Source organism: Orbicella faveolata, unplaced genomic scaffold, assembly GCF_042242905.1.
Source record: "Orbicella faveolata isolate gen_17 unplaced genomic scaffold, um_ofav_v1 contig_13, whole genome shotgun sequence".
NCBI lineage: Eukaryota > Metazoa > Cnidaria > Anthozoa > Scleractinia > Merulinidae > Orbicella > Orbicella faveolata.
The window spans coordinates 13,487,501-13,595,000 of record NW_028301540.1 but is presented as its reverse complement, the minus strand read 5'-3'; the positions used below and the strand labels follow the sequence as shown (position 1 = coordinate 13,595,000).

Below are 107,500 nucleotides of genomic sequence, written 5' to 3'. Positions count from 1 at the left end.
TAAGAGAAGAAAGGGCTAAAATTGGCTCAGTAGCGTTGATTAAACTTGCTTTTCTGGTTTCAAGAAGTATAAATCTACCAACCCACGCGCGGCTTTTTGAAGAAGAATGCTATATCTACATTTAAAGGCTAAAACAAACAAAATTGAACAAGTGTAAGGACTGTTCTTTTGCACTTGAAAATACAGCAAAATTGGCCTTTTTTTGTATGGAGGCTGTTTTCAAAACGACATTTCTAAAAAGTTCTACTGATTTTCGCCAACCCACGAACGGCAAATGAAAAATTTATCTTTTTTCTACCAAAATATGTTTGAAGATTAAAAATCGGTCAACGGAAACCACTGTTCTTTCCGGTTTGAAAACTGCTAGTTGTAGTTGTGTTTGAAAATGGCGCGTCTCGAGCAAGTGGGCTATTGTTTCAAGCCTACGACCGAATAACAATGGTAACCAAGACTAAAACAAAACCCATTCAAAAAAGCCACTCGTGTGTAAAATGGTTCACAATTGCCGCGAATTTTAAAACTGAGGTTACTGTTCCTAACCACTTGACCATAAAGAGTGGTTTGCCATTTCGGAACTTCTTGGCAACTATGCGTTCAGCTTGATAAACACCAAGAACGTCAGGTTTTTTGTCGCACATAATGCCGGCTCGTGAGATCGCGAAAGAGTCTAGGTGGACGGCAACGTTTCTCCATGTTGAAAAAAATTCGAATGGTTGAAAACTGAATGAAGCTGGAAATTTATACTGTCCTATTCGCGGCAAAGACTTGCCGACGGATCGAAATGCACCAATGGCTATCAAGTATTTGACAAAAGATTTTTTTCCAGCCAACCGTTAACGACAATCGTGAATACATTAACTTATACAATCTTTGCAAGGAAAAACCAAAACACTTCGCGATCTCTCTTATCAAGACTGGCGTATGCTTGTAATTCAGTTTAAACGCGCAGAGACGGGACATCGTTTCAACCATGATACTGATCGCTGCGATTTGATCAGTGGTCAGACCACTTTTTTTGCCCGCGCGTTTTAAGCATTCATGCATTTTGCAACCATTATTTAAATTCACTCACCGGCTGTTCTGGATACGCGAAAGTTAAAAAGCATCCTAAGACGGAACAAATAGTTTGTTTATAGCTCGTTTTCGCTTCCGCGCGCAAACTGCACAGAGTGAAAGAATTGTTTTATTTACGACACAATTGTCTTGCTCGCGCAGACACAATGAAGATAAATGAAGTGAGCTTTGATTCCAGTGTTACAAATTCCACACAACGAAACCTCCTTAAAGCAAGTGCAAATCCATTACGCGAAAATGAGTTAATGCGTGGATGTTTCACTTTTGCGAAACGAACAAAAAACACACGCGTGCGGTGAGTTGTTTCGATATTTAAATAACAAAAGCACGTTGAGTTCATTGAAACAAAGAAAGAAACAATAGGCGGAGAGTTCATTGTTTAGTTTACCGCCTCATCATGAGGTAATGAGTATTGTCGCGCATTCACAGCAACCAATGAAAACAGCTCGTTCGGAGCATCGATGAATATTAATAAGCGTCATGACATACCTATACACTTTTTCGAACTGTAAGTAAATGTCCCGAGAACAATAGGCATTCTACGCCATGATTTTTAGAGGTACTGTAGTAGATCTGCATGGTTTCCGCTGCACGTCGCTTCTCAGAGTTTGACACCTTTGTAATTTGCCATGCCTTGCTTATACTTTGTTTAGGTTCGTTTCTATTGCAAGATATGTTTTAAGTGTTGGCTCTCCAGGGATAAAGATTGAAATATTCCGTGAACATATTGCTTACTTGCATTCTATATTGTGACGCTGTAGGTGACGCCGGGCCCGGCTATTTGATTAGAACTGTTTGCAAGCACAGTGCGTTGCACGAATATCATATTTATCTTCGTCCAGCTTTTCTTCAGAGACTATCGTAGCTTTACTTTGAGAAAGCTATACGTTTTCCTAGAGACGTTCTTATGTTTTTTGCATCAATTTGATCGAGTGCATTCAAAGGAGAAACAACAATTACTACGGGATGAAATTACGCTGCTCGACGTCCACAGTTGAAATATGACTGACTTTCCATAAATTCAGTGGGTAAGACGACAACACTGAAAATCACGACCACTAAATTGCCTCGAGACAGACTTGCTTAACCTCTAGGTAAACGTTGGAACAGATATTATTCGAAATTTCAGGCTGAAAGCTAAGTATTGATAAACGCCGCGGGTAATGTGGCGGTCGCAGCGCGCGACAAAGCTCAACGCGACAAACTGCTGATTACAGAGGACCCCTCCCTGATGTTCTCAATTGTCAAAGTGGCACGTGACCAGACCCAACCAGGGTCTCTCTTCGCTCGTTCCAGGGGACGGTAAGATGAGAGACCCTGGGAACGAGGTTGGACACAACGTCGTAGAGTTGAAACAATATTTCGGCTGGCCTCAGTTTTAGATGTTACTAAATTATAAAAATGAAAATGCAATATTATACAATGGTCCCGATGCTTGTCTTGTATTCAATAGCTGTTTCGTTCATTAAAAGTTGTTCGTTTCGCTCATATAAGCTCATTAAGGTCGAGGAATAAGACACATTCTCATCAAAGCTTACCACATTAGCTTTTCAGGTCACTTTCCAGCAAACAAATGCACATCTCCTGGTTATTTTGAACGGCAGGTCTTTTTTGCAGGGTGCAGGGTGCAGGTTGCAGGTTGAAATGTAATTATAACTGGAAAACCAGTGGCACTTAAAGGAGACGTACAGGTGGTAGACTTACCGTGACTGTTACACGATGCTGTTTACGATCGCTCAGAAAGGTGGCTTCCACCTAAGTGCCAAACCCGCCGAAGCGATAGGAGGAGAGTATATTCCTATGATTTTAAGCATGCAATGAATTATTGTTTTTGAAGAAACATCTGAAATATCATCTGAAATATCTGCTGAATTTGGTTTCTTCCCTGTGAGTACCAAAATGAAAGCACACTGAGCTTGTGCTACTATATTCCGACGGTTTAAAGTGAACCTAACCCCCAATTTTTTTTTCGCTAAAACAAATCTAGACTTTATTTGAAGCATTTGGGCGAAGAAATTTTTGAATTTGGTTGAATCCTCGATTTTCTATGCCCTTTCAAAGTTGCGATTAAGTGTTTCACGACCGCGTTTTAGGGAGTCTGGGGCGGCGGTACCTGATGACGTCTACCCAGGAACCAAACACAATAGCGCCTCAGTCAACTCTCTGTATTTGCTCGAGAAAATAGAACGCAAAACTAATCGTTCCGATGTATTTTGGGACTAAAACGTCCAAGTTTTGTCTCAGAATCATTTCTTTTTCGTCACTGGAGTCAGAGTTAAGTTCGATTCGGAAGGCTCCGAAATAAACTTCGATCGAGCACGTTCGACGACTGTGAACTCACTGCTTAGAGCTTCGAGAGCAATTTACAATATTTCAAGCGACGACGGGGAAGACGTTTTTGCGGACGAGCTGCTTGTATATTAGGAATGGAAAGCTAGATACGAAGTCGAGGAGCAGACAAACGAAAAGCAGGAAAGAAAACTCAAGGACTGCTTTGGATGGTAATTTCGTCAACTAAACATAAGATTCCCACGCGTGTTTACAGCCCGTTTACATTTGTCCTTACCGAGAATGTATTTTGTCAAGGTTCTGTTAAATCCAGTTTGTGTTTTACTTTCAGTTGAATGCTTCATGTTTATAAGAGCGACGTACGTGTTGCAGTTTTCGAGACTTGATGACCTCCAAAACATTGGCTTCGATCGATTGAAAATCGTATTGTTTGGACCTGTATTTTTGAAGCTGCGGGAAGCAAGGCGGAAGGAAACATTTCATACAATTACCGATTTCACATTGTCACACGTTTTAGTCGTAACTCCAAATAACCAATGTAAATTGTTCTCAAAGTTTGCAGTGAAATTCGTCGGATAAGCGAAAAGGATGTGTTCCCTAAGCGGTCCGCAGATGTTACGCGGTCATATTTTCGACGCTATTGCACAGAATCTTTGTCGCACTGCTGATTTCCAAACCTTCGAAAAACTCTGTGAGTCTAACAATTTTGTTATCATGTAATTCTAGAGGATTAATCTTCGACTTTCACCTAAATCGAAAGAGAAATAAGTGTTGGTTAGCAGCGTACAGTTGCGATCTATTTACATATCAGTATAAACGCTTCTTGATCATGACCGGATCACACAACTTTGCCGGTTATGTTATAAATATTGCGGGATTGGAAGATATAGGTTGTAGGTAGTATTTCTACAAATTTCTGGTTAGCTTTAAGCAGAAAATTTATAAAAATAGCGTTCGAAAGTCTGCGGAACAAATTCCAGTGAGAGTTCTTCAATGGTTCTCACAGATTCAGTTCGCTTGTTTCGGTTCGACAAAATCAACCATCGTTTATGTCTTTATTGCACCATTAGCCGATCATCGTCAGTAAATTGTAGAGTATATCTTTCTTTAAATCTGGAATATTGCTGCAAAAGCCGATAGCACCTCTGGAAGGCGTTTTCTGCGCACTTTTCGAATGTGTATTGCACCATCCTGAAGGAAATGAGAGGAAATGAGATATCCAACCTTCCTGGGTAGACGTCACAAGAGCCGCTGGACCCATTTTCGTCAAACTCGGTCGTGAAACAAAATGGCGGTGTTTTGGAGCTATTTTCGAGATTTCGTCGTGGCACAGAAAATCGAGGATTTAACGGAATTCAAAAATTTCTTCGCAGAACTATTTCAAATAATAAGTAGATTCGTTCTAGCGAAAAAAAAAATTTGGGGTTAGGTGCACTTTAAGTCTTATATTATTTCATTTCTTTATTTATTTGCTTCATTTGTGATGGCAATCTTCTGTTGTTAAGGGAAGTATAGCTTACACTTCTTGTTGACGCTACGCCTAGAGATTTCGAACTCACACGCTGTTGAAGAGACTCGAGGAGTCGGGTTGAGTATTGAAAGATCGAGCGAGGTTCGACCAGAAAAATAAATCAAAATACATGCGTAGAAGAGCCGAGCGATAAGAAAAATACAGGAAAGAATATAAAAGCTTACAAATGTTTCCTGACTGTAGCGATGACGGTGAAGCTAGGTAGAGTATAGATTCCGCAACAATATTAACTTGAAACTATAGAAAACGTTCAAAAGATTGGCGCGCTAGGAAACCGTAGCATTTAAGTACGGTCCTAATTTGCATACATAAATGGCAAGCTAAAATAAAAATTCGCACGTGGAACCCTACAGGAAGACCCGAGCCAATTCTGGAATCGATGGAAACATCTGTGGAGCGGCCATTCAGATGGCTTTGAAGAGATTTCACTTGTCTCAGCGTGTCGATCGATAAGTACTTATAGCGGATCGATCGTGTTTTCACTATGTGAAAGAGGCGAACTACTTTATGTAAGAACCCCTGACGAGTATATAGGTTATTAATTATTTTTAGTGCCAGCGGTTTTCCAGTTATAATTAAATTTCAACCTGCACCCTGCACCCTGCACCCTGCAAAAAAGACCTGCCGCATTTTGAACGCCTGGACGACTCAAATGCTCTTGAAATTCAATCTTCAAGTTGGCCATAGTACTAATTCGAACATTCAAAGTCAACTCCACTTCAATTGAGCGAAACACCTAATATTAATGGTCGTGTAAAAGCTACAAAATCATCAATATTCGGGCTGGCACGATGCACGCATTGAGTAGTAGGCTCGCACTGACTGCACGGTGACTATTCCAATATGGCGTCGGGCTCGGTTACTATTCCAATGTGGCGTCGGGCGCGGTTACTATTCCAAAATGGCGTCAGACTCGGGCGCTCTCGTTCGGGCCGACTAATTACGAGGAGTGTCTACACCTTAGTGAGTGAGTGAGTGAGTGAGTGACACATTTGCATAAAAAAAAACAAAAAACAAAAAACAAAAAAAACAACAAAAAAAACAACAAAAAAAGCGGATCAAAAGTCGTCCTTTTATCCCTCTATCGATGATATATTGTACCAAAAATATCTAAAGGAGAGACCATGCCATTGCGATAATGTCGCTTTATCTGGAACTACAAAAACAAACAAACAAAAAGTGCGTATATCGCATTTTAAAAGTACATCCGATCAGCAGTTTTGCTCCTCGCATTTCCGGTCTACATACGTTGGGTCGTAAACAACGATTTCTTCGCTTTTCAACCATGCACCACGGAATGTACGGCTCAGTTTAGTCAAAGACTTAATTCAGAATCGTCGCAGACATGCATTTGCTTAGCTGTGATTTTGATGCATCTATTCAACTTCCTGGATGGATTGTATTGATGAATTATTTCGATAGTCGACACACGACTGTGTTTGGCCTGTTCGACTGTTCTTTATTCGGGTTAATGCATCATCATCATCTGTGGTCTAAAAGTACATGTTAGGTGAGGTTAGCCAGTTAGATTTGACCTTTCCGCTAGAGTCTGTGCAAGATTTGGTCAAGAAAATCGAGCGAGCGAACTGAGGAGAGTACTACACGACAAAAGCATCCTGAAGAAATTTCACGAAATTCGTTGGCCAAAACCTAACCAATCAAATGTAGATAACAGATAAGATGATAGAAAATACTTCTGAAGCTGATATTGTCTATCTAAAGCCTGATTGAGCCAAATACTAGAGTCCTCAACATTTCCAAATTCGCAATTTTTTGCAACTTGCCTCGGATGTCTTCAACACCCACGGCCAGAATATAATTTTCGCCAAATAGATTTTATAATATTTAAAAACTTCAATATCTATGTAAGCTCTGCTGCTCATTTGGTTTTTTGAGAAAGAGTACTTTCGGAGAAATTACGAATATGGTTGTACTTGTTTTTCCTGCTTGTCAAAATGACTGACAGGCAATATAGTAGGACGAACATTGTCTTCTTGGTTATAAAACCCAAAATACTTTAACGGCAAATTTTATAAACTGGGAGAGTGGCTCTACCATCTGTATGAATTTCATTTGAATTGGTCCACATGCACCCGAGAACCAGACTCGTTTATTTTTACTTCTTGAGAGTGAATTTTTTGGTCAAAACATAGACCTCATGCCGACGGGATCAAGTGCGGTTACCATGGCAACGACACACCTGCCGATCCAAATATGGCTAATTTTGTTCACCCCCCAGGTAACCTATCTCCACACAAAAAATGAAGGGGGGTTAAAAATTATCAGTTCCAACTTTGCCTCACTTTCGGGAGAATTGCTCTTAAAATGATTGGCTCATATAACTGTGATTGGCTCAGTGTCAAAGTGACTAGAAAGAATTGGGCCTTAACCCAGAAATATCTTTTTGTTTTTTTCTTTTCGTCTTGATTATCTGGAACACCTCTCACTGTTGTTGTTTATTGATTATACACTGTATGTCTTCGGAAGATTTGATTCAGTAATTTCGTACAAAAATTAATAAGCTTAAATGAAATTATTGCAGTATAATCATTTGTTTTATCTTTCCATACTTAGTATATTTCCTGATGATAACACAGAGTGTCATCTTTTTTATCAACTCTTTTACAATGAAATACAAGAAAAAATAAAATAAAACTTAATAGAAATAAAAAGCCATCTGTGAGAGAGTATACATTAGATTGTCATTCCTCTTTAAGCACTGTCCACATGTAGAAATTACCCCTGCTAACATGGGGGCTAGACAGGTGCAGGACCATACTAATAACAGGCTTTTTATGTATAAGGGAGCCTCAGCTTTTAGGCATAATACAGTAATTGTCGGATCCTCAGCTTCTTCAAGGACCCTAGCCAGCCTCTGCTATTTTCGATGCCATCAAAATGATCGATATTGCATGGTGAGATGAAGTCTTGTCGCTTTACTGTAAGTTGTGTTCCTTAAAGTATGTCCCTTTATCTTTAGTAGCTTGAAAGTGATTTTCTTTGCTTTGACATACTCCATATTAAACATAAAAGCCAACCTCTTGTATGTAAACAAAAACAAAGGTGTGGCTGACTAGAGCCCTTTAGGGGGGGGGGGGGGTTAGATGGCTCCAAAGCACACCTATTAAGGTTACCTCTGCTGCACCTTGCCCCCCCTGTTCCGAAACCAGTATCCATTTATACATCTGGGTGAGGAGAGGCACTATGAGAGTACAAACACAATGCAATGATCCCCAATAGGGGTCCATTGCACCAACCATTGGGTCATCATGCCTCCTCCTCCAGAGGGTTAGAGTGGAGTTCACCTTAACATGACAGTTATAAGTCTAATAACCTTCTACAGGGGCAATTTGAGTGTGTTGAAACCTTTTTAACATTGCTTAACCGATAGCAACTTAAGGCGACTTAAGGCGACTTAAGACGACTTTAGGCGACTTTAGGCGACTTAAGGTCCCAGAGTAGGCCTAATCCACCCACGGCTTTCTGCCCAAAATTCTAGTCTGGGGCAGACTCAGACTTAAAGATTCAATAAGACATAAAGCATATGGAGGTCTCGCAGAAATAATCGGTGCCGTGTTTAAGTATTGAGATATCAAACCTAGGCTATTAATAAAGGATAACCTGCACGTTTTGCATCAACTCATCATTAAAACTACGGTCGCATTCGTGTATGTAAGCGAACAATTGCGTCTGTGTTTCCGTGTTTTAGTCTGTTATTTCGTAGTTTTTGACGTTCACCTGGGAAAAATTTAAATTATACGAAAACAATTGCTCGCCTCGGGCTCAGTGAACTTTGGTGAATAGTTACCTTGACTTCTTGTCGGTCGGTAAATATTCACCAATGTTCACTGAGCCTGAAGCGAATGATTGTTGGTTATAAATTACCCTCCTACCCTTAGGTTGTTAAATTGGTATGGAGTTTTTCGTCCTCACACTAACAAGGCTGCCTTGTTTATTTTCGTGATTGTGCTGAGCTGAATGGATTTGGAACACCTACTGGTTTAAAACAAACTTTATATCATAAATGAACGATCCTGACAGACTTTGCATGTTACCTTTGTAAATAATGCAGATACCGTCAACGTATCTATTTAATCACCTGTGTTACATAGCTGCAAGGGAAAACGAAACATAAAATCCATACTCGACCTGTCAGGGTTTATAAATACGTCTTCAGTTAATATTTTTGTACTCACGTTGCTGTAACGCTAAGCAGAAGAACAGCATTTTACAGCTCATAAAGAAAAATTACCTAGGTGATCAAGATATTCACATGTGAAATAAACTAACTTATTTCCAGCTTAATTTACAAATGATTTTCGTCCGAATTCACATCTTGAATATTCGGCCTAATTTATTACTTTGTGACACGTATTTGCATGTCGATCAGGGTGAGAAAGCTGTTCCTTTTCCCCCACCCTATTAAAACTGTTTATTCAATGATTATTGATTATTCGCTTTCGCAATAAGCAGAGCTCTCCTTTGTTGTCTATAATTGTAGTTCGTTCACAACTTTGCAGACATTTTGCGTGGTGTTTGCTTACTGTTGATCGTAAGTCAGAAGGTAGAAGAACGTTTGAAGCATAACGACAAGGACATCATGGCAAAAGCAATCGCCATTACATTTATTGTTGTAATCGTAACCGAGGCAATCGTCATCATCATAGGAAACACGTTCACCATTTTTGTCTTCTGGACTCAGAGATTCCATCTCAAGCGAATTTGTTTTCTACTGATCAATCTCGCGGTGGCTGATCTACTTGTGGGAATAGCAGAACCCATTGTCCTCGGAGCCGATACATTTGACAAAATGGTATCGCTTGGAAAAAAGGAAGGCAAAATAATCATTCTTTCAACTGCTTTTCAAGTCCTTGGTTCAAGTACATCGGTGTTCTTTCTTGCCATAATCTCACTGGAACGAGTTTTCGCCGTGTTGTGTCCTCTTCGTCACCGGGTAACAAGTATTCGCCCTTACATTTGTAGCATCTTTATGAGCTGGGCAGCTGGATTCTGTCTGGCTGGGATCTTCTTATTAGATACATACCACAGAGAAGTCGGTAGGTTGTATGCTGCTGTGGTTATTCATTCGTGCCTTTTGGTATCTGGGTTGGTTATCTGTGGAAGTTACCTCACCATCCGTAGTCGACTGCGCTCTGCACCACGTGATCTTCAGGTGCACAACCGAAATTTAACTGAGCGGAATTTACGACTTTCTAGGACATTGTTTATAGTAGTTGCTGTGTCACTTGCGTTTTGGCTGCCAGGTTTTGTAGCGTACGTCTTAAGAGAGTTCTGCTGGGAATGTATCTCTCCGCCAATAGCGTCGACGGTAAATGTCCTGCGCTTGGCAAATTCCATGGTGAATCCATTCGTTTACAGTTTTAGAATGCCAATATTTAAAGATGCCTTTAAGAAGCGCAGGAGAAATATTAGAAGAACCACTGAGTTAAGAGCTGTTAGAGTAAATACATCGAGTAAAGATCATGAAACGGGCCTGTAGTTTTCAAACAACTGTAGTTTGGTACGATACAAGAGAAAGCTGGGTAACGGATAATAGTGCAATTTTGTACGGAGATTTTATCGATAAATAGAGTTGCAATTAATTGAACATTTGAAAGTTAAAACATAGTACAGCCACTCATTTTCTTAGCCTGGCCTCAGGTTGGATTTTGCTTGACCGTAAAAGAAGTTTCAAAAATCAAGTTCTTATTATTTGTTTTTTCATGTAAACAATCGACAATTGTGAGAACGAAATAGTAAACAATGGTGATGCTCTATTGATATTTGTATAAGATTACTAAGATCATTGCGGAGACGTGAGATTATAACGTTAAACCATGCTAGCTTAATTCATTCTGAGGTTTAAATATATGCAGATAATCTTCATGCTAGTTATGGTATCAGTATACCCCAAATGACCATCATTCTTTGCGCCGCTTTACGGTCGGCCGTTTGACTCAAACCCGAGTAAAGTATACATTTTCAGAAAGCTTTAAAAATAGTAGTTTACCAAGTCATGTTCGTTTAAACCAAACATTATAACGTTTTCAGGATATAACGCCCGATTTCCTAAAGTACAGAGGTTCACTAATCAAGTTCGTTTCTGGTCGCATTCGAGTGGGAGGAAGCAATCAACATCGCTATGTCTTAACACCCTTCTCTATAAATACACTGTTGGAAAATATTACTTGTTTAGTTTATTTTTGACAAGCAGTTTAACTTTGCGAGTTGAATTAACTTGCATTCCCTTCACTAAATCACCATTTAAAGGAACTAAAACTTAATAATTCGCCGACATGGCTTTTTCCACGATTTCTGGCAACGTTCTCACCAAATTTCAGCGAAAAATGTTGAAAACTCACCGAAAGCGCACTCAAAATGTGCGCTTCACTCGCTTAAATTTTCGTTTCAACAAACGAACACAAATAGACTTTAGGTCTTTCTTCCGGTGTAATGAGATAAGTACACGAACAGCATGAAAAGGATGACGCGTTGATCCACAAAGTGAAGGCCCATTTTACTTCGTACCAATTACAAAGGGTCTCAAATGTAAATATCCTTTGCAACATCTAAATTTCGTCCGCTCGCGCTTCAAATAGTTTTCGATTCTAGTTGGTCTTTCGATTTTCAAAATGCCCTAGCCTAATATAGATTCACAATCTATCTAGTCACAGGTCGAGAAATATAGCCGACAACGAAAAAGCGCATTCGTAACCAACGAAAAGGAAACCCACTAGATACCGATTGCAATCAATGCTACCGTTACTGCTTCAAAATTTGAAACCACCAAAGAAGTGATGCTTAGCTAGAGATTGTAAAACATCAGTCTCCTCGTCGAGTGTAAACAACTTCCCCTACTCAAAGTAGGAACCTTTGTCGCTAGCAGCTACCGCATCAGCCCAATCCTTATCATATGATTTTAAAATTAAAAGCAATATCCAAACACCGTCATGGTTATAATGTCGTTTATTTCACCTTAATGACTCATAATGAATTTGGGAACTTCAAGTGAGAAGAAAGGACATTTTAACTCTTTGAACAGTTTTAATCAGTATGAAACTTGCATGCTGCCACAAAAATGTTTCCAATAGTTAAGGATTCGAGATTTTTTCTCAACTCCAGCTCATCAAATCTCATTTGCTGGCAAGTTAAAAAAAGTGACGTTATTTACCCCTTAAAAGACCCATTTCTTAATTGCTTAAAGTGTGTCTAAGTAAAGATATATTAGGAGCAACATTGACGCATCATTTCCACAAAACAAAATTTAGTTAAAGCTTGTTGAATATTTTGTCCTGTTCAAGGAATTGTATTACCTGATACCTACTCGAACGCCACCAGTTTCTTTTCTTAAAATGTTAACATTTGCTTTCAGTGTTGTTTCCTAACTCAAGATGATTCTGAATTCATGATTTAGTTTGTTCAATATTCTTTTTTCGGCTCGAGATGACGCTGAAAGAATGTGGAAGGAAGCACTTGCAGGTATATTCGGAACTTTACATATTTTGATAAACGATCAAATTGTTCGTTATGACATTTGCAAGTTAGGTAGCTATCCCAGCTAGTTAATGTTGTCAATTGTGTTATAAGTAAAGGGGAGTGATTAAAGATTCTTAATCTGAAAATCAGCTTTATTAGAGGGGCATGGTTTTACATCCCTTCTGTACGAGCTGAGTAAAAGTTACAAGCGTTATTTTCACGGTGCCACTTCTAGAACAAGGACGCTATAAAGAAAATAGATCGCTCAAATCGTCAGTTGAGGATCAAGGATGCCCGCCTCTAAAGAGAAGACACCATAACATCGTTACATTCTGGAATAAATCTACAGCTAAGTTTGAAACCATGTGAGGGCAAGTAAAAGTTATTTCACGTGTAGAAGCCACAAATGTAATAATTGACATCAAATGTAATAAGGCTTAACCACAAATGTAATAACCGGCCAGAAAAGGAATAAGAGCTTGACCACAAATGTAATAAGGGTTTGACCACAGATGTAATAATTAACCACAAATGTAATAACGACCACAAATGTAATAACGACCACAAATGTAATAACCGGCCACAAATGAAGTAAGAGCTTGACCACAAATTTAATAAAGGTTTGACCACAATTGTAACCAATGAGGCAATATGTACATCATCATATAGTAAACAATTCCCAATTACCACTAATGACTTAATTAACTACACAGTATGCCTTCCCGCGACTAACACAACTTATATATGAACTCCTAATAAAATTATGTCTTCCAATGAATGTCTGTAACGGCAAACCAGCCACATGACTGGGGACGAAGCTTGAGCCTTGCCAGATGCCATTTCGGGGGCTGACAATTTCCTTCAGGCGAATAACAGCACCGCTTTGTTTGCCTTTCATTTCAGTCATGCTGCGCACGCCGATGGTTGTCGGCTTGGCTGGAAGCTCGGGGATTTAAACGCTGGGAAACGTACTCGTTCAACCGTAGCTTTAAAGAATCTGTTCACCGCTTTTAAATTGTTCCTCTTGAAAGGAAATGAAAATAGCAGCACCTTTATTATAATTTCCAGAACGTCATCGTTTAAAAACTGTTGCGCATTTGTCTCTTGTTCCTGACTGGTCAAGTTGTCGTCTACGTGTTCATTATCATGATCAAGCAATACGTCATCTTAAATGACATCATTTACACCTTCGCGGTCAGTTACGTTATCATTTATGGTATTATTTCCGTTTTCATTACACTGAAGCCGTGGTACCAAACTGACAGAATGTTCACCATGATTCTCAGCAAAGTGGCCGAGATGGACAGTGCCCATGGCGTGGCTGGATATAGAATGAAAGGTATGGCTCGCGCCAAGCTTAAGGGTTGAAATTACATGGATATTAATATTAAACAAATTCGCAGCAGCATAGAGTGTTAGCTGATCACCAAAAGTATTACTCCGTGCCATGTACTGCAAGTAATTCTCCTGTAAATTAAACTTTGGAACTAATTCCAATAGGAGAAAACCATCGACGTCCAGAGGGTTTTCTGCCAAGTACAGAACAATTTCCTCTGGCAGCGTTTCTTGTGACCTAAAAATACCAAGTACACTCAAGTGATTGGCTAACCCGGCGAACTGACAGTTGCCATCTCCTAGTGGATTAAACACAATGTCATCACCCTGATCTTCTATAATTTCTTCGTAGTCATCCTGTTTCATGGGGATCAGATATCTATTGCGATGATATTCTTTCTTCCCCTTGGTTAGCTTTGCAACCATTTGCTTCATTTTTTCTTCTTTAAGCGTTAGCCTAGTTATATCATCAACCATTAACCATTTCTTTTCCATTTTGCCAGTTAGTGAAGAGACGAATGATACCTTGTAAGAGTGTCTTTTAAGGTTTCTTCTCTCATTGGTCCTCATTAAAGCTTCTATGACGTGACACCTTTTTTGCCCACCTTTACTTCCTCATTTCTTTGGAAGCCGCATGTAAACTTTTTCGCCTATACGATATTTTGAAGTGGGTTGCATTTTAACTGTGCGTTTACCATTCTTCTGTTACATCTTCAGTTGCAGCACGAGCATCCTTTCTTATTGTTGAAGCATTCAGTTTTAGCGCGCCGTTTTTTGTCAGCCTCAACAGGATGGCCTTTGCCTGCATTGGTCAGCAGCTCATCATTCATTACATCAGTTTTACTGGGAACAGGCGTTCGCGCTTAATACACTTGGAAAGCAGATTTGTATTTTAAAACCTCTTTTGGTTCCTCGTTCAGAATTCGTAGGTAAATTGGAAGTTCTTTTATCCAGTTCACGCATTTTTTTGACTTTCTCAAGAAGTCGTAAGTCATTTTTTCACGCAAGGAACGATGGCTTCTTTCCACTTTTCCTTAGGATTGTGGGTGGTAATGGCGACTGTTTTTTAACAGTACCCTTAAATTCTCGCACTTGATCGTTCTGGATTATCAAAAGGGGCCCATGCTCCAAATAGCTGCTCTGTAGGTCATTGGAAATAGCCTTGCTGCATTTGTCACTTAGAGCTCTGAGCCACACAAATCGACTAAAAACATCCTAACCGTTAACACATAGCGGTGAGAGATACCACAGTTCCTTTTTTTACCTATGTCCATAAGATCAATTTGATGTCTTACCTGAACAGCTTGACCTCGGATTTGCTTTAACGTAGTCTTGTTTAAAATCCTTGCATTTCGACGGTAGTGGGACTTTTTTGGGTTGAGAGTATCTTGAATTTTATTTTGGCTAAGTCCAACAAAGTTTTCTTTCATACGTTGAAATTCATCCGCAACAATCTTGCTTATCTCCGAGTTTCGCAAGATTCAGCGACTTTTCAAATAAAGGACTACCTTTCCATTTTGTCTTTGCAATGATATTTCCCTTTTGATCTCCAGTATCTGACAGATGGTGATTGTCCTGCCCTGCTTCGTCCTTTTACCAGAGGAAGTGCTTTACCTTTCGCCAGTTTTATCATAGAATCATCTAACGCATCAGGAATGGCCGACATGTTTCTGTCTCCTCGCCCTCTGCTTCTACTGGGAGACTTAAATTTAGCAGCAGCATAAAACTCGATAAAAAAGAGGCCAACCAAAGCAACAATGAGATACAGCGACCACATCATTGTAAGTCGAAAGCAGATATTGAAACTCTTAGGGCGGATGGTACTGCCTGCCAGACAGCAAACCTTACTAACAAGCCGACATCAAACACTTCAAAATAACATGCCGCGTCATTTCGTCTGCAGTCTCATACTTAAGAAATCACGTGAATTTAAATAATAGAAGATGATGTTAGCGACATTTTGTGAATGAACATGACCGTGTTCCGATCTTAGTTTTGGTAAACACAAACAAACAGACAAACAAGCAAACAAAAAAAATTCGATTTTAGAGAGCCGAAAGTAAAAACTAGCTCTATTTTTTCTAAATGTTTTGATTGACAAATTTGGTTTTCTCTCGCCACGTCAAATTAAAGCCCGTAAAAATGAGATCAAGGTACATTTGGTACAGCTGTATTGTAATTTTCATGTTGACTAAAGGTTGCGTTCTTTTATCTTCTTTTATTTTCTTTTATTTTCTTTTAAGTTATTTTAATCTTACTTAGCTTGAAAAACTCCCAGCACCACATACCAGCAGGCGCACTGAGTCTGGTCAAATATAAAGTGAATGCTCGGGAATGAATTTAATTGGTTTTACGTGTGGAAGTTAAAACAGCGACCATATATGCAGATAAAAAAACTTGAATGTGGTTCGACTTTTTTATTTCGAGATGTGTGCTCCAATTTTATTCTATACACGTAATTATAAATCCATGTAAAGTTGCCTCTGTGAACCTAGCTATAAAAATTACTCGTCAATAAAAATCCACCTGTATATAATGCACGTTTGGGCGGAGATATGCTCGTCAAGCGTTCAACTCAACATCTCATGAATGAGTAGGTTGTCCAGTTGAACGCGAGATAAGAAATCTCACATCTCAAAGAAATCGCCTATATTTGAAAATACTAATAATTACGCCTTTGATAACTGTCCGAAGATTATCGAAGATCGTACAAATGATGTCCGAAGGTAATATGAATGTTTCCGAACATTTCCAAAAACATTTAAGGAGTACCAAATATTATATTTCCGAAGCACACCGAATACGTCCGAGGTAGATCCATAGATGGTTCCACTATACATGTTATCAAACACAAAGTGATCGATTGATATTCATACTATTTTTTTGTCATGTTTTTGGTCAAACTCTCATTACATTTGTGGCCAATTATTACATTTGTGGTCAAGCCTTATTACATTTGTGATCGTTATTACATTTGTGGTTGTTATTACATTTATGGTCAATTATTACATTTGCGGCTTCAACATAACGTATGTATATATGTGTGAACTGGGACTTTTTTTGATATCAGAACGTGAATCAGACAGTACGAGACAAAGTACTCAGATTTAAATCTACGCGAACGCAGCTGACTTGATAAGGCAAGCAGAAATTCACCATTTGAAAACCGGAAAATAGAATAATCTTTAGGTACAGCAAACCTTGAATCTACCTGGGGGAGGTAAAAGCCTAGGTCACAAGAACGAAACAAACATGTATACAGGTAAAGATCCGAAAACAAAGTTCGAGAATAGAACGTTTCCGTGGCAAACGGAAGAGGCGTTCAAGAATTAAGTGTTCCACTTATTTGAGTTAGCCTTGGCCTGCCAAAACTAAGCTTTTTAAAAACATAATTTCTAAATTTTGGCTCCACAACAGATTGTTGGGATTGAACTGTGGTCTATTCTAGTGATCGTTGTCCCAACGATTTCTTCGATTTCTGTAGATTTGCTTTCATATGATCGCAAAGGGAACTTTTTCAGCGATAATACTGATCACCTGGAACCCAACCTTCAAGCTAAATGCAAATACGAGAGAACCTTTGGAAGAATTAGAAAGTTTGTATCAATCTTTATCTACGGAGATAGGCTTATGAGCGCTTGAATTTTACTACACTCACTCATTGACATTATTATTTTTATTACCATCACCACCACTACCACCACCACCACCACCACCCCTACCACCACCACTACCACCATATAACAGTACATGCAAGACTGAAGAAGAAGAAGAATTTATCCTTGAATCGAAGCGTTATATTTCAAAAAGTCTGAACACTTCTAACTTTGCACTGTTTCTATTTTCTGGTGATATTTTGTTCATTCTGGTGATACTTTGGCACTTGCAGATGGGAAAAGTTGAATCTCCTAAACTCTAGCGCAACAAATATACGATGTTCCTTTTGTCAAATACCGCAAAACATCTACACATAAGTTGTCACAAATTCATGAAAGGGCCATTCGTCATACTGAATTGAAAAGAGAATTTTGTCTTATTAAAAACCATATATAATGTTCTGTGTTTTCACGCGGGGCGCGATTGTAAAGGTTCTTTGCATCAAAAAGCTAAAAGTAATTGTAAACCATTGAGCCCTTCATGTACGTATTGGCATCACACATTAGTTTACATATTAGTTTACGTTTTTAGCCAGATGGCGTCAATTATTTTTCTATCAGGAAAAACTGGAAAGATTGCTTTTGTTTATTTATTTATTATTTTTTTTCAATTTATAAACAACGCTCACCGGATTTGTTGGAAGACAATATTGTGGAACGCAAATTTTGAACAAGCAGTTGCGATAAATGTTCGTCTAAATTGCCAGAGGACATGCGACTTGATAATTTGAAAAGCATAACGTAAAAAGACGCAAAATTTTTTCGCCTTGGTTTTTTTGAGCTCATAAATATTCTTAAAACGTTCTTATGGAGATTTCCTTATAAATTATATATCCCCTCATAATTACTTACAGCCAACTGTATTTAAACCAAAATGCATTTCAAAGTCAGTGAAATAGCAGCAACGTCGTTCAGCTTTTCTTGTCGATCATTCTGATCGCTTTGTGCAAAATACTCTAACTCTTGCTAATGATTAATGGTGGCACTTGCTACAACGACAAAAAACAAGGCATAGTCAAATTATAAAAAAATGCAGAAATTGAAAGAGGCGAAAAGGAGAGGAAAAATGGTAAAAGTAAAGAAGTGTAATATTGGATAACAAATAAAGCGTTGATTTATCATCTTGACTCTTCAAGTAATTCTTAGATTGTGATCTTCCGTAATGGAACAACCATGAAAACGAAACCAGTTATACTAAAAATAAACAGAAATTGATTGTTTCCTTCCCTGAAAATGTAGAAGTAATTAATTTTGGTTTATCGTTAATTTTGCGACAAATAGGACAAAAGACTGTAATCTAGAAAATTCCCAAGTAGATGGACTAATTTAAATATGTATTTACATTAATAAAGAAAATTAGTGAAAAGACAATCATTGTCTGAATCGCAGTCCGCTGGTGAGAAATTAAACGTCCAGCCGTCGAAATCTACTGCTTTCGTTGGCGTGAAACATATTTTACTCACAAACTTGTACTGAGATTAATAGTACTCTCAAAAGTGAAATCGTTTGTAAAAGGGGTTTGAAAGAAACAAAACAAATTAGAGGGGAAAATCACATCCAGGAAGTAAACAAAAGAAAACAGAAAAAAAAAAAAAAAAATAACAAGTCATGCTTCTTTCAACATCCGCCATTGTGCTCGTCGTAATCGTTACCCTTGAGGAAACCATCGTCGTCATGAGAAACGTGTTTAACATTTTTGTTTTCTGGACTAAGAGACTCCGTTTGAAACGATCAACCTGATCAACCTCGCTGTGGCCATGGCCGACTTGTTTGTGGGACTAGGAGATGCTCTGGTTCTGTAAGTCCTTGGTGGGCATTCCAAGTATTTGGTAGCAGTACGTCAGTGCTTTTTCGAGATCTTATTGGCCTGGAACGCGTATAGTCCCTGCTGTATCCAGCACGAGCACAAGAGCCTACGTTTACAGCATTGTTATCGTCTGGGTAACTGCATGGAGAGCGTATGAGTGGAGTGTGGTTGTTGACGATATACCATAACGACAAACTTTATGCCTCTGTCACCTACTCTTCGGCTTTTTTTACCTCGCTGTTGGTTATCTGTACAAGTTACTTAACGATCCATTTGCGATTGTTAAGTAGAGCACCTGACTCAGACATTTACAGGCAAGCATCGACAGAAAAAACTTTGCGAATGTCAAGAACATTTTTTTAAGTGATCGCTGTATCGCTTTTCTTTTGGTTGCCCTCTTTCGTTATGCTCACAACAGAAGAATTCTGGTCATGTTTCTCTCCACTGGAGGTGTGGTTTGTGATTGTTATACAACTTGGGAATTCCATGGTAAATCCATTTGTGAACACCTTTAGGATGCCAATTTTTCAAGATGCTTTAAAGAAATGCTGGAGAAAACGTCGACAAAATATTCAATTAAGAGTTATCTCCAAGAAATCACACAATACGGAGCGCAATTTGTGAATTATGGCTTGGTGGCCTAATTGTTATTGCCTTTGACTCGGATCGAGCGGGGCAGGTTTTAAACCTGGCTATCGTCAGTGATGTTTCCTTGGGAAAAACACTATTGCAGAGGCTCTGACTAACCAAGTAAAAATGTGCACCCGCCAATTTAATGCTGATGTCAATTCTGCGATAGATTAGCACATCATTGAGAGGGCGTAGGGATACCCCAACTTGATTCATGTCACGGAGACAGAGATGGAGGTCAACATGATGGTCAGTCATTCAGCTCGGACTCTACCCACCTTTCTTTTCTGACGTTCGACTGTCCGCTGCAGTGTCAATAGGGATTTGGAGAGGCTTAGCTTTCTCTTGGAGGCTCGACGTTTTTAATGTCCGTTGTTTTTCCTGGATTGGTATTTTTGTTTTTGTTTTTGTTTTTTGTTACAAAGTTATTTCGTTTGATAAATCCTAAAGAAAAAAAGACACATTTATAAATTAGAGAAAGAACTTTAAATACATCAAGTTGCGAAAATACAAAACAAAATTCATTTTAGTAATAAACAATCTCTAAACAACTATTTGACTTCTTAAAATAAGAAATAACTTTACAACGAAAATCGATGGGAAATTTTTTCAGGTCGACAATATCTAAGTACCTTTACCGGTCGTGGGCTGGATGATATCTTCGAGGAAGGTTCTGCAAAGTCAGAAAGGCTCGACCTTAGTAATTTTTCTTGATATCACTGCATTAAGGGTTAAACTGTACAGGGACGCTAATATTATTGTGATAAAATATGTGAGCATCCGAAATAATACGCATGAGGAAAAATGGTAGTTTCCGGTTCCTCCTAATTTGCTTATTGGAAGACTACATTCTGATTGATAGTACACTTGAAGCGAAAGATATTTGCGAGCCAATATCACTACCTATAAAAGCATAGGCATTGGGTTTTACAAAGAGATTTAAATTTGGCTTTAGGTAAACAAATTTTGTTTTCTTCTAATATATTTTTTACCGCTCAGCCCCCCAAAATTGGTCAAACCCCCGTGGATTTTGGACTTGATGTGTGAAAATCGGCCAACACCAACTTCCAAGTCTTTCCCGGTTTCTCAAGCAGAAGCGCTTACTTTTGTTTTTCTTTAGAATGTATAAGAAGGAAATTCTATCCTTTATTTCTTGTTATAAGGTTATAAAAATGACTATATTAACTATTTTCATGCATTATTTCAGAAACTGAACTATTAGCTGGGCGTGCAACGTGTGATCAAATGTTTATATTGAGATATAAGTATTTTATTAGAAGCCAATAAAACTAAATCAGTAAATATCTCTTGTAGCGATGTGTTATTTTAAATGAATTATTAGAAGGCCGTGTAGAAAGTATACTAATTTCTTCTTTCTTCCGCTGTGAAATCGACATCATGTCACAGATGTCTGGTATTCGAAGCGAGGAAACCTATTCGGATTAAATAAAGCTACTTTGGCGTTTAGATTGAACTGATATTATAGTACGCTGGACAAAACTAGCTAAAACTGTTCTGGATCGATGTTTTACGACAAAAAATTAAAACAAGCAAAGCGATGCAAAAAGATTTGTAATTTTCTTAAATCGTATTAAATTCCACAAACTCTTGAGGCTTATGGACGTACAGTGAAAATACAAGTCACGTATTACATGCACGTTGGACACATCGTTTATACGAGTACATGCAGGAATGAAGTAGAATGATTTATTCAATTCTCGAAGCGTTATAGTTTACAAAGGCTGAACTAACTTTGCTCAAGTGCAGTCAGAATGTTTATATTTTCTGGTGACATTTTGTCCCTTCTGGTGACACTTTGGAGCATTGCAGATGGGATAAGTTGTGATAAGCTGTTTAAATTGACTTAAGTCTTAAAAAAGCTTCCAGCTTAAATCTTCTTCACTCTAGCGCTACAAATATGAAAACAGGTTAAGTCTGCATACGAGCGAATTGGCTCATCAGGCCGGAGCTTATCCCGGTTTCAGTAGCATGAAGCGACTAGGAGTATTTCTACACTTCCCTGAATGGGATGCTAGTCCATCGCAGGGTTACCCCGAGTATTAAAATCACCGGTACCCCTTTATACCCCTGGGTGGAGAGAGGCATCGTAAGAGTAAAGTGTCTTGCCCAAGAATACAACACAATGGGGACATTAGCGCTACAAATATACGATATCCTTTGTCAAATACTGCAAAACATCTACACATAAGATGTCACATATTCATAAGCATTAAAAACGTTTTACAATTAAAGAAACAATGTTCCCTTCCTAGAAACCATATGTAACGTTTTATGTTTTCACACGAGGCACAATTATAAAAGTTATTTGTGTCAAAAAGCTAAAAGTAATTGTAAACCCTTTTAGCCTTTCACGTACGTATTTATTGGCATCACTCATTTATCTACTAAATATTGGTTTTCGTTTTTAGCGAGATCAGTCGCGTTTATGTCTCTTTTCTGTTAAGAAAAATTGAAATATTGCTTTCCAATAAGAAATTGTGAGAAATCTTCGTCTAAATTGTCAGAGTACCAGCGCCTTGGTGTTTTCTGAGCTCATGAAATAAAGGCATAAGGCTAGTCCCTGTGGCATGGTTACATGTATATTCTTAAAACGTTCTTAGGGAGATTTGCTTATGAATTGTCGCTGCATATTTACTTACAGGCAGCTTATTTCAACAAAAATACATTTGAAAACTTATGGAAATAGCTGCAACGACATTTAGCTTTTCTTGTCAATCATTCTGATCGCTGTGTTCTAAGGTCTTTATGCAAACCACTCTAAATCGTTCTAATGATCAATGGTGGCACTTGCTACAAGGAAAGAAAATATGTGAAGTTAATAACTGTATCAAGGCATGCCTAAGTTTTAGAAAACGTGGAAAGGGGCGAAAAACAGAAGAAAATTGTTACAAATTGAAGAGGCCGTGCAATACTGGACAACAAGCAAACCGTTGATGATCATCTTGATTCTTTCAGTAATACTCAGAATGTGATCTTCCCTAATTTGGATGGCTTAGAATAGCAACCATCAAAACGACGTGACAATCTACTGAAAATAATCAGAAATTGTTCTTGTTTTCCTTCAACGAAAAAGCAAGAAGCATTTAATTTTGCGTTTTTATTAATATTGCGGACAAATGACGCTAATGATTGCAATCTGGAACATTACCAAAAATATGAAATAATTTAAATATATCTTTAAATAAATAAAGAAATAATATCATTTTTTGATCACACCTCACTAATGACAAACTACCAACTGTCGAAACCTACCGCCTTCGTTCGCGTGAGACAAATTTTACTCAAACTTGTACTGTGATTATTAATACACTCAAAAGGACGCGTGAAATCCTTTGTAAAAGACGTTTGAAAGAAACAAAACAAATTATAGAGGAAAATTACATCCAAGAAAATAAAATCATGCTTCTTCCAACAGAAGCCACTATGCTCGTCGTAATCGTTACGCTTGAGATAACCATCATCGTCATGGGAAACGTGTTCACCATTTTTGTTTTCTGGACTCAGAGACTCCGTTTGAAACGAACTTTTCTTCTCCTGATCAACCTCGCTGTGGCTGATTCATTTGTCGGACTAGGAGAGGCTCTGGTTTTAGCGACCAACACAATTCTAAGTTAACGATGGAAGCGAAATATTGAAAATCGGAAGTCCTTGGTGGGCATTACAAGTATTTGGCAGCAATACGTCAGTACTTTTTCTCGCTCTTATTTCACTGGAACGCATTTACTCAGTGCTGTAGCCATTTCGTCATCGCGTAACAAGCACTCGAGCGTACGTTTACAGCATTGTTATCGCCTGGGCAATTGGAGTGAGTATTAGTGGAGTCTGGTTGTTGAAGATATACCAAAATAACAATCTGTACGCTTCTCTCACCTACTCTTCAGCTCTCTTTATTCCCTTGTTGGTTATCTTTGCAAGTTACCTAAAGAACCGCTCTCGCTTACAGCGTACAGCACCTGATCATGACTTAGACGTCCGCAGGCAGGCATCAACAGAAAAAACTTTGCGAATGTCAAGAATATTTTTTATGGTTGTCACTGTATCGCTTGTCTTTTGGCTACCCGTTTTCGCCATGTTTACAATAAAAGAATTCTGTTCATGTTTCTCTATTTCATTACGTTTCTGGTAGAAGTACTATTCAATTTGCAAATAGCATGCACGCATTTCATTTCTTAAGTAGTAATTAATTTTTTTTTGCAAAGTTGACCAATATTAACCAATATGGTTTTATCAAAGCAAAAGCGTGGTTCTTCATCACTTTGCGAGAAAGAGGTGACGTTTTCTTCATCAAAGTGTTGTAAAACTTCATTGATGAATTGTTTAGAATGAAACTATGACTTATCGAATCTGTAAGTACAGTCGAAGGTTTCCGATATTCCATAAAAGTAAAGTTCATTTTTGGAGACAAGTGTCCTATGTGAAAGTTTATAGTAAAATTCTGTAAGTTTGTCAGCTTTCCATATAGATTTAAGGTCCTTGAAAGAGTTTTTCCGACGGATATCTGTTACTGAAAGATCTCGTTCCCATTTACTAAACGCGGTCACTCCGCGGAGTGCTTTTCATCATATAGAAAACCATTTCCCGGTAAGGTCGATCAATATTGAAGGTGACAACTAAAAAATCGTTTTATCTCTGATATGTTCAAGGATTGGTGCCCGTTACAGCCTGCAAGAGACCAAGGTTGACCTTGCTCCTGATAATGAATTAAAATGCATTCTATTGAGAAAGAAATATTTCTATTAAGGGCTATAACGCCTTTTCCAGAAACTTAACGAATATAGTTTATATCTTCACAACTTTCACTCATGTTGTTAAAGGAGACAGGTAGCACAATTCTTCTGGTGTCCGAGATTACTTTTCTCTCTGTATATGCCTGTAATTATGCCTAGCCTCGACTAAATTGGAAAACTATCAATGGACTAAGTTATCATTACCGTTTAATTTTGGTAATTTTGGTAATTTGAAAATATCTGAAAACCAGAAAATGGATGAAGCTTAGCAAAAAGTTTGATTCAATGGTGACCAGCTTTCAGAAGCGTACCCACCGTCTTTGAGGGTTAATACATTATAAAAGTATACTTTGAAATTTAAACTGTTCGTCACATCTGTCAAATATTGGCTCGTTTTTTAATGCTTTCAAATGTGGAAAACAACACATACTGGTTTTGTTCGAAGACAGCAATGTCGTACCCAACATTTGAAGAAGTAATTCTTAAAGCTCTACGTCTAAATTTTAGAGAAACTGTAAATTATTGATACAGTATAACGTAAACTGAATAAATAGTTTTTATGTCTTGGTGTTTTTTAGCCCACGAAGAAACTATATAAGATGACGTGATATGTAGATTCTCAATGAGCACGTCTTGAGGAGGCTAGCTTATGAGTTATCACTGCATATTTACTAAGTGTCATTTGTCTATTTACTTACTGTCATCTGCATTTTAATAGGGAATAAAAAGGACGACAGTTTAAAATTTATTGAGAAACACGAAGTTGCGAAGTTCATCTCACGCTCTTGTCAATTTTTCTGAACGCTGTTTTCCTAATTTCTCTGCAAAAAAGTTCTAAATCAAGCCAATGACGATTAATGATTCAGCTTCCTACAACGGAAATAAATGTACAAATCATAACCTTAGCATTATTCAAATTAAAAATGAAGAAAAGAGTCCAAGGTACAAATTAAGCAAGTAGGCTTATTATTGGAAATCAATGATCCGTTTTTACACTTAAAGTAAAACCTCAGAGCATGCAACTTTTTGAAATTTCGATGGCTTAGGTGAACAATCATGAAAACGCAACCATGCACAAGATAAAGACAAATTGTAATTTCCTTCGTCGAAAATCGAAGAACTGCATAATTTTGAATTCGCGTCAATAATGCGGACAAATGAACTTAATTAAACATGTCTTACATAAATAAAGAGAAGATAGCATTGCATTATTCACACCTCACTGCTGAGAAATTGGCAGCCTCGAAACTTACGTGCTATCTTCCAGTCCTGTAAAAGAGAAGATTTTACTCTCAAACAAGCACTGTGACTAACAAGAATAATAAGAAACCAAAAAATCTTTTGCAAAAGGCGCTTGAAAGAAACAAAACGAATTACGGAGCCAAAATACATCCACGAAGCAAGAAAAACTAAATCATGCTTCTTTCAATAACCGCCATTGTGCTTGTAATAATCCTTGCACTTGAGGTAACCATCATCGTCATGGGGAACGTGTTCACCATTTTTGTTTTCTGGACTCAGAGACTCCGTTTGAAGCGAACTTTTCTTTTTCTCATCAACCTCGCTGTGGCTGATTTACATGTAGGACTAGGAGAAGGTCTTGTTCTAGCGACCACCACAATTCCCAATGGTGGAAACGAAATGTTAAAAATCGAAAGTCCTTGGTGGGCGTTCCAAATATTTGGTAGCAGTACGTCACTACTATTTCTTGCTCTTATTTCGCTGGAACGCGTTTACGCCGTTTTCTGGCCACTGCGTCATCGTGTGACAAGTATTCGAGCTTACATTTACAGCATCGGCGTTATCTGGGTAGCTGGGTTTTGTATGAGTGGATTGTTGTTGCTGACGATATACCACATACATGTAGATAGTGTGTATGCTGTTCTCACTTACGCTTGGTTTTCCCTTCTCTCCTTATTGGTTATCTGCGCAAGTTACCTAACGATCCGTTCGCGATTGCAGAGAACAGCACTTGATTTCGATGTCGGAAGGCAAGCATCATTGCGAATGTCAAAAACATTCTTTATAGTGATTGCTGTTTCACTTGTTTTTTGGTTGCCAGGCTGCGTTATGATCTTGATAAAAGACTTCTGTTCGTGTTTCTCTTCAGTGGCTGCGTGGTTTGTTACTGTTTTACTGCTGGGGAATTCCATGGCTAATCCATTTGTGTACAGCTTTAGGATGCCAATATTTCAAGATGCTTTGAAGAAATTCTGGAGAAAACGCCAACGAAATATTGAATTAAGAGCTGTTGCTGGGAGATCGCAAAATTAAAAGTTTAGTTTGTGAATCAGATTTTAGTTGGTGAGTTAGACTTATCTGTTGGCTGCAACGTCGCCTTATAGCAACAACTTTGAGAAATCTTATTTTCTTTGAGCCAATGAAGCGTCGTAGCCAAGTCTCTTGTTTCCACTCAGATATGGATACAAGTATAAGTGACAGTCCCTAAGAGAATAATAATAATGATAATAATAATAACAATAATAAAAAATACTAATACTACTATCATCATCATAACATTAATAATAATAATATTAATTATAATTATAATAAATTATACTTATAATTAATTAAATTAATTAAAATTAATTAATAATTAATTATAATTATAATAAATTATAATAATAATAATAATAAAGGTTTCTTAGCATTCCACTGAACGTGGCTCCTCTATGCTAAGGCTTATATACAGTAATTGAAAAAAGATTGAACCCAGCTGCATTAAAAATATATACAAACTTGAATAAAGGAAAGAAAAACAAGTCTCAGAATTACTCAAATTCGGCTTTCGCAGACGAAAAATGAAAGCTTTTACATTTCTGCAGGAGTCCCTCAGGGTCAGTGGTGTTTTTTAATGTCCTTAGGCAAGCTGTTAAACGAGCAAGCTGCGCAGTCCTGAAACGAGCCAGGGAACTGAGGCACTACCAAATTAAGTTCTGACGAAAATCCCGATTTTTTTTTGTAATTTTCTTTTTTTGTTTTTTTTTGTTTTTATTTGAAAAAAGCTCACTTACAATATATAATTACAATAAATTACTTACAATACAATACTTACAACAAACTTATCTACAGTACGTTAATTACAATAAACTACGTACAGTACAATGTCGAGGAATAGGTTGTTGTTATTCATCGTGGTGGATGCAATAATAAAGTGTATTATCGTTTGTCTCACGATGTAGTCACTTGAGATGTAGATCGCGACGTTTCGACTGCTTACTGCTAGTCTTCTTCAGGCGATAAGGTCGACTGATTGCACGGTATCATTTATATCACAAAGGTCGGCTGTGATTGTGATTGTGGAGTCTCTCGGCCGCTGCCTAGAACAACAAGGCATTCGCACCGTCTTTAAGTCCGACACGACACTTCGGTCACACTTAGTGCGACCAAAGGACACCGTCAACCCGGCTAAACAAGATGGTGTTGTCTACAGGATTCCCTGTGAGTGCGGCAAAGTCTACATCGGGGAAACAGGGAGATCTATGCAAGAGAGGATCAAAGAACACGACAGGGATATACGACTCGCCCGTACCCAGACCTCCGCCGTTTCTGAACACACCCACGAGACCGGCCACTATCCTATCTGGAATGAGGTCAAGTTTATTGATCGAGATCCTCACTGGTACACACGTAGGGTCAAGGAAGCTATTCACATAAGACTTCACCCTAACAACATCAACAGGGATAGTGGAATTGAAATTCCTGAAGCATGGATACCCACGATCAAGAAACACAACAACAGGAGAACGGTACAACAGCGGACCACTGAGGGAACAGCTACTCGCCGGAACAATGGAACAATAGGAGGATCGAAATGCACCAATCACAGCCGACCTTTGTGATATAAATGATACCGTGCACTTTATTATTACGTACAGTACGTTATATAGAATAAAATAAATAATGTATACATGTAATACTTAGTGTAAACTAACCACTGTACAATAATAAAGTGTATTATCGTTTGTCTCACGATGTAGTCACTTGAGATGTAGATCGCGACGTTGCGACTGCTTACTGCTAGTCTTCTTCAGGCGATAAGGTCGACTGATTGCACGGTATCATTTATATCACAAGGGTCGGCTGTGGTTGGTGCATTTTGATCATCCTATTATTTCATTGTTCCGGCGAGTAGCTGTTCCCTCAGTGGTCCGCTGTTGTACCGTTTTCCTGTTGTTGTGTCTCTTGATCGTGGGCATCCATGCTTCAGGAATTTCAATTCCACTATCCCTGTTGATGTTATTAGGGTGAAGTCTTATGTGAACAGCTTCCTTGACCCTACGTGTGTACCAGTGAGGATCTCGATCAATAAACTTGACCTCATTCCAGATAGGATAGTGGCCGGTCTCGTGGGTGTGTTCAGAAACGGCGGAGGTCTGGGTACGGGCGAGTCGTATATCCCTGCATTGTTCTTTGATCCTCTCTTGCATAGATCTCCCTGTTTCCCCGATGTAGACTTTGCCGCACTCACAGGGAATCCTGTAGACAACACCATCTTGTTTAGCCGGGTTGACGGTGTCCTTTGGTCGCACTGAGATAGGAAGTAAACTGTAAGAAGAAGATTAAAGTGGAGGAGAAAAAAAAAACACATTTTGTAAATCAGCAGCCTGTAGTCTATAAATTTTAATGTGACTTACAAGTGCGATGCAAGTTATGTCGGGTACACGCTGACGTTTTTAGTCCAGCGCGTGGATGAACATAAGAACCGGTCACGATCTATTGGCAAGCACTATAGAGACAAACATTGTATTGTCCCAAAACAGACAGTAAACAGTTTTCCGTCCTTAAGAAGTGCCACAATAAGTTTGATTGTTTGGTACACGAAATGTTACTAATTAGAGACTGGTCACCATCTCTCAGTCTCCAATGAGTCTCAATCCGGTCAAAACCATTTGCGTAAAATTGCATGTAATCAATTATTTATTATGTTAATCGTCTTCTTACAGTTTTTACTTTCTATCTTTTAACTTGAAATTGGGGTCATGACGTCGTTCGTTCTTATATTTATTTTTTATTTGCTTGTGCAATGCAAAACCTTTGCTTATAAAAATACATCAAGTTGCAAAAACAAAACAACAAATGTAACAAAAGCGATACACATAGCCATAATAAGGTAACTAAACTTTACTGAAGCTCAGGGTTATCTATATAAATTTCTCAAAGCGATATTTAAAGACCGACATACATTGCGTGCGTCGTTGGAGGTTTCGTGATCTGCGAAACCTCCAATTTGTTGTTGTCGATCGTTTCGCCCTTCAATCCTTTATAATCTGAGGCATCCATCTGGATCTTCAGACAATGAGATTTCTTAACATTTATTTCGATGAAAAGCGCTTTCTTTGCCGCGTTTCATTTCTGGAGAGAAAACCTTTTATTGCAAAAAGAGCGAACTGAAAACGCTTTGGTATCCGTACGTGACCGCTTGTCGATAAAAACTCTGTAGAGATTCTGAAGCGCGGTCTAAGATTGTCAACGGAAAAAATAATAAAAATAATAATCTTTTCTCTTATTCTGCGTCATGGCTAAGACAGTATGCTAAGCGTAGTCAGTAATGTACATTCTGTATGTATGCTTCAGAAAGTAAATAAAAAAGCAAATTTGTTGCATGGAATTTTTTCAAGTCTCTCCATGTAGCTGTCATTTGACATACAGCAGTTCGAAAAAAAAAAATGGCGACTAAAGTAAACTTTTTACCAGTACATTATAATTTAGGTCACCAAATGCCCCAAATCCTTCCGAATTTTCTTACGCTTTTCTTTAGTGACAGAATCAAAACAAAAACAAACGCTCACAAAGCATTCAGCTAGTCTTTAGAGTTAAGTCTATTGAATTCATTAAGATGAATATCTATGTCATTACGTTTCTGGTGGTAGAGATAATATTGTGCAAATAGCATGCATTTATTTTATTTCTTTAAGTAGTAATTTTTTTTTTTTTTGCATAGTTAACCAATCTTTATAGTTTTATCAAAGCCAAAGCGTGGTTCTTCGTCACTTTGCGAGGAAGAGGTGACATTTTCTTCATCAAACTGTTGTAAAACTCCATTGACGAATTGTTTAGAATGAAACAATGACTTATCGAATCTGAAAGTGCAGTGGAAGCTTTCCGATGTTCCATAGAGGTAAAGTTCCTTTTTTAAAGACAGGTATCCTATGTAAAAGTTTATAGTAAAATTCTGTAAGTTTGTTCGTTTTCCGTATAGATTTAAAGTGCTTAAAAGAATTTTTCCAACGGATATTTTTACTGAAAGATCTCGTTCCCATTTATTAAACTCGGTTACTCCGCGGAGTGCTTTTCATCACATATCATATAGAAGACCATAATCTTTGTTTTTCATTTCCCGGTAAGGTCGATCAATATTGAAAGTGACAACTGAAAAATTGTTTTATCTATGATATGTTCAAGCCTGCAAGAGACCCAGGGTGACCTTGATTCTGATAATGAATTCAAACAGATCATATTGAAAAAAAAGTTATTTTTATCAAGGGTTATAACGCTTTTTCTAGAAACTTAACGAATATAGTTTATATCTTCACAACTTCCACTCATGTTGTGAAAGGAGACAGGTAGGCAAGCACAACTCCTCTGATGTTGAACTGACGTCCGAGACTACATTTCTCTCTGGATATACCTGTAATTATGCCTAGCCTCAACTATCTTGAAATACTATCAATGGAATAAGTTATCATTGCCGTTTAACTTTGGTAAAAATACATTTGAAAATATCTGAAAAAACAGAAAATGGACGAAGCTTAGTAAAAAGTTTGATTCAGATGGTGACCGACTCTCAGAAGCGCACCTACCGTCTTTGAAGGTTAATCCATTATACAAGTATTTTAAAATTTAAACTGTTTATCACATCTGTGAAATATTGGCTCGTTTTTTAATGCTTTCAAATGTGGAAAAAAACACATACTGGTTTTGTTCCAAGATAGCATTGTCGTACCCAACATTTGAAGAAGTAATTCTTAAAGTTCTAGGTCTAAATTTTAGAGAAAGTGTAAAATTCTTGATACAGTATAACGTAAACTGAATAAATTGTTTTCATGCCTTGTTGTTTTTCAGCTCACGAAAATTAGCACGTCTTAAGGAGACTAGCTTATGAATTATCGCTGTATATTTACTAAGTGTCATTTGTCTATTTACTTACTGTCATCCGTATTTTAGCAGGGAATAAAAACGACGACAGTTCAAAATTTATAGAGAAACAGATGCTGCGAAGTTCGGCTTGTATTGTCAATTTTTCTGAACACTGTTTTTCTAGCTTGCTGCAAATATGTTCTAAATCGAGCCAATGATTAATGATTGAACTTCCTACAACGAAAATAAATGTGCAGATCATAAACTTATTATTATTCAAGTAAAAACAAAATGAAGAAAAGAGACCACGGTACAAGTTAAGCAAGTGGGTTTTTAATTATTGGTAATCAAAAATCCGTTTTTTACAGTTTAAGAAATCCTTAGAACATGCAGCCTTTTGTAATTTCGATGATTTAGGTGAACAATCATAGAAATGCAACCATGTTAAAGATGAAGACAAATTGTATTTTCTTTCGTCGAAAATGGAAGAAGTATATAATGTTGAATTCCCCTCAATGTGGGGGAAAAATGAACTAATTCAAATATGTTTTACATAAATAGAGATAAGATAGCACTGCATTATTCACACCTCACTGATGAGAAATTGGCAGCTGTCGAAGCCTACGTACTATCTTCCAGTCGTGTGAAAGAGAGGATTTTACTCTCAGACAAGTTCTTGGATTAATAAGAATAATGAGAAACGTGAAATCCTTTGCAAAAGGCGCTTGAAAGAAACAAAACGAATTACGGAGCCAAAATACATCCATGAAACAAGAAAAACTAAGTCATGCTTCTTTCAACAACCGCTATTGTGTTCGTCGTAATCATTGCACTTGAGGTAACCATCATCGTCATGGGAAACGTGTTCACCATTTTTGTTTTCTGGACTCAGAGACTCCGTTTGAAGCGCACGGTTTTTCTCCTGATCAACCTCGCTGTGGCTGATTTACTTGTAGGACTAGGAGAAGCTCTGATTCTCGCGACCAACACAATTCCCAGTGGTGGAAACGAAATATTGAAAATCGAAAGTCCTTGGTGGGTGTTCCAAGTATTTGGTACCAGTACGTCACTGATGTTTCTCGCTCTTATTTCGCTGGAACGCGTTTACGCCGTTTTCTGGCCACTGCGTCATCGTGTGACAAGTACTCGAGCTTACATTTACAGCATTGGCGTTATCTGGGTTGCTGGATTTTGTATGAGTGGATTGTTGTTGCTGACGATATACGATATACATGTAGACAGTGCGTATGCTGTTCTGACCTACGCTTCATTTTCCTTTCTCTCCTTTTTGGTTATCTGCGCAAGTTACCTAACGATCTGTTCGCGATTGCAGAGACCAGTTCTTGATTTAGATGTCCGAAGGCAAGCATCAGCGGAAAAGGCTTTGCGAATATCAAGAACATTCTTTATAGTGATTGCTGTTTCCCTTGTTTTTTGGTTGCCAGGTTGCGTTATGATCTTGATAAAAGAACTCTGTTCGTGTTTGTCTTCAGTGGCTACGTGGTTCGTGACAGTTTTAGCGCTTGGGAATTCCATGGCTAATCCATTTGTGTACAGCTTTAGGATGTCAATATTTCAAGATGCTTTGAAGAAACTCTGGAGAAAACGCCAACGAAATATCGAATTAAGAGCTGTTGCTGGGAGATCGCAAAATTGAAATTTTAGTTTATGAATCAGATTTTAGTTGATGAGTTAGACTTATCTGCTGGGTGCAACGTCGCCTCATAGCAACAGCTTTGAGGAATCTTATTTTCTTTGAGCCAGTGGAATGTCTTGCCAAGTCTCTTTGTTTTCCACTCATATAAGTATACAAGTATATGTGACAGTCCCTAAGAGAATAATAATAATGATAATAATAATAACAATAATAATAATCATAACAATAATGAAAAAGGAGTGTTTATTGTGACAAAAACTAGAGCTAAGCTTTACAAAATGCTATAATATTTACTACTACTACTACTACTACTACTACTACTAATACTAATAATAATAGTAATAATAAAGGTTTATTAGTATTCCACTAAGCGTAGCTCCTCTATAATAAGACTTATATACAGTAATTTTTTTTTTTAAAAAATGAACCCAGCTACATTAAAAATATATACAAACTTAAAAAAAGAAAAAAAAAAGTTTCACAATTACTCAAATTCGGCTTTCGCAGGGGAAAAATAAAAACCGGCGCAGTCCTGAAACGTGACAGGGAACTGAGGCACTACCAAATCAAGTTCAGAGGAAGATCTCAAGTTGCGTATCGCTGTTCCGACGTCTAATCTAAGATAGGATGGCCATTCCTCGTTTTAAAGTGCGTTACATATAATTCTTGATAGACTGAGATCTCAATGAATGCAGCTGTAAGGCCTACCTATATCCTCATCTTGTGTGATGTCAAATGAAGGTGAGGAAAGTGATAGTTCTGCTGATGGTGATTACTCGACTGAAACACCCCAAAAGAAGACCTCCAGAAAAAGACCAGCAAAGAAACACAAAAGCAGGTGGTCTGCATCAGAGATGCTCACATTTCTCCAGAAATACCAAGAGAAAAAAGAAGAAGTGAAAAAAAGTTAGAAAGAAGAAAAAGTTAAGATGATTGAAGAAATGAATGAGGACAAAAAAACTATTTCGGGCAAATTTACTTCAAGAGTTGAAAAAGAAACGAGATGGTTTTATTTTAATTTGTATTTATTTACACATTTATGTGATAATAAGTTAAAATGTACGTTTGCTGGGCAATTATATTTACAACACTTACAGTTTGTGCAATGTACTTTGAACTACAACTTCTTGGCCCTATTTCCATATAGCTGGTTTTCACCTGACGTCACTAAAATTCAAAATACAAAATATTGATCTTCCTGAAATTTTACTTTAATGATGTATAAGAGCAGCTGAAAACTAATATTCAAAAAATTTGCGCTCCGCATTGGTTCTTGGTTTTGTAATACACTACGCTTGAATTTCTAAGCTTTTGCGTGACGCGGCATTTACATGACGGCCTAAATAGCTGTCATGATGGTTAAAAAAGCGACATATTTTGGGGAATTTGGCTATCTGAACAGTTCATGTCTTAGAAAAAGTATTATTTTAATGTTTCAGAGTTCCTCGAGGGATTAATTCACGCTTTTGTAGCAAAACTCAGTGACAGATGTTTCTGTTGGTTTTCCGGCCGCCATGTTGGTGCCCATACGGATGGGAACCAGCATGGCGTCTCCATACAAATCTCTATAAATTTGGACAAAAAATTTCTCCGCATATCTTGCATAAGAAAAATTGCTGTGACCAGAATCTTGGCGGGAGTCTTTGCATATTTACCTTCTTTCATTTCCCAGATTCTGGACTTTATCTATTGACCGGTTTTGATTGTTCTTTTGATCTATTTTGAATGGCGTGACACTGAAAACCAGCAATAGGTAGATTATGTTGAAATGTCAATGTCAAAATATCTTTTCGCTCATCTCATTCTACATTTCACCTAATGAACTTTTGCGAAAAAAGTGTTCGATTTGGATAAAACGCAACTTTTTTTTACGAATTTTTAGAAAGTTCAAAATTGTATTTTCTTGTGATAGACCCCTGCCGCTGATCACAAGAATAACGTGCTCAAAATGGCTACGTGACTCATGTCTGTCACGTAGGTTCAGGAACCTCACTTGACCTTTAGTGCATATAAATACATACGTCGTGGCGACAAAGAGCGGCAACGCACCTTTCCGGCATTTTCAACTAAATGTAGACAACTCTGAAGCAAAATTCTCACTTGTTTTCAAGTCAGATAAGTTACGCCCCAAATCACGTGTCCTTGAACCTACGTCACGACTCACTTCAAACCGAGGAAGATTGGTGCGAATGGTGGGCCAAAATGGTGGCAAATTTGAACGTCTTTAAAAAATTATAAAAAAAATTACGTTTTATGTAAATCGAAATTTTTTTTCGAGAAAGTTAATTGGGTGTCATGAAGAATCAGATGAGAAAGCAAAAAATGTGACGTTATGGGCACTTTAATTTGCAAAATTTAATTTTCTTTACAGTAATATTAGCCATTCCATTCCCTCCATTCATGTAAGTTGAACTATATTTTGGCATACTCACATACCCTTTTTCTTAATTATCCATACTTGAAATGTAATTGAGTTCGGATTTTGAAAACTATTTACCAGTACATGTATTTACTTTAGCCAAAAACATAACACTAGGTATGTGGCCAAATTCAAGGCTTTGATACAACTATTTCATCAAGCTAGTATCCCTGAATTATGGCACAAGGGCATAGTCCTGAGCTATGCTGTAGTCATACCTTGTTGATCTACGTTAATTAATTTTGAAGACTGCAAAATTCTTTACTTTAAAGCATGAAATGTATTATTAATGTCAAATATTGTACTCATTATTTCAGTGATCTTTAGGCCACACTTAGAAAACAAACAAAAAACTGACAATAAATTGTTGATTCTCTTAACCTTTCATACCCAACTGTTTGTTTTTTTCTTTGCATGATTAAATGCTACGCTCCCAGAAAACAGTGGCCTCAATAAATTCCCAGGCCCCTGGCAAAGTCCATCAAATATAGTTGTTAATAGATGACCAAGCATTTTATTTGAAACCCCAAGCCGAGAGTATATTGGATCTGGCCACGCACTGACTTGTAACTGATTAGTTTTTTATTAATCAATAGATGAATTGATCTGAGTAGTTTCATGCGCATTCTTGTCCCCAGATGACAACCATATTTGGTGGTTTTTTTAAATTTCCTTTTTAAGTGGAATCACCTTAACTCATATTCAGGACAACCCAGGGGGTACTCAGGATTTCAAGACAGGAATGATCGAATGACTGTAAAATTCAAGACCCAAAAAATTCCCCTGGGCTTCCAACAAAACCCGAAAAAATCACTGGCCCAAAAATTAACAACCAAAAACTCCCAAGCCAAATTTCTGACCCTAAATGATATACATGAATCACACCGGCAGCTTTTTCGAAAGGGTGTCCGAAAAAAAGTACATGCCACAATCCCAATCTGGGATATGATCAATAGACTCAGTTCATGACACTGAATCTGTGGAACCTACTTCTGTTGCTTTCTTTTAGCACTCCCAGACTTACGTATTTGTCTATGGCGTCTTGTGACAGATTTTCAGGTTTCCCTGAGATGCTCAAGTGAAGAAACAGCGAACTTAAAATTACCCAAAATACACTTCGGGATTGTCACTTGCGTGTTTTTGGACAACCTTTCTCAACATAGCTGTAACCCGTTTTATTAATGCCAACAGCAATTTAAAGCGTGACTGTTAACTATAAACAACAAGAAAACATATTTGCTGTACTTTATTTGCAGAACTATCCTGCCAAGACACTACCACAAATCTTTAGATTGTTTTGAATGACCAAAAAATCCCTATTCATATCAAGCCACCCCAAAAAATACTTGCCAAATTTTCCTACAAAAAGAAACTCACTATTGAAAATTTCAAAGACCTCCAAATACCCTTTGATCATCCCTGTTACTTGAAATCCCAAGTACCCCCATAGGCAGGACAAAAAGTCTCACTTCTTAATTAACCGACGATTATGTTTGATAGATGTTGACGCTTTAGTTCAGCTGCTCTGTCTCTTCAGTTGCTATCATGGACATCATCATCATTGTCATCATCATCATCATCATCATCATCATCCAGGAAGCAACGTTCATCAAAATCGTCATGAATAAGAGTGAACTTGTACAAGACACAGGCTCCCATTACTATCTTAGTCATAAGCTTTACGCGTAAATGGTTCAAATGACCCAGTTTTCTCCATCTCCTCTTCAAAAGACTAATTGCACACTCTACGATCTGTCTGGATAATGACAAGGTATTGTTGAAACGGAGCTGATTTGGCAGTAAGTGACCATTATTCCTGAAAGGAGTCATGAGCCATCTGTAATTAAGGAGCAAACATAAAATCAGAGAATCATCTTTCCTTAAATTTATATAGTTTGCCCCCAAAAAGGTAATATGTTAATCTTGTGTTGAATACTACACTGCATATAGTGATGGCAATCCACTTGAAAAACAGTTTGAATAATAAATCCTGCCAGAAATAATTAACGTAGAGGGTAAAGTAAAATAATTGATGAATTGAAATTTTAAGAGTAGAAAATTGAAAATTGCTCTACACAACTGAAATTAAACATATAGCTTATGACAAAAAAATATTTGTTCAACATTAAAAAATATCTCAAAAGTGGGTAGCTCCTATCCCCAATGATGTGGTAATCTCCAGGAAACTTGTTTGCAGAGGTGGTAAAAAGAGAAGAGTTTCTGAGAACTCTGGAATCATGGACAGATCCAGGCCAACCTGCTAATACATCTGTGAGGATCATGTTATTGTCACAAACAATCTATATGTAGGCGAAGCATTAATTAGTTATTGAAACATGAAAAAAATTATGATCTGGCTCAAAAACACCAAAGAGACTAGTATGACTAGTACTTGGTTAAAGAAGGAGGACTGATCAATTCCTCTCTTTTCACTGATCCATATAGCTAGGTAATGGTATGAGAATATTTACCTGCAATTGTGAAGCATAGAACCTTTTCCTGCAAATGTATGACTCAGGGTCTACACCGGGTGCCTTGATCTTTATGAAGGTCCCGTCTATGGCAACTTTACATGAAAGTATAAATTAACAACATCATTTTATTATTTGCCAAAAATTTTGATTTTCAAACCATTTTCACTCCAGAAACTTATTAGGCTAACCCCTTCTTAAACCTCTATTTTCTCAAGCTAACCAACAATGAGCGACAAGACAGTTGATTAAAATGAGTGCCAATTTCAATTTTCCATTATTCTACATCTAATCCCTGGCACTGTAGATTGAGAACCACCCTCTTTCACCCTCTTTCCCCCCTTTCCCCCTTTCCAATGTTACACACAATCGAAGGAAGTCTTGCAGACAGTCTAAACCGCCGGTATAGTCCGTCTGCGCAACGGCTCCTAAAAGCTTGTTCTGATATCCCGCAGTTCGTGCATCCATTTTTGATTGGCTAGTTTCTTACGCGCTTTGGATAATTCTTGCGAAAGCGATCACGCAACTACACGTAATGCTAAAAATAATTTTGTGTGAGTTTCCCAAGTACATTTGTAGATTTGTAGATTATTAAACGTCAAATCTAACTCGAGTTGGAAATAAGATGCCTGCAATTACAGAGGAAGGTTGGCAAAAAGCGTTCAAAGCCGTGCGAGAGCAGTTTGAAATCGATAATCTTCTACCCGAACAGGAAAACTCGGTTCGCGAATTTCTTGAAGGTCAAAATATTTTTGTAAATTTGCCGACGGGCGACGGTAAATCTTTGAATTTCAGTGCCTTCCGATCGCTGCGGATGCTCTGTTCGAAAAGCCTCGTGGTTCCAGTGTTCTCGTTGTAATATCGCAGTTGCGATCGCTTATGGCAGACCAAATTCTCTGGCGAAGCCGGACAAAGATAAATGACACCCGTGATAAGAAGCAGCATAACTTGCAACATTTAATCAAACACAGCCGGGTGCGGCGTAATAATACGAAATGCCAGTAACCAACATGTTCACGGAATATTTCAAACTTTGTCCTTCCATAGCTAATATTAAGAGAGCTTAAATCATATCTCGCAGTACAAATGCAAAAAGCACGTAGCAAAAAAGCGGTGTGTCAAAATCTACAAATTACACGCGGGTAACATCGGAAACAACACAGACCTATGACCTCTAACGGCTCTACTCTGGTGAAAAGTCCTCATAAAAACACAGGATTATTGCTTAGCGAAATACTCAAAGATCCCCCTATCGTACCACAAAAAAGGGGCGGATCCTCAAAGATGTACTAGCTCGAGCAAAACTTTTAAAGCGGCTATTACACGTGAATAGGAGTTGTGTAAGCCGGTCACTCCATTGTTGACATTGCGTGATATATTTTGCAAGAATATGACCAATCACAAGGCGCGTAAGAAACTAGCCAATCAGAAATGGATACGCAGATCCGTGTATCCATGCGGGATATCAGAACAAGCTTTTGGGAGCCGTTTCGCAGACGGACTATATCGGGGATTTTATGACAAGTCCGGCTGCAACAAAGGTTAGTCTGAGAAAACTGGCAGCCTTTTTAAAACTTGCATGACATAACTTCCATGAACACAGTCACTGTTACCAAATATGAAAAGAAACATTGATGATTAAAAAAATCTGTGGAATAATGGTTACCTGTCAGTTTGGCGAGTTCAACTGGATTCTGCGTGAATACAAAATTCTCCATCGCTGCCACGCTGAAATGAAAACGAAACAAATAAAAACAAAATTGATTAGTTTCATTTGCACTTCATAGTTTAGTTTGAACGATTACTGCAAGGATTCACCTAACAAAATGAAAAAAAATGACACAATTGACGAAAACGCAGCGTTTTGTTTCCACTTAAGTTTAATATCAACGCACTATATAAGGCAGAATACGTTCATATGAATGAAGATGTGTTAGTACAATGAACAGCAATCTGACTTAGTTCTTGTCAACAAATTACTGAGATTGAAACTTTGCAATTACATATAACTTGTAATCATATCTGCATAGAAAGCGTATGCATTGCCCAACACGTTCACTGACACATTGCTTGCTACTTGTAGCTACTTTTGCTCGTTTCGTGTACTCAAGTGGGTCAGTGTGGTGCCAACCTCAGGATTATAAGAAGGCCTTGAACTTAATTAGACAGTCACCTAAAAAATTGTCGACTTCTCCTGCTTTGCAGGTCAAGGCAGACCTGAACATACCAAGAGGAATTGTAGAATACAATACGCAATAGTTGCTCGCCAAGCCTGAGTAAAATAGATAAGGAAAAAACATAACAAAGTTAATAAAGTATTAAAGCCGTTTTTTGGCGGGTTTCTTGAAGTAGTCCCTTAGACACAGGACCATTACATTCACTGAGCTCAGTATCACAATATATAAAATACATGCATGTCCCTGAAAAAATTAATCCTTAAAGCCACTTATTTATAATTGGTCTAATTTAAGAGAGGAAACTTGGCGAAAATGTTCACAGAGGTAACTATGCTACGATTATATTCGTTTAACACTGACGTTAAAATCAATGACAATTTTTACATTACAAAGATCGCCCTTGGGGATAGAAGAGGTTTTGAGTGAAGACATTTATTTCATGGAAAATAATTGAAAGGTTCACATATAATAACTGAAAACTTACCGGGTACACAGAGTGTCAAAAAGATCCCTGGCATAGGCGGATTGATCGGGCAGGTATGCAGTGTAACCAAGTTTTTGTTTGTATACAACGACAAACCTGCCCCGACCAATCAGGCAACTTATTGCCTCTGGTATGTAGCTGTGGAATGAATAAAAAAAGATCAACACGAAATTATAGTGGGAAATAGCTTTCGAACTCTTAAAAAATCGATTTTTTTTTGTCATTGGCTGTCTGTAAACCAATAGGGAACTTAAGCAAACCACGACGGTAACGGCAACGAGAACGTCAATGAGCAAAACAATGGCGATGCACGTGCGTTACAAAACTTTGTACATTTCTTAGCCGTCCTCTGCACAACAACAACAACGTGAAATGACTAAGTTCTGCGCATTTTGGAGAACGCGAACGACGGCGGCTAATTTTTCGTATTTTTATTTGGAATTGAACGCTGGCATTACATATTTAGCTTGAGCAAGTTCTGAGACCAATAGGCGCCCTGAATAGATCTAGGCAATTGCGAAATTCAATGATAAAATATAAATTCATTTTTTACTAGGCGTTGTCCTCGGGGTCGCCGTCGTCATTGCTTAAGCTCCCTAGTAGCTCTGACTAACGCAACGACGATTACAATTTCCTTGGGCTATCAAATAAAATTAATATCTCCATTATCATCTAGCAAGGCCAGAAAACAACAAATAAAAAACGAAGCACTTACTCTGAGCTCTCGACGGAGGTACAGTATTTTTCGGAATCGAGCGTAAAAAGGTGGAAGCCATATTCATGAAGACCTATTAAGGCAAATAAAATGAGTAGAAATTACTTATGAAAATAAGTAGGTATTCACCTCGCAGCATCTCACAAATGCAAAGCAGATGCTGGTGGTGGGCTAACACCGCATTCGGGGGGAGGGGGTGGGGGCGCAGATAACCACCGGCCTGATGGGTCACTAGATTCGAATGCATTTTTTCTTTTTACTTATATCTACCTTCATAGGTAAGACAATCCAGTAGCTTGATAGAGACTGGGATTGTCTCAGGAACTTCATGAACGGCTGGAATGGATAAAAAAGAAATGAAATTACACGATGAGTACAGTATGAGTACTCTGACAGCAAGAAATAGTTCTGCATGTACATTTAGCAAAGTCAATGTTTCTACTTACAAGGACATAAAAATGCGTAGTTAAGGCTTAATACAATGGATAAATTGAAGATAACCATGAGCTAAATTTCTACAGCTAACTGATAAGTTCAGCGCGATTTTATTAATCAATGTCAAAAAGTTATTTTTTACGATATCTGCAGAAATTCTCGCGCGCTCATTGGCTAATTTTCATCGTCGATATGCGGACAGACACATGAATTTATAATTTATGCGATGCGTCAACGAGCGAGAGCGGACAATTTGACAATCTGTTATCGTGAAAAACCGTGTATAAATAAAGTTATCTTATCTTATCTTATAACAGGTAGTAGTAGTCTGCGGATCCACTGCGGATCCACAGCTACTTTGACAATGTTATGACGAAATTCATCATCAATAACAGGACAGACGCATGAAAATCTGACGTCAATTTGTTGAATTGATGTTTTATATGTGATATTGTTTACCTTCCTGGCTCGTACAATCACCAAGTACAGTGTTGGGTGTATCAATTGGCTGAGGAAGAACTTCAGGAATTGCTAAAAGAAGTACCACACATAACAACATTAATGTCGATTTCAGAGAGCAAGAAATATTACAACAGATAGACTTAGCTATTAACAGCTCTTTGTAAATAATGAAATAATTTTAGGCCTTACGACCGGTATGCTTCAAACAGACACAGGCTCAACACCTGTGGTGTATTTTGTGGTATAAGTAACAGTTTGTAACTAAGACTCGTACAACTACATGGACAATCCCGGACATAGCCTGTCACAAGCGGACCTTCGGCGCTTAGTCTATCGAGCTACGAGCGCTCAACTTTGAGATATTGAAAAAAAAAAAAAAACATCGGAAAGTATTTTATAGAAAATCTAGGCTCCCTCAGGCGTGCAGCCCATGGTAGATAAGATAAATTACTTTTAAGCTAAGTGGATACCTTTCATTGTAGATGCTGGTTTGCTGAAAACCAATTCCTCGTCCGGGAAGTTCTTCCTCCCCGTCAAAAAGCCAAGCAAGGAATATTCTTGATGAATATTCTTATAAATACATTTGATGTTCGTGACACCCTTAGATGGCGTTGGGTGATTTTCGTTTTTTTTCGTTGGTTTTTTGACGGGGTGAACGCCATATAAAGATGTTGTAAGGCGTTCACGGTCATGGTGTATCTTTGGTATCTAAGGATCGAGAAACAAATTTGCAAACGTCAGCACTTTGAATGGACAAAGTAGCGTTGTATAGCCTTGCATTATGAGCTGGAAATTTAGATTTAAGATAAAATTAACGCAGTCATAAAATTAAAAGATATTCTCTGAGGGCTACTCGTGCCCGTATTTTTTCGCCTAAATATGAAAACTTTGAATTCAAATGGGCGCTTTCTAAATCAAATTCATATGACCCTAAAAATATTACTAGCGTCCTCAAACATAAAGGAATGAGAAGTGAACAATATGACTGGTTTATCGGCCAGAACGGAAGGCCTGCTGGTTTTGTTTCGTTTTGCGATCTCTCCCATCAGTATAACTGATTCACGGATACGGCGTAAATCGGACAAAGCTACCTCCATATTACCAATTAGGGATGTTATCTGGGAGAAAACGTTTAACTAAGGATCGTTTTGATCCTTTCAATGAGGGCGTTTTTCACGTGACGTCTCCGCGTTTTGGCGCTGTTCCCAGCAAAGATTAATGAAATGTTACTGGTTGAGGAAACCAATATGGCTGTTGTGAGGGTGCTCTATAACTGGCGGAAGGATCAAATCTTGAACACTCAGGAATAACAGTAAGATCTGCCGTTAAGAACTGCCTTGTGACCGTTAATTAGCATTTGTGCTTTTTAACGTATTTTATACAAATGACAGGGTGAACTTTTTCAAAGTATAACATCTCCTTCTACTTCTTTTCGTGTTTACGATACAACGCCGGAATAACAATGTCAGATTGTTTGGTTTTAAACAAAGGTTTCAACAACATTTAAGAGAGAAAATTCCTCCATCTTAGCACTCGTAGTTTTTTTCTGAGCTGCCACTAACTGTGGGTTTAGGACGAAGAAAAAGAGACGGGCGGAGCTAAAGGAGAGGTTTGCTCCTTTTCTCGCCTTCGCCGTGAACCTGTTCACAGGCTAAGTATGATTCCAGAGGACTTTTTATCCAAACAAATATTGCATGGAGCGTTCCTGAAATTACAGCGAATTTGTGAAAATCGCTCATTGTCTGAGTGCAAAACCAGGTGTGTTTTTTATAGGTCAAAGACTGCTTTAACGCACTTTTTAAGTTGTGGTATCATGATCTTAAGCAACGTTTCCAGTACCGTGTCCAGAAAAATTCCCGGACTAAGACTACAGAAAAGTTGAATTGAACCTTGGGCGTGTTGGAGTGCTTCGTTTAATCGATAACCCTTCCCTGTGTCAGCTGCCGAACGAAAACGCTGAGAAAAAGCGATCGTGTGAAAGAAAACCGGAGTTTTGAAGTCGCATTGTAAGTTACGATCCTTAAAATTCTGGTCATCCTGCTTAATGTTCGACACAAAGGTCTACATCGATTTTTTTTTTCTTTTTTTTTTTTTTTTGCTTTTTAAAGCCTTCGTAGGTTTGACGCATTTTCAAACTGAACTAAAACTCATGAAAATTACCACGAGTGTGACAATCAGAGCGCGTAAACCACAGGGAACACACGATCTTGTTGAGTAGGAAGAGAGCCATAAAGGAATGAAAAGAATATACAATTTACCTTTGCCTACTGCTGTCATTTCTTACGCGACAACCGCTACCTACAAGACCTACGTAACACTGTAGCGCTAAACTCGTACCTAGGCCTTTCTGCGCTCTGCAAATTTTTTTTGGTTTACATATGCATATGACATTGACAAGGGAGGTAACTTTTTGCCCAAACGTTTTCACACAATCCGAATATTCGCTCGAATCTCTAAATTTCGTTGCTTCGAAACCAAACAAACACAAAACGAAGTCAAAAGATTTTTCTACAACTTGGCCGTCTTTAACGTCTTTTGCAAAGTTTTTTTTCTCAAATCGCTTTTCACAACGTGGTCGTACCGTTGAACCGGTACCAATCGCGTCATCCAGCGCACGCTCAAGCTCGTGTGCTCAAGCTTCGGTATATTCTTTTCATTCCTTGATAACTCTCTTCATATTCAACAAGATCGTGCGCTCTCTGTGCGTAAACTATTAAGAAGAATAGCGTCCTCTGAAGATGTTCAAAACCTTGCTAAATACAGTCCATGATGTTTGAACAATGTTACTACGGAAGGCAGACGTAGTAAATATTATTTATTTTTTTCTCAAGCATCTGAGCGGGCCGGAATCCTAAATCCTCGAATTTGATTGGTTAATCATCCGCACGTGACCGGTCCAGCTTTTTACGATACGGCCCACGGGCCGGATTTTTTCCCCGCTGTCTAAATTTCCTCCTGTGGAAAACACTTAACAAATTTCCTCGCTTTCAGCTATTCAATTTACGGTAGAAAAGTTTGATTTCAAGTGACTTTGAAAGCAACGACTGACAGAAATTGTTTTTGTAGTAAAACTTAAAACTTCGCACGAAATTTCACACCGCAAAAACAATTCTGGAGAACTTAACTGTTGAAATAAATGCAACTAACGTAAAGTAGTTCGAAAAAAACTCTCACGGTTCTTTAATACATCTTTCTTTGTCTACTATCTGAGTTACTTGCTCGTTGCGAAGAGCTTTTTACAAATCGTTAGTAGACGGCGCGGAAGCCGATTCAATGACAAAGTTGCTTAAACAAACCCATTTGTAATCTGTAAAACCAATTTACCGCAGGAAAAAAAAAATAAACATGTTATTTGCCGGCTTAGGGTCGGTCCGTATAGTGAAAAACTGTGACCTCGGGCTTGAAAATGCTGCCCTCGGCCTGCGGCCTCGGGCAGCATTTTCAAGACCTCGGTCACAGTTTTTCACTATACGGACCTCCCAGCCGGCAAATAACATATATGTATTTGGTGTGATCAAAATAGAGACGGTTTTGTTTTATGTAGTGGACATATCTTTTATTCTGTGTTCAACAAAAGTTGCACGCGGATGCGACAGTTGGGTTTGAATTTATTTTAGTCACCAGGCTGCCAGCAAAACATTTTCGTCCCAGATCTCCCGCAAATTTCAAATTTGGATGGCGTGTGCATTGACGTCATAAAGCCTAACAGGTTTTCTTTTTAAAATAAAAACCGTTTGAACAAAGAGTCCCAGAAAAGCCCTCATTCTTGCCGAATTCTGAGAAAAGTTCAGATTTATTTGAACTTTGCTCACCTTTCTCCTTTTCCGGAAGCTCAAAGCTTCATTTCTACTGAATACGCAGCCCATAATCTCTAAATTGCCACGCGAACGTCGTAAAGTTAACCCTGCAAGAGACAACGAGAAGATGACGATTCTTGTCAACGCGCGTCCTTTTATACTTGAATCCATTGTGACATAATAGAGCGCGCGGAGCTGACGACAACTTAGATTCAAACTAACACAAAAAGGCTGCGATTGGTCAAGAAAATGCGTCCATATGACTATCACGTGAGACTGTGCAAGCCAACCAACGCTTTCGCAGCGTTTCACCATGGATACTTGCAAGCCACTGAAAGCTACTGAATGCTTTCACGGCGTTTCACCATGGATACTAACCGTAGTCTCAATTTGAATCCTATTTTTAGTTTTATTGCTTTAATTTTGTAATAGCATTGGTAATTTCCAGAATGAAACGCAGCACAGACAACTTTGTGTTGTAAAGCGAGTCCTCGATAACTTACGGAAGAACATGTGCTCTACTGGCATTCATTTTGGAGACTTGAAACTGTGCTTGAGGCATGCATTTTGTATTGGTACGTACTCCATAAAAGCAGAAGTTTGACTAAATAATTGACACGAGAGTCCCGTTTTTAGTTCTCTTTTAGTGTACTTTGCCGCCTTTTTAGATATTCTCCGACGTATTTTAAAAAAACACTCTCGTAAGTGGACATCTCTGCTCACGACCATCTTCACAAAATCCCGTTTGAACTCTCTATTTCTCATTCCCGTAAGCGGACATCCTCGTGAGTGGCCGCGGACACTTGGAGGGCTTACGATCTAGACTTTTCCTTTGTTTTTAAGCTCCCGTAAACGGACACTTGAAAGGAATTGGGCGGATTTGGGCCTGACTTTGAAAGATAGTTATAAACATTTGTAAACTGTACGTATCACTGCTTTTTGTTGCAGCGAAACTATTAATATTAATGTTAATGCTGGTTGCAGTTATGGGCATGATTTGTTCTTTAAACACTAACGGCCAGCTCTAGTACTGCAGAACACAGAACTGTATACAGTCGAACCTCCGGTTGCGACCACCTCTCCTCAGCGACCAGTTTTCCAAAATAGCACAAGTTTCCGAGTCAAATCACTATATTTGGAACCTCTTGTTTGATGATAAGGTGTTGTAACATTATTGCATTCCTGGGTAGTACAAGAGATGGAAATCTCCCAATTGATAGAACCGAATTTTTTCTCGGAATTGACTTTTCACGTGAATAAAGCATTTAAAACACGTGGCAAGTCTCTGCAGTTGCCATATGCTAATGAGGCACAATTTTGACCCAATATCGTCCAAGCTCTCGTGAGCGACCACCTCCCGTAAGCGACCAAGTAGACTTGACTTGACATTTTGGGTGGTCGCTTACGGGAGGTTCGATTAGCCTTATCACTTTAGGTCCGTAATTGGTTCAGATTCCGAAGGTTAACTATTTTGCGAAAAAAAAAAAGACATCATTAAACAGAATCTAGTCCCGAGTAAAGTTTAAGAGATGCCTCACAAACTATGTAAAGGAAATGTTAAGACAACGTTTGGTACGTCCACACGAGTATGTTAAACATGTGCCAAATTTCAAGTTCCATGGCCGCCACTGAAGGCCCTGTGGCCGAATTTTCAATTTTTGCAAATTTTGAAGAAAAGAAAAGGAAATCGAACCATTTGATGTCATTTCCGAAAATAGTTAATCAAATGGGTTCTTTTGGTCAAATAAGAAAAAATTCGTTATTTCGCTTCTGTCGGCCGATTCTGGATATTTTCGGATTTACGCTCTTAACAGCTGCAAATTTGCTACTGACATCTTTACTCGTTACTTCTACCCACAAAATCGACGTCGCAGTCTTGCATTTTTAAAAGCCCTCCTCCATTTTGTGCCAGAAAAGGCACTTCTATGGTCTGCCACGAGTTAAAAACACAAAAACTTGAGGACGTCTGCAAAAACATTTATATCGTGCTCGCTGCGAAAATACTTACACCCAGAAAACTAAATTCTTGTGATAAGTGGAACAAAATCGTCTAGGAAGTTGTCTTTCCAACTTTACGAGTGAATGTAAAATAATTCGTTTGGTCAGAGATCCAAGAACTGTTGTTGAGTCTCTAAAATCTCTGGCGTTTAGGAGATCACATCACCCTAGACGAGAATTATTATGGTATGTGAAAAAAAGTTTGCCAGCAAATGGAGTTTGATGTCGAGATCGGGAAGCTGATGAAAGCGTTTTCTCCTGATGGGTACAAGTTAATCCGTTTTGAAGACCTCGCTCGCAATCCACTGTGATTAGTGAAGGAACTGTACTGTTTAGATACGATAAAGAAATTCCAGATTCCAACTCCAAAAAGAAATGGAAAAAGATTACTTTTCTTGGGCTTGGCCATTTGCCGTTGTTGTTTTGCAGAGGACGGCTAATGAGCAAAGATTTATAGCCATTGGTAGCTATTTTTCTGCTCAGTAAACCTTTTGTTTGGTGACGTTCTCGTTGGTGTTGTTGGCGTTGCCGTCGTGATTTGCTAAAACTCCCTGTTGTTTTGCAGTTTTACATTTACGTCCTGGATCCTCGAAAAACAGGAGGTTAAAATGTCTCGAGTACAGTAAACATTTGCCCTAGCATTCATTTAAGAGGCTGTCTCTGTAAGAATCGACCACTGATTTTACTTCGAAAATTCGATTTTTCTCATAAGCTGGGATTTCAAAGCCCTTACCTAGTCAATCACTGAAATGAGTTTTATTTCATTAAAAATTCCAATTGAAGTTTTCTAGGATTTATTGAAGTTCGGTCCTGCCGTTATACTCACGGGAGTATGACGGGAAGATTGGGAACTAAATCACTTGTTGTAAACACAAAATGGCCGTGGCATTGATCAATCCATCCTTGGCTTCCCGAATCACCGTTTACTGTTCATACATGTATGTGTGCCGAGAGATGTCCAAAAGAGTGCTTCTACAAACCTTTCAAGAGGTTTTTCAAGAGATATTAAACCGGCTTTGGGGAAAACAATGGTCAGTAATACAAAGAACATCGAAGTATGTGACGGTCACGCTCGACACAGATGAGGAACGTAAAAATCTACGTTATATACAAATCTACAGCTGGAAGGAAAAGCTGGCAGTTTTAATGCTACCTAGGTTTCAAGGATCGCTACAAAGGACCAAAACTCTAATCTTGAAGCCAGGTAAGAGATTTACGGGGATTTATCGGAGCACTTTACGAAGGCGAGTGTGTTAGTTACTCACTGGAATATTTTCAAAATTTCCTGAACTTTAAGCGGTCGTTAGTTTTGAAAACCTAGTGGGCAGACAAATTTTATTATTGTTTTAAATTAAGGGACATTTATACTTTCTATTCATGTAGTTCAGCAGTTTCAAACAGGTGCCACATTTTTAAAACGTGCCTTCAAAGTAGAGCTATTTTGGCGTTTGGTTCAAAACTCGATTTAACGGGTAGAAAATCTTCTTTTAACCGTTGAAGGAACAACACTGAATTATAATTGCAACATGGCTAAACAAACTGCCATGATATATCTATAGTTGAAAAAAAGAATTGGGGCTTTTGAGCGAATATTATTTTTTTTAGAGCGCCGGCAATATGTGCTATTTTTTCAGTTTCGGCGGGCATGAAACTTGTGTCGACCGGACCGAACTTCAATAAATCCTAGAAAACTTCAATTGGAATTTTAATGAAATAAAACTCATTTTAGTGATTGACTAGGTAAGGGCTTTGAAATCCCAGCTTATGAGAAAAATCGAATTTTCGAAGTAAAATCAGTGGTCGGTTCTTACAGAGACAGCCTCTTAAACTAGGAAACTGTGCGAGTTATGTTCAAGTTCGAAATTCTTCAAATGATCTTCAGAATTGTTCAAAAGTCCCCTCAGGTGATTTTAAGCAATCTTCGGCACGGTTCGTAATTCCTCGGTAATTTTCGCGCAGTCTTCTCCGGAGTGCATTGTTAAAGGGACACAGTCAGCTTTGGGACAGCGCTGAGCTGGACATTAGTTTTCTCTCTTTGGAAAAAGTTCACCTTAACCTGAAATCAAAGTACACGCAAAAATCCGCTTCAATCTTCGCAGTATGGATCGCGTCTCTGTGATATGCAAATCAGCTATGAAATGGTATCTAATGCGCAAGTGAGCCAGCTGAATGTGGCCCTTTAATAGGCCACGTTCGATATATTAATATTATAACATGGCTCCGAGGCTTTCAGGACAAACTTCTATATTTGGTGTCATTGCCTTTGTATCCAAGTCTCTTTTAGGAATTCAGAGACAAAAGAAACATAAAAAAATGGCAATTTTGACCCGAAAGCCTCGGAGCCATGTTAGAATATTGATATATCAAACGTGGCCTATTCAATCCTCCGCACGAAAAAAGATGACGAATGGTACATTTATCCATAGTTCTTAGAGAACGAAAACCGAAAAACGTTCATAAAAATGTACAGAAAAGTTACAAAATCTTCAAACCGAAGCTACACAATGTCCTTAGTACAAGGACAAATATTGTAAAAATTTGGCCTTCTTTGTGTCTCTTAGGCTCTGTTAGGTCCGCAAAGTATTGTGGTAAAATGTACAGCCACCATCTTTTTTCCCACGGTGGATTCCGTTTATGAACTGAATTAATAATAGGTTGTATTTTTAACTGTATGTAAAAACACCATGATTAAGGTCAAGCAACCTGTACAGATCGATGTTTTACTTTCACTCTGTGGACTACCTTTTTCCGACGGACTGATACCATTTGTATCTTTTATGGCACTTTCAATTTATTTCTGTTATTTTACGCCTCAGAGCTACGCTCGGATGAGAAACGACAAATTTGAACAAAAAGGTTTGTATCATTTTTGTACAGGTCTTATCAGCGACGTTAAATGGATCTTTCAACTGTTCTTGCAATCATCTGACTTTATTTGGTGGCGGTCTTTTAGTTGAAACCAATTCCATCGATTTTGACCAGGTCCTGGTCGAGTTCAAGAATCTTGGAGAAACAGGAAATATTGCAGTTATTTTGACAGTGGCTTTAGTCCTTCTGTTTTATATTATTGTTCTTGTTATGGTCCGAAAAGCGGATATAGAAGACGCTAGAAATGTACGTCATGAATTCAACCTCTTATCACCTGCGTTAACTAGGAATCTAAAACCTTATCGAGTCATATTGGGCCTCATCAGAGAAGCCTGAGCTTAATCAAAGTTTTCTGCAGAATTAACGGGCTGAGACTGCCAAAAATAAGATTCTTACAAAACAGTTACCGAACAATTCCCGGTTGTGAGAAAGAGTGAATGAGGAGTAAGAGTGTGAACACCCCATGTAGGCCCTATCCCCAAGGTAATCACTCTCAAGTTATTTTATGACTTCCGCGGGTAAAATTACCGCGCGCGTTGCGTGGATGTGTTTTTGGATGATGAAACTGCGTGTAAAGCTGCGTAGGTTGTCCACGTGAGCAAACTCCACGTGACAGGACTGGCTTTTTATAGACACTCTTAAGATTTCTGAAACCGGGAGCGATCTAAAAATAATAGAAATTACTTTGGGAAAGGAGGGATGAAGACGCTTACCCTTCATCCTCTCTTGTGACCTCTCACGAGAAAATGTTACTGTATCCGTTCGAACGGCTGAACGTACGGCAAGTGAACCAGCCTGCGAACAGGCTCCCAGCGAGGCCGGAAAAAAAATCCGGCGGGGACGGAAAAAAAAAAATAATCCGGCGAGCGAAGCGAGCAGTTAATTGCGAAAAGAAGAATTCCACAAAATGTGTTCCCCCTCGTCACCATTCAGCTCTCGGCTCTCCCCGGTCGCCCCTAGACCACACTTGGCTAGTTTGCACTAAACCCATTAACCCAACGGGAGCCTGTTCCCAGGCTACAAGTGAATGGATAATTTGAATAGCGATACTCAATTTACTTGTTTCAAGAAATCTTAGGACCACTTGCAGGGTTCTACATGAGTTGATAACCACTCAATATAATGAGTAATGACCTTAGAAACGATTTAATGAAATTCAAACTGTGAAGGTAAATGTTAGAGATTCATGAGATGTGGGCTGTGTAGTTATATGTGGGGGATAAATGAGATGTAGGCTGTGTAGGTATATGTAGAGGATTAATGAGAGTATTGCTGTGTAGGTATATGTTGGGAATTATACGATGAAAGCTGTCCAGGTATATGTGGGGAATAAATGAGATGTAGGCTGTGTAGGTATATGTAAGGGATTAATGAGATGTAGGTTGTGTGGGTATATGTGGGGGATTAATGAGATATATTGCTGTGTAGGTATATGTGGGGGATTAAAGAGATGTAGGCTGTGTAGATATATGTAAGAGATTTATGAGATGTGGGCTGTGTAAGTATATATTGGGGTTTAATGAGATTTAAGCAGTGTAGGTTTTTGTGCGGGATTAATGACATGTAGGCTGTGTAGGTGTATGTGGGGGATTAATAAGATGTAGGATGGGTAGGTATATGTAGGGGATTAATGAGATGTAGGCTGTGTAGATATATGTGTGGGATTAATGAGATGGAGGATGTGTACGTATATGTGGGGGATTAATGAGATGTAAGATGTGTAGGTATATCTAGGGGATTAATGAAATGTAGGCTGTGTAGGTATATGATGGAGATTATTGAGAAGTGGGCTGTGGAGGAATATTTAGGGGATTAATAAAATGCAGGCAGTGAGGGGATATTGGGGGGATATTTAGGGGGATGGTTGAGGAAGAATACTTGATCCAGGAGGTATTGTTTTAAGAGAGATGAAGAGAGATGTGTATATTGTGGTGGAGTTAACTGGCCACACAACCATCCGGGTGCATGGTGTTGCACTTATAAAGCGAAAGAACAAAACGCTTGGCTGTGAGCCAATGAAGAAAGCACTGACGTCATAGCCAAACTGGACAAACGAGTTTCTGACACCGGCTGGATTTCATTATTCAAAATGACGGACATGTTATAATGTGCTAATTTGCCAAGCATTCTTTATGTGCACGCTTATGTTCTGTAACGGCTTTGCAATTTATGCTATACATACGGTTATATATTAAACAACGCGTTTACTTTGTGTGTCTTGAGTTACAGTAGCCAGATTAAGCCTTGTTTGATGACGTTCGTTTAAGGTTCTTTCTGCTATCTAATATTACATGTTCCAGCGAAAGGGTAGCTCAAATTCGTCGACAACGTCCACCGTCTACGAATGCCTACGAGCGAAAACAACTTCCGGTGCCTCCCCGCCTAAAGCAGCACAATTTTCAATGCTATTCCACTAGATATCATTGTCCCCGCAACATTTGGATTTGAGGTTAATTAAGTTGCGAGATCCTCGAGACCTTGAAACTATGGAAAGATCTAGAGAAATACTGTAATAATTTCTTGGTTTGGAGCGAGAAAGCCTCGAGTATCAACTCGCCATGTTCAAGGACGTTACTGATGACGATGGCCTTGAAGTGCTCAAAGCCTTAAGCTATATTGAAGAAGATGGAAACGATTACCGTGTAGTAATGGGGAAGATGACAAGGTATCGCATCGGCGAAGTGACGTAAACGAGATTGTTTCAGCGCGAGGGAAAATTTTCAGAACGTTTGACATTTTATACCTACCAGCTGTAAGTTTTTTTGTTTGATGTTTATTTGTTAAGAAAGGAATTTCAGGCATGTTATGTTCAAATGACGAGGACGAGGAGCGAATGCACATGTATTTTTTAAATAAGAAGAATTGATTATTAGGTGTCACCGGTCGATCGATTGAGGAAAAGGAAAATAATAAAAGAAATTGATTGAAGCAGTGAAGAAAAGATCGCTCTTATATTTGTGTAATTTGACATAGTGGAACATACTAGATATCGTATGGGTTATATAAACAGCACAATGACAACACATTTACCTGTCCGGTAATGACAAAGGAAGATCAAGAATTACGACCTATACACAGAAAAATTAAGGAAAAAATACGTTTCCGGAACAAAACCTAGTGTTTCCGTCCCCTCTAGGTCTGAATACGTCAGCAGAAACAAGAGAAAAACCTGTTTCCGGAAACTAACCTAGTATTTCTGTCGACATTCGGTCTGATTACGTCAACGAAAAAACAAGAAAAAAACGTGTTTCCAGAACGAAACCTTGTTTTTCCATGAACGTTCAGGTCTAATCACGTCGACGGAAACATAAAAAATTCAGATTTCCTGAACGCTACCATGTGTTTCCGCTCATGTTAACATGAAGTTACGCTTGCGGAAACACTTGTTTCCTTCAACCGAAACCTGACGGAAACATGTAAAAAAGTGGTACGGTTCCGCTGTGACCGCAGCAACGGAAACACGAGTAAACGTCAACAAAGCGACAGCGGAAACGTGTGTTAAGCGTCGTGTTTCCGCAATGGTTTCACATATTTCTGCCACGTTTCCGTTTACGGATTCTTGATATTTCGTCCTGTGAACGTTCGACAACTTAATCGCTGAATCAAAAAGAACCTTAGCCAAGAGCTGCAATTTGTGTGATGTTTTACAGTTTCCACACGATACTCTCATCTTCGTTCGAATGGTCTTGGGATAAAACATGAGCAAAGCACAAAGCAGCCACTTACGATGACAGATCCCATGCCGTTAAACAAGTGTATCGACCTTCCAGCATCCGAGATGCAAATATAGGGATCTAAACAATGACAACGGTGACGCCGAGGACAATGCCTTGTAAACTTGAATTTGTCCACGATGCCTATGGTTCTAAAACCTCGCTCAGACTAAATATGTAATGACAGCGCTTAATTCTAAATGGAATTACGAAAAATTAACAGTTTGACTCATCGTCCACGTTCGTGGTCATTTTGCGTTGTTGTTTTGCAGAGGACGGCTATGAAATGTACAAAGGTTTACTGAACACACTTGTACAGCCTTTGTTTCGCTCATTAAATCTTTTGTTTGGTGGTGCTCATTGACGTCGTGGTTTGCTTCAGACTCCGTCCACACTACGCCGGAGGAATTTAAAAACGCATAAAGCTTTATTTCTGCGGTTAGGCTTACGGTCCAAAGTAATCCGTCACGAAAACGGAGCTTTTCAAAAACGCTCTTCAAACCGGATGAATTTGAGTTTTCGTGTGGACGGAAAACATTTTAAAACGGACCTTTTCGAACACGATAGGATCAGGAGAACCACGCGATTTCCCTGGCCGAGATTTCCTCAAACAAAATATAAAACGACCGGTGATTGTCGTGTTTTTAAATTCCTCTAGTGTAGTGTGGACGACGTGTCCTAAGCTTCCTAGGCTCCGTGATGAAGTCAATAATCAGACGGCGCTCTTCGATGAGTCCAAAGAGAAAAAAATCGGAGGTCCCGCGCAAAGGAGAAATGCACCATAAATAAACACCCTAAACAAAATAAATATTTAGGAGTGGAACTCTTTAAGGACCTTGATCAAGTTTAATATTCGGTATATGTTACTAGCTATAGCATTATCACGAAAGCTGACCCGGTGTCTAAATAAAGTTTCACTTTTACTTTCGGATCTATCAGAAGGAACCTGGAATACATTTAAGAAAGACTTTTGTTATTCATTAGTAAGAGACCATCTGTGTCGGATTCACATACCCAAAAGGAAATTCATGACATCCAGATTTTGGGTATACAATTTATTATCGCGGGTCAAATTCAAAATGGATGGCGACTTGAATAAACGAAAGGTAAGCTGTAAGTGAATTAAAGTGTCTGCTGTCTTTACTTAGTACTTTACAGATGACTAATTTATTGGGCGAATCTTTAATAGACCATTTTACAGTTGTCTGCTCAGTGACCTGGCCTTTGGATGGCAGCGAGGCTGGAATTGACTTTGTTTTGATACGGACCTCACTGCTTTTGTTGTGTAAAACAAGTTGTTCTGATGCTAACTAGGTGCATTTACATGACAAAAGCAGTGAGGTCTGTGTCAATACAAGATCAACTCCAGCCTCGCTGCCATTCAAAGGCCAGGTCACTGAGCAGACAACTGTAAAATGGTCTATCGAGGAGCTTATCGGTTGGCTTGGTTCAATTTGACCACAAGAACTGAAAGTTTTCCTTACGAAGCGAGGAGATATTGTACTCGAAACAAAAAAAAACTTACAGAAAAGTAATTACAATAATATTTTCTGACCGTTTCTGGTTAAGTTTTATTGGTTTTGTCAATTATAACAAATACTAAGCGTTTGTTGTTGTTCTCTTCATCGTCCGTCATCTTGATTTTTTGGGTGAATTCAAAATTAGGGGGGTGGAGCTTACTCCTCTTTATAGTGCGCCTTCGTGTTTAAAGCGCTAACTCTACGCGACAACATCGAATACTGGTTTACGTATATCGTTGCATGTTTTTCCTTTCATGACGCGTTTCTCTCTAAGATTTTCCTTTACCGTTACACAGCTTTGCCCCGAGAATTCTTCTAGACTTAAGAGTGGTCTTTTGAGTGCAGCAAATAGCGTTTCCCGTACGCGTCGTTATATTGCATTAATATTTGGCGATGCAGAACTGACCTCTGCACTTTTGCCTATACCAAATAGTGCCTTTCGGTCTTGACGCTTAAGAATGGGGCTTAAATTCAATATAGCTGCATTTGTTTAGCTAAATATCACCAGAGATGCCTTTAATTACATATTCTGAGGAGTGCTTCTTAATTCTTAACTTGACAAATAGGAGGCTGGTTATTTCACATAGAGCGAGAAAATCCGTTGCCAAGCAAATCCAGAATAGTTCTAACGAGCGTTTTTTTTCTTCTTTTGACCCACTTGCACGTCCGGGTACAAGAATGTGCAACTGTCTCGACTGTCTCGACTCCAAAGAGTCGAGACAGTTACAGTACAACATTAGTATGACATTACTAAAAGCATATTTAAAATGTTAATTGCATTCAATTAATGCTCTATAACACGTTCTTCACCGAGTCAGAATAAACGCCCGGGTGTGAATTTAAATTCGGGAACTTTCGTGGAAACCTTAATTCCTAGGAGACGTAGGAGGGGGACGTTATACAGCTGGGTAAATTTCCGAAATGCGAATCTTTCAACCGCAAAATTCCGGAAATTCCGCGGGGAAAATTAAAATTGAGCGGGAATCCGCAGTAAGAAACTTTTCAAAATTTGGGCATACCTCGTAAGGTTGTCTTTTTTTCCGCAACTTTCAGAAATCCCTCTTCCATTCGCCGATAGAAACTTCCTCAAATTCAACCAGAATTTTTGGTCAACTAAAAGAAGCCCGCGAGGTCTCAGTTGCATGAAGCGAGAAGAGTATTTCTGACCCAAGGTGGGAGGTTAGTCGAGAGTAGGCTATCCCCAACTAGGATTGAATTTGCCGATACCCATTTACTCTCCTGGGTGGAGAGAGAGGCACCGTGAGCAAGGACACAGCACAGGGCTCGAACCCAGATCCCTCGATTCAGAGTTCACTAACCATGCGGTCACTTTGTCTTCATACAAGTTGAGTCAAGAATTACAAACTGCGATGATTATTACAAAGTGCGACAGCACACCACTTTTTGCTTCATTTGAAAGCCCTTGTTCTAAATCCAAAAAGTTTTAATTCTCGACTCTAAAGAATGAAAATGAAGGAAAATATTTATGAGATTACGAAAACATATATATTAAATTTCAAGTTTTTAACATACTTTATTTGAAACAAAAAATAACTAAGTAATGATAATTTGAAACAACAGAAATAGGAAAGAATAATCTGTACGGTAAAAACGTGTTCTTTTAAGTCTAATTTATGGAATAATTTCAAAATATTCAATTTTAAAGCTGTACAGCTGGTTCAAGCCATTGTCTCGAATTTTCCTGGGAAACTTGTCCCATCTTCTTTTGCATCAGCATAAATGAAGTCTGGGACGTACCTGTTCTAGTGCTTGACACGTAAATTAACCTTCTGTTTTCTCTTAACGGCCCTTTCAACGAATTTCTGACTTGTTTTGTAAGTAATAATGAATTTATTGTGAATTGACTGAAAAACGACTCATGTTTTGAAAACAAAACATTTAAGGACGTTCGCACTAATTTTTTCTGCCCAACTTTACTGCGCACGCAAATTCATACGCCACATCAAGCATGAGAGCGCGCGCTAAGTAATAAAATAATCAATGGTAGGGCAGATGGCCATTGCTATAGCTTTGCCTGGATTTAACGATCTTGGACGTTCGGTGACCCCTTCTTTTCTTTCCAGAAACAGATTTTATTTACAATTATCTCCGCATTGTCCAAAAATGAACAAAAAATCAATGTGAATGTGGGAAGTTAAAACAAAATTCAAGATTTCTGTCTACGGGGCATCGAATTTTGCCATCTTGTGGCCGCAAGGCGCGTGAAACTACAGTGGCTAAATGCGAACTTGGTCTTTAAGGAACCTCACCAGTTGACTAAATTCAATTAATAGGTCCACTTAGACAATATTTGGCAGAGAACATTTCACTTCAAAGATCTAATTGGAATATTTTTGGGCTTACAGACACTGTGGCCTTATTCGAAGTCGGTGACCTCCCATTTTTTTTTTTTACATTTCTGACATAACTAGCTCATCATCCTACAGTTGCAAAAGTCTCAGAAAAAATATCAGTATTGGAAAATTTTCACGCCCACGTCCTTAAACACTACGATCAATTTGAAAATGATCAAAGTGCTTTGTGAGCAAACTCGTGAATTGAACAAATGAATTACAATATCTTTTTGGGTTATGTTTAATATTATCTGGCTTAGGGAATATTGTGGGTGATTTTCATGTTTAGAGTACGAGCAGTAGTTCCGTGTTCACTAATAAGGTACCAAGGAAACAAAGTAACATAACTAACTTTTGGATAAGAAGGCATTACAATTGAAACGATCATGCTTTTACATTTGACAAGGTTGGACGACGTCATGTGTTCCACACATTTTTCATTTTTGTTTCTGGTTCACCAAGAAATAGTTGGCAGTAAATATGGGTGAAAAGTGAACATTGGAAATATTGAAAAATCAAGGCAATACTGTTTTAATGAAAGCATGAATCATTCTCTCTTTATCAAATGAGATAAACAGAAACGATTTTTAAGTTTTGTTGCAAAACGGCATTTTCAGGTTCTGTTTATAAGGATGACTTGTACAAGGACACGTTCATGACATTTTCGACGGAAGTTTCCGATAATATGTAAAGATTCCGTAAAATGCAAAGTTTAGGCGATATTTTCATTTCAAGTTGTAACAAGGTGACGAAGAAACGAGAGTTACTTTCCTTTGTCGAGGGAAACAGACAGACTTCCAGCGCATGTAACCAATGTAGGTATGACGATGGTGGAGAATATAGAATGAACAAGTTGCCTAGAGTATCCACAGCGAAGAATAGAATATCTAGTTCCATTGCAGCCTTTAATTTCACAGGCTTTAAAAACAATGAAAATGATTGGAAGAAAAACTAGCCTGCGAGAGCATCCGGTTTTTTTCGCTCTTGATTTTTTTGCCCATGAAACAAGAGCAGAAAAAAACAGGTGCCCTCGCATGCTAAAGAAAAACACAAGCGACTTGATTGAGCCACGTGTTTATGAGCTAGGCACAATTCAACTGGAAGTCCGATATTTTCGGACTTCAAATCGGGTCTCCCCAGGGTCGCTCGTTTCCCGACCGCTGGTCAAGGGGAGCGAAGACTCTTGGTATGAGGCTGCTAGCATTCCAGTGGAAACCACCAACCAGTCTGTCCGGAAGAACAATTTGTGATATCACCGGAGATTTCGATCTTATCTGATACTCAGTACGTGTTTACCGACCAGTGCGTAATTTTAGCAATTTTGACCTTCAGGTTTGATTTGTAATACTTGATAAACGACCATACTGAGGCCTCATCCACACTACGCCAGAGAAATTTGAAAACGCAGCTTTATTTCTACGGTTAGGTCTTCCGTCCACAATAGTTCGCCACGAAAACGGTCGCTCTTCAAACGAAAACACTGTTTAAACCCGAGGAATTTGAAAACGCGGGCTTTGTGTTTTAATGTGGACGGAAAACATTTTCAAAATGGAGCTTTTCCAAAACGGTGACGTGACGATTTCTTCAAACACAAATCCAAAATGACTGGTGATTGTTGCGTTTTCAAATTTCTCCAACGAAGTGTGGACGGAAAACATTTGATGTGTTTTCAGAGTGATTGACACCTTTTCAAATTTCTCCGGCGTAGTGTGGACGGGGCATGAGTGTTTGCTGTTCCAGGGTAGCTATTAAAGTTAACGCTTACATCCTGCATGAACGCCTCCAGATAGACTTGCCACAAGTACACTTCAACTTCTATAAAATGAAGTCTACTTGTTCCGCTTGCTCGGATTCGAATCTAAAAGTTGTATAAGTTTTGGCGCGAAAACATGGGTGTGACATAATGATTCACAGCCTACCCCTAACTCCCTGGGCCCGGTTGTTCGAAAGCCGATTAATGCTAATCCAGGATTGAAAGTTAATCAGAGTTCTAATTTCTCTTGAATAAAAGTGTTTTCAATGACCATGTTTCCTGGAGTTTGACATTAGTCAAAGCCAAAATTGAGGGACAAAAAATTTGAACAGAAAACTTCACTGAAAAGTTACAAAATTGACATAAAAATTTACGCTAATCCTGGATTAGCTTAGTCGTGCTTTGAACAACCGCGTGACATCATGTTCAAATTATTTCTTCACGTTGAAGCGAAAGCTTGAGTTTTTGCCGACGGCTTTTGCAGTCATTTTATCGGCCGTGGCTTTACTAGTCATTCAAAAATTTGAATTAAACTTCGAAGTAATACTGTACATTACCATTTTTGTTTTCTAAAGTCCAGGAAGCCGCTTGAAATCCGCGATCTGTATTCAAAACCCACTTGACAGCGCACCGACTTTGTAAACACAAGGTTGTATTTACCTTCTAAAGCACCCTTACTTTCCGTATCAGAACTTTCTGGCCTCAAAACTAGAGCTTTGACTCCTTTCTCGTTCAGGCTGGACACCTGGTCTTTCATCAAGGAAATCAAAGAAAAAATAACAGGACAAACTGTCTCAAAAACTTCTGTTTCGCCATGTTCAAAAAAAGTCCAATACAAACGGCCTAATGTGGAATGTTAAGCTCTTTGCAGATCCAGACGGTGTTGTGTATTAGGATCCAGATCCCCTCCCGGTGTAATGTATTAGAACCCAGATCCTCTCGGTTGTAGTGTCATGCACGAGCTGTCATGGCAGAATAAAGTAATCGTTGTTGTTTGGTTCAGTCCGGTTGAATCCTTTCTTAGCACCGACTAGTTCGGGACACAACAGACGGTGATCGCGACGACTTATGTATCCTTCAGCTACTACCTTGGTTCACTCCGATTTCTTCGAAACCAAGCTTCTTGAGCAAAACATCTTGTTTCAGCTTACCTGTGTTGTGTGTAGCTTGCGAAGAGTCCCGGTGCAAAGCAAGTCATGAAGACCTTCCCCCAAAACATACTTTGCGACTCTATTTGCCAACAAATGAACACATGTGATCTCTAAGCTTTAAAAAAGGCACTGTCGAGCGTCAGAAAAATCCACGAATACCAAATATACTCACTGACAATTGTTTGGTGAAGGACAAAATTAACCCTCAGACGTCAGGGGACAGACAATCCTCGTACAGACTCCAGCCCGCTGAGTTATCGGCGGTTTACTTTCTCCTTCTCATTCATGTTATGCTCACTTAGCACACCGGGTAGTGGACAAGTCCGCAGTGAAAAGTGATCGCGATCAACTCCGGGTACATGTAGATATTCATTTTTTCTTTTTTTTTGGCTAGTGGATAAGTCCGCATTGGAAAGTAACCGCGATCGACTCCTGGTGCCTGTAGATTTTTTTTTCCTTTCTTTTTTCAATGTTTTTAGCGATACAATAAATAAATGCTATGTGTTTATATCATTTCGCCTGCTCTATGTGCATTTACCATACCATAACCGTACTTCAACGACTTCCGTTTCTGTAAGATCCATACAAAGTCCGCATCCAGTGAGAGCTGCTGCTCATCGATTTTACGATTCTGCATGTTCTCATTTTCGGTGGCCGAGTCTTCTTTAACTTATATCTTTTAATTTAGACCTTTAAAACAGCTTATTTTAATTAAGATGGACAGCAATTTAAAAGTAAGCCGCGAGCGTACCTCATTTGCATAATGTTTCCAACCCATGGAGCGAGCGATACATCTCCCCATAACTCACGGTAACTCGTGTTGCACATGCGCAATTCACGAGTTAAAAATGGGTGTTCAAACAATAATTTAGAAAATAAGTCCCTGAAGAAATTGACTTATTTAGTGCTAACTCTTGACAATGTGCGCTTCGCAAATATGCATTGCTGGGATAATTGACTTGTTTGGAATAACCTTGACAGTTATAAGATTAGCATTTTAGAAATGTCATATAAGAATACTATTTTAAGTCAATTAATTTGACGTTTTTAGTTTAGAACAATGCAATGAAGTCCAAAATTAAGGCAGGCTCTCGTACAAGCTGTAAAACATCTGAATTTTCTTCAGTTCCCGGCTTCAACTACATAACTTCAAACAATCTCTTTTTTCTGCTAAAGTGGATCTACAGTTAGGTTTTTTTGCTTGTTAGGTTTAAACAAGGAAGATATCATTAATTATTCATCACGCAGGTGTGCACATTCAAATTAAAGAAAGCGTCTCTCGTCCACTTTCGTCCCACCAGAAAGGAGTTTATCCTGCAGCAGAACTAAACAGGTTGAGACTGAAGCGTTTGCTCCCAGAAAAAAAAGAAAAAAAAAACCAGGTAATATGAGCCTAAATTATCAAATACTCAGTTTTCTGCTATACGAAATGTATTGTTGATGTTTTAATATATGATATATGCGGAAGTTTCTTACCAGTCCTAGCTTACTTCTCAGTGTTTACCACAAGAGGAAGTTGCAGTTTACACAAGCAAGATAAACCCTTCTGGTAAGCCCTTCCAAGTATTGCATAATTGTAATATGTTTTTGGTGAAAAAACAGTAATCTTGATTATATTCGATTGAGAGTTATATATAATGTTTCCTGCGGCTCGTGATTTGCGAATCCTTCTCTTGTTCTTCCAAAATCCCGCGTGGTTTATCAGCCTATAAACCATAAAAACTTAATTAATTGATTGTTGCCTTAGTATTCAGACTTAATGCTTGGAAATAATGGATTTTCCTCTTTGTAGAAGGCACTTGTTCAAAACTAATTCGATTTTAATGCTTAAGGCATCAAAAGTCTTTCAACAATTTATCTGTAGTGTATGGGTTAACAGAATGTGAAAATAAGCCCTCATTCCCAGGTATTAGCCAGGTGTATGTGCAACGTATACGGATCCTTTTCTGTGTCCTTGTTATTTATTGTCTGATAGCGGTTGTTAAATACGACCGTTAAACTGGCAAACATCAGTGCTAAAGAGATGCCGAAGAAAACGTATCGGATAGCATGATAAATGAAATGCTTTTATTCGCGAAAGAAAGCTGTAAATAACCACGCGTCTTCAACTACATGAAGAGCAGTTAATTCAGGCCAATTTCTCTCGTATTTTCCTCGGAAGTTCTTAAGGCATCATAAGTTCATCTTCTTCTGCGTCGGCGTGAATAACTGAATGAAGTTTGGAGCATACAGTCTTACCTTCTTTGCAAGATAATGGTTCCCTTATTGTCTCAGAGGCTCTTTCTACACATTGCTGACACACAACATTCATGTATTGCCTAGACTTAAACAAAGACTAATTTTTTGAGGCAACATTCAAAAACTACGATAAGTTTGAAAACGAAAATTGATGTTAAAAAATTAAACATTCTAGAAATTACGTATGAGAGAATTGTCTTGTTTGGGCTAATCTTTGACAGTTTATAATAACAGAAATTTAAAATACTGTTTGGCTGGGTTAATTTGACGGTTTGACAGTTTAAAACACTAGTGCTACCGTTAGGCTCTCTTCCTCCTTGGGTTCAACAAGTAAGATATTGGCCCGTGCGTATTTTAATCAAACAAGAGAGAGAGAATATATCCTGCAGCAGGAATTTTTAGTTTGAGACCGAAGCGTGCGTTTCCAAAAAACACAGCAGAAAGGGTAAAATGGACCCAAATTACCAAATATTCAATTTTCTTTCATTAAAAATTTATCGTGGATGTTTTAACATCTTGTTCATTATTTCAGTGTAGTCGGTTTACCACAAGAGGAAGACACAGTTTGCACATAGAAGGAAAAGCCTTCTGGCAAGTTATTCTTAATTAGTACTTTTTTTAACATTAGGTATTATATAATTCTAATATTTTTTGGATAAAAAAAAGTCATCTTGTTTCCAGTGTCAGTTTTCCCATTGTTTCGGTACTATTCGGACATTACGCTTGAAAATTATGAATTTTCCTCTTTGCAGAAGGCATCGTGAAAATTTGTTCAAAATGAGTTCGATTTTAACGCTCACGTTTTTAATAAGATTTGAGCAATTCAGCTATAGTCTATTAGTTATATAATATTCTCTCAGATATATAGTCTAAAGTATTGGCCAGGTTTATGTGCAAGCATTGAAGATTTTTTTTTCGTTATTTGATATATAGTACTATGTTGTCTGAGAATGTGCGACCAGAAAAATTAAGCCACATACATTTCATAAATGGATTAGGAAAGATTGGAAAAGGTGTTGGAGTTAGTGGCGGTTTTTATTTCATGCTGGGTGGGCCAACTCCGATAAATAGGACATATACAAAGTGTAAAATGTTTTTGTATGTCACTTAGATTTGGCCAATTTTCTTTCGTTATTTTCGAAATTGTTCTTTAAAAGAACTAATACATTCCAAATTCATGACGGACATTCATAGCAATGAAAAGCCCATACTTCTTAATAAGGTTGAAAGAAAAAAACCTAATCTAAAATCTTGGACAGAATTTTACTCCACCATGCCTTGAATTTTCCCTTTGTTTTGTCGGCTATATTAACGGCCTGGATTCTTCGCATCATAGCGCTGGCCCTGTGGAAGGGGTGTCGACTTGTGAATTTGTTAAAACAGTTTTTTTGGGGGGGAATCCATTTCAAACCTTCATTACTCAATAGAATTGAATACAAGAAGAGCAGTAGAGTGCGAGGACACTGACGTGGAAATGAAATGTATATTACCATGCCTGATAAAAGGTTTTTCCCTTCGAACGTTCCGAAACCTTTCTGGAAATAGTTATTCGCGAGCCGAGGGTTTGATATGCATTAAGGCATTTTGCAGGTTAGTTCTGAGGTTCACCTTAAGTATGTACGCGGATGGTCTGCCAAAATTTTTAAAATTCTAGGTTTAGGTCGTTTAGCGTATGAAAATGTGCGTTAATCTTGGATGATACCGAATGAAACAAGTCTTTGCTACTGTCCGACTTGAAGAGCACAATAAGCTTGCGATCAAGACTATACAGCCCTACATGTTGCAAGAAGTTGGTGTATCGAGTTATGGATTTGAAGAGCTTGAGGAGTTGCTCGAGGCTCAGCCGAGAGCAACTCTACCTTCTGAAGTGTTCTTCAAACTTCCCAAGTGCATCATAAGTTCCCAGAGGCACAACCAAAAGCATGACCTAATTCTTTTTTTGATAGATAGTTGGAATAATCGAGGAACAACGTTATTTCGATGGTGCAGTCATATTGTCATATCATGGTCATATGGCATTGTCTTTTCCACTTGATTCAACAGATCTCGTTCAATCAAGCTCGGGAACATTTCCCGCTGAGTTTGCAGGATGGCTTCACTTATTTTTGAGTTATTTTTTTGTAAAAAAAAAAAAAAACCTCTTAGTCGGCGCGCTGGGGTATGTTATGGACGGGTCAATGAATGAGTGAGGGAGTGAGTGAGGGAGTGAGTGAGTGAGTGAGTGAGTGAGTGAGTGAGTGAGTGAGTGAGAGATGTATGTATGTCACACCAATCAGATTGGAGCTACTATAAACAACTAATCAAATTGTTGCTTATTAAGGTGAATCCTGTGTGTGGATATTTCATCGATCCTGATTTTAGAACGGCCATCTTTGTTTTTATACAAACAGAAACACGTTATTCTTCTGACGTTTCCGATGCTTCCGTTTACTATGGTTGAGCCCAGAACATTGTGAATGGGTTTCAAAAGAGTTCAGAATCGATAATCAGCCGAAGAATCATAGTCTTTGGTATACGCTAACATGTCATCAAGGCTTTGCCCCAGGAAATTTCGAATAAAACGAGTCTTAGCCGCTCGGTAACGTGGTGAATTCTAGGACAGGAACGATTGTTTTTAGTGCGAAATGCACCTTTGGGATGGTGAAGGGGCTTTCGATGGTATTCGCCAGGGTCCCATCGATATGATTTGCATTACGTACAGTTCACGAAAAAAGAATTCAGTCCAAACCTTTACGTTTGCGCAACATGTTTCAGTTTGTGAGTGCGAGTTTCAATTAAGTAGCGCTATTTAGCTAGCTGTTCACGGAGTAATACGGTCTTCTCGTTGAAATGTTCCTTGGAATCGATACTGAGATACTCATTTGATGTGGTTTTCTCTGTCAAAAACAAAGAAATTACGGACGGCTAGTTATGAATGAGAACACTTCTGAGTTTTAAAATTTGTTTTTGTTGCAGATAAATGTAACATGATATTTTTATTTGTTAGTTTCAAGTGGTAACCTGACACTTTTGTTTTTCAGGCACGAGTAGTTGCAATTAAAACTGACGAATCAGTGACTCTTGTTTACACGGTCAGAATAAACAAACAAGAAGCCAATCTAGCGGCTCGCCCGGAAACTTTAACTTGATGTGAATGTTTGGACGTCTCTTTTCTTAGTGTCTTCAGTGGCATCTTAATTACTTGCATTTATGGAAATTCTTAAAAACGGGGATTCTTAATAGAGATTTTCTTTAAGGTTTGTGGTATGGAACATCTTCAAATATTCCTGAAGACTCCACGGCGGCGAGTTAAACTACGAATTAATTAGATTAGACTCTGAGGCGACACGTTCTTACGCTTTGAACAGATTCCTTGCGTGGTTCAAAAAGGTTAACGCACGTCTCCTATAAAGTAACAAAACTTTTTCTGTAACTGACTTTTTGTTACCAAAAAAATGTCAGGCGTTGGAAAGAGTTATATGACAAGGAAACGTCCCAAACTCTGCAGATTTCATAGCGTCTTACAAAATTAATACAACTTTTCATGTGTCTGGTTGTTTCAAGTCTCAAGTTAGGTAAGGCTAATGTCTTCTCGTTTAAATGGGTTTTTATATCGATATTAATTTGAAGTGGTTTCTATGAATATCAAAACCGAAAAAAACTACGATCATTGCTGACAACAAAATAAGACCATGCTAAACTGGGTCTTGTTATAAAATGAGTTAAAATCAGTAATACGTTGACCAGTAAACGCGAAAATTTTACTCTTAACGCCAACGTTTGTAACTTGATACTTTTGTTTTCCCCGTAAAGGTATATAACACGAAACTCTTGTTTTCTCGAAAACATCGGGGCGATGTGCTTTTTCTTCATTGTTGGAGAAAACTGGTATTAAGTTAAATATCTGGTGAAAATGGAAGAATAACGATTTATTTTCAAAACGCTAATTATCATTTCACGGATAAACAAAACTAAACTAATTATTGGATAATCACGTCTGATATGTCGAGTCACGGAATAGCGCGTTCTTATTCTGTTGCAAACCTTTGTCGTTAACAATAAAACCACTTTAAATTAATATACAATGATATCGATTAATACAACTGAGAAGCGTTTCAAAGAGAACCTACAGTACAAACTATTTTCAAGGACTGACTCTGGAAAGCTAATACACTAATTTAGAACTAACGCCTCTTAACAGATGTCAACAACTAGCGGCACCTTACTAATGACTTTATTCGCGACGTAAACGAAACCAAAAAACGGACCTCTAACAGACCAACTTAATTTGACTAACAGTAGGAGTGATTTGACAGACAATAGACGGATCGAAACCGACCAATGACTGATGACAACTTTACACGAGTCTTCCAGCCAATACCATCATGGCTAAACTGACAAATCACTTTCAACGGAGCAGATTTATAACACTATCGACTGACAAACTCTTTACTTGACTCTGAAGATGTCTTCTGCTCAAGTTGTAGAAACGTCAGTCACCAACAACAGTCCTTTTCAGAACTACCCCCACCCGGACGATCGACGATTACACAATACGAACTAAAGAATATTTTCTAAGCTAAACCTACAGTGACAAAAATTCTAATTTTTTCTTTCTCCGCTGTACATCGTAACCAAACAAACTGGTTGGATTAACCTTATCATTACTGTTAAGAGTGAGTGCTGCTACCTCCGGGGGCTTTTAATTCACAAAAATATAACTCTTGCACGCCTTGCGTGCCTATGTTTATGATTAATTGGTAATGAGACTTCGTGTCGCCCTATCCGGTCTGTAATCATACTCGTGATAAACAAATTATTTATCACGTTGATTAACTGTTCTCCTATTATATTAAACAAACTGTTGTTAATTTTGGTCCTCACAGAAAGGGAACTTTTCCTGCGGTACGACTTCTCAGGATGAGACCGAAACGTTTGTTTTGATTTGGCAAGAAAAAAAAAAGAAAACATAACAGGTAAATTGGACCTAGATTTCTACATATTCAATTTTCTACAATCAATACGGCAATATAGATGTTTTAATGAGTATACTGAGTACTTAGCTAGTCCATCAATTTCTAGTGTTCACCAAAGAGGAAGTCACAATTCGCGGATAGAAGACAAAACCTGCTATCACCCTCTTAGAGCAATGGTACGTCAATTTGTATTGAATTCAATTTATTGTATTTTTATGTAAAATAATCTTGAATTTTTGCGATTCAGAGCTAATACTGGAAAATTTAGAATTTCGTCTTCAGAAGAGTAGCAGTCGTAACTACTACCGTTTGGTTAATGTAAAAACGTCAACTCGAATTCAAACCGACAACTCGCAACCGGCAACTTCAACTCGCAACTCCGCCACTCGCATTCTTCCCACTCACAAATTTTACACCAAAATTAAAACACAGGGTTGATGTGGTTTTCTGCAGATATAAAAGATGATACCACTGTTATTTCTACAAGCCATTGTTCTTTTTGGCGCAGCACAGATAAGTAAGCCATTCGTTCATTTAATCTTTGTGCGATTGTGTTTTAACATTGTGTTCCCTGTAGCTGTGATCGTTCAGTGTAGCACCCTGCCGGCTACTGTAACAAACTTATGGCCCATGGCAAATTTGAGCGCCTGCATTTTAATGTTCGTCTTGCCTGCAAATGAACTAGACATTCCTAGTTTGCAACATCTTGTACATATATCACGACAGTCCCTAAGATATGTGGTAAAGCAGAATTCTGACGAATACAATGGAAAATGCAGTATCGTAAAATTGTTTCTTTCAAACGTTCAACCGATATATTTCTGCCGGATAAAGCCTTTCTTTCGGTGGAGCATCCATAGTTAAGCTGACCATGTAAAGGTGTCTCGGTCAATAAATACTCGTACATGGTTTGTTAAAGCGATTTTAATCTAAAATAACGCTTCTTTTTGAAGCATAATTAATTGCTCCTAACAAAGGCTTAACAGGGTCTCTAACAAAGATTTTGAAGAAAAAAGGTCGTCGACACTTAAGCTTTGGCCCTCTATGGTTACCCTGCCGGGTTCTGGGCCCTTAAAAAAACAAAAAATATAGTGACTCGGACAAGACATTAGATAGGGATAACCCATATAGGCTTGTTTACTTTCATGTCATGACAATCTTCAAACAAGTCCTTTTTTCAGTCACGACTGATTCCCTATTAAGTTGTCATAAAACAGATTAGGCATAATATCTACAGCGGAATCCTCGCCTCACGGCCACCCCGTTTGATACGGTCACCACGTTAATGCGGCCTGGTCACTTCGTTATTAGGGCCGGATCACCTCGTTATTACGGCCGCTTTATTTTGGCCCGAGCTTAAGCCCAGTCAGTCGTTGTCTTATTTAAAGAACCCCTTTAATACGGTCACCCCGTTAATGCGGGTAGATGTTTGTGGCCCGTGGTGACCGGATTGACGGGGTTCCACTGTAGAACGATATAAGTATCTAAGTATCTAAGTAAAAGTATCAAAATTTGAGGGTTGTACTACAAATTTTACTGAATTGATCAACTTTGCTTGATTTTGATTTTGAATTTAATCCAAACTTTATGATTATTTCCAGCACCTACTTGCGGAGGTAAGTAAAATATCTAGAAAGGTAATGCCTTTGCTCAAATTCGGCCGCTCATGCTGGGAAATTCTTCAATGTTTTTGTTTAATTTGATTTGCTGCATTTCCTCATTGGATTATTAAGCGTTTGTTTTCTGAGGACAGCAGAGTGGAATAGAGTAAGTTTTCGTGTTAACAAAAGACTGCAGTGATTCGACGAACCTTTTATTAGTGACAGAAAAAGTACTCCTCAAGATTAATATTGATGGGAAAAAACTATATAACGTTATCTAATGATCTTGGTAAATATAATATTTTTGGACAAAACAGAAAAGAATAAGCAAATAAATGGGTCATGTCGCAGCTCTCGCAAAGTCTCGCATGAATGGCTTGAAACCCTTTGAGAGGACAATAGAACAAACAACAGAAACAATGCCCCTAGCCCTAAAACAATAACAGCTGCTGCAATGACGACAAATAGAATTACAAGCTTACGAGAGCTGCTACACTACGGAAATAAAGATCAGATACCCTACAATAATGAATCATACCAGTAATTAAGTTTTTTTTTTATGACTGTAACGCCTCTTACTGTAACTAACTGGTATGGTTTTACTTGAAGTGGATGGTTGTACAAATTACACAGTCCTGAGTGAAGCAGACCGCGCTCAAGGAAACGCAGAACCTCATTACAGATACGATAGAGACCTGGTAACGGGTTGGTATCGTTTCCAAGGAGCTGCCGGGGATCAGATGCCGGACAAATGCGTTCTCAAGTATCGCTGCGGTACTAGGCGTCCAGGTTGGCTTAATGGTGCACACCCGACAGTCGCTGAAGGAGTGGTGAAACGTCAAGTCTGTCATAATGATTACAGTGACTGCTGTTGGTTGACTAGCATCATTAAAGTGAAGAACTGCGGTTCTTACTACGTGTATGAATTACACAGGCTTCCTCGTAAGTGGTACTCTCGCTATTGTGGTAACGCCGGCGCTGGTAAGTTGCATTGATCAGTTGTGTTAATAGCCAACCTGAATGACTGAAAATATACCATGAACCTGAAATATGTTGACAAACCTCCCTGCGTATCTAATCGAACAAAATCGAACCAAAATTAAATCGAACTCAACAGAGGAAAACAATTCGAGAGGAAAGGACGTTTCTTCCGTGTGCTAATAATACGTCCAACACTGTTGTCGAAAGAACTCCTTTGCGACCAGCGTTAAGGTCCAAGTTCACCAATCTTCTACACACGCACCTTGCGCCTAGTAAAAGGTGTAACTTGCCGAGCACACCCTGCAAGCGCACTGTCCAAAAACTCGACTTCTCACTGGCAGTTTACCCATCATTACCCCTAGCCTTGGGTAATAAACAATTACTGGATGAGGTTTTTGTGATATCCAGAATAATCAAGGTCGAAGTAGGGGTTATGAGCCTCAGCCTTCGGCTTCGAGACCTTGATTATTCTTGTACTCTTGATATCACAAAAACCGAATCTCATAATTGTTCTCTTATACGCTGAACGAAAAAAAAAATGGAAGTCATGTTTTTGCTTCTTCACTGAAAGCAAGCAACACAAGGCGCGCGAACTTGACATGACACTGCGGTCATACGTTACATGATTACTCGTGACCTTGAGTGCCCTTGACATGATTACTGTATAATCTGCAGCTACAATCGTGGACAAAAGTCCTTGGGACACTTATGTAATGTAACGGATTATCTGTGTTTTAGAACTGAAGTATGAAGAAAACGCTGCTATATCCTTTATAAACGGGTTGCTGTCCCCCCTCCCCACCCAACACAATGTTGACAGTCAGTTGAAATTGCACGTACTAGTTTTCAACATTGTGTGGAGGGTGGGGGGCGAGGTTAGACAGGTGAAGTTGTATTCGCGCCTGGCGTGTACGCAAAAGTGCCAAAAGTGCAAATTTGCCCCAAGACTTTTGTCCATGATTGTAGATGACGTCGCAGGCACTGATTTCGAAAATTCACTGTACCCTTTCGGCCAATCAGAAAAGAGATAGTGAGTTTAATATATAATAATGTTGGTTATCAGTCAATAGATAATCTCCGTCCTCGGGGAGGGTACTCCCAGAAAAATTTGGTGAGGGTGAGCGGCCACTTTCCCAAAACCCCCACCCGTCAACTATCATGTGATAAAGATCTCGAGACCAAAATGGCCAAAATGGATACCCTATTTCTGACCAAAACGGTTTAAAAATCATACCCTACCAATATAGCCAATTAGTGCTATTTTCCAACACAATGAAAGAAATTTCTGCTTGTTAATGGGAAAGCCACTGTTGGCTTTTCTAGAATTTTCGATCAACAAAGAAATGAGTGAGCTACGGTAAATCCTCTCGATACATTACCAAGAACAGAGATGTCTTTGACAGACGAAAATAATTCAGGAGGAAAGCAGGCTTCCTCCGCAAGCAGCCCTAATATGTCAAAGTGTTTGTGAAGAGGATTTAGATAAAGTTTTGAACGACTAGTGGATTTATACTTAAACAGTTAGACTATTCGATCGCTCTCGATTTCTATGCGTGATAGGTGACTCGTTAACTATCATGTGATAAAAAATCTCGAGCTCCAAATATAATTGTTGAATATTTCCTCAATAGCCACGCTTTAGCGTTTAAAGGGAATTCAGACAGCTGAGTCTCTAATATCTCGATTTACGAAAAAAGCTGAACAAAACGTTTAGCTGTTTTCTCAACAGTCTCATTCGAATCTTTTTGCATGGGTTTTCTCGCGTTTTACGGTAGCCAAAATTCGACATTTGAAACGACATCGACGACGTCGTGACGTCCTACAACATATTTTCTAGCCCAGCCCTGCCACTCGGTCAATAAGCTCAAACGTTTGTGCCAATCCGAGCGTGCACAGGAACTAAACCACGTTTTTGTGTTAGCCGTGGCTTTGTTAATATATATGGATTGCTATTCGCACTTAAGTTTAGAAGCTAAGAGAAACAACCCCCTTCCGTACCCCCCCCCCCCCGATCCCAAACCCCCAGGGTAATAACAGTGGAACAGAGAAAAAAGGAAACATTTTCCTAAGTTATTACTTTGTTCACTTATAACTGATTAAGTTGATTTCCTATACAGCATGCGTTCCACCGGGAGAATTCCTTGAAGGATCGAGTGGATTCTTTTCAAGCCCGAATTTTCCAAACAGCTTCTACACAAACAGCAATTGTACCTGGAATATCACAGTGCCATTTGGCCGAAGTATCAAAGTAACCTTCTTCAGCTTCACTTTGGAGCAAAACCAAAGCTCAGCGTGTATTGGAGAGCCAGAGGGAGCCAGAGGGAGCCAGTGTTTTTATCACTAATGTTGCCTCGGATGATGGCGCTCAAGAATTTCAGCTATGTGGGCGAGAACTTCCTGCTCCAGTGTACTCTGTCGGAAATACCATCCAAGTTAGGCTGCGATCTGCTGGCAATGGTTACCCAGGATTTAATGCGTCTTATGAAGCGATAGATGGACTACTACGTAAGTCAGCTTCTTATGACGAAAGAAAGAAAATGGGGAACAATATAGTCGTATGAAGATATGATTGATCATCGCAGTTATACACACAACTTAAGCAGTTGCGGGAGTAAAGCCTGAGAAATTTTTTTTTCAGGCTTCAATTTCACAACTGCTTAAGTTGTTTGTATAACTGCGATAATCAATCATATCTTCATATCTTTCTCCGAAGTTCAAATATATGATCTTTTATATATTCACTTGAATATAGTTGTTTAGTATCACCCAACTAGTGGACTAATGCAAATCCTGCGTTTTGATTGGCTACGCTACTAGGGGACTATTAGTAACAGTCATCGAGTAGCGAAATTGGCGCCATCGAGCGTGACGCTTTCTTTCGTTTTATTCCCAAATAAATATTTCTTCAACTTGCATTTGCTAACTTTATTATTACCTTTTCTGTCCGACTAGTTGGGTGATACTAAAACAATTAGACCCTTCGCCCTCAAGGGCCACGGGTCAATAGCCCATGAGGCTTCGCCTCATGGGCTATTGACCCGTAGCCCTAGCCTGGCGGGCGAAGGGTCTAATTGTTAAATATTCAGTCGTATAGATAATAAAATATATGATCTTTCATATATTCACTTGAACATAGTCGTGTATTCACCATACTATAAATTAAATTATTTGAAAACGAAAAAAAAAATATCTAAATGGAAAAGCTTCCTAAAAACCTTTAAACATGCAGTGAAATTAACGTTCAGGCTATTCCTAAGATTACTTAATGTGTGCGTTGCGCCGTGTATGTATTGAAGTTACCTGAAACGGTTTTCCTTTTGGTTTTCTTGTTTCAGTGTGTCCTAGAAACATCACCCTTACTGAGACATCAGGTGTTATTACTAGTCCTTTTTACCCCAGAAAGTATCCAGATAAGCTGAACTGCAGCTGGCAGATAACAGCACGCCAGGGAAACCGTGTTAAGCTAGAAATTGACATGGGCCTAAAAATACAGCAATGCGGTCCACAGAACGCGTGCACTTGTGATTATCTGCAAATTCAAAATGGCTTATGGGCTGATCCCGATTCAAATGACAAAATATGTGGTGCACCTGGTGAGATTATAACATATTACTCAATTCTTGAGATCCTGAAAGTGCTATTTGTCTCTGATGATACGCAGTCCAAGCAGTACGACGGATTTTCAGCAACTTACACGCAACTGAGTTACACTTCCCCAAGTAAGAAATAAATTTATTTGTTATTGAGTCACAACAAGAGGGAATTCTGTATTTGGGAAAATGATTCTCGCTGCTCTCTGATCCTATCTGGTGATTTTTTTAATGTTAGTGGTACTCGTTTTTTCTGCTTTTTTGTGACCTGGAAGCTTGTTCCTCCGACCTTGTGGTGACAACCTAATGGTAAAACAGCAAACCATAAAAACGGTTCACGATCTGATGCCAAAAGATAACTTGATTTTTGTGAAGATCCACTCCAGTTCTTCACATGATTGAGGATTTAAAGAGCAATGTTCTGTGACCTATCAAACTAGAATGATAACATACCAAACATTTTCTAGCCTCGCTCTTCCACTCAGTCAATGTTTTACTGAATCAGAGCAGTGCAGAATCCAACCGTGATATGACTATGACAGTTTTGGCATGGTTTTATATATATCTAACCTCTAACGGCGTACGCGTAAACCGGAGCAATCCCACCAATATAGCCACGTGTAGCCACACCCAGCCCCCTAGGAAAACCCTCCCGTTTTTCTTCAATATTGGGTCGCCAGTCAGAGTTTCGATGCCAGACCAGGCCCTTAAGAGTTGCCAACGTAAGAATCGCTCTGGGCCTGTAAATTCTTATTGGGCCATGTTTGCAGACTGAGTCTTGATTCCTGAATAGGATGCAATCAATAACAATTAATTTGGGCTCTATTTAGAGTCTTTGGTCAAAAATGCGAAGAGTCTAGTAAAGGAGGCAATCAAAAAGAGGTGCTTGAGCCAGTGGTGTATGTGTGACAAGTGATTGCAAGGGATTTTAAGTCCAGCCAAAATTAATGTTGCTAGTGATAGTAAGAATCACTTCCCATCCTTCGATGTCGTCTCTCATAATATTTCAAGGCTTTTTTCTGTTAAGTGTTCTTCTGCCTCCTCATTGTCTAGTTTTATCGAACTAAATGTGTGAGTATTGCCGGTATCACGAAAGCGATGTATGCTCCAAGACGTCGATGGATGACACTTTAAAACTCTTTTAACTTGATCCATGATGTAGAACAACAATTTTATTAGAGAAAGCATTGCTGATATCCGCTCGATATTTTGTTCCTAAAAAAGCACCCACGTAGGGGCCAAACCACCCCCCAAATGTTTCGTCAGTTCTTGGGTATTTCACATTATTTCACATTACTTAAAAAGTATCGACTCTTTCGACACCGAACTTGGCAGATGAGCAGGAGACCTATTGCCAATTATATTTACGTGAAAATGTCAGTAAATGTCAAAGTTGTGACGTCAAAGTGATGACGTCGTGTTTTTTGCCACTTTTGAAGTTTTTTATATGCATATTTTTTACAATGTGTTCGAAAGAGCACATCAAGGGGAGTTGAAACCTGAAAAAATTTCGTCCATATCACCAAAATTAAATGAAATATGGCATTTTTAAATATGAAAAATAACTCTGCAAAATATGGGGTCCCCACCTTGAGAAAAATCCCCAAATTGGAGCCGTAATTTTGTTCCAGCAAATGCAGCTATGTTGCACATGTGATGTGCCAGATGACTAAAGCAAAAATAAAGAAGAAAATCGGAATAAAAAATTATCCCTCTAGTGTTATTGCGTTAAAATTAGTTTTGTTACGTCATAACCTGTGACGTCACCCGTTTTTTTACTGTTAATACCATCCTAACAAAGCCGAAAATCAAATTTCTAAAACCATACGATTTTTGACAACATCAAGCTTTCTATTTTTCTAGATTATTAGCCCTCCTAGAATAAAACTGAAAAATATAAACCAGAGAGACTGACTTAAGAAAGACAGTATGGTTAAGCAAATTCCGGGGGGGACAACAAAAAATATTTAACTTACCATATCTCGAAAAATAATCATCATAGCAAAAAACGGTTTCCGGCATTTTACTCCTCAAGGCAAGGCCTTTCCAATGACATAATCTTTTTATCCGATTTTACAAAAAATTATAGCACGTTTTGGTGACGTCATCAATTATGACGTCATAATCTAAGATTTTGTCACAACTTTCAAATTGAAATAAACTGGAGAACAAAGAAAGCTCATCTGCCAAGCTTGGTTCAGAAATATATAAACCAAGCAAATATAGCCTTCATGAAACATTAGCGGGGTGGTTTGGCCCCTACGTGACCATAAGAGATAGAAGTCCCAAGTAAAATTTCCAAGCGTACTTGCAGAATTATTTTCTGAGTGATACTTATCAACACAGCCTAAATTGAAAGTAGATATTGTTGTCTTCTTGCTTGTCTGTATTTTGTTTTTAATTCTCTTTTCTTAGATATGTTTCAATTATGTAAGTCGCAAAATTTGCTTTTTCAATTTTCTTTTTTTCCGTTTTCAAGAACTTTGGGGCTGCAATAGCTAGATCTTGACTCTGGTGCCTTGTTTACAGTACAGGTGCATGTGTCTTTATGTTTGACACAATACATACGATATGTCTAAACTAATGAAAGTTGTTATTTGATGGTGTTTACATGTAGATGGAAAGTCCTACCAAAGAAAACCGAACCTCATCGCTATCATCTATGGTGGTACCGAAGTAATCCGAGGATAAAATGAAAACATCACAATGAATGCATCACTTTCCTATGACCCGTTTGTTGGACTAGGTAACTACTCCAGGATGAACTTCACCTGGCATTATGATGAGATCAAAGGCAACTATTCTGGCCTACAGACAGGGGTGAGAGACTCCTTCACAGGAATAAACCAGTCAAATGTTCATTATATTGGGAATGATTCTGGACTTGAAGTTACCATCAATACTGCCTCTTCCATGTTTCAGGACTTGGCGACCTTAGTAGTTAAACTGGTGGTGGCAAAAGATTATCGCAGCTCAAGTGATCATCAAGTTATACACTTGGTAAAAGGGGATCCGCCTCAAATATCTCAACGGTATGAAAGTTCTTTCATTGTTTATCAACCCTGTCATTTGCCCCCTGGTCTGCAGTCTGCATTTGAACCCCGCCTACTTTTCCAAGACGTTTCTGCGTTAATTATAAATTTTTTAAATTAATAATTAATTTAATTATTGCCACAAACTTTTTAAAACAAGATATTGCATACAAGATCACCAAAGAATTCAATGGGTAGCAGATAAGTAAGCACAAATGATTATAACGTTTCTTTCTGTAAACGGTTTACTGTTTTGTTTCCTTTTGTCCACGTATCAGTGAAAGAAAAAGATTGTTCATTCCCATATTCAAGAGATGGCCCGTAAACACACTTGACAGTTTCTTTCAAAGCTTTCAGCGTCTTCACTTTACTTGAAAACTGGGCTCAGAACTTTTCTTTCCGAATGAAGGCATTCCTGCTCGCACATCCTTTTCGTATTATGGTCTAATATATGGTGACGCAATTCGTAATGTCGCATACTTCGTTCGGTAAATCACTATCACCGCCATCTGGTGTGGCCATCCCGGGCAAAACAAGCCAAGCGCTTTGGAAAAGGTCGAAAGACTAGGAAAACTAGAAAGGATCGGGAGGCCAACGTTACAGACGCAGGCATCAAAAATGTCGGAAATGGACGACACGTTTGAAAGAACCTGATAGGGTACAGAGCGGTTGCTATTCATTACTTGAAACCTGACACAGCTATACGGCTCGTTTCTGCCAGCTTGTGGTTTTTGCGCTGGTCAATAACAATTTATAAGATCGCGTAAAAATTGAAATCCCGTATCCCAACCCCATAGAAACACGAAATCCCGCTCCCGCTCGTAGTTGTAATTCCCGCTTCCCGCCCCTGTTTTCGGGTTAAATCCCAAATATCACGGCGAAAAAAAGCCAAATCCCGCATCCCGCCAAACCTACTGGGAACCCTCTCAAGGAACTATAATGTTGATTCTATTCTCTGCATTATTATATGGTATAGGTAGTGGCAGATGTCCAGCAGATAACACCATGACTTCAAACCAAACAAAATAACCCAAATGGCTATTACGTCCAATTGGAGCATAGTTGGATAAATTAGCTATTCAGAAATAAACAGAATTGAATAATTAATAAAACATTAATTTATTAAAATGCCACTGTATACATGAGAACGGTGCATTAATTAACAGCACGTGCTACAGAAGACACAAGAGACATACATAGGAGGTTAATAGATTTTTCAGTTATTTTATTTATTTATTATTATTATTCTTTATTTTTTATTTATTTTTTTTTCAATTCTTCACGGGTTACTAGTGGTCCCACACCAATGCTTGGCACTGGTTCTCAGGATGCAATTGGTACCCTGGTTCACTTTAGTACTTTTAGTTATTATTTCTTCTTTTCCTTGAAACTTTTTTTGCCACTAACCGACAAGATTCTTGATACTGTTAGAATAGCATGACATCCATGAGAAAACAGAGCCACTTATTAGCACACAGCCATGAAATAAACAAGTGCAGTTACTCAAAGATCGTTTGTTTGTTTCATATGATAGGTCTTACCTCCTTTCTAGAATAAAAGCTGTTCAGAGGCATTTTTCATAACATAATATATATTTTCATTTGATTTTCAGATGTATAATAAATTGTGAACCTAAAATCAGTCTATCAGTTAAATTAAGTATCCAGTCACAGTGCTATGGACCGCAGTGCTCCAAGATATCTACATACCAATGGATACTTTACAAACAATACCCATCTGCCACAAATAATGACACTGTTTGGAGGAAAATACAAGATTTGCAACTTATCACAACTACATCCCTCGATTCTAGCAGTATTGTAATCAAAGAGGACTCCCTTGATGGCGGAAAGTACTACCGGCTGGCAGTGTTTGTTCAGACTATGGACGGTCACCAAGGAATGAGTGCTCGCGACATCTCCACTTCATCACCACCTAGAGGGGGAACATGTTCCATCACTCCATCAAATGGCACCTCACTGGAGACTGTTTTTAACCTGAGCTGTAGTGACTGGGAAAGTGACAGCACGCCCCTGTCTTATTTGTTTCAATATCAACTACAGAATGGTCTACATGGGGTGTTGTACAATGGCTCTAGTAGTAGTGTTAACTCATGGCTGCCATCTGGAAAGCTGTCTTGGAATTATACTGTGAAGTTCAATGTCACAGTGACTGATAAAAATGGCGTGTCTGCTCCAAGAGTCCATTTCTCTGTGCAGGTACAGTATATCCTTGATTATTATTAATTCTTGCATCACATTACGTGCATATTAAATGACAGGTTGTCACTTTTAACAACCAGTACTGGTATGTTGTAACATATTGCACATAAATATTTCTGTAGGTTGAACCATTTCCAGAGCTCTTGAGACCAGATCAAATCAGCAGACGTATAACAGCAAATGACAGCGAGTTTAATAATGCAATAAAAGATGGGGATCTCAGCAACGCAGAACGAATAGCAAATGTGATCGTTCAAGCACTTTTAGAAGATACTACAAGGGATTCAACAAAAATATCGGAGGTAATGAACTAGCTTTCATTAACACTGGAAAAGTTGAAAATTTACAGAGTATGTAAATAACATGTAATTAACATGTAAATAATCAAAAAGAGACTGTAAAGATTAATTTACATGATTTTTCCCCTTTTACATGTTTTGGAGGTTTCATGTAAAAAACATGTAAATATTTCAAGTGAAACATGTAAATGATGAAGAAAACACTGTAAATGTTTCAAAGCAAAGGGCTAAGATCATGTAAATAACATGTAAACTGTGCCTGCAAATACTGTAAATAGCCTGTAAATTTCTTGTGATTGAACCTGGAAACCCGTAAATAACATGTAAATTTAATACAGGGAGGCTGCCATAATACTGTAAATAACATGTAAATAAAAAGGGGAGGCTGTAAACAACATGTAAATAAAAAAAGGGAGGCTGTAAATAATGTGGAAAATGAAAACAGGAGCCTGTAAATAACATGTAAATCGAAAAAGGGAGCCTGTAAATAACGTGTAAATCGAAAAAGGGAGTCTGTAAATAACATGGAAATCAAAAAAGGAGCCCATAAAGAACATGTAAATCGAAACAGGGAGCCTGTAAATAACATGTAACTCGTAAAAGGGAGCCTGTAAATAACATGTAAATGGAAAAAAGGGAGCCTGTAAATAACATGTAAATCGAAAAAGGGAGCCTGTAAATAACATGTAAATCGAAACAGGGAGCCTGTAAATAACATGTAAATGGAAAAAGAGAGCCTGTAAATAACACGGAAATCGAAAAAGGGAGCCTGTAAATAACATGTAAATCGAAAAAGGGAGCCTGTAAATAACGTGTAAATCGAAAAAGGGAGTCTGTAAATAACATGGAAATCAAAAAAGGAGCCCATAAAGAACATGTAAATCGAAACAGGGAGCCTGTAAATAACATGTAACTCGTAAAAGGGAGCCTGTAAATAACATGTAAATGGAAAAAAGGGAGCCTGTAAATAACATGTAAATCGAAAAAGGGAGCCTGTAAATAACATGTAAATCGAAACAGGGAGCCTGTAAATAACATGTAAATGGAAAAAGAGAGCCTGTAAATAACACGGAAATCGAAAAAGGGAGCCTGTAAATAACATGTAAATCGAAAAAGGGAGCCTGTAAATAACTTGCAAATCGAAAAAGGGAGCCTGTAAATAGCATGTAAATGGAAAAAGAGAGCCTGTAAATAACATGGAAATCGAAAAAGGGAACCTGCAAATAACATGGAAATTGAAAAGGGGAGCCTGTAAATAAGCTGTAAATTGAAAAAGAGAACCTGCAAATAACATGTAAATCGAAAAAGGGAGCCTGTAAACAACCTGGAAATTGAAAAGGGGAGCCTGTAAATAACCTGTAAATTGAAAAAGGGACCCTGCAAATAACCTGTAAATTGAAAAAGAGAGCCTGTAAATAACATGTAAATCGGAAAAGGGAGGCAGAAACCCTGTACGATAAATAACTTGTAAATAATAACTTGAAGAAAAATGCATGGAATGTACTGTTTTATTGTAATCAAATCTGTTGACCTTAATTATAATAGTAGAAAACATGCAAATTTATACAGAATCAGAAATTTATTGCAATCAGAACAAACTCAGTAAAATTCAAATAGTTTTTATATGCCATGAATAAGGTTTACAATGTACACATTGCAACAAATAAAACATGTTTTCTTTTCTTTCTATCTATAACAAGACGACTTAAATGTAATTTTGTGCATGGCCAAAATATTTTAAAATACCATGACTGAGCTCCTTTAACAAAATTCAAGCACTGTTCAAGAAGACTACTAAACTTCAAGACCTTTTCAAGATTGTGCAAAACCATGTCATATTCAACTCTATTTAATTCATAAATAGTAAAATGATTAAGAACTATACTGTTGTCAGCTACAAGGAGTGAAAATTTTGCGATTTAGGCGTATTACTAAATTAAAATTGTTTGCAAATGGAAACCTGTCTCAAATATATACTAAATTCACAAAGTCAAATGTAACATAATGATAATACCTTTGTCATAAAATGAATGAATAAACTGTTTTTTTCTTACTAAGTAATTAATGTAGGATTAAATTAGCCTTAATAATTATTTTGAAAAATGTGGGAGGCATGATGGCCTCGTAGTTACATGTAGTGAGCTCAACTCCTGATTGAGCGGTCCGGGTTCAAGCCCTAGGCAGGTACATTCTGTTGTGTTGCTGGGCAACACACACTACTCTCAGTGCCTCTCCACCCAGGTGTATAAGTGGGTACCAGCGAATTTAATGGTGGGGTAACCCTGCAATGGACTGGCATCTCATCCAGGGGAAGTAGAAATAATCCTCGTCGCTTCCTGCTACAGAAAGCAGGATAAGCTCCAGTCTGTTGGGCCACGTGGCTCATATGCAGACTTTACCTTTACCTTATTATGAAAATTACTACAATGTAAGTGTGAAATATTGATCAACTTTTTTCATAGAGTGAATTGTTCTTTTGAAATAACAGAAAATAGGGAGAAAAAACATTTACCACAAGATAGAGATTGACATTTTAAATTCATCATAAAAACATTCATGCCAAAGGAATACTACATTGCATAACATAAAACAAGGCTTCTGACATCTTTTAGGCTATGTTTACAAAGTCACAGTTTCCTTCTTTTTCCAACAGTACAGAATCCAAACAGGACAAACATTTTGGACCCCTGACAAAACATTCACTGTAAACAATATTCAAAATTTTACTTTTTCTTTTTGTGATAAAAAAAAACTGTACTGTAAAAAAAAAAATTCATAGGGACCTGTTGAAATTGAAAGGCCTATCAAGTACCATAGTTCCAATAACACATCATAAGTTAATAAATTATTGTTCTGGTACTACATGTATGTAAACATAGCCGTTGCTTTTTATGATGAAATCTTATAGCTGCTGTATTGAACAATAAGTATCAACCTAGCGATCTAAGATATTCAAATTTAATGCTAATTCACTAACACAGGTACAGTGTAGGTGATACTTCAAAGCATTGAAAATAATGTTTAAAGTGGTTGAATTTATGCCAGAAAGTGTTGAAGGTCACCATGTTAGACTGTAATGCACCAGGGGCCCATTTCTCGAAGGTCCCAAAAAGTTTTCGCACTCAGAAAGCCATACCAAAATCTGAAATCTTATGCTTACAGAGCTGTTTTATTCGCTTATTCTCAATATGAACAGAGGTTTCCTTCACACAAGAAGTTTCAGGCATATACAGCCCTTAGTTTTTAGACACAGTTCAATTAAAGATGGCTTTATGGGCCCAAAAAGTTTCCAGGGCCTTCAAGAAATGGACCTCGGACCCCTTATAGAGTCATAGGTACTGTAGACTTCTCAGTGGCTGATTTTTTCCTGATCAAGCATCAATGCCAAGGAGTATGCATGTATTGAACACTCTCAATTTTACTTCATCCTACAAGTAACATAAAACATTTTGTTAAATAAGATAAGTTATGTCTGAGTATGAATCAGCAAATTCTGTGTATGATATCAATCAGCAAATTTTACACTGGAGTTATTATTTTGTTTCTTATCATTCCAATTTATACTGTGACATTTGAAATCGGACTGTAGCCGGTCATGTTAACCGGCCAAAGTAATTTTAGCTCGGTCACGTCTCATTTCTGACTGGTCAAGATATTTACGAAAAAATCAAGTGCACGTAATGTGAGCTAAATTAAACCCACAAATATAGTTTGTTTGTTCCAGTCACTGCTAGACCGTTTAAAGATTGGCTTAATATTTTTCTGAACAGATTTAACCCCAGTCGCTCGAATGGCATTCCTATCGATCTTGAACGCATGACAAACAGCAAGCGAATGGTCTTTAGCTGTTCGAACAGATACATGTATGCATTGGTGTATGTTTTCATTAGAGGTCATGATAAAAAAGAGATAAAAACTCTCAGATTTACAGTTGGGGATTTGATTGTTTATTCAAGAATGAACAACATGACCGTCTCAACATGACATGACTGGTCAACATGACCGGCGAGTGAAGTTTTTGTCCGGTCAAGTCACCATTCTGGCCAGACATTGCCCGTTGACCGGCCATTATTTTGAGCCCTGAATATTCATCAATCAAACAGATCATACATCTATATCTGTAGCTACTGTGTGACAAAAAATTTGCATCTCTGATTGGAAGGCACTGAATGTCAGAGGATGTAGAAGAACTAAACTCAAAATCCATGGCAGTAACTATTCAATGTTCACTATCTCCTACATTGTAATAATCATGGACAATAAATCAAACTCCTATCAAACAATGTTTAACTAATAAGTCAAGTTATTTGCAGGCACAATTTGATTGTTTCTTACGTGCACTTATCCTCTATTGGTGGACAAAGGTACAGATGATGTCATAAAAGTTTGTTTTTGTTTCTTTGTTATGTATTACGAAGCAGACAGATTCTATGTTGTTGTGCATCTGTTCAGTAATAGATCACAGAAGACATCAAAATGTGGTAAAAACATCAGTGACACACACCTGAAAAATTCACAGATTCTGTGACACACTCTAGTAATGGCTTATGTGACTATTTTTTGTTTCTACCACATTTTGATGTTATCTGTGATCTACTCAAGGCAGGAAAAAACCCAGGTCTGATTTCCTCAGCCAAGTAAATTTTGCTTTTGGGCAAGCGAAAATAGAAGTTCAGTGGCCCAGTGGGCAAGTGAAATTACAATGTAGTGTCAGTAGTCTTGTGAGTCTGACTAAAAATGCCAGCTTGATAAATGATAACTTCCAGTCATTCCATTTCAAAACTTAACACCTAAAGATTAGTTAATTATTAGGTTGAAAGCATGAATTAGTTTGGAATCCGAGTGTACTTCATTCGCATTTGTCCTCTGATTTCCTTACTGGCCACCACACTGGCAACTAATATTTAAGTGGGGCAAGTGAAAACTGAAATTGACTGGCCCACTGGGCAAGTGACTTACAATTTTTTTCCTGCCCTGCTACAGATGCATGAACAGAAGCATGACACATGAAACCTACATGTATTTGGTATGAGCCCAATTTCGTACAAGTAAAATGTACAGCTGTGACAGGGCTCTAAAGTGCTGTCTGGTCATCCCAGGGTAAGGTAATAGATTGAAATCAATCCATAAATTGATATAAATCAATAAATTGAAATTAATGTAAGTGTTATCAATGCTATCGATCAATTGAAAGAAATTCGTACTCAATTGCTAGAAAAGTTTCAAGTTATCAGTTTGATTTTACCAAATTTATCAGTCATTAGAGAATCAATTGAAAGTTGGTCTCTCTTTGTTAGTTCACCTAAACTGTAGAAAAATTGTCCCTCAACACAGTGTTTGATTGTAACTTGTTTTATGCAGATTTCAAAGGCACTACCAAAAACCCCCAAAACATAGTCCCTGATACATGTATGCCAGCAAAATATTCTGTTTACGAGATACAATGTTATGTTTTTATGCAGTTGTATTCATGATTTCATATTTCACTTTAAATCTTTTGTTCATTTCTTTCTTATTAAATGTTGCTTAAAAGATAAGCTAGTATCAGCAAAATTGATAATGCTTATTGAAAATTTGATCACAATCAATGACTCATGACGAATCCTTTTATTGATTTCTGATATCATTGACTAATTTCTATTGATTGTTATCAAATAATCGATTGACTATACTGTGTCATCCAAGACAAGTAGATTTCCCTGCCTGGGCAAGTTACTCTTCCTTTTTTTCAAGTCCTGTGTAGTTTTCACGACAGTTTGAGGTACATGTATACCTCTTCATAAAGTATCATAGTGTTTTTTTTGTGAAAGAAAATACCACAACATTTAACTTACTACAGTATCAGCACCAGTGGGTGCAATGTCCACGTACAGTTGTGTATAACAGCATATTGTAACTTGCATGTAGGTACAACTGTAGACACTTGAGTAACTTCAGAATACTTACTCTAGCATAAGAGAAATTTCTCTGCTGAAGATGGCACATTACATTTTAGCTTACTAGCATTCACATCAGAGGGCAACATAACCTTACAAGAGCATGCATCAGAAAGAATCATGAGGTGCATATAAGCCAATAACAAATGTCGCATGCTCATGCTCAGTTATCGAGAACAGATAATAACAGATAATAAAGCTCTTTATGCACGGCAGGTAAACATCACCAAAGTCGATTCCACAAGCAATGTAACTTCTCCTTGATAATGACACATTCACAACCAAAGGCAAAACGAAATGTATACGTATCTTGACGTTACTTTACTCTGCTCGTTCAATTTATGCAAAACTTGCTTACCTGTTGTTTTTGTTGCCTGTAATCGCTATCTTCAACTTCTGGGTAACGGTAAACTTTGCCTTGAAACCGTGCACGGTGACGAAGCGAAGGTAGAGTGGATTTTGGCCCGCTAAAACAGAGCTCGAGTTCGATGCAAGTTCCAACGAACTGCCAAACATGGCGGGAGAACCGAGAGAACCTGGTACCTAACATGAAGACCGCTGATTCCTGCTTGTTGGAGATCGGGCAATCACAAGGCTGGTATGCTCTTATAAAGGGACTGGGATAACAGTGATGAAAGCACAAAACGGTAGAAATCACCAAAACAAAACAAAACAAAACAAAACAAAACAAAAAACAAAGAAACAGTGAACATGCAAGGGCAGACTTAGTTGTATTAATCTTACTTGTAGAATGTGCATGTTTCGGAATATTTAACGCTCTAAATCGATGATATTTCGTTCATTCTCAGCGGTTCAGGGGCACAACTGTGACCTCGAACTTTCGCGATATGAGAAGTTTAATGTTTGTTGTTTTCGGATTGTTAAAAATGTCATTTTGGGTACCGAAAAAAAGTCAGCTATCATTTTCGGAAAGGCGATAAGACCTAACGTTTTCGGGAAATGGACAAAAAAGCCCTAGTAAGTTCGAGAATACTCAAGCTCCTCTAGAATAACCGAACAGATAATTTTTTTTTTGCGCAACCTAAAATTAACCTACAGAGCTTTGAAAGTACACCAGATAGCCTAAAACAGCGTTGAAAAGCATTCGAGAGGAAACGGTCGTTGGGTGTTCCTTATGGTTCCCTGCCTAACCTAACTCCGCGTCAGTTCAAACTCGGTCACCAGGGCTCTTTCCGTCTTGAACTCATTCAACACGTGACGCTTTCATGGACCTTCATGAATAAATACGTACGTGTCCGCGAATTAATTTTTCTCTTTTCTAGAGACGTAAGCTTGGGACGCCTGCATGTGCAGTAACAATTCTAGTTTTATTTTGTCGTTGTGGATGCGCGGAAAGTTCACAAGAAGACAGCTTCGTTAGTGCGGTGTCGCACCCGTGCAACTTCTAGGTTTTCCATTTACATGGTTTTTACGTGTTTCTTACAGGCTCCCTTTCTTTCATTTACGTTGTTTTTACATGTTTCTTACAGGCCCCCTTTTTTCATTTACATGCTTTTTACATGTTTCTTACAGGCCCCCTTTTTTCATTTACATGGTTTTTACATGTTTCTTACAGCCCCCCTTTTTTCATTTACCTGGTTTTTACATGTTTCTTACAGGCCCCCTTTTTTCATTTACATGGTTTTTACATGTTTCTTACAGGCCCCCTTTTTTCATTTACATGGTTTTTACAGGGTTACAAACATAACATTTCCAGACTTTTTACAGCATTCGCTTGAATTATTTACACGTTCCTCACATGGTTTAGCAGAGCAATTTACATGTTTTTTACAAAGCCAGATACTATAAAAGTGCGTAAAATATTTTACAAGTTTTTACATGTTCTTCAAATGATCATTATCGACAAAGACAATGTAAATCACTATTTACAGAACATTTACATGCTGTAATAAAAGCTGTAAATTTCCTGTAATTTTATTTTACAAAACCCTAACATGTAAATTGTAATTTACAAAGAATGTAAATCAAGATTTACATACTGTAAATTACAATTGACATGTCCATGTAAATTTTCAACTTTTCCAGTGTAAATTGCTATTTATTTAACTACATGCATTTTTTTCTGCACCATAGTTCAAAAGATATCATCTAGGCTATGAGTAGTCCCTCTCTAATTAGTCTTGCTTTGTCCGTCGAGTGTGACGCGAATGAGAACCGTGAGAAAAAATAGGTCCGCAATGCGAACTTGTGTGGGATTTCAGTCACATAAAAGTTGATGCGCCATGGATAAATCAGAGAAACTGTAGCTCTACAGTAAATATTTATACATTTTGTCGTGTTGTAGTGATGAACGTCGAGTAAAGATACCGTAGAGTCCTGATTGTTAGATCTCAGGCTACAGATGAAAAAACGATCACAGGAGAAACATGTTTGGACTTTAGTCTCCAGGAAATTCGCTCCCTTAGGGATTAGCTACACGGAACTCTTTACCGTGGTAAATGACCCTTTCACCAGTGAGTATGACCAATATTTCCGGAGGTAAATTTCTCGTAGTTAATACCCATGGATACATCAGAAAGATCACATGCAGCGCCCTTGACATTTAATGTGGTCAGTTGCATTGGTGTTTTGATGTCTAAGGTATTACTAGCAAATCACGTTTCTCTGTTTGTCATTAATATGTAACCGAAAAGGAAAAATGTTTTTCCTACACGTGCCATTTTTGTTACCTTGGCAAAATCCCGTGTAACCGTTGTTTCACAACGTATACTAAAACCCAGCAAAAAATAAAACAACAGTAATAACAACAAAAGTCAAGGGGGGGGGGGGGTTTCATTGAAAGAGTCATTGAAGTAAACACATTTTGCAGGTAAGGCTTGTTTTTCGCAGCAGGGGCGAAAACAAATGACATCATCGAAAAGCAAGTGCACCCGAGACGGTTTAGTTTTTGGTGGTGATTCTGGACTGTGCAATCAACAATAACGTGGCCTGTTTCTTCGGGATGCCAGGTGACCTGCTACATAACTGGGACAATTAATGTTCCCGAACAGAACTTTTGAATCGCATTGGCTTGGGGATGTTTACTGTGGGAACAGCTTTATCTCATTAGTTACATTTGTCTTGGGATTTGTTGACTAGGTTCAGTGGAGACAAATAGATTAGCTAGCCTTAGCTCTTACGCAGACGTTCCCTCTCCCCCCCCCCCCCCCCCCGCCCCCCTTCATGAAAAATTCAGTCTGTATCCAGTCGAAATTGTTCGGAAAAGTACTCTAAAGCCATAAGAGTAAGCCTGAACCAAGGAACGGCAATGGAAATGTTGTCTACTTTTATTCCTTGGCGGAAATATTAGAATCGGTCGCTGGTTGCACGGAGTTTGTTTACGATAAGTAAATGCAAATGTCAGCTAATATTCGTGCTTCCAGCTAAGAAAACTGTATGTAAATTGTACTTTTAGAGATAAGTTTTCGTGTTTAAACATGACCAGTAAAACTGAAAATGCTTAGCGTAAAGTTTGAAGGCAAATGCAAATATTTAGTGTTTTTAAACTTGTGAGTCTACGGCCCGGGGTGTATTCCCTTACATGGGCTATATAGGTATGTGCGGCCCCAAAGGGTAGGGTTTTTCAGCTGTTTTGGTCATAAATAGGGTATCGATTTTAGCTGATTTTGGCCATTTTGGTCATAAATAGGGTATGGTTTTTGCACTCTAGCCTTGATATGGGGGGTATGTTTTTAAAAAGAAGCCACTTCTCCGTCATTATCGAAAAGAAAATCAACAAAAGCCCTTCACAAATTATGTTTACGGTAATTTAACATTGGTCTGAACGAGGGAACTTATTATAACGCAGGTCTGAAACAGGGTTTTGATTTAAGAGTTAGGTCATAAATAGGGTTTCGAATTTTTGGTCAAGTCATAAATAGGGTAGGGAATATCGCAGATTTTGGTCATAAATAGGGTTAGGGTTTTGGGAAGCGGGCCATATCATCAGAGGAGCATAAATTTAATTATGAGTTGAGTTCTGTTTGTGCGCATTTAAATCACATTCACACAACTTGTACAGTTGTTATAAGTTGCAACTAGTACAGGTATTTCACAATTTGATTGGTTGATTGTTTTTTGATCCTCTCCTTAATTTGCTCTATATTAATGACCATGTTAGCACTGTTACAGTAATTAAATGTGATTATGAACTTTTGAGTTCCTTAAACAAAGTAATCTCAGTTCATCGTGTTCAAACATGAGGAAATCAAAACTATATGATTTGTTCAAAACATAGCCTGCGTGGAGACGTCTACTTTCACAAGGGAAAAGTGAGGCCTGTGAAGCCAGGCAGGTTTCCTGACATTTGCTGTTGTCTTTTCACTGTTGACTTCCAAGCTATTCAGCTCCATTCTTGTTTCTGAAGGCCAGGGTAAATTGGTAATATTAATGATAACTTAATTTATACACAGTTAATCCTTCAGCAAAGATTACAAAATGGTAAAAGATCAACTAATTATCCCTAATTAAACCAACTTAAACTACATACTAAGAGCTGCCTTACAAGGATGCCGAGTTAAAACTCATTCAAAACTGTGGTGACATATGTTACGTTTAAAATCATGTAAACATGTTGGCCGAAGGTCACTGGATTATAGGTTGTTATAGGCTGAAACACAAATCTAGAACTCAGATACTCAGGGGTCATCCCATGTATAGATTTGTACTTCATTATGGCAGCTGATTCAAATCTTTGATATTTGAGTTTAAGCCATCCCGGTGTGCGGAACAATTCATCGATATTAAAGTCATAATTGGCACACATTAAAATACGGGCTGCACAATTCTGGAGCTTCTGAAGCTTTTCAGAGAGACCACTGCCACAGTTGCCCCAGACAACACTACAGTAATTAAAATATGGTTGAGCAAATTAAAGGTTATAAGATGTTGTATTCGGTTAATTGCGCCCAATGCAGAAGCAATCTTTTTGCAAATGTTTTGTATATGACATTCCCAGTTCATATTTTGGTCGATGTGCACGCCAAGAGGTTTCGTGGATGACACCTGCTTCACTGGATGGTCATTTATACTCATTCTGAAAGAAGGAATTTCAGGAAATGTTGATGTCTGCTGTCTTGACGCAACTAACATAACCTCAGTTTTTATATGGGTATGGTATGTTGTGTTATTAAGAGGAGTTTTGATGAAGTGCAAGTATCCGTGTCGAATCTGTTTGACCACAGTGATAACAAATGTTTATAGCTGCTAGCTAGGTCTGCATGGTGTCCAATTTAGCACCTCTGTTGTGTAGTTTGGCATAATTATATTTTGCTAGGCGGTTTCCCTCCGGTGATCTATATATGTAACTCTCTAGAGCAGAATTCTACAAATAAGAGACTGCCCACCGTACATGATTTCCCTTTAGGGGCCTGGCACTAGTTTATCGGACCAGTGCGTTTTTCTTGTGTTATTTCTTTGTCATTCGTTAGCAAGAATGATCGCTGTGATTAAATGAGTATTTTACTGAAATGGATGGATTCCTATTACCCACGATTGTCAACAGTATTCTGTCATTCTGCTACCAGGTGTCGTAAAAAAATCAGCACTCATCTGGACGTGTCAAGTCAATAAGGAACATACCAAACATTATACCACATCTTAAACACCACGTAAATAATGTCGAGTATCTTGAAACACAGATAGCCAATAGCAGTCGACTTTTAACAAGGCTAATTGTCAAGCAACCAATTAGCGTATGGTCCTTGAATTCTGGAGAATTAGCAGAATACTGAAACTCAATTAGTGATGACGCTTCTTAGACATCAATTTTTCTGCGTGAAGGGAAATTACAGTAGAAGTTTGCATGCAGGCTATACCTACACAGTGGTCTTGACATGCTTAAATTAGCCAATCAAATTAATTTGCAGGTGATTATCTACATAATATAACTAATTATATCATAATAATGAACTTTATATATCAAGGGTAGCACCGAACAGTAGTAACTGAAAAAACAGTGGCCCACGTATAAATATTTACAGAATAAAAAGACGAACTATTAAAAATTAAATAACATAGAATTATTATTATTATTATTATTATTATTATTATCAACATATCAGGAAATATGCTTTAAGTCAAATGCTGAACAATTATTTGTTTCTGGAATGTGCTGAAAAAATGTCCGTACAGAACCTCATCTGGCAATGTTCTCCCTACAATTTCTATAAATTGCAGATTCAAGACTTCATCATTGAAAAGATTGTCTCACTGCAAGTGAAAAGTCTTCCAGACCTTTTGCAAAGCTCCTCCATTATAGGGTCTGCTATTCATGAAACAGAAACAGTGTCTGACACGTCACTGGTGAGCAAAATAAATGTTAAGCGAGGGTATAGCAGGAGGATGCCGGGTTGTGATAAGGGGAGATGAACAGAAAAGGAGATTCCCCTTTCCTGGTTTCTCTAAATATTTCAGTCTCCAATATCTCACCTTGAGGAATATTGCATGATCACAGAATGCTTTAAGATCAAGCTTATTTCCCTCTGTTCTAACTAAATAATAATATTTATAGATGTTTTATCATTGCCACCCATGAATGTCCATTAATTCCAAGAAACATTTACGTTGACTGTTAAATGCACCAGCTGGGTTGTTTCTGGCGATTAACTATCCAGTTAAACAGTGGCATAAGCTCTAAAACATTATCCCATAAACGCTCTCCCATCATTTCAGATATACATTCAATGTTTCTTAGCAATGGCCCTGATGACAACTACGAATTGGGTCGTCACGTCCCACTTGATGCACTTACATAATCATTAAGTTTTGATCAATGTCTCGAATTGCGAGTTTAGGACGTCTGTAAAGAGAAAATCATACTCCGATATCAAGTCAGGCGTGTGTAGCCATTGTTAATTACAACAGGCTGTGAAAAGCTATTGTAGCCTCAGATTCAGCCAAGCAGATAACAACTTATTCTGTTGCTGATTACACTTTATTTTGATAGGTATCCTCATTGTCTGCTATTGATTCAATGGCATCATTCTTATGGAACACTACTAAAGCTAAAGATGTGGTCAAGATACCGCTGGTCACCCAATCTGTAGAAAACTTAGCTTTCTGTCTTAACAGCTTGCTGAAGGCAGGAGCAGTCATTGCATCAGGAGATGTTGGTTCTGATCTTCAAGAAAAGGTTAGTATTTTCCGTCTTGTATTGTTAACGGCTGTCAATTGTTACTTCACTGAAATGCACAAGGACACACTTTGATCTATAACTTCGACGATAATTACCTAACTTGCATTTGTCAGTAATAACTAAGTGACAAATTCTTACACTAACACTCCTCACATGCACAGTGGTTAAATTTTTTCCAACCTTGTCACTGGTTACATGTTTTCCCACACATGACTCGCCTTACATGTTTTCCTATGCTTGGTACTGGTCACATGTTTTCGCACATGTGACTCGGCTTTCATGTTTTCCACGCTTGACCCTGGTTACATGTTTTCCCACACGACTTGCCTTACATGTTTTCCTGTGCTTGGCACTGGTTACATGTTTTCTTACACATGACTCGCCTTACATGTTTTCCTATGCTTGGCACTGGTTACATGTTTTCTTACACATGACTCGCCTTACATGTTTTCCTATGCGTGGCACTGGTCACATGCTTTCCCACACATGACTCGCCTTGCATGTTTTCCCAAGCTTGGCACTAGTTACATGTTTCCCCACACATGACTCGCTTTACATGTTTTCCTATACTTGACACTGGTTACATGTTTTCCCACACGACTCACCTTACATGTTTTCCTTGCTTACCTCTGGTTACATGTTTTCCACACACGACTCGCCTTACACGTTTTCCTATGCTTGGCACTGGTTACATGTTTTCCCACACATGACCCGCCTTACATGTTTTCCTATGCTTGGCACTGGTTACATGTTTTCCCACACATGACTTGCTTTACTTGTTTTCCTATGCTTGGTACTGGTTACATGTTTTCCCACAGATGACTTGGCTCACATATTTTCACACACTTGCCACTGGTTATACGCATGCTTTTTCATTGCTTAGCTCTGAAGCAAGGGCCAAGCATTTCCCACCTTTCCACTCGTTACATGTTTTGCAGTTGGTCACATGTTTTCACAAGCTTGACAGCATCTGCTTCAGTTTCTTGGCTTTGCTTGGATTGATTCATTGTGTAAATTGTTGCTTTTCTTGTGATTGGTTGAACACATGTGAGTACTTTGGAGTTTGATTTATAAAACAACTCTTTTTTGTTTTGTTTTTGTTTGTTTGTTTGTTTGTTTGTTTTTTTTTTAGGGTAAACAATTAGTCATGAGATCCATGAACATCCTCAGCTTAGTTGGAGATGCAGTGCTGGCACTAAGAGTTCCAGATGAAGAAATGATATCGATTGAGACAACAGGACTGACCATGACCTTAGGACGCCATAGCCCGGATAAACTTGTAGGATTAATAATTGAAGAAAAAGATGCCAGATTTGTTTTGCCGGCTGAAAAGAAAGCACTGGAGTCCAGCGGAATACAAGAAGCAAGTTTTGTGGACACTCAGGTATGCATATTGTATCAAGCACCAGATGATGACCATCCTGAGGGAAACAAGCTTTACTTAATCCTGAAATTTCTGAAAAGTGTGGTTTGAGATGTTTCCCTCGACTACATCTCAAGAAACACTAAGAAACTTATTGTTCCGTTCGTGACCGGAAATAAAGCGTACAATATCCACAGTAATAAGTTATTATTAAATTATTATCAAATTATTACTATTAGTACTTCATGGAGTTTTAGAAAGTCACTAAACAGAATTTTTTTTTAAAGTAGTACCATGGCCTTGCACGTGGTGTTTAAATCTAGGTACATTTCTTTTGTATTGTAATAACGGATTTGACTCCTTATTGAAAGCTCTAGATCTCTTTCCTAATTTCCATGACAACAACAAGCTTTATTTCTCCTCGGACTAACAAAAATGTTTTTACAAGTTTAAATATTAATAGAGTTAGGAGCCAGGCTACCTGAAATAACTAAAGAATTAAAAAAGGACAGGCAGCTAGGTCTACAAATGTTATTTGCCATACATTTTTAAACACAGGTTAGTATTTTATATTTTATATTTTATATTTTATGCGTTAGTGTCCCCATTAGCTATTTTTAGCTAAATATCTTCGACACGTTACTTAAGTCTATGTATGTGTGTATGTCTGCGTGTACGTACGTCATGAGAAGACACAATTGATGTCTACTGTAAGTATGTCCTCCCGCGGAGATTTTTTTTTTGCGGTTGTTGCAGGCGTTATAATCTTGTTAAAGCGGTTTCAGCGACTGTCATCTCACGTATCTTCGGCATCTGGAAAGTGTTGTTATTTTAACTAAGCATGGTTTCCCGTGACGGAGAAAGAGGTTTTACATTTCACCTCGTGACCTGCAGCCTCGACCTTAAAGCGAGTTCACGGTTGACCTTCGATCGAAGACTGTGCCAAGGAAGGGATTTTATCTCTTCGCGCGCGGCATCAATCCAGATCTTACTTCGAAAAAAACTCGGTGTGTCCTAAACGAACGTGATTGCATCATAAGTCCGATAAAGATTTTTTTTAAGAAAAGAGCGGTGGTAGCAAGTTTTCAGACGAATTTGCACGAGTGGAAATTGGATCCTGCCTTGCCGATTGCTCCAGTTATCGTGGCAAAGCTTTGGAATTAAAGTGGTGGCTTCTTCATTTGGTTTGCTGGCCATGTTGTCACGCCAACATCTTGCCAAGAGCGCACTTCAAAAGAATACCCTGAAAGACCTGGATTTAATTTGCTCACAGTTCGAAAAGGACATGATCAAGAACAGGGGTAATTTTGCAAACAATGTTTTTTGAGTTTAGCTGGAGGGGAAATACCGTAATAACTTCACTTTTAGTGGCACTTTGATTGGCAAAGGCCGTTACAACATGACCAATGCTGACCTTGTGTTTTCGAGAACTCAAATTCAGTTTATTTTCCCGCTTGAGGCACCTAAGTTACTTTTTTGCCAATGGGGGGCCTGGGTTGATTTTGCTGGAGTAGGGTCAGAGGTCAGCTTTGGTCAGCTAACATGTATTTTCTTTTGATTGAAAGGACGGGATGGTATCGTGGACCGCAATGACAGTCATTTTAGAAATTGTTATATTGAGTGCAATCAAGGGCAAAATAAATGAAAAATTAAGACCACCACTCCCCCCATTTTCATGATGGAAAAATGCGAATTTATCATTGATTCGGGTGGATAGGTGGTTTTATTTCTCATTTTATTCTGTCCAAGATTTTAGTCTCCTGATGAAAATAATCAATGTGGTTGGTTCCCTAAAATAAATCATGTTGATGAAGACAATGATCATGTTAAGAGGCCTCCTTGTTTAATTTGAGGGGCAAACAGTAAAAATTGCAGTAAATATACGGGAACAGTTTTAAGTTTGCTGCCTAATAAGTTGAGAGTCATTGACTTCCTGAATGTTTTATGCATTACAAGGAACAGATACACAGCAGATCTAAAGGGTTTCCTTAGTCAAATGTGATGAAAATAGATTTCCTGTGAGGCAAGGATAGGCACTTTTAAATTTTGTATACAAATGTTTCTAAATTTTCTTGCGAATTGCAACTCACACTATTTTTCAGACTATTGATAAATGAAAAACTTAATTATGGCTTTTCTAGCGAGGCAACTTCCCACTTATCATATGATCTACAAATTGTTTTACCTTCTAACCTTTGTTTTTAATTTACTGAAAAATATTTCAGGTTGTTAGTCGTAAGATTCTCTATTTTCCCCATACATTTACTGCAGTTTTTGCCCTGTTTGCCCTCCCAAATTTAAATAGCATGAAAAAACCATGAAAATCTCTCTTTCATAATTATGTTTTCCGGGGTTCCTTTGGATTTGATCTCGCCACTTTTTACCAGGTTAAAAACAGACAATATTCTATATATAATAATGCAGCACTTACTCAAATGTTATAATTGATTTTTATCAGCAGCCCATATTATGATTGGTTTATCACTAACCATAAACTTAATAAGTCTGTTGAGTCAGGCGTCAAAAATGGACAATAATGGTTATGTGTTAATGTATAGTATTATTCACACTATTCAATTTGCTATGTGGTTGCTAACTGGCAGACATCTTAATACATTTATAGGTGTCCAGCTGAACAGGAAATTCCTAACAAAATTGAAGGCATTCATGTGAAGCACTTTTCATGGAAAAGCTGTAGAGGACCTTACACAGATTTAAACACAGCAAAAAATCTGATTTAAAATGGAGTAACCATCTATCAGTCCTGTCTTCATGTACACATGTGCTCTAATAAAAACATTGTAAGTTGAATTAAGATGATGACCAAAAGATAACCAAAAAACAACCAAACTAGAAAAAATTAAATAATAATGTTTTTAAGGTGGCAATAACATTATCAGGCTACACTTTAAGGTGGCACACCCAGAAGTGTAGTGTAACCGAGAGATTATAATGTCATGCCAGCAATAACATTAATAGGCTACACTTTAGGTGGCACACCCATGAGTATAGTGTAACCAAGAGAGTCTAATGTCATGCCAGCAATAACATTATTAGGCTACACTTAAGGTGGCACACCCATGAGTGTAGTGTAAGCGAGAGATTCTAATGTCATGCCAGCAGTAACATTAATAGGCTACACTTTAGGTGGCACACCCATGAGCGTAGTGTAACCAAGAGATTCTAATGTCATGCCAGCAGTAACATTAATAGGCTACACTTTAGGTGGCACACCCATGAGTGTAGTGTAAGCGAGAGATTCTAATGTCATGCCAGCAGTAACATTAATAGGCTACACTTTAGGTGGCACACCCATGAGTGTAGTGTAACCAAGAGATTCTAATGTCATGCCAGCAGTAACATTAATAGGCTACACTTTAGGTGGCACACCCATGAGCGTAGTGTAACGAAGAGATTCTAATGTCATGCCAGCAATAACATTATTAGGCTACACTTTAGGTGGCACACCCATGAGTGTAGTGTAACCAAGAGATTCTAATGTCATGCCAGCAGTAACATTAATAGGCTACACTTTAGGTGGCACACCCATGAGTGTAGTGTAACCGAGAGATTCTAATGTCATGCCAGCAATAACATTAATAGGCTACACGTTAGGTGGCACACCCATGAGCATAGTGTAACCAGGAGATTCTAATGTCATGCCAGCAATAACATTATTACGCTACACTTTAGGTGGCACACCCATGAGTGTAGTGTAACGAAGAGATTCTAATGTCATGCCAGCAATAACATTATTAGGCTACACTTTAGGTGGCACACCCATGAGCGTAGTGTAACCAAGAGATTCTAATGTCATGCCAGCAATAACATTATTAGGCTACACTTTAGGTGGCACACCCATGAGTGTAGTGTAAGCGAGAGATTCTAATGTCATGTGAGCAATAACATTAATAGGCTACACTTTAGGTGGCACACCCATGAGTGTAGTGTAACCAAGAGATTCTAATGTCATGCCAGCAATAACATTATTAGGCTACACTTTAGGTGGCACACCCATGAGTGTAGTGTAACGAAGAGATTCTAATGTCATGCCAGCAATAACATTAATAGGCTACACTTTAGGTGGCACACCCATGAGTGTAGTGTAACCAGGAGATTCTAATGTCATGCCAGCAATAACATTATTAGGCTACACTTTAGGTGACACACCCATGAGTGTAGTGTAACCAAGAGATTCTAATGTCATGCCAGCAATAACGTTATTAGGCTACACTTTAGGTGGCACACCCATGAGTGTAGTGTAACCAAGAGATTCTAATGTCATGCCAGCAATAACATTGTTCAGCTACACTTTAGGTGGCACACCCATGAATGTAGTGTAACCGAGAGATTCTAATGTCATGCCAGCAATAACTTTAATAGGCTACACTTTAGGTGGCACACCCATGAGTGTAGTGTAACCGAGAGATTCTAATGTCATGCCAGCAATAACTTTAATAGGCTACACTTTTGGGTGGCACACCCATGAGTGTAGTGTAACCAAGAGATTCTAATTTCATGCCAGCAATAACATTTATAGGCTACACTTTAGGTGACACACCCATGAGTGTAGTGTAACGAAGAGATTCTAATGTCATGCCAGCAATAACATTAATAGGCTACACTTTAGGTGACACACCCATGAGTGTAGTGTAACCAAGAGATTGTAATGTCTTGCCAGCAATAACATTAATAGGCTACACTTTAGGTGGCACACCCATGAGTGTAGTGTAACCAGGAGATTCTAATGTCATGCCAGCAGTAACATTAATAGGCTACACTTTAGGTGGCACACCCATGAGTGTAGTGTAACGAAGAGATTCTAATGTCATGCCAGCAATAACATTATTAGGCTACACTTTAGGTGGCACACCCATGAGTGTAGTGTAACTGAGATATTCTAATGTCATGCCAGCAATAACATTGTTCAGCTGTTACAATATCAATTTGTCTCACCTAAAGGTAGTAAACTGTAACCGTGAAATATTTATATCAGTGCGTATGACAAGCAAGTATACTGATATTTATTACTCTTATTGAATATTTCATCGTGAAATGTTGACCCCTTCTCTTAAGTTTTTAACAGCCATAACACTGAAGTCACGTACTGAAAAAAGTTATACTCAAAAACAACTTATCTGATGAATGCAGAAAATGAGGTCGTATTATAGTCTATTAAAGCTAATGTAAAGTGGCGAATAAACCATCATCATCATATCGTTACACAACCAATCGAAAAAAAATATTTATATTTTTTTTATTACAATGTAATGGCAAATTGTAATGGCAAATACTACATGTACAACAATAATGGTAATGATAAATTTTTAAAAAGCTATAAAAAAGCCATAAGGATGATCATTATACCAGAAAATAGAGGGCCCTGAACAGTCTAGCTTTAAACAAAAGTCATGTTTGAATAAAAGATTGTTGTTGTTGTTGTCCATTAATGGGTAAATTCTGTCAAGTTAAAGGCCTTGAGTAAATTACGCCCAGCAAAGACAAACAAACAATTGAAAAACAAGTGGATCTCTGCGCGTTATTTTAAGCACTGAGGTGCTTTGTTAGAATTTTAACTGTCTCAAAATCGGCAAGGCAAGGTCTCAAAGACGGTCTTTGAGCTGCTCTGACTCTGATAAAAACCCACGGTCTTAGAGGCAGCTTTTAGCATTTTTCATAAGAATTACACACCACTCGCGCCACTGTACCGCCGATCCTTCATTACATCTGAGGCTAAGTAACTTTGAGGCTGTGTTCAAAGGCGATTCTTTTTCTACTTAAGTTAGACGAAACTCGCTGCTACCTTGGGGCTTTTTCCAAAAGGTATGGGAACAGGGCAGCATGTATTTCTCTATGGGTGTATTAAACTCGTGAAAACAGTTTTTTAAAACATGAGATGAAATCCTTCGTGTTCCAGTTCAAATTTATGTCGCTGTCGTGGTTGCTGCCTTTTGGGTGGGCTCTTCATCAGGTAGACCATTCTTAGGGCCTGTTTACAAGGAGAGAGGGTTACCCTAGCACTCACACATTTTCTCTTGTTTTCTTCGTCGTCTTTACAAGGCAGCTAGCTAGGGTTAAACGAGTAGGCGGTTTACCCTATCTGCGTGCTAGGGTTACCCTGGCAGGCGGGCTAACTTTTTCCCTTGTAAACACTCCAGGTAGGGTTAACCCGCCTACCTGGGTTAACTTTCTACTTGTTTCCAGACCCTTTGAGTGTAACCGCGCATTAAGTTGTCCCGCGCTCGGGTTGTAGGGTTACACCAAAATTTTGCTTGTAAACCCGGGCTATCTTTTGCCCTCCAGCTAGGGTTAACACGCTTGCTAGAGTAGACCTCTCTCCCTGTAAACAGGCCCTTAAATATATCTCGGTGTGCTGGTTGAGTTTTCAATTTTGATTTCAAGAAACGTTCCTTTTAACGCCCTCCTTTTAGTAATGTGACGAAGTTGTTGATTGAAGTAATTATAATTTGAAGAGAAGTTTCTGTTAGTTCCTGTTACTTGAGAAAAATATTACGGGTTTTGTTTTAACACTGCGCAACATGACGTTTCTTAATGTTCATAGTATGCGTTACACTGTACCTTCCCTTGTTGTATCGTCATCAGTTTGCCGCTCTTAATTGATAGGAAGAATAAATTATACTTTTGATCCTTGATTCCACTATTTTCTGGGGATGTGGGAGGGTTTCACCACACTCGGTCGTTACTTTCGAAATTTTAAGGTCTGTTTTCGCAGCGCGTGCGAACACCTTGAAGTCATTGGTAGCCGTGCGAGGTCACTTAAAGCACTGACAAACTTTGCTTTGTGTACTAAGTGATTCCTCACCCTGGGCCCTAACTTTCCCCACGGCTATGTAATTGTGTGACATTTCTTCTCAATGGCGGAGGGCAAAAAGACTGTTCGGAGTATTAAGCTTAGATAACTAATTGTGGAGACTCAAATAAAGATAAATTTACAGATAAATTAGAGATTATTTATTTACAATCAAGATAAAGGTGTTTGTGACTATAAATGAAATTCATCAAGTAGTGCATATACACTTTCTTTTTTAAAGAATATATTTTATAAGAATATCGAGGCTGAAATTTGCGAAATTTAAAGAATATTTTAAGAATAAACCTTAGGCTGAAATTGTGAAAATAATACAATTTCATGCGTTGAAAATCTGTAAAAACAATACAATGATGTTTTTACTTAACTGTATAAAATTATTCCTTTCTCTAAACGGCAAAACTAGCCAACAAACGAAACACTCTTCACTAGCGATAGCCAAATGTTTAATGATGAGCGGTACATGTAACGTGTTTGCGCAGTAAAAAATATGTACAATGCAAAAGACATGAGCTAAACCGCAAAATTTTTCATGATAAATTCTTTCTTGTCGTATGACATGACATTTTGACCGTACTGATTGCAATGAACAGCAATGGAGCACTTGTAATTGATACGTAAATGTCATAAGTTAAGAATATTACAATAATATTTTCAGCCTAAAATCAGCAGAAAAATAGGAGTATTCAGCCTGGGCCGGAAAAACAATATTCTTATGAAAAAAAGAAAGAGTGTGATGCGTTATTTTTTAGAAAATTGTTAAGTTTAGTTCGCTCCCAGATCATTTCGGCTTAATTCCAAGATCTGTTTTAGATTGATGAATCAAACGTCCCTTTACTTCCGGACAAGCATCTCAATGCAAGCTCAGCGTTGATCGTGATGACTTTGATGGAGTAAGCAAGAAATGTTGGTCGGCCCTTGCGCGTCTCTTTACTTGAGCATGCGTTTGTAGGCTCCTGGTTATCTTTTAGTTCAGATCGTAAATCTTGGTTTGAGTAGAGAAGGAGAGGATGATTTCGTGTTGTGCATTAAATTCTGGTAATTCGTACATCATTAGCGCGAATACTTGTTTTATCAGGATTTCCGCCCTCGCCGTAGTTTCAACATTCATTGCCCTTCCTCTCTCACGTCTTTTTTCCTTCCATGTCTTTCCCCACTGCTCACGTTCTTTTGGACATGATCTAATAATGCTTTTATTCCAGAGTGTAGAGCGTCAGGAATGACTCACACAGCACACTGCATTTAATTGCTCGTTGACACATGTAAGCCGGTGTGCGCCGCTGTTCGTCTCTGGTTTACTTTCAAAAATTGATATTTTTCTGACAGACGATCGTCGGCGTAACAGATTATAACACCTCGTTGGTATCATAGGGTGAAGAAACCTGGAGCGCCCTAAGATAATGCTCAACAATTTCTTGTACTAAAAGTATAAGGAATTGTATGGAGCTCTCCGGGATACTTACAGTACAAGCCGTGTGCGTCTTCTCATGTGTATGTAAACACGATATCTCATATATATGGGACACCCTTTAAGAGTGTGTCCATGAGAAAACCAGGCAAGAGGTAATACAGCTAAAATCACCAATTTCGCTCAAACTTGGCGCAAATGTGGGGTTTAGTGAATGAATTATTGCGGTAAAAAAAGTAGGTCAAAATATTTTATTCCCTTCAAGTTAGGGGGACCCCCTGCAAAAATGGCCATTTGACACTAATTTATGCATATTTAATTAGCCATCTTTGGTTTAGTATTTCTACAACAAGAAAAACCATGTGAAAAGGAAATCCACTGGATCATGTTCTACTCTGCAACTACCAGTCTAAGAGCACAGATATTCATTTCAACTGGGCAATTTGATTTCTCTCCGTGGCTTCATCTTAAGTAAGGTACATATTTCGTAGTGTTTTGAATAGCGTTTAATTGATGGCAAATATCTGCCATGGGCAAAACCAAATACACATTATTCTAACCTGGATAGTGAGAGCAATCAATAAAGTTATCAAAAAAGCCATAAAATATCAAGCATAGCATTTTCCTATCGATTACGAGTAAAAATTTGGCGAAAAGAAGCGCTGGGGACACTTCTTTCAAATATTTCGTAACTTTACAACAAAATGTATCTTAAGGCATTCTTACGATATCGATATAAATACTGCAGCAGAAGATTCAACTCCCGAGCTCCCTCAAATTATGTTTTCAGGTATAAAATAGAGTGGAAACAAGAAATAACCTCTACATACATGTCACCTGACTTAGACGCGATTTTGGGCTCTCTTTAATTCTTGGATGGCGAAATTGTCATCAATACATGTACGGTTGCTTCGACCCGGTGAGTTTTAAAGAGAATATCCATCGCCATTCCGCTTTCATGGTCACAGATGCTTGCAACTTGTCGGCATCGCTACTCAAAAGACTGCTCAAAATCCACAGACAGCCATCACTGCTACTATAGCATAGAGATCTTTATAAAACAACCCGCCACACACGACCACTCGACCACTCCGCCATTTTTTGACCACGTTGAGCCGACGCTATTACGCCATTACCGGTATTGAAAAGGAAGCGGCTCAGTAGGTAGTTCATGTATAGTAATACAAATTTTACCGCATAATATCGTCAAAGATGGCGGCATGTTTTGTAGTGGCGTTTGAAAGAAATCTATATGTTACAGCAGTAGTGATGGCTCTCCCTGAATTTTGAACGGCGTTTTGAATAGCTATCTCGACAACCCGTTGACTTCTCTAGCGATGAAAGCGGGATGGTAATGGATATTTTTTCTGTTGAAACGTGCGTCGAAGTCAACGGAGGATAGACTGAACATTTTGAAAGGGCATCAAAATCCAAGAATCAAAGAGAGGGCAAAATCGCGTCTAAGGGACCTGTATGAAGTAGTTATTTCTTGTTTCCATTCTATTTTACACCTGAAAACATACTTTGAGGGAGCTCGTGAGTTGAATCGTCTGCTGCAGTATTTATATCGATATGCATATTTAGTGTCAAATGGCCATTTTTGCCGGGGGTCCTCCTAACTTGAAGGGAATAAAATATTTTGACCTACTTTTTGTGCAACAATAATTGACTCACCAAACTCAAACTTTGTGCCAAGTTTGAGCGAAATCGGTGATTTTAGCTGTATCACCTGCTGCCTGGTTCTGCCTGGTTTTCTCGTGGACACACTCTTAACGTTATTAATGCCGGGCTGTTGATGAAAGCTTTTGTCCCTTTTGCAGATGCTATCAATCCCATTCAATCCTTACACCTGGGACAGTACTAAGCAAAGAGTCAACTCTGATGTCTTAGCTCTAGACTTAAAAGATGAAACACGGAAGCTGATCAAAGTATCAAATCTCTCAAACAACGTTATCATCGTTGAACCATTACAAAACCAGATGGTTTCCTTCGAAAATGGGCAGTATTTCACCCAGAATGATAATCTGCATTTTCACGTAATTGATGTTAAGTACGAGAATACCCTGATAATGCTGGAAATCACGCCTACTGAGGCAGATACAAATCTGTATGTATACCTGCGATATGGTCAGCGGCCAACCACCCAAGTGCATGACCTCAATGCCACTGTCTCGAAGAGCGAAAAGTGTGTTTGGTCACCGGGTGCGCATGGCAGAAAGGATGGCAAAACTAAATGTTCCCAGCTAACGAGTCCAGTGGAAACTCTAGCCAAGCGACCAGGGAAGTACTTTCTTGGAGTGCAAGGCTATAAAAGAAGCGGAACAAACTCTCACAAGAGGGCGAAAAGATCATGTTTCGGAAATAGACGACAAAAGCGTTCATGTGTCGAGGTCAAAGACCCCCCTCCCACTCCCCTTCAGGGCAAGAATTTAACTGTGGTGCCAGTATACGATTCGAAATCGGATCAAAACTATACTCTGAGGGTAGCCCTTGGGAGCTGTGTCTTCTGGTCAGAGGAGAGGGAAAAGTGGATAACAGAGGGCTGTCGGGTGAGTGGTGTAAATGTTCTTCAGTCAGGTCTCATTTGTCATTTTCAATTTTGCAATCTAGTGATCTTTAGAAGCCTTTGCTTCTAAAATTCTGATATGAAAGAGTAATCCGCCGCAATTCTCCAGGGCATTTAATACTTTTCGACATTTCACTTAGGGTTTAACCCTCTAGTGCTTGTTTACAACAAATATGCCTTCTATGAACCAATCCGAAATGAAGTAATTATTTCAAGCCTGTGGTAAATTCTTTTTATGATAAAATTTGTAACAGACTGGCAGAGAAAAAAATAATTTTGATAGGACGTTTTACAAGCAACGTGATCAGCTTTTGCTAGCCTACGTACCACAAATGATAACGTGGTGAATTTTGAATGATTTGATTTAATTTCGTTTATTTATTTTTTTTTCGTTTATTTTTTACCAGGTTTTATCAGCAACATTAAACGGATTTATTAATTGTTCCTGTAATCATCTGACTTCATTTGGAGGAGCTCTTTTGATTAAACCGAATCCTATTGATTTTGACAAGGTCTCAGCGGAGTTCAAGGATCTCCAAGAAACTGGAAACGTTGCAGTTATTGTGACGATCTCTGTAGTTCTCCTGTGCTATATTGTCGTCCTGCTTATCGTCAGAAAAGCGGATAAAATAGACGCCAGAAATGTAAGCATTGATGAGGACAATTTATTTCCATAGGGTCCATAATTACAGTCAAGGCTGTAGTCTCCCTTATGGCCCTATATATGAAACTAAGTTACAACATGACTTATTAAAGGAAGTTTAACCATATCGATTTATAAGAATTAATGTTGGGTTCAACTATAAAATCCGCTGTTTTGAACATATTACAAACTTGCCGGGTTCTACCCTGGAATCCAACGATTTCAGTTCAACAATTTTGGAATTCATACAAATGCAGCTTGTTAAAAAAGGTGTTGTAAATTTAAGAGCAATTCTCCAGGAAAGTGAAGCAAAGTTGGAAATGAAAATTTTTAACCCCCCTTCATTTTTTGTGTGGAGGTAGGTTACCTGGGGGGGGGGGGGGGGTGAACAAAAACAGCCATATTTGGATCGGCAGGTGTGTCGTTGCCATGGTAACCGCAGTTGATCTCGTCGGTCCGAGGTCTATGTTTTGACCAAAAAATTCACTCCCCAGAAGTAAAAATAAACAAGTCTGGTTCTCGGGTGCATGTGAACCAATTCAAATGAAATACATACACTCTCCCAGTTTATAAAACTTGCCGTTAAAATATTTTGGGTTTTTATTCAAGGAGACAATGTTCGTCCTACTATGTTGCCTGTCAGCCATTTTGACAAGCAGGAAAAACAAGTACACCCATATTCGTAATTTCTCCGAAAGTACTCTTTCTGAAAAAACCAAACTAGCAGCAGAGTTTATATAGATATTGAGGGTTTCTAAATATCATAAAATCTATTTGGGGAAAATTATATTCTGGCCATGGGTGTTGAAGACATCCGAGGCAAGCTGCAAAAAATTGCAAAATTGGAAATTTTGAGGGCTCCGGTATTTGGCTCAAACTGGCTTTAGATAGAGAATATCCACTTCGGAAGTATTTTCTATCATCTTATCTGTTATCTACATTTGATTGATTAGGTTTTGGCCAATGGATTTGATGAAATATAAGTTGAAACAAAGCCTACCTTGCAACTCTTCAGGATGCTTTTGACGTGATAGTATGAGTCTCTCCTAAGTTCCCTCGCTCCATTTTATTGAGCAAATCTTGCACAGACGCTAGCGGGAAG

General features: G+C 38.3%; 6 protein-coding genes, 1 long non-coding RNA gene and 4 pseudogenes across 9 annotated transcripts in view; 7 read left to right on the top strand and 4 right to left on the bottom strand.

Annotated features, from left to right (window-relative positions):
- Positions 1-9,363: 9,363 nt before the first annotated feature.
- On the top strand, positions 9,364-11,845 carry LOC110067267 (trace amine-associated receptor 1-like). The gene has a single exon (XM_020774579.2). The coding sequence runs from the start codon at positions 9,495-9,497 to the stop codon at positions 10,392-10,394; it is 900 nt and encodes a 299-aa protein (XP_020630238.1). The 5' UTR covers positions 9,364-9,494; the 3' UTR covers positions 10,395-11,845.
- A 2,438-nt stretch (positions 11,846-14,283) lies between these two features.
- Positions 14,284-15,344, bottom strand: LOC149115097 (uncharacterized; annotated as a pseudogene).
- Positions 15,345-18,518: 3,174 nt separating this feature from the next.
- LOC149115096 (uncharacterized) lies at positions 18,519-19,792 on the top strand (annotated as a pseudogene).
- A 3,241-nt stretch (positions 19,793-23,033) lies between these two features.
- LOC149115095 (dopamine receptor D5-like) lies at positions 23,034-24,196 on the top strand (annotated as a pseudogene).
- A 1,569-nt stretch (positions 24,197-25,765) lies between these two features.
- On the top strand, positions 25,766-27,008 carry LOC149115094 (adrenocorticotropic hormone receptor-like). The gene has a single exon (XM_089283827.1). The coding sequence runs from the start codon at positions 25,963-25,965 to the stop codon at positions 26,818-26,820; it is 858 nt and encodes a 285-aa protein (XP_089139953.1). The 5' UTR covers positions 25,766-25,962; the 3' UTR covers positions 26,821-27,008.
- A 5,170-nt stretch (positions 27,009-32,178) lies between these two features.
- Positions 32,179-33,697, top strand: LOC149115093 (putative G protein-coupled receptor 21). The gene has a single exon (XM_089284694.1). The coding sequence runs from the start codon at positions 32,414-32,416 to the stop codon at positions 33,281-33,283; it is 870 nt and encodes a 289-aa protein (XP_089140820.1). The 5' UTR covers positions 32,179-32,413; the 3' UTR covers positions 33,284-33,697.
- A 3,374-nt stretch (positions 33,698-37,071) lies between these two features.
- LOC149115092 (uncharacterized) lies at positions 37,072-38,400 on the bottom strand. The gene is made up of 2 exons (XM_089283875.1): positions 38,174-38,400; positions 37,072-37,539 (listed from the first exon to the last, which is right to left on the bottom strand). Exons 1-2 carry the CDS (start codon positions 38,188-38,190, stop codon positions 37,236-37,238), a joined length of 321 nt encoding a protein of 106 aa, XP_089140001.1. The 5' UTR covers positions 38,191-38,400; the 3' UTR covers positions 37,072-37,235.
- Positions 38,401-39,741: 1,341 nt separating this feature from the next.
- LOC149115091 (uncharacterized) lies at positions 39,742-46,312 on the bottom strand. The gene is made up of 9 exons (XM_089285639.1): positions 46,250-46,312; positions 42,917-43,154; positions 42,444-42,515; positions 41,820-41,957; positions 41,550-41,622; positions 40,835-40,972; positions 40,347-40,445; positions 39,840-39,901; positions 39,742-39,779 (listed from the first exon to the last, which is right to left on the bottom strand). Exons 1-9 carry the CDS (start codon positions 46,310-46,312, stop codon positions 39,742-39,744), a joined length of 921 nt encoding a protein of 306 aa, XP_089141765.1.
- A 22,809-nt stretch (positions 46,313-69,121) lies between these two features.
- LOC149115090 (pancreatic secretory granule membrane major glycoprotein GP2-like) lies at positions 69,122-71,887 on the top strand. Its single transcript, XM_089284693.1, has 3 exons — positions 69,122-69,310; positions 70,395-70,409; positions 71,004-71,887. Exons 1-3 carry the CDS (start codon positions 69,256-69,258, stop codon positions 71,387-71,389), a joined length of 456 nt encoding a protein of 151 aa, XP_089140819.1. The 5' UTR covers positions 69,122-69,255; the 3' UTR covers positions 71,390-71,887.
- Positions 71,888-72,765: 878 nt separating this feature from the next.
- LOC149115088 (polycystin-1-like protein 2) overlaps positions 72,766-107,500 on the top strand; it is a 45,713-nt pseudogene continuing 10,978 nt past the window's right edge. Inside the window, exons 1-11 of the transcript XR_016206186.1 lie at positions 72,766-72,838; positions 73,638-73,880; positions 74,711-75,094; positions 77,583-77,997; positions 79,610-80,216; positions 80,342-80,521; positions 92,632-92,757; positions 93,401-93,586; positions 94,722-94,973; positions 105,010-105,738; positions 106,163-106,399. The product of XR_016206186.1 is annotated as a polycystin-1-like protein 2 (transcript). The remainder of the gene's footprint in view (positions 72,839-73,637; positions 73,881-74,710; positions 75,095-77,582; positions 77,998-79,609; positions 80,217-80,341; positions 80,522-92,631; positions 92,758-93,400; positions 93,587-94,721; positions 94,974-105,009; positions 105,739-106,162; positions 106,400-107,500) is intronic.
- On the bottom strand, positions 82,609-87,654 carry LOC149115089 (uncharacterized). Of its 2 annotated transcripts, none has more exons than XR_016205982.1 (2): positions 86,465-87,654; positions 82,609-83,946 (listed from the first exon to the last, which is right to left on the bottom strand). It is a non-coding gene; the product is annotated as an uncharacterized LOC149115089 (long non-coding RNA). The 2 variants fall into 2 exon arrangements; XR_016205981.1 differs by having other exon boundaries at positions 82,987-83,946; positions 86,813-87,101.

What these genes read in the sequence shown, in the direction of transcription:
- LOC110067267 (XM_020774579.2), top strand. Translation starts at nt 9,495, where the DNA reads ATGGCAAAAGCAATCGCCATTACATTTATTGTTGTAATCGTAACCGAG.
- LOC149115094 (XM_089283827.1), top strand. Translation starts at nt 25,963, where the DNA reads ATGCTTCTTTCAATAACCGCCATTGTGCTTGTAATAATCCTTGCACTT.
- LOC149115093 (XM_089284694.1), top strand. Translation starts at nt 32,414, where the DNA reads ATGCTTCTTTCAACAACCGCTATTGTGTTCGTCGTAATCATTGCACTT.
- LOC149115091 (XM_089285639.1), bottom strand. Translation starts at nt 46,312, where the DNA reads ATGGGCTGCGTATTCAGTAGAAATGAAGCTTTGAGCTTCCGGAAAAGG. An exon ending in AAAGGAGAAAGGTGAGCAAA is followed by an intron (nt 43,155 to 46,249) that starts GTTCAAATAAAT and finishes CTCGATCCTTAG; the next exon opens with ATACCAAAGATACACCATGA. An exon ending in ACCTCCGTCGAGAGCTCAGA is followed by an intron (nt 40,973 to 41,549) that starts GTAAGTGCTTCG and finishes TTCATTCCACAG; the next exon opens with CTACATACCAGAGGCAATAA.
- LOC149115090 (XM_089284693.1), top strand. Translation starts at nt 69,256, where the DNA reads ATGATACCACTGTTATTTCTACAAGCCATTGTTCTTTTTGGCGCAGCA.